Below are 144,179 nucleotides of genomic sequence, written 5' to 3'. Positions count from 1 at the left end.
GGGGAGAGTGGTGACTTTAAAACTGGGCCATCCCGGAGATGTCCTGGGTCCAGTTTCAGGCGGTGTAGTGAGAGTTTCACAGAGGTGCACGGCAGTTTGCTTACTTCTCAGGTCCCTCTAGAGTTAGGTAGCTAGATAGAAAACATAACAAAGAGTCAGCTACACGACAACACGCAGGCGTCAGATTGAGTTATTGTATGGTTTTACCTGGTGTGGTGTCAGAGGTTGGAACGGTAACCCCACCTTTCTGCTTTCACTAGCACATTATACACCGACTCCTCTCCGTCAACAGCCTGCCGACACGCCACACTGTTGACAGGCAGGCATTAAAAAGCCACCTCCATTTTGGCTCCATGACACCACTCGCTTGTCCAGAATTGTAACAGCAGATCCAAAATGGCCGACACACAACACTGCCCTTTTGTGAAAGCATGTTGTGTGTGAGCATTTCCAAAAACAAACACCGTTCTCTTTGACGATAAAAGATCAGTGAGCATTTGATCTTTATTAGTTTTTGTGGGTGTTTCTCTTTGTTTTGCACAGGATTGGGGAGGGAGGGGAGGGTCTGCAAGGTTTTTTGCTCAGTCATCACTTCTCTCCACATCTCCTTCGCATCTTCACCTCTGGCTTCTGTCACCTTTCTAAATGTGTGACTAATCATTTCTGGATTTTCTTCTTCCTTGTGGGATAAAGGAAAACCGAACAGATGCACCAACCCATCCGCTCAGTTGGCTGTGAAATTGTGTCAGCGGGTCAGTCGTGAGGCAACGTTTCGAAAACACAGAAATAAGGGCTCTCTTTAAAAAAAAAAAGAAGAAGAAGAAGAAACAGTACACCGTGGGGTTTAATGTACAGTAGTGCTGCCAAAAGTTGTGCTTATGTAGCTGAAGCCACTCTGTGGTCTCCCCTTTGTACAGCACTAAATGTGTGCATGCGTGTGTGTGTGTAAGGGGGGTCAAGAGCAAGGCAGGGGAGGGACGGGTGGGAGGGGCCGAAGGCAATTTCTTAGAGGTTTTGGTGACTCCAGGGGATGGAGGGGGGAGTTTGGGGGAGGGGAGGACAGGGAGCAGCAGCAGCAGAGGTCATAGAGATGTTTTACACAATTTCACAATGGCACTGGACCACTTTTCAGACTCATCCTCAGAAGCCATGTTTTCCACCGTCAACCCATCCACGCTTTGTCCCGCTGTGAGGAAGGCGGGGCTACTGCTGCCATAAGGAGACATTTCCTCTGTTTGTGATGTCTGTGACAGTGTGTGAGTGTATATGACTGAGCAGGTGTTTCGAGTGGCGTCCAAGTGTGTTTAGTGCTGAAATCGATTTGTGTGATTAATCGCTAAGCCTTGTCATTATTATACATATACGTATCAGGTTTGTCACGATACTAGAATTTAAAAGTCAATACTGACGCCATGGAAAATCCTCAGAACCAATGTCAATACCACAGGGAAAAGTGAGAGAATATTTTAAAAAAGAAACATCAACAGCAAAAGTACTTTTAAGTTGTGCGAACGTGTGCAAAAAATACGACATTGTTGTTCAGAGTTATGAGCGTTATCTCCTTCAGCTGTTGAGTTGTCTGCTAGTGTGTGAAGTTCAGTGTCAGCTGGGGGAGGCCAACACGGCACCGCTGGTATCAATACTGTTGCCAGTGAATATCTGATTGACTAATAGCTTTTTTCTAATAAAAATCACTTCAAGCTTCTAAGATTTTTGGCAATGGCTTAAGAGTTCCTGTTAAAGTGCAGGTTTGTTGTTATGTGGATTACAAGCATTGAAAACACATTTTCCCATTAGTGTTCATTAATGAGCCCGGTCTTTATTTGAAAGGAATAAAATAACAGTCAAGTTTGGTTCAAGTTAAATAAGTAAGTCTAAAGTAGTAAATGGTTTTGGAAGGTTGCGTTGGCTGTCTCTATAATCGACTAATCGTTTCAGCACTAACTGTGTGTGTGTGTACATGTGAGAAGATACGGGACTGGGTTTGCATGCATTCGTCCGTTTATTAGTGTGTGTGTGTGAGTGTGTGTGTGTCCTGGCACCATCGGCTACAGAAGGTAATCCTCAGTGCCTTACACTGTACAGGACACTAAGATGATTTCTTCATCTGAGATATTCACAGCGCACACACATTACGTTTTAACGTCCTCATTGCCCATTTGTAAGGATGGTGTGGAGGGTGTGTGTGTGCGTGTTTGTATTTGTAAGGGGTGGGTGGGGATGGGGTGGGGCTCGGTAGATCATCATGTCACATGTGTCACCCATCGTCTCTCTCTCCGATGCCATCTAATGTGTATATTGCCTCTGTAATTCTTGTGTATACAATCCATAAAGTTTGTGGAAAAACTCTCTGTGTTCATCAGATCTCCATTCATTCTACACTCGTGTCGCTTCTCTTCTCCCTCCGTCCCCTCGCCCTCCCTCATCGTGTCATACCACCCGTGAACGCAAGGTGGTGGGATTGAGCTTTCACAGTCATCGCTCATTGTGAAACGCCCGTGTGGATCGGTTGAGTGAGTTGATGCTTGTGTGCGCATTTTTGGTTTGGAGGCGTCTGTCTGCCGCGTGTGCGCCTTGCTCAGTTCCTCGTGGAGCCTGGCAGGTGTTGGGGCTGAATTTATTCACTTAGATGAATAATTTGTAACTCAGATGAGCTCATCTGATCAGCAGTGAGAAAAGAAACCATTCTCAGTGATCAGTTTCTCACCTCAAGGAAACAGAAGAACAGCAAATACAGCCCGGCAAACCCTTACATTGTATGTTAGCAGATTAAACTGCATTTAACGTATCGATAATCTCTTTAGCAGATAAGGTCTTTACATTTACACTGAAGGAGAGAGTTATTAATGCAAAAGCATGACACCTGCCTGGTTCCCTAATCCAATCAGTAAATCGATTCTTCAGAAACACGGGTGAAATGCCTCTTGCTGTAGCCGCTGCAACCCTCAAGCAAGCTCCCCACTGTTTCCATCCATGTCCTTCATTCTTCCCTCACCATCTCTGTGCTCTCTGTTTGTTTGCATCGCCATCAGCTCACCAGAGAAGAGTTGCCTCCAGAAGATTCGATTTCTTTTTTGCTTTTTGCTCTCAACGTCAGACACTGCAGGCTGATAGATCCCAAAACTGGACTGTTTTGTAGGTTTGAAAATACTGTTAAATATGTTCTTGTGAAGAAGACTCTGAATCCCTTTAACCAGTTTAGGGAATATTAGTGATGCAGCAAACGAGCTATTACGTCATGTTCAAGCCACTAGAGATGTTTAATCTGCTGCTTTGTGACAGTTAGGCAACAGCTGGTGGAACAGTCACACCGAGCAAAACAGAAGGAGTTAAAGGTGTCAGAGTGACCTTCTCCAGTTACACAGCCCTCCATCAACTGTTAAAAAACAAAGGGTTCAATCTGACTTCAAGGGATCCGAATACCAGCCGATTAAAACGCTTTGTCAGCGCTGAGATGCAAAGCTGGGAATCTCTCTGGAGCAGCCACCAGCCATCCATCGCCACGCACGCCATCCGACCCTCGACCCAGTAGAACCAAAACCAGTGCCACAGTAGAAAACCATACAGCAAGTCGGGGTGGAAAAAAAAGATAAAAATATAATCATACATGGCAATTTAAGATAAAAGAGAAGTATTTAATTACAGATTTGCATGTGCAATGTGCATGCCACTATGTTGGGTAACAAGTCAACTTCAGGAATTAAAAAAAATATATTAAATATAAAGAAAAAGTATATATATGTAAAATATATATATATAGATAGATAGATAGATGTTTTTAAGAGCAATGTGTTTCTTTTTTCTTCTATTTTTAAAAACAAAAATAAAAAAAAACACAAATAAAAAAACGGAAAAACAAAATCATGCTAACAAAAAAAATGGAAATGACTTTGATGATAAAATCAAAGAATGTTTGTTTCTTATATTTGCCAGTTATTTCACGGGGAGGGAGGGGGGGTATCCATGGGGTAAGAAGGATAGATAACACTTAAAATAACATTACAAGAAAAAAGAGAGAGAAAAAAGATTTTAAAAAGGGGGGAGAAGGAATACTAAACTTTTCCTGGATGATAAACAATCCCTTTGAGAGTAAAGAGCTGCCTGAACCTGAATCTGGTGATGTTATTCCCGTTTATGAATTCCCTTCTTTCTCTCTTCCTCTCTCTTTCTCACTTTCTCTGACCATCTCTTTCTCTCCCTGTTTCTTTCTCTATCTCTGCTGTTTCTACCAGTGCATTTTGTAATTTCAAACAGAACTCTTCCTAAAGAACCTGAATAAACCAGAGAGAATGCATTCTAACCATCCTCCTGTCTGCTTCATTGATGCCACACACCGTGACACCGCTGACGAATCAGAGTACACATAATCTAATCACAGTTGGTGTGATAACAGATGTGAAATAGCTTGTTTTAGCTCCACAAAGAACTGTAGGTGGACTCACTGAAATCAATACAAGACTGAACAAACTCTCATTGCAATTGATCACATGGAAAATGCATGTAAATAGATTTCGGTTGTTCGTGAGAGGAGAAGCTTATTGTGATGTTCTGCAAACTTGAACGCAAATCCAAATGCTACAGTCACAAACTGGAAATAAAGGATGACCATTACTTACATTTTACTCTGCAGTATTTCTAATGGCCTGCAGGGTGCCTCTTCTTGTGTTAAAATAAAAGTCAACTTGCAAAGAAGTCTGTAAAAAACAACTTTCTGCCTTCCCTGATTCATGAGTGCAATAAATACTTTCTGGATGAGTTCATAGTGTCTGCTAGTTAAAAGTCTTGATAAATATTTGTGCCACTTTTATTTATTTATTTATTCTTGTTGCTAGCTGCTGTAGACTCCACCTAACCTTGCCCAGACATCCTCCCAAAACACTTGCCTGCCTTCTTTTACTTTGTCATCTCAAAGTGAATTGTTAAGATCTCATTAAGATAAGAAAAAATCACCCATCTGTTTACGAGGAGGTGCTGGTACCATATGACCAATGAGAAACATGAGCAGGCGTGCTGGGAGCAGAGTCATTTACACTGCTCAAAAACAAAAAAAAAGCTGTTGTCACTTTGATTTTCAGGTTGTCTTTCCATTCAGCCCCCTGTAGCTCAATACTTTTCATTTCCATCAAATGATGTGGGATCCAAAGACATTACCCAGTTCATATAGGAATAGCTATCTGTCATGATTCTTTTTCTTACTGAGAGATTGCTCTCCGTTAACTTTTTCTTTAAATTTACCTGAGGACTTAGACGTCATTGATTCTCATTATGAAAAAACACCAAATAAATGAGGCACGTGACAACTCAGGGTTAAACCTTTAGCTTCCAGATCCCGAGAAGAACAACAGATGAATTACTCTGTCCGTGCGAGAGTTTTCTGAACTTTCAGGACGTATGTTGTACGATCACATGTAACAGGAGTAAATAAATTGTGTGGTGATTTAAATACGGGGACAGTGAGCACTGTAACCAGTGGCTCTTCTTCTTGTACTGTTTCATTACTAAACCAAATTATGGATGACAGAACAATGTTTTAGAAAAGTCAGTACAACAATTTTAAACTATTATATGCATTTTTAAACCATTTATGTTAGTTTGTACCAGCTGTCTACTTTATTCACAGTGTCACAGCAAGAAGACAGAAACAGACGTCACAAGATCAGAGCAACTTGGTATGACAGAGTAATATGTGAATAATACAGTGTTACACACTAACAGGATGACAGCAGACACACGTGCTCACAGTGAAACAGCAGGAATGATGTGGTGAAACTTTTACTTAATCTGCATTTAGTTTAAAAGCAACAAACAGTATCAGGGAAACTAAGTTTGTGGGATTTATTTACGCTCACACAACTTATATTTTCACACAAGACCACATAGCTTTGGATAGCTTTTCTCCCTTGAGAAATGAAATCCTCACTTAAAAACTGTATTTTGTATTAAGTGTAATGATAGAAATGATTTGATGAACTGAAACACTTAAGTGGGAGAAAGATACAAAAGAGGAAAAATCTTTCTCACAGCAAAAATTACTTTGAGCATTCATGTCTACATTGTGGTCATTTATAATCTAAGCAGCTATAAATGTAAGTGTTAATATAATGATTATAATCTTTTCATGCTGTTAGCTATGAAATGACCCAAATACAGACACTTGGAATCAAACTATAATCTAACAAAAGGCGAGCTGTTTATTTGTGGCTGGGAGAAAGTACAAAACAAAAGGCCGATCCACACTGAGGCAAAACTAACTAGAACTAAACTGGGAAAAACTAAATGCTAAACACAAGAGACAAAGAACAAAACATGAAGTTGAAAAAAAACATGAAAGTGAATAAAGGCAGACAGAGGACATGTATACTTAGAAGAGTAACAAGGGAAGTAGAAACACATGGGAAACACAGCTGACACAAATGAATGATGATACAGGGGAAGCAAAACTAAACACACTGAACATGGAAACACAAGACCGTAAAAATAAAACAGGAAACATAATGAGATGAAAACTGTGACAACACGAGCTTGACAATATGACTTGGAAAACACAGGCAGGAAACACATAACAGTCTGGGGAGAAGGACTGATACACTAGAGGAACGTGAAACAGATAAAGGGAAAGGAGGCACATACGTAACTAAAAATCACACATAAAGGACAAACTTACACAGGAAACCGAAAATTATACATAAACAAGTGAGCGTGGATGAAACCAAACCTAACTAAGACACACTAATAATAACACTAGAAATTACCATTACATCATAAGAAATCAGACATACATAATAAACTCAAAATGCTGGGTCACAGCCCCATTGCCCTGGCAAAAAACAGGTAATTTTGCCCATTGTTAGGTGGTTCCTAGGCAACTTCATGGCATATTATTATTCATTGAAATCATTACAATATATCGTGTAAAATTCAACTTTTCCAGATATAAATTAGTCGTTACTCTCTTGAATATGTTATAGGTGCATAAATGCTACAAATAAGTCAGTTTGGCCTGTTGGTAGGTGATTGCTAGGCAACATGATCTGATATCGATAAGAACCTTCAGAGATCTGTGAAGCACCCTGTGCCAGCTTTGGTTGCGCAGATCCTGATCATACGTGAGGAGTTTCCAGACAAACAAACAAACAAACAAACAAACAGGCAGATTTATTGCACAATATTAGAAATTTAGAGTTTTGCAATTGCTAAGCAATTAAACTGCAATGATTCAACAGCATCTGTCATCCAAATTCTATCTCTTAATGAGTCATTCTTTTCAGATTCTCTTTTTTCTCTATATTAGCTTCATTTCACTGTAGAACCTGGAGAGGGCTTGATTTACTACCATCTCATCACTGCTGTCACTTTAATCACTATCAGTGTGATAATATATACGTCACTGAGATGTTCCTGAGTATCTCCTGCAAACTAGATCCCTGAATGGATGAGCGAGTTAGTGAATGAAAAAGTGGTCCATGTATGCAGCCAGCTCATCACAGGTGTGATTACCCTGAAAAAAAAAGCTGCCTCTCTATTTAGGAATTTGAAGCATGTTGAAATCAAACGCCCCCTCACCGAGCGTCCCCAGAGTGCCTCCCTCCTGTTCCTCCTCCCACTCTCTGTCTACGTCTGGCACTACGTCACTGATGGCAGCCGTGGAAGACACACAAACATACACACCTACATGTTCGCACACATGCAGCCTTTGCTGTGTCCTACGCTCCCCTCCTCCCCACGGAGTCACGTTTTATTGACATCCCTCCTCCCTTCGTCTCTCTGAATGCCTCTTCCTGGAGCCATCCTTCTTCTCACATCTATCCTTCCTCCTCCTCTCTGTCTGCCTGCATCTCCACTCACATGGATGTCTTCCACCTCCTCCCACACACACACACACACACACACACTAATATTCACTGGGTGGCACGTGACAGATACCCAAATAGACTAAAAACATGAGAAGAGTTGCGTCTTAATTAGATTTTTATGAAAAGATACAATGATCTGTGTGCTTTAAGGACACTTAAAGCATACCCACAGGCCATTAGCCTGCCTACTGCATCAAACACACACACACACACACACAGTCACACAAGGCCAGATACATTAGAGCGCTTTGTCCTTCTCCTGCAGTCTTAAAATAGACTCCTCCTACACAATGTGTTGCCCGTCGGCATCATTTCCCATCTCTGCCAGCTCTGCTGCTGCCAGACGTACGCATGCACACACACACGCACACACACGCACGCACACGCACACACACACGCACACACACAAACACACACAGGCTATCTTACTCATTCATGCTCATAGTTCCTCTGCTTTAATGAAACATATCAGTCAGCACTAATAGAGCGGGATATCATGTGTTCACAGCCTTTTAACATGGACTCATCGAGCAATCACACGCACAGAGCCGCAACTCCTAACTACTTCCTCCTCCTTCTCCTCTCTGGAGAAGCCCAAGGCCACTCACTAACCACATTTTGACAGAGCGGGACTCCCTGTTCAAAGAACTTTCTTCAGTTTGTTCAGCAGGGGGGTTTTGGAGGACAATGAAGTGTTTAAAAAGTCATGACAAGTTTTGGGAAGGTAATTTCCCCCAAAAATCCTGTCTTTGAATTACTCATATGGCTCATATGATCTCTTAATTGCTTGATGCTTCACCCTTTCATCGCAGAAACATTAAAAAAAAAAAAATCAAGAAAAAAAAAGCTGAGGCCAGATAAACTTTTATTTCCTGCCAATCACGTGGGCTTCTGTTAAAAATGACCTGTGGACAGTTGTTTCTTCACCAGTAATGGAAATGCAGCATAAGGCGTAGGTGGTGCTAATTCTACCATCAGGTGTAATGAAACATTGCACAAGTAGAGCGTGCAATTAAAGTGGTAGCTATGAGAGGAAATAGCCATTTATGTTTGTTTCATTTGTTTATTTGAGAAAAAGACAGCTGATGTTTTTGCATGTTGCTGCGTTTGTCACGTTTCTACCATCATTTTCATTTGCACTTTCTTACTTCCATGATCTGCCAGTCCAGCAAATCCCAGTTGTGCTCTGTTTGACTGACATCTGGTGACTTTGTGTAATTTTCAAGAAATCGCTTTGGATTTATTTGAGTTGTGTGACATCATGGTGGAGGATCTTTACAGTGTGGTCATAAAGGGATGGACATGGTGAGCAGTAACACTCAGATACTTTGATGTTTAAATGAAGACAAAGAGTCCAAGGTGTGCCAGAAAAAGTCCCCCAGACCATTATAGCAGCCTGAGCTTTAGTGTGGAGGACCCAAGCGCAGACATATGGAGGCAAGGTTTCACAAAAAGCAAACCATTTATTAGATAAGGGAAGTAAAAGCAAAAGCAAAACACAAGTCACCAGAATAAAGTAGGAAATGTGAAAGCAGATTATCTTGACCATGTGTCAATGCCTACATTCACTGAGTTGCTACCATGAGACTGGCTAATTAGATATTTGTGTTAACCAACAGTTTAACAGGTGTACCTTGTATATCTTATGCTGATTTTGTGACTATAACTGTAACCGGAAACTGTAGCAGCTAGTTATACTACTATACCTCAGTCATTATGTAACAAATAACATGCCCTCCTGTGCACTTAATTGTACTAACAGACCTTCTGAGGTGTCTGTAGCCTGTGACTGTATGATGTGCTAAGTGGGCTGAGTGACTGTCATGAAATCATTAATGTGTTAATGTGGTGAATGCCAATGTTTTATTTTAAGATATCAGAGACTGTCAGTTGCAGTTCTATCCCGCTCTGTGTCCTGCTAATGTTTGCACATGCATTGTTTTAACATGTCGATAGCTAATGTGCTTATATAAATGTCAGATACATTAATTGAAACCATCTAAGCAGTGTAATGCAGCGCTATAATGTGTAGAATATCTGTATTTACGCCCATGTACACGATCACACAGGTTATCTCCCACCATCACAGGCAGCGCGGCGTCATTGGACGCATGCATACATCCTGTGACATTTCCTGCCTGTTCTTTTTTTTAGCTCCGAGCTGCTACAGCTCTACGTCATGCCTCTGCCTGGCCTCTGCACTCTGCATTTTAATCAGGCAGCTTCTTACATGGCTTTCACAAGGCAGCACTGATCCAGGGAATCCATCATATCTCTTTGCTTTGCTGCTGTAGCAACAGCGTGATATGTAAGAGCTGTGTTTACCTCATTCATTTTGAGAACTAGGCCTGGACATATTCTCTTATTATTCTTACCATCAAAATATAATCAATTAACAGTCCACAGAATGAACTGATCCTTTAAATGATCAGTGGAAATAAAGCCAAAAAATAGCTCTTTGCATAAAGGTCCAGTTGATGCACTATAAACACACAGTCTATTGTTTAATTTGTCCAGGTCTCGGTTACACAACTGCTCTGCCGGAAATGCTCACTAGAACAGCAAGCAGGATTAATCTGCAGCTGAAAATAGTCCCCAACAAATGTACTGTTGTTTACTCCCGCATGAGTCATGGTTGCTAAAAATAGGTCCCAACTCTCATAGACAGTGTTTAGAAACGTTTAACTTTATATTCATGTATTTGAGGCATTTTAGAAATATAATATTAACGCTGGATCATTGTTATATCTTCAGTTGAAAATCAGCGAGAGCTTAGAGTTGAAAACTCATGAACGATACATAATATGACTAAACTGAACTGGCATTAAATTTCTCCTGATATTACCTATAAAATGTTTAATAAATAAAATAGTTACCTATAACATTCCATTAGTGTCAGCTTTAATTTGTGTTTATTGCAACACACTACGTGATGCCATAAAGTCTTATCCTTTAATATATATTAGCATGCTAATATATAGATATGCTGTATAGGTCTCCATTTACAAGACTGAAGCTTATTCAAACAAACAAATAAAAATTTAATTGAGTTTAGTTAAATTTTCATGTAATTAAATGAAAGTCTGAAAAAAAATTAAATGTTGCTGGGACCTAGCAGTGCTAATATACCCACATAGCAAGCTGGTCTGGCCCAGATCTGGTGTCAAGCCGGCACTGCTGACTGACCGGTAAGTGGTATGTCATCCAGATATGGGTCAGGCCTGACGTAGGTGGCATTTTTTATGTGATGGCATGCCACATCTGGCCCGATTGTGGTTTGGTGTATGTGGCCCAGGCTCATAGAAAACAGGTCTGGCCCGGATCCGGCATCAAGCTGGCACTTCTGACTGACTGGTGTCATGGCAGGGTGTATGTCAACCAGATGTGGGCCAGGTCTGGCAATGATGGCACTATCTATGTTCCTATTTTCCTATTTTAGTTTGAAGACCCAAATTCCATGTTGCAATCAATGTTCCCTCTGCGCAATTGCGCACTGCTGGCACGGTCTCTGCGCACAGAAAATCTGCGTTGCACACACAAAAAAAAAATCTAACCTGAATTGAAATTAAAATTAATACTTTAAGAATTCTGTTTTGCAGTGTTAGTCAGTAAGTGACTGGCTGCTCCCGTATGGGATTAGAACGACGCCACTTTATCCTATAGTCCAGCCAATGATGCGATTCACACTCATATATACGCAGCTAATCAACGTCGTTGACAGGCTATGACAGCTTCCTTATGTGCTGACACTGGTGTTTTAGCTAGCAAAGCGGCGTGGCTGATGTGGAGTGAAGCCACGTTAATGACAACGTGTACAACCATTGGAGATGTGAGCAGAACAATTGACGGGAAAAGTGTGGACTTTATACCAGGCCAAGTAAAACCAGAGTTATGATAAAAAATATATGCAATGTTTGGTTTTCTTCCTGAATACTATCATTCTTTATATTTACTGCAGGAAGAAACGGTAAAAACGGTGTTTTATAAGGAAAACCTCAAAAGCACTCTCCCCTGTGAGCAAAAACAGCCCTCCCAACTCCCCCAGCCTTTCCTATTGGTCGAAAAATGTACCATGTCGACCAATCACAAAAATGATATGGCAGTACGGCATTTAGTTGTTTATGCAGGGGGGAAGTTTTAGGAGTGACGGCGGTGTTTGAGATGTGAGAGATTTTCGATGTTTAGTGCAAATCTTGTGTAGTTAGTGTGTAGTGTAGTCAATAGTTTTGTTGTGTGTGTCAGGACAATGAGGCGACTGCTGAATGTTACAGGAGTGATACATCTCCTGTTGCCAGGCCTGCAGGTATCAGGCTGTTGTTCTCCTTTATCTCATAGTGGACAGAAATTATTTTTTGGAGTGACACAAATGATTTGTGTGGCATCAAATTTGATGCAGAACAGCTGATTGTTCTGTAAATATTTTGAAATGTTTATTTAAAAAAACGCCTTGGCTGCATTTTTAGGTAAACAGCTGCAAAAAACTTTGTTGTTTGCATAACTCAGTTACTTTATTGAAGAAGTAACTATATAATTAATTGCCCAGCATTGGTCATCATGTAGTGTATTTTGCAGACAGAGAGTTACAGGACCTTCTCCCTGACCACAGACTCATACTCATAATACAAGTCAGAGCTATATATATATATATATATATATATATATATATATATATATATATATATATATATATATATATATATATAAAAAACACCCAGCACGCCCCTGCGGGCGGTTTATCCTTCAAGCTCGGGTCCTCTACCAGAGGCCTGGGAGCTTGAGGGTCCTGCGCAGTATCTTAGCTGTTCCCAGGACTGCGCTCTTCTGGACAGAGATCTCCGATGTTATTCCCGGGATCTGCTGGAGCCACTCGCCTAGCTTGGGAGTCACCGCACCTAGTGCTCCGATTACCACGGGGACCACCGTTACCTTCACCCTCCACATCCTCTCGAGCTCTTCTCTGAGCCCTTGGTATTTCTCCAGCTTCTCGTGTTCCTTCTTCCTGATATTGCTGTCATTCGGAACCGCTACATCGATCACTACGGCCGTCTTCTTCTGTTTGTCTACCACCACTATGTCCGGTTGGTTAGCCACCACCATTTTGTCCGTCTGTATCTGGAAGTCCCACAGGATCTTAGCTCGGTCATTCTCCACCACCCTTGGGGGCATCTCCCATTTTGACCTCGGGACTTCCAGGTTATACTCGGCACAGATGTTCCTGTACACTATGCCGGCCACTTGGTTATGGCGTTCCATGTATGCCTTGCCTGCTAGCATCTTGCACCCTGCTGTTATGTGCTGGATATATATATATATATATATATATATATATATATATATATATATATATATATATATATATATATATATATATATAAGCTCAGGTCCTCTACCAGCCTGGGAGCTTGAGGGTCCTGCGCAGTATCTTAGCTGTTCCCAGGACTGCGCTCTTCTGGACAGACTAGACCTTTATGACTAGAGAGAAGATTTTCTGGATAAACTAGACTTACCTAAGCAGACAGCTAATGCTAATCATTGGCTAACTCACCCTGATCAATCACCTCCATGTTTGACAGTTAGTTTAATCTTCCGACCAGGCTCTGCATCAGTTTCCTAACTCAAAGTTGAGAAAGCGTTTTAGAGTCATTTTATATAATCAAAGAACTCAATTGTTTTGTATCTCTATGTATCCCTCATGTTGGATAATTCATCTCTAACAGACAAACCTTTTAAAAGCCTAACTGGTAAAGTGAACTTTCACTCATTGGACAGTTCATTAGTTACACCCAGCTTGTACCAGGTTGGAACCTGCTTTGCTTTAGTTCATGGATTCAACAAGAAGCCAGTGTTGAGCCTGTATGAACTGCAGCTTCAGTGTCCTTACAGGAGTGCCATCGGGTGTCTTCTGCAGCTGTAGCCCAGCCACTTCAAGGTTTGATGTGTTGTCCATTCAGAGATGCTCTTCCGTATATCTTGGTCATAACAAGTGATTATTTGAGTTATTTTTGGTGTCCTATCAGCTCGAAGCAGTCAGGCAATTCTCCTCTGACGTCTGACATGAACAAGGCATTTTTGCCCAGAGAAACCAAAACCGTGCTACCTTCAAAGTCACTTAATTCATCAGAGTACAAATACACTAGCTTTAAAAACTAAAGGTTTAAACTGAATCTCTCTCAATATCAGGTTTTGATTTTATATGTTAAACCGTGATTTAACTGTGCTTGATTCTTTTCGCTATAGGTTAGAAGACTTCCTCTATTACTGTTAAGTGTATCAACATAATACAGTAATTCATTGAATTCAATTCAAGCTAAAACCTCTAAACATCCTGACTTAGGTCTTGAACACTAATAGGATTATAAAGCATTATCAGCTGTAATCCAGGACTTCCACTCACGGTCAAGTCAGACACTAAGAAACGAGCAGGACGTAATTACAAGGAACAGAAAATTGATGTTGATGGTCCTTAGATTGAGCCCAGTTTATTACCTTTTGAAGTGCTGGGTTTTTTAGAAACAAGCGGTACATTTGTGTACCAGCTTTTCTTGCAGAGGCACACTGAAAGGAAAGAGACAAAGAACTAAAAACGTGCAGGTTCACTTAAAAGGAAGATTTGCACCTCTGACTCCATTAAGGCACCTCTCAGAACAGCGTGAACACACAAGCCTGCAAATTTATAAGATAAACAGCGTGTGAGGTGAAAATTCGATTTAGTTTGATGGAAGTACTTATTTCAGGCTTCTATTTTTTTGTTGTTGTTATTAAATGTGTGTAATGCTGTTTGATTGGAGCACACGAACTGTCCAAGGACATGTTATATTCTTCTTTAAGTGGCTAAAGTAGAACACTGTGTACCACAGCTGTTGTACGCAGCTGTGGAAAACGTGGTGTGTTCAGGTACGCATCCTCTGAGTAGAAGGTTTTTCTCTTGTCTAAAAAGTGAAGTTGCAGGTATTAAAGGACCAATCTGGACTGTGGTGGTGGCAGGGTGGTGTGTGAAGAGTTAATATGAGCCTCCATCAAAACTAAAGTGTGGGCAAGCTTTTTCCTGCCTCATACGGTATGATGAAACTATGACAAGGATTGAGAAATATGATGACTGATCAGTGCCTCGGTTAGTCAGCAGTGAAAAATGTGGCTGACTGGCATGACATGTAAAATTTTGGCGGGTATTTATGACAGTCAGAGAGCTAAGACCACACCTCTGTGGGGGGGTTTCATTCTCATGGAACTTCACTTACCCAATAAGTGGCATTGTTTTAGCCCATGTTTTAAATTACACAGAGCGAGTTAAGTCGTTGTTTCACATGGCGATAAACACACACACTGGAATTCACTCTGGCAGCATAATTATTGCAGCTTAAAGACGGATTTATACATGAAAGCGCAGAAAGCGTACACATGTAGGGTTTACTACGTATGGTTTGACCCAGATGTGGAAGCTGTTGTTGGCAGATCAGGGTCACTGTGATAAAACCCTTATCCGAGAGCTTATACAAGCATGCATATCTGGTGGCAAAAACACTTATAGTGTGATACTGAAGCTGCTGAGCCCTTTTGAAGGAAAACAACTGTGATAGCTGTAAATATGAATTATTAGAAACCAGAGGGTCTGAAACTGAAGGTCCAAATTCTACCACAGAGGAGTGGTCACCACTTAATTAAGGACGAACACAGTTTTTTATATATTTTAAAGACTTTTCTTATTTTGTCCTTTTGTTTCGTGAAATCTTTTCAGCTATTAAAAAACAAACACCTTCAAATCACTCTGGATGATCTCAAGACATCAATCACAAATAGACGCTCCTTCTTTTTAGGGGTGGAAGATAAAAGAGATAAAAATGATCCCTCCATGTTTTTGATTTTGGATCTACTTGTGCTGAGCAGTTTAATGTAATTCACAGTTTGCAATATTAGATGTGTTTTTTACTGCACTCTTTCAGTTCATCCTCTGATTGAAACAAGCCATTTCAGCTCCATTACCCTTGCCTTTGTGCTAACTCTTTCTTCAGATTGGATGGACTATGCAAACAACAGGCCAGAGATGTGTGCTCGGGTGGCCAAATGAAGGATACTGCCTCTCTTTAACATCATAAGCGTAAACTCTTGGCTCACTTTTATATATGCTCAGAAAAATGATTTGAAACTATACCCATGTTTAATATGAGCACACACCATTATAGCACTATATTTATTGCAGAAAAATAAGAACAGTTCCTGTTAGTCCAAATCCGCTCACAAGAAAATAGCTGAAAGCAAATCGATCATTTCATTCATTTTTGAGGTGAAATGGTCCTTTCTGTTTAGACTAATTCATAACCGGGACGGCTGAAAGTAGCATGCTGCAGTCCTAAAATAATAACGATAATAAGAGCACTGAAATTATAAGTATACATTATAACACCCTTACATTAATAACAGTATTTTCTATATATTGATTTAATTTTCTTTGTTCTTTTTACACATTCTTTAAGAGGTTTGTAGTACAAAAATTGCATATCATTTGAGGAACATAGCCAGAATCAGACAAGTTTTGTCAAGCAACACTGCAGAGGTTCTTGTCCATGCATTTGTGTCTCAGGCCCTCGCTCTCCCGGGAAGAGTGATAGATGTCCCGGGCAGACCTCATGACCAGGGAGAGTAGGAGGCGCCGGTGAAGTGTCAGTCCTCCTCTCTGGGTCCTGGAGGCGTACAGCTCTTCTTTCTGGGTTACCAAAGAAACGTTTTAGAGGTCTACAGATGGTGCAAAATGCAGCTGCTCGCATTTTAACAAGAACTGGGAAATTTGAGCACATTACCCCTGTACTGAGATGTCTTCATTGGATACCTTGTCAGGTTCGAGCAGATTTTAAGGTACCTTCATACCTCCCCGACCTTTTACACCTTTATGTTCCATCTTGTGCTCTACAGTCTCAGGACTCTGGCCTTCTGAAGGTTCCTGGAGCCAGAAAAAAGACAACTGGAGAGCGTGCTTTTTTCTTTTCGTGCCCCGTTTCTGTGGAACAACCTCCCTCAAGATATTAGGCAGGCATGCTCTGTGGAGGTTTTTAAAACTAAGTTGAAGATGCATTTGTTCACCCTATCTTACATGTCTTAATTCTATGGCTTTTAGTTTTTACATTTTTACTGTTTTTAACTTGTATTGTGTTTTTTACTTGTATTGCTATGTGTCGCTTTTATTTTATTTATCTCTTTAGTTTCAAATAGTTGTACAGCACTTTGTTTGAAAGCGCTTTATAAATAAAGTTATTATGATTATTATTATTATTATTATTAAAAAACACATTTTGGGGTCAACTTGAAAGAGAAGTAGATGTGAAATGCAAAAGTGAGTGAAAAGTGGTGATATGTAGAACCCCCTTATATCATTCCCTATATGTTGTCAGTACAAACAATGGCATTATGAAACATAGCATTATTATCACTTTGACCTTGAGACCAAACTATTGATCTTGGAGGAGAGGTCAGAGGTCAAATGTGGCATGATATTGTAAACCTTCATGTGGTACTTTGAATATCTTGATAAAACACGCCACACTTCATACACCACACACGAATCATAGTTTCTAAGTGATAAGGTTATAAAGGTTTTTGTCAGTTTACAACCAATAAATCATAGAGTTTACCTTCAACACCTCGGTGGATGTAAGGTAAACTTACTCAAAAACTTTTGAGTAATTGTGTTTACAGACAAAAAGAATGACACACGGGTCTAATGTTTTAAGCTTAAGGTGTTCACAAACCTCATGTGGCTCCAGACTTAGCGGCTCTCTGGAACGTTGACAGCAGTGGAAAACGTTAGACAACTCTACCTTCGAATTACTTTCGTTTTTTCCAACGAATGAACTCTTCACACTTCAGGATGACATCAGACTGAAGGTCAAAATCTCTTTCTACTTCACCTTTTCCTCAACACCTTATAACAAATGTTCACAGTCATGTTAGTGCTCTCCATTGTTCTGCACTGTAGCTCATGTGTAATAAAGGAATGCCATGATCAGACTTCCAGGAACCTTGTTTTTCTTCACTGCTGACTTTACTGTGTACTAAATGTGGCTGCAACTATAATCAAACCCATGAACTCATCGCAATTGGTTTTTCAGCAAACATTCCACATACTGTGTCCGAGTCTTGTCAACAGGATATTTGTCACACTGAAGAATTACTCCAGTCTTTTACAAACAGCCTGGCTTATTTATAGCTCTGCCTCTCACACTTTGTTGCAGCAGTGTTGCCATCCTCTCCTACATTAGAACAGCATGTGACCCATAAGTGGCAAAAATAATGGTAATGATTTGCCAGAACTACTAAATAACAGCTAAGCTGAGGAGTAAAAATTATAATTTTTCAGTATTTGGGGTCAGGGGGAGTTGTAATTGTGTGAGCTGTGTAAGTTCTTCTTTCATTTTTAATTCCTCTTCACCTCAGGTTCTGCTTCAATATGCGGTAAATGAGGAGGAAGTAGACGTGGGTGAAGGGTAATGTTAAAGGTGACAGGGATCTTACATGATAATGAGGATGATGACTGCACAACCGGAACAACCTGATCAGAGTCGCCTCCGTCGTTGAGTTTCGGGGTGTAGTTACACTCGAGGCAGCTGGCAGGAAGTTAATGATGAAGAAACCCTCAGGTTCTAAACACCACCTGCTGCTGTGTGCATTATTCAGCAGCGGCGTTTGGCCCCAGCTGCGGTGTTGCGTAACTCTTCTAATACCCCCTCACCGAATCGGTGTCAGGTCATGTTGGTAGGATGTGATTCAGAATTCTGTCATAATCCACAGGAAGTGGTACAACCAGCGAAGCTGTTCATTTGTGTGTGCGTGTGTTTGTATGTGTCTTAGTGTAAGCACAAGATTAGTGACAGCAAGCCAGACTGGCGCTGGGCTGTACCATCCTCCTCCTGTTTTAAAGGATTGACCCTCTAAACTGTGGCCTAATGTTGACTAGCAGACCTTTTGATCTGAAAAGGAGGTGTGTGTGTGTGTGTGTGTGTGTGTGTGTGTGTGTGTGTGTGTGTGTGTGTGTGTGTGTGTGTGTGTGTGTGTGTGTGTTTGAAACTTTAAACGTCAGTCTATTAGAACAAAGATTTCAGGACAACTCATTAACCTTTCTACATGTTTATTAGAAACATTTACAACATTAATTCAGTCACATGAATTAAAGAGCAGCTTTGAATGTGAGGTAACATCATTTCACAGACGAGACATGAACAAGGTGGTTTCAATGACATTAAAACACACACAGTTTAAATTAATGGGCTTCCAACCCCACGTGGACAGCCATGTGAACACAGTATGTAGGACAGTCCCCCAAGCAGTAGTATCGATTTATCAAAGTCCACAGCAGCAGCAGCTGAACGTGCATGTAAATGTATGCGCAGCAGTGTGTCTGCCTCAACTGTCCTTCCTTTTAACAGTGTTTCAGTGTGATATCCGGGTGTAAAGGCCGGGAAATCCCTGAATGCCCGGTTTTGTGTGTATGTGTGTGTGTACTGGTTTATGGTCAACTGTTAACCACTTCACTTCTTCTCTGTCTGACTCAAGTCTCTTTCTGCTGATTCACACATACACACACTTTGAGTCAGCGGCAGTCACTTGTTTGGACTCATTAAACTGAAGGTGAATCACCAGGAAACAAAAAGCAACACAACCAGTTCCCCTTCGGGTTCTTCCTCAAACTTTCCGCCGTCTCTCTTGCCGGCCCGCTTCTTCTCCTTGTGTGCTTTGTTGTTATCTGTGGGGGCTTTACAAGCCCGGCAGGCACACTGTGATTGACCGGAGAGCTCGGACCAGTGCCCCGGTAATCCCACTGTCCCGGGACTGCTGATGTAGGTCAGCTCCGCGGTGCGCAAAGGGATCACAGCGCCCTTATAGGTTAACGAGGAGTAGAGAATCACTCCGCTCTAAAGTCCCCATAGGAGGCTAATTTCTCCCTCCATCTGTTCAGAAGGCAGGTATAACCCGATTTAGAGACAAAGTGGTCAGGGACTCCCCGGCGCGACAGCTGCCGAGTGGGACCTCATACCTCTCTTCCCCGGGCTCCAGCCTCGCCCTCTTACTCGGGAGGAAGTCAGGCGCCGCCGACGCCTTCCCTCGGCGTTTCCTGGACTGCTTGGCAGGGCTTAAGTTCTCTTTGTCCTCTATGATTTCGCTATCACACCCGTCCTCCGTGTTGTCCGGCTCCCCTGGAGCCGTTTCGGTTGAGTTAAGTACCGGCTGGGGTTCTGGCTGAGGCTCTGGTAGCCGGGTTTGTTCCCCTGGGCTGGAGCTGGTGTCCATCGGCTCCTCCGGAGCTGACTGCGCCCCGCTCAGGACCTCGCTCTCCCGGGAAGAGTGATAGATGTCCCGGGCAGACCTCATGACCAGGGAGAGTAGGAGGCTCCGGTGAAGTCTCAGTCCTCCTCTCTGGGTCCTGGAGGCGTACAGCTTGCTTATAGACACGGCCAGGATCCGCCTGGCTTCGATGTTCACTTCCATTGCTGTTGTGGCACTCATTGTTTTTCTGTGCGTAATTGCGCACCGTTGTTTTGGCACTTTAACCAAAGGCGAAAGGCTGAGTTTAACTTTAGTTTCTAGCTTGTATTCTATCTTAGCTCAGACTCCGGCTCTTCTCCGTTTGTTGTCATCTGAGAAATGAGAGAGTGTGAGTAGCAGGGTGGTGTTTTATTTCCTCTCTGACGTAATGTGGACTTCATTCCTCTGTAAGTGACAAACAGGCGCCGCCCACACCTGATGTAGCTGTAGCAGCAGCACACACACACACACACACACACACACACACACACACACACACACACACACACACACACACACACACACACACACACACACACCATCTGTTCTGTCTAGCATTCCTTCCTCACAGTTTTGTCTTGTATTACTTGGATATCTTTCCCTTAGCTGTAATCAACTTGAATGGTGCTTTGGTTTCTAGTAACATATTTTCTTTTTATCATTTTCAAACTTTTCCATAAAACATTTTAAATATGTCAAACATGGTCTCAATGTTTGATGCATATTTTATTCAAAAATATTTTTATTTTATTTTATTATCATTGTAGGCTTAAATCGCCCTTTACTATCTATCTATCTATCTATCTATCTATCTATCTATCTATCTATCTATCTATCTATCTATCTATCTATCTATCTATCTATCTATCTATCTATCTATCTATCTATCTATCTAAAAAACTTGCTCGTGGCAACTTTACGAGCAGAGGTTTGAAACATGAGAGGCTATTGAGCACATCAGATGTCAGATGTGCTGCCTGGTGTTTAAGGATGTTTTTGAATGTAAAGTACCTTTAAAAAGCAATAAATGAAGAATGGTAATTGAGCAGCGTGAGATTAACCGCTGTTTACATTCGGGTAAAAACCCAGGCAGCAATTCGAAGAACTGACGTGGGAAAAGGAAGTGTGTTCAGTTTCTCGTGAGTTTTGGCTCCTCCTCTATATCACACAAGCACACAGAGCAGCATACTCGTGACTTCAGAGGACATTCCGTTGACTTACATGACTAGCTGTACTGTAACCATAACTAGCCCAGAGTGCTTGTTGTCTAAACTTAGCCCCAGTCCCAAACTTAAACCTTCAGATCTGACCAACTTGTTGTGTGTTTGTCACTTTAGCATGAAGACGCTCTATAACTAGCTTTAGGTCCCCACAACAGGAGTAACGCCTGGACCACACACTCATGCGCTCGCCGCGTCATTCACTCACACGTTCTGCCTCCATATATGGCTCATCCGGTAGCCTGGGAACGCGCACAGTGGAAAAGCCGTGACGCGAACGCGCAACCGCAGCCCTTCCTCCCCACGGTCCCCTCTGTCTCTGTGTGCCCGGTGGCGGTGGTGGCGTCATCTGTACTCCATATATGGAGTTATCACCGGTGTAAATAAGGTTACTTAGCAGCTGTACGACCGAAGTCAAACGGCAGGAGCCTTTCTGTCCGTGCTGCTTTCAAGTCCCATTGGAAATATGTTATCTTAGCCTAACAGCGCAGAAAAGCCTCAGATTCTGCAGGGAGAAATGCGTAATAGAAGTCTTTCCAGAGAGCAAACGGATGTGCACGCACTTTTATCAATCATTTTGTTATTTATCTCTCCCTTTATTTGGTAGGGACAATGAAATATGACAATAGGTGAAGGAAAAAGGCATAAAAGCTACAACGAGCTATTTCTTCCATTCAGATTGCAGCATCAGAGAAGTCAGCATGACAAAAGTAAATATTTTCACTTAGCCTACTTGTGTCATAAACCTGTCTGAGTTTGCTTTGTTTTTTTTTTCTACAAAAACGCTTAAATGCAAATTCTGGGTATTTAGTAAAGGTCAGTTTAAGGTTAATACGTGGGGATGATGGACTGTATATAAAAGATGGACACAGCTTTGTGACATTATCAATATATTTGTAAATTTGTGTTTTAAACTAAACTTGAACTAAAAAGCAGAAAAATGAATTTCTTATACTTTGAAGCATCTCACTGTGTGTGTGTGTGTGTGTGTGTGTGTGTGTGTGTGTGTGTGTGTGTGTGTGTGTGTGTGTGTGTGTGGAGGGGTGTGTGGGGGAGGACAGAAATAGTAAAGCAATCAAACAAAATGAACTCATACACCTGAAATCAGGCAAATTCCATAACTTAGTACAACTACAGTTATGCCCTCTCGTCAGGCACTCATTTTCATTTTTTTTTACGCCCACACGTAACTCTGCCTGTCACACAACTGCAAGTCAGTGCAGTATAATCATTGGCGCGGCATCCCAATTACACTCGTTATCACTAACACTGGTAATCATCGCCCTCAAGTGCTGTAAAACATGCAAGCGGTAACCATGGAAACGTTTCCCATCACTGCTTTTCCTTCCCTGATGACGTGGACATGGCACCAGAAACACAAACAATATATTGGATACAGCTTGCACTGCATGCACTGTCTTCTTTGTTATTCCAACTATACAATTTACTGGACGTGTAAAAGAATAGGGGCAATAAAGTGGGCTGCAATAGCTGCAATATATTTTTATGACTTTGCCAACAAAACATTGTCGTTTTAGCTGGTTGCTTTACATTTGATAGATTTTACTTTACACTTGGGTAAAAGAATAGAATTAGAAGATCACAAAGATGTTATCAGAGATCGCTTTAAATGTTCAGAAAAGCAAATGATCAAAGTTTATTGCTACTTGCAAGAATGCAAGTAGCAATAAACTACTTGCATTCTTTCTTTCAACAATCACGTAAGTTTTTGGTCTGAATCAGTAAAAATTGTAAAAAAATAAACTGATTTGTTGTTAGCAGTTTGTTTTTGTTTTTTTTATAATCACATTTTACTCCTAGTATGCACGTTTAATGAGCTATATAAGCTGAGCAGATCTTAAGCAAAGAAAACAACTAAACATGACTTCACTTGAGGTCTGTGGATCCGTCGCTATGGTGACAATGTTATGTGAGATTATACTTACACTGCCTCTGCCTAAGGCCAAATGTGAAGCGGGGAGTGTGAGTTGGTGTGTGTGTGTGTGTGCGCAGCAGACTAGAGGGCAGGGCCTGCTTTTTCACTGCGCAGTAATTCTTTGTATAGGATACAGTAAACAGTGGTTGGTAGTGCTGGGAGATGACCTAGTTGGCAAAGCAGACTACAGGTGGAAAGCATAGAAACAGTTGCTACAATGAACATTATATAATGGCTGAGATTTTATTAACATATGCCTACATTTTAAAGCGCCATAGCTGCTATCGTCTATTTTTTAAGGACGGTTGTTAATGCTCTTCAGTAGGATATCCACAGTCAAGGGAAAGAGAAAGTACACCCTATTTTAATCCCAAAGTTTTACCTATCAGGACAATAAAAAATAATTTAGTCCTTCCCAAATTAAAAAAATATATATATAGATAAATACAACCTTAGATAAACAACAGTGCATGACACATATTACACCACGTCGTCATCTGACAAAAGCTGAACCAAAATGTGGAAGCAGTGTGTGAAAATCTAAGAAAAATACAAGTACACCCCATGACTCAATAACTGTTAGAAGCATTTTTAGCAGCAATAATTTGAAGCATTTGTTTTCTGCACGACTTCATCACACTCACACATTGTTGTGGAGGGCTTTTGGCCCGCTCTTCTTGACAGTGTAGCTTCAGTTCATTGACAGTTGCAGGCATTCATATTTACACAACTCTTTTAAGGTCCCACCGTAGCATTTCAGTCAGGCTGTTTCCTGTTGTAGATTTGCTGGTGTTCTCGAGATCATTGCCATGTTATATGACCCAGTTTTTTCCAACGTTTGCTGTCAGACAGATGTGACACTGCAATACTTTGGTAAACAGAGGAGTTCGCCGTTGACTCAGTGACTGCAAGGCGTCCAAGTCCTGTGGTTGCAGAATAGGTCTAAATCACCCCTCCTCCACTTTGCTTGACAGTGGAGGTGTTTATACTGATCTGCTGTGTTTAGTTTCCAGCAAACATTGCCCTGTGTATTATGGCTAAACATCTCCACTTTGGTCTTGTCTGTCCACAGGACATTGATCCAGAAGTCTTGTGATTTGTTCAGCTTTGCAAACCAAGCTGCCGTGGGGGGTTTTTTTGGGGTTTTTTTAGATAGAAGAGTCTTTCTCCTGGCAACCCTTCCAAACAAGCCATACTGGTTCAGTCTTTGTCTAAATGTGCTGTCGTGAACTTCAATGTTTCGCATACCGGCTGAGGCCGGTCTGAGAGTCTGAGATGTAGCTCTTGGGACTTTTGCAGTTTCTCTTAGCATTGCTTGGTCGGACTTTGGAGTATATTTGCTTAGACCACCACTCCTGCGGAGATTGACAACTGTCTTCAATCTTTGAATAATCTTTCTCATTGTAGAATGACAGACTTCATTTTGTCTGAAAATGCCCCATAACCCATCCCAAGCTGATGGGCAGCAACTTCTTCTTTAATTCCATTGTAGAGGTTTTTCCTCCTCACCGTTGTGTTATCACACACCCAAATGCTCCAGATCAGCGAACTTTCAAAACCTCTGCTTTTTCTTAGTTGCTCACTCTTGCTGATGATCAGTTTGTCTTTACCTGGTTTTAAGACCTGCTGAGAAACCTGCTGTAAATCCAAAAGCACACACACACTCTCTACTTATTAGGTTGCAGCTTTACAAACTCTATTTTTATTTGAGTGCAACTTTGATTGAACATTTCCTCCGGGTAAACAAAGTAATTACTTTAGGAAAAGATATAAATAAATCTTATAAAGTTTGTATCTGTCTTGTGTGAAACTTGTATGAAAAGCATACAAGAGTGAAAACAGATATAAGATCCCTTGAAAAATTATATAAATGAAACTTGTATGTTTTGGATACTTACTAAAACAATATATGAAAGTAATGAGAAAGTGGCCACTTTCATGAGTAAACCATATAAGCCTTATATGATTCAGTATAGGCCACATCTTATGCAAGTCTTTTATAAATTTTTACTATTTCTTTTCCATATGGGAAGCGGAAAATAAATCTGAATTGATTCTTATATGCAACAGTCGCACACTCAGGTGTTTCCTTTTTCCAGTCCCAGCATCTCTGTTGTGAACTGCTTTTGTCTGTTTCATAGGAAAGCTTCTATAGATTAGCACATCTCCTTCTGAGCTACACATTTCTTGTGAGGCCCACATGTACTGTCACTTCCCATCATGCGCTTCCCATGAGACACTGAAAACAACACACACAAAATAAAAAAATAAAGCAAAACACACAGTTATAAGTACTCTTGCAGTCTTCTGTGTAACTGCACTTCCTTTTCTTTGTGCTAGTGTTCGTAACAATGCAACAAAATCTGCAATAATACCTGCTTTCTCACGAGCCAGTGGATAAATGGCAGATGTTTAGACAGCTTTGAAAAGCAGATGCAGTTTCTCAATAGAGCTGATTTACACTTGGCTCTGATTCTTGACAAAGGATTAACTGTGTGATAACCAAGAAATCATTTTTTACTTTTTATTTTTGTTAATTTTGTAACCAAAAGCTGCAAACACCCTGTGGTTCCAGCATCCTTGACTTTAAATCAGTGCCTCGACAAAAACAAGTGGTTTAAATAAATCACCTCGGTCTGCGAGGAAGTGCGAACGCACTTAGCAGCAGCAAGTTGCATTAGGTCATTCTTACTGGGAGCACTTAAAGGCACCACAAAGGAATGGGTCAGACTTCTATATTTAGACTCGCTTCTCTGACTGTTTTTTCCTGCTTGTTGACTCTGAGCCAGTTTCCCTTTTTATACCGGCATGATTTGGTTGAGTTCAGATCTTGTTTTGTTCCGCTAAAGAAGATTTTCCTGCTACATCACGGTGTTAGGGTAAAAATGAGTCAAGGTTTCCATCAAAGGCAGATCTGCCTTCAGCTGAGCTGGACAGTACTGAAGCAACGGCGACAGATCGAGTGACAGAACGAATGGAATTTGTAAGAATCAGAAACGTGTCCTCGTATCAGTTTTTTATCAAAGGGGTTTTTGAAGGTATTTTCCTCTTATTCAAACAGAACGTCGAAGGATGGTGGACATGAAACTGTACAGACTACAACTAGTTTTAAAGCATATTTGTGAAAAGTTTGTGACTGTGTTGTGCTGTATAATCACTAACTGTGTGGCAGGGGCTCAAACATTTGTCTGCCTAATGATGGTCCAGAAATGTGTTTACATATGACGCACACATAAACAAAGAGCAGGGCTTCTAAATGCAACAGAGGGAGACAGTTTTCCAAACGACGAAAATGAAAGCTTTTTGGATAATAAAGGCATTCAAACTTTGATTCTTCTTTCTTGTGTGCGTGTGTTTACATGTGCAATGGTTACCTCTCTATTTGTTTGTGGAATTTGTAAATCTAGATAAGCTTTTATGACATCACATTTATGACACGCTAACTGAAAGCCTGGGATAGTACCGGCTATGCGAACACAACAGCACTTTAAATCAACTTGTGACTTGTGTGTAAATGTTGACTTGGTGCTATTACCCCTCAAAAACTTGGGGTCACTTACAAAAAACCCTGGTTTTAAAAGAGAAGATCTTTACCTAATATGATGTGAAACTGGTCAGAAATATTGTAGATGATGAGTAGTTATTACTGGAATCAGAATCAGTGATCGTATTCCATTGAAATTCTGTTTCAATGTGTTTATGATCCTCGGTGGAATATCTATGTGTACATAGGCCCGCTGTCTACAACCACTCCTGTGTTCCAGTGACACATAGCTAATGACCTCCCACAGCTAGTGGGAGGTCATCAAGTTAAAAGGCATACTGATAATCAGAAAACCCCCTTTTCCAACTATGTAAGCATGACTAAAACATGTTGTGATTAAAGATACAATTACTTGTATCTTTAAGCTTCGACGTTTGTGCAATTGATTGCAGTCGGAAAATGGACGATAAGAAGAGACTATTTTCTGACCTTTCACAATCAAATCAAATCTTCAAAACAAAGAAATGAAGTCTATTCCACAAGGGGGGAAAATACGATTTCATACTACAGTTTCATCTAGACGAGAACAGGATGCCTCACTGGTCCTTATTAAATGACACCTAGAAGAGCCAGATTTCAGTGTTTTTTAAAAAGGAGTAGTACACCATGTTTCCCAAACACAGGGGGGGAAAAACACACTTTTTTATTTTAAAAAATCTGGTGAGTTTTGAAAGCTCCTCACACCCTCCACTGATGATGCTTCAGATGCTTGACTGGGCAAATTTACTCCTCGTTTGATCAGCTTGGTAGTTTTCAGCTGTACTAAAATAAGAGTTTAGTCTTTTAAATAAGAACAGTCACCACGAGTTCAACAAAGTGTTGCAAACATTCCTCACAGATTTTGTTGCGTATCAACACGATAGCATCACACAGTTTGTCAGATTTGCAGATTTGTCATTGGCAAGCCGACAATGATGAGAATCAGCCGTGCCGCCACATTCCAAACGTGCTCCATTGGACTGAGAGAACCTGGAACAGAAGACGGGACATTTATAGCTATAGCTGTGAATTTTCTCAGGACAGGATGGGAGGAATTGGGGGAGTGCAGGATGACGACAGGAAGGAAGGAAGGAGCTGGGCAGGACAGGGTGGGCTTGAGAAAAGCCCACAGAAATAGAGACAAATGGGTGGGACAGGACGGAGGCATGCAAACACGGCTGTGGAGGATTTGCCGAGCATGCTTTTTTTCTCTCCCCTAGCAACACCCTGCTATTATCCCTTTTTTTTCTTTCACCATTTTCATGGATTGTCTCAAATTAATTTCTAATAGGACCTCCATAGTGTCCAATGACACATCAGCCTAGGTCAGATTTCCACACTGAGGTTGGCGAAAGCACTTTCCATGAAACTGTTGTCATCATCAGATGGACTTTGCCCCTCTTGCTCACAGAATTTTCCATTACCTTTTCCAAATCTGCAGTACATGGTCTGCACTTTGTACTTGAATCAATCAAATAATATATACTATGTCCAGCTCCCATACCTGTTTTATCTACCTGTTTGTTTATAACAGTTTTATTCTTGTCCTTTGTGTTTATGCTTGTGACGAAGTCCCAGCAAATAGAGGCTCGGACAGCGCCTGCATAGCTGTTACTGAGCTGAGTTATATAACTACCATACCACCCCCAACTCTCCACCTCCCCTCCCCGTCTTTTTTACGTCTGTGCGCTACCAGTGACGTGCGCATGCGCTAGGTGTGAAGAGGAAGGAAACAACATGTCGATAGAAGACCCATTTTTCGTTGTGAAGGGGTGAGAAATGAAAACTAAATGAGACGTGAAAGCTCGCGTTGTTATAAACTAACTACAGCTTTTAGCGTGTTGAGTGTTAGTTACGCGGGGTTGTTGCTATTTTTCCCCTCAAAGCAAAGTTATATCAGAGAAGTTAGCCCAGCGGCTAGCTCTAGCTAGTTAGCATTAGTGCTACTGTAGCAGCTGCGCAGAGGGGCGCAGTGAGTTTGGTTTTTTTTTTTATATAAGAGCGATGAACTCAGCACTCACTGAAATCCGTTTCTACCCACACCCCACTTGGCTGTCAGTGAAAACACGGGCCAGCTGTGGGACTGGCTGTGGTCAGGCACTTTAAAGTCGTTGCGAAGTTAGGAAGCATGGGAACTGGGGTTTGTTTTGGTTAACCGAGGGGCGTAGCTGCAGTGCTCAGTTCGGAAAACACCCCTGTACTTTAAATGATTAAAGGGCGAAGTCAACTGGCTATGATTTTCCGCGCTGATAATGTTCCTGTTGTGTGTTTTTGTTCAGGGAGGTGCAGAAGGCCCTGTCTCGAGCTCGGGGCCTGTTTGATAGATGGGAGGAGCTGTTGCAGGAGGGGACACAGGTGAGCCTCATGGGCTGACTCACGTGGTACAAACATGCTGCCAGGATGGCACACAACTTTTCAGGGTCATCAGGTGTTCATTATAGTTTTAAATATTGTAACTGGAAATAATCCCGCGTTTATCGAGCTATCATGGCATCTAATTCACTGCTGTTTGTGTGAGGTTTATTTTCTCGTGTTTTTAATAGGATGTGTATACTGCCCAAAGTTTTGCAGGGCCTTAAGGTATCTTGGACACTTAAATATTTCATAGGAATTAAGGGGAACTGGTATGCACATGTCCAATTTTTTTTTTCCATAAATGTTTGGACAAGTATTGCATTAAAATAACCTTTAAACCCCTGCCCCCCCCCCCCCACTTTATTTCTGCGGAATAAAATTATTACTCATTCTTATTGATTCGACTATGAAAATGTTTTCTCTGTTTTTGTTTTTTAAAGTTTTTTCGAAGTATTAGTTTTATTTGTTTGTTTTTTAGCATTTTAACCCCCCTGTTATGTTGTGGATCAGATTGACCCAGAACAGAAGAGATGTCACATGTCATCTGAATCACTTCAGAAAACAAAAAAAAATCAAAATTATAAAAGAATAATAATAATGGATTGCATTTATATAGCACTTTTCGGGGCGTCAAAGTGCTTTACAATTCCACTATTCATTCACTCTCACATTCACACACTGGTGGAGGCAGCTACAGTTGTAGCCACAGCTGCCCTGGAGCAGACTGACAGAAGCGAGGCTGCCATATCGCGCCATCGGCCCCTCTGGCCAAAAAGAAAATTGTAAAAAGAAAATTGTAAAATAATCAATGCCAGTGTTTCTGACACCTTTGGATGAGTAAATTTGCCCCGGGTCTGTTTGTTTCAGGTGAGTCGAGATGAACTAGACTGGAGCGCCAACGAACTGAGAAACTGTCTGAGGGCCATAGACTGGGACCTAGAGGACCTCAGTGAAACCATCAGTATCCTTGAAGCATGAACAAATGGCTTCCTAATGCCCCACAATGGCACTGTCATCATATGATGAGCAGTATTTTTAAAACAAACAGGTTCTTTGTGCACACTGTCTTCCTGTTTTCGTCCTGTTTAATCAGATTGGTCTCCTAAACTGGAACTATTTTAGTTACATAATAATTTACCATAGAAGTATTTGAAAAGTCGCTGTCAGCACTCAGGAACATATCAGGAAACACTGCTGATGGAAAAGAAGAGAAGGCAAGCTTTTATTAAATGCCTGAACTTCTTGTGGGGTTTTTGTCATCACTGATGGAGACGGATTAATAAGTGTGAAATGAATCCAGGGAGTCAAGAGGTTGTCAGAATACCTGAAATTTAATGCAATACCTGGTCAGCACCATAACACAAGTCCTTCTAGAAGCAGGTGTAATTGCACAGCAGTCATACCAAAACTGTCTCTAGACAGTGGTCACCTGAACATTCATGTATGAATCAGCCGCCACATCTGATTTTGGTGCTATCTTTGCATTTGTGAAATTCTCCACAAGGTTTGCGTTAAGTACCATGTATCACTCTTGTAAGAGATGTAGCACTGATTGAGCCGTTTTGTTGGTGGGTCCTTGACTGGTTCAGGCATCGTGGAGTCAAATCCAGGGAAGTTCAGACTGGGTGATAATGAACTTCAGGAGAGGAAAGATTTTGTGGAGCGAACCAGGAAGTCTGTCCAGGTAACTTCAACCTGAATTCATTTTTTTTCCTGTTTCCACACTCTTGTATATTCAGACATCAAGTCCTGTGGTCTTTTTGTTGTTGTTGTGTGCTCAATAAACATTTGTGAATGACATGAATAAAACATTGCAGATGACAAATTGTAGATGAAACAACATAGTTGTCCTCTTCTTAATTTATAGCAGAGCTATTTGATACGGTTGCTTTAAGTCTCAAAGGTGTACCTGATAAAGTGATATCTGCTTAAACATGATGATCTGGAGTTTTGTCAAAAGTCTCTCTGTATTTACCCTTGAATACAAAACATTTATTATCCAGCATGTTACACTGCTCACAAAAATGAAAGGAACACTTTAATCAGAGCACAGCATCAAGTCATTTAAACTTGTGGGATATTGATCTGGTCAGTTAAGTAGCAGCGGGGTTGTTAATCAGTTTCAGCTGCTTTGATGTTCATGAAGTTAACAACAGCTGCACTAGAGGGGCAACAATGAGACAACCCCCCAAAACAGGACTGGAGGTGGAGGACGCTGAGATTTTTTAACGGTCAGTGTCATTACTGGAAGTATGAGGTGAGCCTGGACACTGCAGAGGTTGCACAGATAGTCCAGCTCCTCCAGGGTGGTACATTAATATGAGCCATTGCCAGATGTTCTGCTGTCTCCCAGCACAGTTTGACGAACATGGTGGAGACGTGGTGTCCAGGAAACAGGCAGTTACTCTAGGAGAGTTGGACAGGACACATTAGCAGAACCAATATCTGCTCCTTTGTGAAAGGGGGGACAGGACTATCACTGCCAGAGCTTCCAATGACCTCCAACAGGCTACTGGTGTGAATATCTCTGACCAAACAATCATGAGGGTGGCCTGGTGCAGGATGTGGTCTAGTGGGTCCTGTGCTCTCTGCCCAGCACTGTGGAGCCTGATTGGCATTTGCCTTAAAAGACCAGAACTGGCAACTCCACCACTGGCACCCTGTGCGTTTCACCCTGAGTACACGTGACAGACGTGAAAGAGTCTGGAGAAGCCAAGGCGAACATTACGCTGCCTGTAACGTCGTTCCGCATGATCTGTTTGCTGGTGGGTTAGTGATGGTTTGTCAGAACGTCTTTGAATTCAGCCCTTTGAAGGTTGATAATTTTTATTTCCATCAAACGATGGGGCGTCCTTTCATTCCTAACATGACACCCAGTATCAGTATAAACCCACATCCAGCAAGTTTTTTCTTGTTGAGATCTGATGTGTTTTAATTTTTTTGAGCAATGTACTTCACTGTCCAAATTTTTGTAATTTCAGAGTTATTGTTCACTCTTGCCTAAACATAAAGCCCTTATCTAAATGAAAATGAGAAACTAGATTTACCAGTATTTTCTTTGCTTTGATGACTCATAAGTTGTGCTCTAATCTTCTGCAACATATTTACACACAAACACAGTATGACTAACAAACACTTATTATTTTGAACACACTGAGTAATCATTCAGTGGGGTTTTCCAAAAACTCCTTGGCGTCAGGTGATCTAGGCCTTATCTCATAAATGGTTCAGAAGTCGTAGTACTCCCAGATCCATCAGAAGCCTTTTTCAAAAGAATATTTTTCATCTAGTATTATAATAATAATTAAAAACAAGCTATTCTTATTTGATTTTAATTAACAAGCTTTAGCTTATACCTACGCTGAGGGTATAATGTTTTATTTTGAAATCGGTTTCCAGTAGCTACAAGTGTTCTTGATGGAGCGCAGACAGCTGCTTCCCTGGAAGGCCTCCGCTGTGTCTTTGCAGCTCCAGTGTTACCAATAAAGTAGAGGCAAAGTCAAACATTAGTCAAAGCAGCAGCTCCCAAAGCCGAGCAACACTTATTTATTCATTTTCCCTGTTTCTATTGTAACCACATACACAGTTTATTTCTACCTGTCGACATATTTAACCGCGCTGCAGCTGTTGAGCTCCTGACTTTTAATGAATTTAAATCAGTGTCCAAGCTGTAGGCACAATGGAAAACATGAGTCAGTTTTTATTACGACTTAACGGCAAAGGTGGCATTCTTAAAATAGGCCTGGAGAACTGAGTCACCGGAGCCAAACAGAAGAGCTCCGCTGTGAAGGAACAAAAGACTTTCTGACATTTTGATTTGCCTGACAGCGATTCTGGAGCAGCACAGAAAATCTCATTAATGAACATGTCTGCACTGAGGCAGCTTTTAAAAGGATTTTTCTGCTGCTATTGGGACAAATTGTGAAATGAGAGGTGTAATTATTTGTGTTTTGCTTTTTGTGTGTGTGTCTGTATAGGACATGAAGGATCAGTTGTCCAGCCCTTCTGCTGTGGCTCAGGCAGAGAAGAAGAACAGACAGGTTGGTGAAGATGTAAACATAAAACAAAACACACACACTGTGTACACATAACATATATATATTAGGGGTGCAACGATACACAAAATTCACAGTTCGGTTCGGTTCGATACTTTGGTGTCACGGTTCGATATTTTTTCGATACAAAAAAAATGTTCATGCCTTTTTAATTTGTCATTTATTAAAATTATAAATATATATTTTAACTCAAAAGTACAGTTTTTAAATTTAACCCTAACCCTTGTGCGTGTTTTTTATTTTGACAGCGAATTCGCACCTGCGGACCACTTATGTGCAGCCCTGGTTATTTAGCTCGTCATATTGCAGCCACAGAAATTCTTTTGTCCATGAAACCATAAAGCTGTACTTTCTTTTTGCCTTATAGTCTGATTTGTCATAACTTCTCCGTTTTGTGGTAAGCTTTTCTTTGGCTGTCACTTCTTCACCCTGACCTGTCTTATTTGGCTCAGCAGAACTAAAATATATATCCTGCTGCTTTTACACACGCACTCACATAAGCTCAGCGATTCTCTGCTAAGCTAACGATTAATAAGACGATGTCAGAGGAATTGGTGCACAAATTATCATCACTCACAGATCAGTGCTGTCGCTCTCTATACACAGTTCGCGCGATTGCAAAGTGAAAGCAAAAAACAAGCGCAAATTCAAACGCGATTTCAATATGTCACATATTGACAGTGGCTCACCGATGCCAATGACATAATTACCCAGCTACATTTCTGAAAGAATGCAAAAGCATTGACATATATTTTTCCTCCCTACAATAGCCCGACGGGCAGGGCAGAGATAGATTTTGGTAGCCCGACTGAAAAAATCGCTAGCTCCGGGACGTCGGGCTAGCGATATTGCGAGCCCTGTATCTGATTGAGGAATGACTCATCTTTGGAAAAGAGAGTTTATTACAGAGAAATGTCTCTTTCCAAAATAAAAGCTATACTATCCGCTTCTTCTGGGCTATATTCTCAGCAGCATAAGGAGACTCGTGTGCTAACATCTGTCTAAATGACTCGGCTAAAGTTAGTAGCATGCTTGTTGTTTTGGTCTTTGCACTAGGATGATGTCGGCGTAAATGTGCAGTCATATTCGTTGTGTTCCCACTAGTGCTTTCAGGTTAATCTCGTTGAAATGACCTTAACGCCACAACACGGCAAATCTCCGTTAACGAGCTACCGCCGATCGCCCCGTGCGTGGGGCTAGACGGCCAACACGTTAACGAGCTAACTGCGCTAACACACTAGTTCCCACCCATGTAATTGAGCATTGCATGGCACATCCAACATACTGTTTTACTTTAGTCCATGACTCGCTTACCTTCAGGGTCATACATCACATGAAAACCAAAATAATTCCAAACGCCAGATCTGAATGAGGGTGGGGGAGGTCCATGTTGCAAGGGGAGCTTAACTTCTGTCTCGCTAGCTTGCCCTGCGCTCTTCCTTCTGACGATGCTGTCTGTGTTGAGCGCTCAGTGGATCTGCGCTCGACAGTGCAGCCTAGGCGGAGTAGTCGAACGCAGATTCACTGAGCGCTCAACACAGACAGCATCGTCAGAAGGAAAGTTGATAAAATAAATTACAAATGTTGTATTGTTCGATACATATGCGTACCGAACCGAAAGCACTGTATCGAACGGTTCAATATCGATACGAATATCGTTGCACCCCTAATATATATATATCCACACTACTGGGTAAAATGCAATTTGAGGTACAGGGTCTGAATTGTGGAACTCCAAATTAGCGTACTTCTACATCTACACCATCTGTTTTCACCTGTCGTGCACAGGACCAGGTAAAAATCTGCTCCTGTAATCTGAGCTACACTTCCCTAGAAATATGACTAAGCTATTGTGATTGTCTGAATCCTACATTGCATTTCCGTTTACTTTCTCACCTCAGTTTTTACCCCTCAGCCGTAAAAGGCTGATGGGGTATTGTCACCCGCTGGGTGAGCAGGTGCTTGGCCCGAACTCCCAGGTTTGAGAATACAATAACTCGAGAATGAGGTGATGTAGGATTTTGAACTTCATGTCATAGGTGCAGCTACTAAAGATCTCAGATGAGTTTAAATCTCAGTGACCTGGACCTCAAGGTCTAAGGTCAACTTCTCCAAAAAATCTTTTGAACACACAAAATAAATTGTGAAAAATCTCACCTAGGATTTTTAAATTGATTTCATAGCTGTATTTACTAAAAGTTTGCACAATTTGTCTTTTTGGTAACATAAGACTGAAGTTTGTTACACTGATGTAAGGCGTCTGCTCTCTTAGTGTGTAAAAATGTTTTTTTCATTTTTCTGCTTCCTTCTTCTGGTCCTGCTGTTTTTTTTCTTACTGTTTTTCTTTCTACTCTATTAGTTTCTTAAACTTTGAAAACAGGATGAACAGGCACACACAGGAAACAAAATTTGCCAGTGTCCAAATATCACAAATGTGCTGGTTTTACATGTGTGCTAATTCTTTGAAGAAAGTAAGAAGGTTTCTATGAACCTGGTAGTAAATGAAGTCCACTGCTAACTTTGGCTGCTGGAGCTTCATATTTACTTTCAATAACCTTGTTTTATGAGAGAGAGGACCTGACCCTTCACTTCAGTTTATTATGTTCTTAATGCCCATTCATTCATCACGAGCCGCACCTTACATAACTCACAAACGAGCCTCGCTGTAGTTCACGTGGACACCATTATCATGGAGGATTTCTTGTTTTTGTTCTATTGATGATAAGGCACGAGCTATATTAATGGAGCACAATGCTACTGCAAAAGTTGCTCTACATTAGCTGAGAAATCCTGACAGACAGATCAGTTTCCATCTGCCACAGAAAATGAATAACTGCACCATCTTGTGTTTTGAAAAGCTGTCAAACTCCTATTATTCCAACAATAATTCTCCTCTGGAAACTCCTACAGCACACAGACACACAAACATACACGTACACTCCCAATTTTCTGCAAAGGCTGAGTCTCGTGTCTGTGTTTGTCCAGGCTCTGCTGACTTCATCGGGCCAGGACAGGTCAACAGGATTGGAGGCTCATCTGGTGTCTGCAAACTCCAGATACATCCAGGAGCAGCAGGAGCAACAGCAGGTAAGAGACCAGCTGAAACTGAACAGATGTAGAGCCAAAAAAGAGGAAAGCAAAAGCCTCAGATGGGGGAAGCATGAGAAGAAATGAGAAGAAAAAAGGGAAGGGACTAAAGGAGATATTGTTGTGTGACAAATGATTACATGTAAAACGAGGATTCATGAAAAGTCCCATCGGAATATTTTGTTTGTTTGTCATGTGATAGATGACAGAAAAGCTTTAATCAAAGGATCACACAGAAGGAGTGAAAGATAAGCTCGTCAGTGAAGGATTGCTGCTGCAGCGTAGCAGTGAGGTGAAGGAGACGTGCTGCAAAGTATCACACTGTGAGTGAAGTGAAAGACAGTATGAGCTGTGGGTTTCTACTTCCTGCGGTGTGCGCTGATATTGGTGATGAAAGTGTGTGATCACACATCCTGTGTCAAGTTGTGGTATTTAGTAAGAAATAGTGTTTCTTCATGTCTTTTTTTTTTAATGAAAGAAAAGTTTGACCTTTTGTTTCATTACCTAAGCAAGGATGTGGTCTCCTCTGCGTTGACATCACTGCGGGGGGTTTGTAGCAGTGTATGATTTGATTCAATGAAATGATTTAGTGGAACTTTTTTTTTCTTTAAACGGTTAGTGTAGAGATTCTGAAAAGAAGCACCCTCGATACAAACTGTTCACTGAGACACAAAAAACATATTTGTTTTTTAAAGGTTCAGATTTACCAAGCAGGGAAATAGAATTTCAATAATTCCCAATACTGTAATTCTGTACCAAGAGTGGGTCAGAAGCAGTGAGTGACTGAGGCTGAACCAGTGTGTGTGTGTTGGTTTTAAACTGGTATTTCTGTATGGAAACAGCAATGACATCCAGACCAAAGAGAGGCAGCGGAAAAGAATCAGTCAGTTCTGACACAAGAGTGAATCTTTGGGGGGGGGAGGGGGGGGCTGCATCTTGGAGGTTGGGGCAGTTGTTCTCTCAATGAGAGCTCATATGTCCAAAGACATTCATTTAAATGTGGTATAGAACGGAAAATACAATACACGAAAGAAAAAAATAGTAATGATTTGTGATGTTTCAGAGCTCTGTGTTCTCGCTGCGGGTAGAAAACGTGCAAATGGAGGTTCTTCTTTCTCTCTGCAATTTTCATTCCTCAGAAATGTGATTTAAAAGAGAGCAAACTATAAAAAGTAACTAAACTTTACCGGGAACACATTCACGGCCTGTATGTCTTTCTTGTGTCCCCACAAGTGTTGGCGTCTACATCTAAGGGTGAAGATCTTTAGGCTAGGATTAGGTTCAGGTTAGTTGAAGGATTATGGAAAACCTTCAGTAAAGAGATGTAAGTCTGTCCTTTGAAGTGATGGGTGCGTGTATGTGTGTGTGTGTAGTTGATCATGCAGGAGCAGGATGAGCAGCTGGAGTTGGTGTCGGGCAGTATCAGAGTCCTCAAAGACATGTCTGGACGGATCGGAGACGAGCTCGATGAGCAGGCCGTGTGAGTACACATGCACACCTTTGAGAGCTTTTCCTCAGTTGGCTGAGAAAACACAATAACACATAAAGGTGTGTCCCAGTCATCATATGCTCTTTTTTTTAGATGCCTATAAAAAATGTCACATGTGTGACCGCTGAGTTAGGACTGAATACTGAATGCATTCGTAGCCCCACAGTGTTTACATCCATGTTAAGCAGCACTTCAGGATTGTGGGTTTTGAACACACACACACACAAACACCTGACAGTCTAAACCAGGTTCAGGTTTTTGTTTGATGTACTTGATCTAAATCCTGACTGGATTACAGGCTCGGGTGTGTCCAACATCACCGAAAAGCACCTCTTCCACTAAACTTTTTACAGCTTTGTCCATTTATATAATAATGTCCTATCAAAAGCCTGCTGTAACTCGCTGTAATGAATCCAAATGTTTAAAACAAATCGCCAAAATTTGTTGAAACTACAAATGTCTTGAGCCGCAGTCCAGTTTGATCAAGACCAAGGTCAAATCTTTTGGTCTTGATCTTTCTCAAAAGCCTGTCGTTTTGCCTCAAATTAAGATGATATGCCTTTTAATCGCAAAGGCAACTTTTCATTGATCCTCTTATAATCTCGTCCACATCCCTGCAACAGCCAGGCCTTTGTGAGGTCACAATGTGCAGATGCTGATGTTAAAGTTCTCGCGGTATCGCTCGTTTTGTTTTTAGGATGTTGGGGGATTTTGGAGATGAGATGGACCAGACATCGTCCCGCATGGACTCTGTGCTGAAGAAGCTGGAGAAAGTGTCTCACATGACCAGCAGTGAGTTTACACACAAGCAGTTATATTTTCTACATTCACAGAAAATTTACCTTCAATTAATTTAGTTAAAGTGACACTGCCTGATTTATGAATTAAATCAGTCAGTGCGGGCTGTGAGAAGTGCATTTTAACTGTGACTCTGTAGACCCTGAAACATTGCTCTCAAAGTTTAGCCTATCTGCTAGTTCCAGTTTCTGCAATGCTGTTTAGCGTTGAGTGTTTCTCATTCATTTCATCTCCCCTGTTCTGTCTGTTATAGCAGACAAAACTGTGAGGAACACAGCTTGTGTCAAAAAGAGTGACAGCAACCACAGCAGTGTGTAAAAACAGAAATGAAATGAAGAAACAGGAAAGGGAAGCGCTAAAAGGCCAAAACATTTCCTGTGTGACCCTCAGTATTATGCTGGGTACTTGAATCAGCTCTCAATCATCAGTCGTAGCCCAATCAGACACAAAGCTAGTTGGAAAAAGAAAATAAGCTTGACAAGAACTTGAGTTCCTTCCAAAAAAGAGCGGTGTGTTTACTGTAATATTTTATGCTGCCTAAGGTCGTTTTAAGCTCTGCGACACTGTAGCGCAATGATGTCCTGTGCTGTGTCCATCAGGTCGGAGACAGTGGTGTGCCATCGGTGTCCTGGTCGCCATCCTAATCGTGGTCCTCATCCTCTTCTTTGCACTCTGACATAAGCAGTCTATGACCTCTCGACCCCGTTCACAGACTCCTCCCTGTCTGGATGGCTGGACGGTTACAGAGCCCCTCCCATCACTCCCTTTCTTTGTGCTGAGGGGAAGCTGGTGATCTGCAGGCTATAGTGAGGATGGATCCTCCACTCCACTTCAGCCATTCTAGTGGAGAGGGTGCTGCTGGTCTCTCAGCAGCACAGTTTAGCACGGGGAGGGGGGGGGACCCTGGTGGTATTATGTCTTTTATTTTGATGCATTTTGGTTATCATTGGAGTTAGAGGGACTCGGGGAGGACCGCTCCTGTTGGGTTAAAATCACAAACCTGCTAAAGTTCGCTTCGTTTTAAGCCAACAGCAGTAGCATGGGGGAGGATTTTCAGTGTTGCCTTAAATCTATTTTTATACCATGTTGAAATGTGCAGTTTGTTTGTGTGCCTAGATGTAAATCATGCTGGGAGCTTACTCCTTGCTAGCAGTAATCAGCATCGGGCAGGTGTGCAGGTTTTCCCTCCACTGATGAAGAGTTTAGTAAAAAGTGCTGCTGAGCTGTGTGTGTGTGTGTGGGGGGGGGGGGGATCTTATGGATCCTGGTTTTGCCTGTCAGATTCATTCCGAGTCTCTTTTACTCAGCAGACATAAATGATTCATTTCCTGCTCTGATAGTGATCTGCCACAGAGAGGCAAAGGCCACCTTCCTTCGCACCCCCGCAGACATTTGAGCACACGATTGGCTAAGGCTTTGTTACCCTCACTGGTTGAAGAGAGAAAACCTTGGCTTCAAGCGAATGGCTCTGCCTCTCTTTTTTTTATTGAAAAGCTTCAGCTAATGAGCAGAGGAATAGTTGCTGGGCAGGATGTCCCCACACAGCCTAGATTTAGGCTTAGAGCTCCCTCTGCTGGAGCCTGAGGCTCATTTCTATTCTTTTGTGTCACGTCAGGCAGTACTACCCACACTGAGGTGTGTTGCAGCACTGTGTAAATGCTTTGACTTGCTTTTTGTGTGTAAATGGAAATTATTCTTGTACAAAGCATCTGATTTTTAATCCTGTGTGATCCAGATATCTTCACTCAAGCTTTAATCACCCAGTTAGAGAAAATGAACTCTTTGTTTTGTAGGTCAGAGGTCAGGTGCCTTTGCCTGTTGCAGGAGTGGGTAAGGCTGAAAGCACCTTTACTGCCAGAGCTTTGTGTAAGTTAATGTGAGCTCTTGTCCCAGCTTCAGAAGGGCAAGTAGCTCAAAAACCGGGAAACGTGTCAGTCTGAAACAACACGGAGGCGCATGAATGTAAAGGCACATGAAGGGTTTTGAACAGAGAGCTTCCTTTTACTGTTTCACTTAAACCTGGGAATTGTTTTTACATGATTATAATGTAACGGCACATCAGACAGGTGCTTGACAGGTTTCATGTAGTGATGGTGCTGAATTGATTGCAAAGCTGATTGTGCAATTACAGCACTGGTCATTGTTAACTAATCTGATCTGTGCAAATTGAAGTATTAGATGATCACTCCCACCGATCCTGGTTTTTAAAGCTGGGTTAGATGATATGGTTTTGGTTCATTACTCCAAAATAACTGTACAGCGTATTATAACTTGCAGGTAGTCAGAGAAGAGACTGGACCCATGCACGTCCTATAGTTGTGTTTTGTGCCATCAGGACACACGGGGGTAAGGAAGTGGGGAAAGGGACAGGAGGAATGAAATCTGTGTGGAAGTGGAATGTGGTGGACTTCTGTGAGATTACTGGATTTAAGCAGGGGACTTGGAAGAAAAGGGTGTGAGTCCTGTGGGAAGCCTCAACTCAATGTTGTCTTGTTTTTAACCCAAATGAAGCGCACACACCCGTGTGCCTCTCGTGGGAGGGGCTTTTGCCCAATGCATCTTTAATGGTACTAGCAGTAGATTATTTCAGATTATAATAACTGCAGTTAACATCAGTGCTGAACTCCATCTAGCACACATTTACACTAATCAGCCACAATATGAGGACCCCCTCCCTAATATCACGTAGACCCCCTTGTGCTGTCAAATCAGCTCTGATTCATCGTGGCATGGACAACGGGAGTCTGGGGGATTAGGATCTGGGGAGATTGAGCTTTTTGTTGCCCTCTCAGAGTATCAAAAGGTGGATGGCACGAGTTAAAATATCAGCCACACGAGCAGCATGGCTAAAGGTTTAAACACGATTACGTCAGTGGTTTTTACTAACCTTTGGTTCAAAACTGCTAATGAAAGTAAATATTCAAAGTGCCAAAGGTCACATTTGTATTTATTCTGTGTGAATGACCAGCTATTACAACGAGTATGTTTTGGATTTTTGGATGTAAATGTGTAAAATACAGTACTGGTAGCCATCGTGTCCTCTTTTTCACACATGATGTTTGAGTATGTCATTGTGTTTTTACTGCCTCTGCTAAAAAGAAAAAAAGGGCAACATTGGTGACAAAGTGTAAACTTTTCCTGTCATATACACTATATACCGTATGAAGAACAAGTGAAGGGAAAAAGCAAACTGCATAAAGTGAATCACACAATTGTTCTGTTACTGGCATCCAGAGATTTTTTTTAAAATTGCTGATTGTGGTTATAAGTTTCATTAAACTTGAAATGACCGAATAACGTCCTGAGTGTTTATCTTCTTTGAGGTGCTCGCTCGGCGTCTCGGCTGTGTGTTTCGAGGATGGCAGTTTGGCTTCCCTCTTGTGATTTGTTCCTCTGATAAAAGCTTTCACTGGATTGCAGATGTTTGAGTTTTAATTGAGAAGCACTTTGCAAAATGGAAACATCCCTGCGTGTTATTCTGAGAGCCACACGGCAATCATTATGTAAAATTACATTTACTTTAACTGCGAGGAGCGCGCTGCTACTCCCCGGAGGCTCTGTGAACTGCACACATCTCTTAAAATAACCAGACGGCAGTCGGGAGACCGACACGTTCGTGCGTGTTTCAGACATCCTGTGAAACTGGGAGAGGAGCTGATGGGTTTTATTAGTCAAGCCGAAGCTGCTCAAACTGAGCACATTTTTCTGTGACAAATGCTAAGCCACCTTTCAAGATGGTGTTATTTATCAATTGGGAGAACTTACATTTAAAAAAAAAAACACACACAGGAAATGGGACACTTCAATGTTAGGGAGAAAAATATTGTGCCTGTTCTTTCCACTGTAAGAAGTGCATGTCCATCTCATGTGTATAAGTGCAGCTCCAGATGCTTTTCCACCAGCCTGCAATATTAAACATACAATAGCACTTGCTATTTATCATTGTATTTCCATGACAACGAGTAATAAAAAGCATTGCCCCTCATGTTTGTGTATTTCGGGGGGTGCAGCTGCTTACCTGTGCACACAAAGACCTCCTCCCACTTCAGATGCATCCTGGGGCAGTTGCTGCTCAGATTGTTTATTTGAATTCATGTTTATTTTCAAAAGGCTGCCTAAACTTGGCTAAGAAATAAGGAGGAAAAGCCCTATGTTCATAAAATGTGTGCAAACAACTGAATTTTGTTGGAGAATAAGGTGTGGAGCATTTCTGTGGCGTAATGAGTTTAGTTTAGGGTTTATTTAAGACGTGTGGTAATAAAGTTGACCCCTTGGACTGCGTTCAAACCTCCACCCCGCAACTTGAATTTCATTTTCAGACGAGTACAGCGAAGGCCAGAAAACTTATGTCTGTCCAGTGTGCTCCATGCCTGCTCAACTAAATGCAGCTAAAGCGAATTGCATCGACTCTTCCCCTTCAGAGGCCTCACAGTGTTACACAACACCTCTGTGACAGTTTTAATTTAGCCACTGGACAAGTGTGTGGATCTGCTGAGGGATAGAACAGCTGTGAAGGCTGTGTTCTCTGAAGAAAGAAGTGGTTTGCACATCTGTGGGCACACATCACACATCAAAGAGTGCAGATAAACTCAGTTATTTTTCCTCCTCCCTCAGTTGACCACAGGGGGGCGCCATAGGCAGTCACATGATTGTGTGTTTTATTTGCCCGCTGCTTAAAAGTTCAGTGTAAAACTGACTTCATTAGCAGCTTTGGGAAAATAAATTATTGAATGTTTCACTACCCAATGGCAGCACATCTTCTGCTGTGTCTGGGAAACTATTTATTCATTTCAGTTTCATTTAAAGACCACACTAAGAAGTAAAACACAGCAGAAAAACAGTAAATAATCATGGATGTTGACCTCTGGTAGAGCAAGTTGTGATGTCATAAACTGTAGGTTTTACATCTGCATCTTGTTACTGTCGCTGTTACCATGCCCAGACTAGCATTTAGTTCAAAACGACCACTTTTACAGATGCACTCTCTCACATTATCTAGCACAATTGTTTGCTGAGTCTCTCACAAAACCCAGTACTCACATCATATTACTAATAAGTATTTACTTGATGGAGCATATTTCTGTTAGTTCACTACCTAAGACTCCAAGCTTCTGCTTTTATTTCTTATTTCTAGCCAAATGTAACCTCTTGAGCTGAGTGCAGATTTCTGTCTGCAGTTCCTCTCATGACCACTTGAGGCTCCCCAGTGACACCCATTATTAACTTAAAGTTTACATCCTGGTACAAAAAAAAAGGTTTTAGTCTGTAAAGCTAATTTCAAATCTCATTTTATGAGTAAAAGATGAGGTTTTTATTTGTATGATGTGAATATGATAAACATGGGACCTGGATATACAGTAGTGGTCACACTGAATGAGGTCACATGTTTTTAAAGTAACCACCTTTTCAGATGGTGATGCATTTTGGACAAAAGTAAATCGCAGCAAATAAAGACACAACGCCGCTGTAAGGTCAGTCCTGTTTGTTACAAACCTTTTATTAAGATATTCAGATTTCTTCCTCATTTTTAATCAGTCTGGTTTCTTTTTCTCTTTACAGTAGTTAATGTGCAATTATCTTTATTACTGGGTCACAGTTAGGAATTCACAAAGTTATTGGCACTTGGAACACATGAGGGAAACACTGGCATGTACAAGGAGAGCAGGGTGGGGGGTGGGGGCTGATTCGAGGGAGCATCTGGGCAATCATCTGTATGGAGTTCAGGGGGAAGAGGGGGCAGGGCTTGGGTAAAGGTCTGTGGGGAGAGGTGTGTGTGTGGTGGGGTGAGGTTGGGTATTTTTCTTTGACATCAGTAGATGCTACTGCATTGTTTTTGTTATTTTTATATATTTATATATATTTTTTAAACTTCCAAAAGCTGTCATTTCACTTTTCCTTTTTTTTCTGGGCTATGAAGAATAATAAAGAATAATACCTCATGCTGCGAGTGCACATCTAACAATCAAACTTTGATAGTGCTTCTATGTCATAATGTACAGTTTATATATTTATATATTTATAGTGGAAGAAAAAAAAGGAGAAAAGAAAGATCTGCAGACTGTTTTCACCCAACAACACCAGAGACAAGAAATAAAACTTAAAAACAAAAAAAAGTCATTCACGGTTGCTATGATCATATGTAAGCCCCGCCCCCGTTTCTGAAGCATGATTCTGAGGTAAGACTGTGTTGACATGGACTCCCAGCTTGTGTCCCGTTTCTGTAAAAACCCTGCACTGTATGCATTCAAATGGCCCGAGAGCGCTCTGCTGAGGCTCCTGGGTTTGTTCCTGAAAAACAAAAAAAGTATGTACCTGCTTTGTAACGGCAGCCACAGCAGTTCAGAAGCTGCTCGCAGCACTGAGATATCTGTGGGGATTAAGGTCTGCTATGGCTGAGAGCTCCCGAGGTAAACTGGTACTTTTTCTTTTTTTTTCTTTTTTTTTTGAAAAACTGCATCAGCGACACGAAGACGCACACACGCACACGTGTCCTGCAGCACCTCCAGAGAGTGTGCGGGTGCGAGCTTCGGCATCTCAGAGGTTTGCCTGTTTTGTATTCATGTATACATATACAGTATATATATAGATATTTATGCATCTGTGAGCATGTGTGTTGTCTCTGGTGTGTGGGGATTTGGGGAAAGAGAAGAGTAAATGTTTCTGATAGACGACTACAGACCAGCAGACAGCAGGAAAAAGACTCGCGCAGCTCAAGGACCGTATCGGAGGTCGGGAGAAGGGGTGAGAGAGGTCAGGTCCGCTACGCCGAGGAAGAAGTGGAGGAAAGCTGGCTGAGCAGAGGGATGGAAGGCGAGACACAAACCAAGAGGCTTCACTTCAGGATTACAATCTTGTATAGTCTTGCGTCCACTTCCTGTTCACTATTCTGAAGTTTAGCCCGTTTTTAACCACACAACAAAAGTGTCGACAGTCTCAGCAGGGCCCCTACACAGGAAAAATCCACCCTCGATTTCTACAACTTCGACTTGTCAAGTGTTCAGACATCCTCTGTCTTTTGGGGGTGTTTTGGCCTTTTGTCCATCAGTTTTTGTTTTCCTTTCTGGAATATGTTATGGCTTTGTACTTTGGTTTTGTGAGTCTATAATCCATACAGTTTAAAAAGAAAACTTTGCTCTTCAGCATTAAACCTGCACTAGTGCAAATTTGTTCAAATAGTGACAAACCATCAGAGAATTATCTCCCTGCTGGGAAGTAACTTATTTAATACTCTACTTTTAAACTATTTAGCTTCTATTTTGTATTCTTGCACCACAAAACACTTCTTCACATTTACACTAACAGGTGCACTCAAAACTGAAAATGAGTAGAGACACCAAACATTTGGTAGCCAAGCGGAGGATATGTTGTTAGCACAGATAATGATGCTACAGCTAGCTAGCTAGCTAGCTTTTTCCCCATGAGCATTAACATTTAACGTTAACATCGCATGTGCAATGTTAATGCCCTGTTTGGTATTTATGTGTTAAATAGTCCTGACTGTAAAAGAATTTGGTTGTTAGCATCATTAGTGCAGATACTGACAATTGTGCTAGCTAGCTAAACAGTACTTTTTTTACTTTAATGCATTAATGACTGTTAAATTGTTACAGTGACTGTAAAATAATATCATTTTTCAGCATTTCAACTATTTTTAAATAACTTTTTAAAAATATTCGACATATCATGGCAGGTGCAGTGAAACACTGGAATCATCATTTTTGCTCACAGCCCAGACACAGGCTTCGTTTAGCAGTTATAAAGCCAAAATTTTCAAACAGTAGACCAAAACCAAAGCTAAGAAAGTTGGCACAAGGGAGGATTTTTCCTTTCGTATTTTGACCGCACATTAAAAATTTGTTGAACAAAAAGTGAATACAAGTGTCAAAAAGATAATACAGTGTCCATGCATCAGATAAACTGGATGGAATTTTTAGCCCAAAAAGACACTCGAGTACATCTGAAAAAAATCACTTTCTTAAAAAGTTCTTAATAATTTGAATACATATAATTGGTTTTACTTTCAAGCTCAAAACTCTCGATTGACCCTGAACCAGTAAACCATCAAATTCTTATTGTACGATCGTTCCTCTATTGGTGATTTCTTTTGTTCCTTTCCACTTCCATATACGTGTAGGAACCCTGTTTGAATCAGCAAGACCAGACTTCACCCTTTGTTGGTAACCCTCACCCAACTCCCACCCACCCACCTACCTACCCGCCTGCGTTCAATTGCAATCCATTCCCACATGGGTGAAGGATGATCATCATTTTTACACTTTACAAGAGAAAATAAACATACAAAATAAAAAGGGAAGTACAAAAATGTAAAAACAATTCAAATAAGCCCCCCCAACCCACCCCAAAAAACAAAAAACAAAACAAAACTCACATTACATCTACAATTGTCAACCTTACATCAACAAACGTCCCTCTTCTGATGCCGACATCCAAACCACAGACAGGAAGTGACACGGTGAGTGTGCTCGGAAAGGTGCAGAGGGCTTTGGCTCTACTTAACAATTGAGCTCTTGCCCAAAGGTGCTTTTCTTTTCTATTTTTAAGGGGAAAAAAGATGACTCCACTTTCTCCATGTCACTTTTGTTCCTCGCTGTGGATCGGACGCCGAGACAGAGATCAGGAATGAAAAACATGTGGAGTGACTCGTGGATGGAGGATGGAAGCAGGAAAACGGCTGCAGTGCTCTTTTCTTTTGGAAGTCATGTCGGCAACATTTCAATCTGCTGACAGCTTTTATTTGGCATCGCAGACATTTTGGCAGGTTTGAATTGGATTTGTAAAATGAGCAGCAGTAGCCTCCAGCAGGCCTGCTGTTAAGGTGCTCGGATAAAAACATTGATCGAGACTCTTTGATTACAATCATAGCTTTTGTGGGATCACTGTTTCTTGGGATCCTGCCACCTGGTGGTTTTGGCACTTACTGCAGCTTCTGAGCCCCCCCCTCACCAATTCTCTGAAGCTGCAGTAGCTGTAATTAGCCCCCAGGTGACGTTTTAAAGAGGAAAAAAAAACATTCAAGCAACAATAGCTTATTCTTTGTGGAAAAGCTGGTCAAGTAAACTTACTTTGGGTCGATTTGTGGTGTAAGTTTATGCAGGCTTGGCAAAGACTCTGATCTGAATTATGCAAAGACAACAGCGAATAAGCTTTCATCCATGAAAGGACAGTTTTTTTAAACAGACATTCAGACGCATTGCCTTAAAATGATGTGAGCCCGCCACAGTTTTGTTTGCCTCAGCTCTCCATCCATTTTTCAGTCCGTCCTGATCATGTCCCGACAACGGCTGCAGTACAGTAAAAAACAAACATCTGGTCCAGCATTACACCGCCTCTCCAACCCTCCCCGCCCACAGCACCTCAATCATACAACAATCGCAATGCAAAAATATGTGGTTCTCTTTCTCTATTTTACAGCTAACCAGCTTTGACTCTTTTTTAACACAACTTGGCAACTCTACATACAGGTGTTAATGTCTTATTAGTAGCATCTCCTTTAAAAATAACTTTCAAAAACTACAGTACGCTTGCTCGAATGTAAAAAACAACAACAACAAAAAAACAAACAAACACGATGAAAAAAAAACCTGTAAAACTCAAACAACCAAGCTTTTAGCACTTTGCTCTGGCCCCGCTCAACCTCGAGTTAGAAAACTGTGCTCAGGCATAGCTGCCCTACAAAGGGGCAAAAACTACAACCGACTTTAAAAGGTCAAAGGTGACAGATGATCTTTAAATCTTATATGCTAAAGAAAAACGACAATAATAAAAAAAAAGATATTCTGTGATATACAGCCTATCATACTAGGACGTCCGAGGCTTACTGTTCAGGTTCATACAGTTTTTTTCTCTTTGCACGTCTAAGAGTGTTTAAAACTTCTGTCTCGTCTCTCCGTAGCACTCGGCTACTTGGTTGTAACATTCCCTCCAAAACGAAGAGTAAATAAAACAGATATGAATAAAAATATCCCTTAGCTCTGCTCGCTGGAAGTACGCCAACTTTACAGGAACTGTGAAGTTCTGGACCGATACCCAATAACCCATTCAGATATTTTTTTTCCAACTGTTAATGTTTTTTTTTTATTATTTCAATCTTTGTGCCAAAAATCATTATAAAACATAACTGCCCTCTTTTAGAGCCTTTCAGCTCTTCAGTGTCTTTTTGAACATCTTATCAATGGAAATTAATCGGACAACAAATAAACATTGATCACTGATATCTGCACCTGCTGTTACCAGTCAACAGGGTTGATATCAACCATTATTTGTATATTTTAGAGCATCCATATGAATCTATCTTGAGAATCCTGGTTCTGAAAGCCAACTCGAGCCTCTGTGCACCCAGCTGACTTCCCAAACCTCCAGATGACCAGGTCAAGCACCATCAGACAGCAGAAACTCCATCAAAAAGCTTCCCTCTAATCACGACTCCTGCACTTTGTTCTCCTGCCTGCCTCTGTGGAAAATTTAAGACATGCAGACTGTTGTGTTAAAACAACGCTGTAGGCTAACGGCTGCCTCAGTAGCTGCTTTTGGACCAAACCAGACCTACCAGTCTTTGATCTGGTTGCATTTGCACCAGTAATACAAACTCTGAAGTGATGTATTTCCCAGGCCAGTGCTTGGTAATTTCCAATCACCTCCTGTTGTGGTCTTTTCATTTCCTGTAATCCCACTCTATCTAGTTTATCACTAGGCAGCAAGTTGAAGGGAAATGCTAGCAGGGACTATGTATTCACATCATGTTCTTTGTTTCAGAGAGGTTCGAGACAGCCTGGACTTCACTGTCAGTTCACTTCTCTGCGTTTTGGTCCATTTTTAAGGCTAATATAAGGAGCTGTTCTTTACATGCCTAACCTTTTACCACCATTTACTTTTGCTGGCCCTGCATTTGCATGTTCAGCTGCTCAAAATACACTTACATCCTGACTAATCACATTACATTTCCCTCACTGAAAGTTCCTCGAATGTTGCGGAAGAACTTAATTCCCAGGAGGACATAAAGAAAAAAGACCTTAAAAATGGAGCTCTATGAGCGACGAAGGACCCGCAATTTGTGTAAAAAGTGGGGTACATCATCCGTTGTTCCCAAAACTAAGGTACAAAAGCAACTAGTATCTCCCAACCTATGACCCTGTGTAGGATGTTCTTATATGAAAAGGATACAAAACCTCTCTCTGCTACATAATTACACATATTATTGCTTTTTTTCCAAATTCTGAATAATTCAAGGACTACGTCTAGAGTTCTCCTTTTTGATGCCACTTCTGGGACAGTCTTGATGTTTCTACAAACAATTTGGAATATATATATATTTTTTTATCCAATTTGTGTCAGGAAAACAAAGAACTCTTCATTACAAGCTTTCAGCTTGCTATCTCATCTTTTAACATTTAGCCAGTGCAAGATTGATGGAACGACAGATAAAGATTGGCCGGTGCCATCGGGAAATGTCATCTTATTTGTGGATGGGCCAATGGCGGTCAGCAAGGCAAATATTGATACAGTGGTGCATCCAGAGCCCTTTAAACTGTCTTGTTCAAACAGTCCAAATATCCAATGATATTCAATTGAGCATCACCGAGGAAAGGACGAAAACAAGCAAATATTTACATTTGGAAGCAGAACAGAAGTGGGAACCAGTGATTCTGATGATTCAGCTGATAAACTAATTCATGCTATGGTGATCGATTGATCATGTCAGCTCTGGTTCTTGCACACAGTTTGCCATATAATGAAGATGGAGGTGATATTTTGCTTAAAGAGGTCACATGTAGAAAATAAAGTTGTGTTTCAGTGTACTGTGAAACACTGTAAACTCACACTGCCCCTTATTACGAAGCTCAAATGGTCTCACACTGTCACACCATCACACTGCAGTGCTTTAAAAGAATTCAGCCAAATCCGTTTCTGGACATTAAAGGTATTACTTAAATATTTAAAAAATTAGTGCAATTTTAACTTTGTGGGGTTAAAAAAAAAGGCGCTGAAAGGTCACGTCTTTATCTGGATCCCAGTCGGCGTCCACTAACTGGGTGCTCTTCTTATCAAGCCTTTTTAAGAGATTTAAGCAAATCTACCGTTTATTCATTCAAGCCCCAACCCCACCCTTCTGCAAAATGTCACGCTACATAAACAAACAAGCACCTAAGTATTTATCGTGGTGGCACAGGGCCACGGAGAGACAATCACCACATCCTCCTCTCTGTCATTAGTCTCCTCTCTCTTCCTCTCTCCTCTCACTCCTGTGTCTTTGTCTGGATTGAGGCTTTGCTCGTGTGACGGCAGAATGCCGCAATGCCTCGTCTGTCCTGGGAGATTCTTAACAAACATCTCCTCCTCAAGAAGAACAGCAGCACCGCCGCCGCCTCCCCCTCCTCCTCTTCCCCTTACTGCTCAAGTCTTAGATAATTATAATTATTTCTCACTTGGTCACTTGGTTCAACAGTCTGGTTGATATTCACCTCATGATTGGCTGCGTCTCTCATGTGGACACTCTGATTGGCTGGCCACAGCAGCCAAGGGAATATGGGGACAGATAGACCTTCCTCATCAATAGTGTGATTATTAAAAGGTGCGGTTAAAACAAAAGAAGACAGTCGGACCACGGCGTCCACGCGCGCACACATACACACACACACACAGCACTGACGTGCTCGGTCAAATGTACCTACGCCCAATTAGTTTCAGATTTGCATTCGAATAGCTCATATGTATGCACACACGCACGCATGCAGCAACATATTTGGCAGCCTGTTCTCTTGTTGTTATAGACAGCTCACCCACACACACACACACAAACACAGATTTACACACACAGACCCACACACAGAAGTGGATACAGATATACAGGAGGGGAGAGTTTGGCAGGGATTTGCATTCTGTGAAGAAAATGGAGTCGAGACAGAAATGAAGCAGTGGTCGATGGAAAATGATGGTTCACGTAATGAAGCAACAAGGGACCCACACTATTTAGCTGCTTCCTTTGTGTGTGTATGTGTGAGAGCGACCTAGGGCGGCAGCAAAGAAGAGAGAGAGAGAAATGTATACATAAAGAGGCGGCGAGACAGAAAGATGTAAACAAAGAGAATGGAAAACAGAGAGACAGGCGAGGACACGGAGAAAAGAGGGAGGGAAGAAGACGAGAGAAAAAACAATTGGGGAGATGAAGAGAGGGGTGGGGAGAGGAAGAGAGGGGGGTGGGAAGTGTCAGAGTCCTGGCTGCAGTTTTGCTGCTGTCCCATGCAGGAGTACAGGATGTTTAAAAGGCAGCAGCAACTGGACATCTGGGAGGAAATTTGTAGATTAAAAATCCCCTACTGCAAAAAAATCTGAGTGTTGGAGATTTGCGTTACTTATAAGGGATTTTTATGTTTTTAAAAAAATATCCAGGAAGAGTCGAGCTGTAGTCATGACATGCAGCGTGCCCGCAACACATCTGCACGTTTGATATCATACACATATACAGACTCTGTGCTGTGTATATGTCACTCTGCAGGTGTGTGTGTGTGTGTGTGTGTGTGTGTGAGAGACAGGGGGAAAAAGAAAGGTATGCCGCTCTCGGAGGCAGACAAAAACAAACAGCCACTCATCTCAACCTCTGTGCACATACCACCCACACACCCACACACACACACACACACACACACACACACACACACACACATACAGACCTTGCAGAGCTGAGCACCCAAACCACCCACACACAGTGACAGACATGCGCAGTCGCCCCATGAAGCCAGACACACACGTATGCAGCACATAGATCGAGACGCAGACCCAGCCTGGCATAGGCATGCGCATTACACACACACACACACACACACACACACACACACACACACACACACACACACACACACACACACACACACACAGTACCACTGTCAAAAGCTCTTTCTAGTGAGGAGGCAGACATTAACATGCCATAAATGGAGATAGAGGGAAGCGAGAGGAGAGGAAAAAAACTGCATACATACATTAATATGCGCACACACACACACATTAAAAGCACACCCACACATTCTGTTCGCCCACAGATACACACACACACACACGCACACACAAAGCCTTTACAAACAGCTCCCCAACCCACCCTGCAAGAAACCACACACACACACACACGTACATACACAGCCGTATGCATGCATGCATTCACACCAAATCATCCGAGCGTCCCAGCCACCACCCTCCCCCCCTCTTCATCCGTCCCTCTTCTCTATGGAGGCTTACACTGTCCTCTCCTTCCCTCTCCATCTCTCCCAGATTCTTTTTGATTCCCTCATTTAAGACAGTGCTCTTACACAAAACACTGCGAATGAGCCAACGCACAGAAAAAGAAAGCAAAACAAAAATAGTGCAAACTGTCCATCCCCCCCCCTCCCTCTCCATCCTATATCTTTCTCTTTTTCTTTCCTTGTTCATGTCTCACACTTGTTCTGTCCCCAGGTATCGAACTTGGTAGAGTCTCTGTGGATCGTACCATGTGGTCCATCACAGAGGGTGGGGCAAGGCGCCTCCCCACTTCCTCCTCTTGGCCTTTAGGTGCTTGTCTCAAGACTAAGGGTTCTTTGACTAATAGCATTTGATTTACATCTAAATATGTATATTAAAAAAAACAAACAAACACATAAACATCTTTCCTCATAAAACAGGTTTTAAAAAGCAGACAATTTTTTTTCATAACACTGATCTATAAAAACTGGTTTCGTTCAACGCGCCCCAGAGGTTGCTTTTTTTGGTTCCACACTAAGATCTTGTACAGGGTTGTTTCTGCGTTTCGCTTAAGAGACAGTCTGACTACAGACTCTTTGCTTTGCGTGTGCGAGCGTGTGTCTGTATGTGTGTGGGCGGTGGGTAGAGTCACAACAGCAATATGAAACTGTGACAATGATATTAAACAGTTCAAATAGCTCCACTTGCCCACTTCACTAGCATTAAGGTGCTTCCGGTTTCTTCTATCGCAAAAACACGGGCCACGTATGATTAGGAAAAAGAAATAAAACCTGTGTCCCGTTTGGGTTTTGCCGTGCTCAAAAAACAAAAAATCCACATTTTTGATGTGTTTGTCACAGTGGAAAATTGAAAGTAACGCACGCAGGAAGACAGGAATTAAGAAAGGGGGAATATTTAAAGTGACAAAAGATTTTAGCAAAGCCTGACTGACACTGGGATTTAGAGGAACAATGAAAACTGAGATCAAAGATGCATTAATCTGCTATTTAGGTTTGATTGTGGGCTGATCCATTTGGTTCCATTCTTAATTGCTCTGTGTGGAGGCATTTCGAGCCTGCTACTCTTAACTTTGACTAAATCTAATAAAAAGTTCTTCCGTCACTCTCATTAGGTTTGCTTTAACAATTCTTAGAAAGCTTTTATTAAACTTGGAGTAATGTAACAGGGTTATCTCCATTAACTCCATTAATATTATTTGACCTCACCTGTCTCTTGTCAGCACCAGTCGCAGCACTATTTCAGTCTTGATTCAGTCTCAAGACTGAAAGAGTAGCATCAGTGCACACCTGTGCTGTCTATTCAATTACAAGTTATAGCAGGATAAAGATTTTCACATATTTTTCTGGATGTGCAGGTATATACAGTCTCAGTCCTCTCCATTGCAGCACCAACTGTCATACTGCAGTTCACCTCACTGCCAACTTAGTGACTTTGCTGGAACATTTAGCGCCATTTACTGACCTTTTCCTCAAAAAAAAAAAAAAAAAAAAAAAAAAAAAATCCTAGCAAAAAGCGCTACTTCACAGATCTTCACCACCTACAAGAACTCCCCTCAGAGTCAGATGCATCTCTCTCCTCCTGCTGCTTAGCGAAGCACCAACCAAAATCTGAGCTCTGCGTGATACAACAATGCATTTCACAAACTAGCACTGCGCTCTGAGACCGCTAAGAATATTGTAAACAATAAAGTGGAAGTCGCTCTTTCCATTTCTACATCGCTTCAAGGATGATTTTCTTTTTCAATAAAGAATAACATATATGGAAATACAGATTCATCTGTGATGCCAATATTGCCCAATCAATATGTATCAGTCAGGCTCTAGTTATTAGTTCATTGTTATTGATTGCCACTGCTTTGATTTGAACAGGCAAGATTAAAGGACTGAAATTAAAAGCTGGTTATAAAACACACTGAACATCCATTTCAGGCAGCACAGTGGCATTGATGATCAGAGTACCAGTGGGACTAAATCAAACGTTCCTCTGGACCTGCATTCAACTTCAAACTGAACAAGAGCAGAAAGCCCTTTCCAGGGTTTTCTTGATGACTGTATTCAGCTGCGTTGCCAAAGCTGAAGGCCAGTTTTTTTTAAAAGAAAAGATCTACTTCTGCACTCTTGTTCTTTTTTTTCTTGAAAGCTACCACTCACACACGCAAGTACCAAAAGCAACCATGACTGCAACGACTTTCAGGGTTGTTTCTATGCCAACATTTCTCTGACTTCTATCATTTAGCAGCTTTCCTTTTTTTGTCATTATAAGCACTTATAAAGCCAGGAATTTCACTTTCAAACAGACGCGCACAACTTTGAGCCACTTTTCTATCTGCTGCATTCTCCTCAAACACAAAATGTATCTGAAACGTATCGCTTCGATGCGATTCCCCTTTAATTCCCACGTCGCTCTGGTGTACTGTAGCCGATGCAGCTGACAGCCCCCAAATGCGTATTAGCGCATGTATGTGTGCTCACTGCAGTGATGGGTGAATGAATCGCCCAAGCGTGTGTGAAACGCTCTGTCTGGCCTCCCTCTCTCTCTCACACTCTCTGCGGCAGCACAAACTGTGCGGCCATTCAGACGCACACCTACATGCGCGCACGGAGCCGTGCTGCTCGCCATGTACCGCCGTCTGAATTAGCACCTTTGTCCGTGCCAGGCGAGCACATATCCAGGCGGGCAGAGCCTGAGGAAGCCCGTTCCGTTAATATTCTCGGAGAAATCAATTTAAACATGAGCTGACATGAAAAGAGCACCGCCGCTGTATCCTCTCACACACACACACACACACACACACACACACACACACACACACACACACACACACACACTCAATTTGTCACTAAGCTCACAGGCAGAAACTCGCTTTAAGACAATTCTCGACTTTCGTTCAGATTTTTTTTTAAAAAGGGGAGAGGGGGAGTTAAACAAACTTAGAGATTGGATTCTAGCTTTTTCTTATTTTTCTCTTTTTTGCCTTTTTTAAAATAAAGCCACACCGTTTTCTCAGTCCGATACATACAAAAACTTAGTTCGATTGTACTCATACCGCAGGAAATAACACAGTGCATTTATCACACGCAAACTCTTTTACAATCATCGGTAACAAATTTCCTCTCCTTCAGGAGTCTCGGCAAACATCACACACAAAGGTGACAAAAAAAACAGAAAAAGTAAACAAACTGATATTTTATTTTTTGTTTTTTTAGAGTTTAACGGCCAAAATGTGGGGAAGGTTTGGGAGGGGGGAAGGTTATTGATTAGGCTTTAAACTCGCTAACAAATCTGAACATATCACCAGCCAATCGAAAAGCTGCTGTCCAAGTCAGAGCATTTCTCTGAAGACCAGTAGGTCAGCTTCCCGGCATGGCCAGCTGGGGTTAAAGAGCAGGCTGAGGTCGAGGAGATCATAAACCATGCCAATATACATATTAATATTCATTTCAACCCCTGACCTCACCGAGCCCAAACACTCAGAGAAGCTTTCATCTGGCAGATGAAACAAAGCAAACCAAAACAACAAAACAAAAAGGGCTCGGCGCAACCTCACTCAGCTGCATCTCGAATGCTTCGCCACGCATACATTCAATATCAAAAACAACAGTGTTACCGAAGTTTGGAGAAGGAGCCTTCTCCAAACTGGATTACCCCTCCCCGCCCCCCTTCCCCTAGGGAATGTCTGTGATTATGGTAAGAAAAGGTTTTTAGTGACAGTACACACTCTTAAAAACATAAAAAAATAAAGGCTGAAATCAGGTTTCTAAAGGTTGCAGAAGGATGAGGAACTGGGGGGGAGCGAACCTCCTTCTGCTACCTTTCACAATCTCTCTCCACAAGAGCATTCAAGAACAAACTGCAGAGATTCATTCTGAGCTGTGGAGACAGACAGAAACGTGGACAAACAAAGGAAGGCAAGCAGAACAAACTGAAGAAACATATCCCCAAACATAAAGCGGGCTAGGGGAGGAGTGATTACTGTCAAGACCAGAGTGGCCATCGTTCTGTTCTCATCACCCCAGAGATATTCCACCCCTCCTTCCATCAATCTGTCCATTCTATCTATCTGTCCGTTCACTCACTCAAAACAAAGTGCTGCTATCTCCCCCCGCCCCCTGCAGGCCGTCTGCCGGCGTGGCTCCGCTTCCCGCTTCGCTGTTGTTGGCTGCTGCCGCTGCAGCCACGGCTTCCAGTGAGGCGGGGTCAAAGCCTTGCTCCGTCCCCAACGCGTCGGCCTCCATCTTCACGCTGTCGGCCAGGAACGCGGAGTAGGCGTCGCTGTCGGCCATCAGCAGTTTCAGTTTGGGGATCCAGCTCTTGCGGACGACGCGGCGGGCGTTGGTGCACATGTCGGCAGCGATGGCGTTCATTTCGCTCTCCTTGAAGCTCGGTGCGAAATTCTGGCAGTAGACTGGAGCGAGGCAAAGAGTATGTAAAGGGACAATAAGAGGAAATGATGGGAGAGAAAAACATATGGCAGAGAAACGCAGAAACGCATTAGAGCCTAAATTCTAAAGCTGCAGCTTTGCATACTGACATGCAATCACAGACTGTATATAAACATAGGCCAGTGTGATGTCATTGATTTGTAGACTTTAATTTTGAACAAAGGGGAACCTTTGGGTACATCATACTATTTATTCATCTCTGGCTCTCTTCCACAGCATGTTTTTTGTTCTCTCTTCCTTCTCTCACCCAAACTGGTCCCTGAGCCTGGTCCTGCTGGAGGTTTCTTTCTGTTAAAAGGGAGTTTTTCCTTCCCACTTTCACCAAAGTGCTTGTTCATAGGGGGTCATATGATTGTTGGGTTTTTCTCTGTATGTATTATTGTAGAGTCTACCTTACAATATAAAGCACCTTGAGGCGATTGTTGTTGTGATTTGGCGCTGCATAAATAAAATTGAATTGAATTGAACTGAACTTGAGGCTGGCTCCAAAAGCAAGTATCATAGACTCCCAAGCCCAATTTGTCTTCTGTAGCTAATGTACATTTTCATAACAACTGTTATAGTTTGCCCTCATATTTATTAGCGTTTAAAACTCTGGGTGTGCTTGCTTTATGTGACTAGTTGATGCTGGTAAAGGCGACTGTAGCTTCCAGCTCTCTGCTCGGCCTCAGAGCCACTAATTTGAGTCACTTAACTGGATGTCTAGACATGGAGTTTTGGTGTTGGTGTACTGTGAGGAAATTCTACTATAAATATCTGACAAGTCTCCTTGCTTTCTGTGCAGTCAATTCAGTGAATTGAGTGAAATTTTAGTGCGTTATTTGTAGGCTATTTAGCATTAATTAGCAGGTATCTGTACCTGGGCCATGTCAATGACAATCCTTTGTGCTAGCGTTAGCGTTTAACTGAGCACATTACCCTCTTCTTTAAATGTGGTCACTTCTTGCTTCAAACTGAAACAGACAGCGGTGACCAAAAAAGCTAACATACCATTTCAAAATGGCACTTCACAGCACAAAAGGTTACAATGGGTTGTGTACATCTTTTATATACAGTCTATGATGCAGAAGCCTGAACTTTGACATTTTAGTCACCAGAAAGCAACATGGTCTGAGGTTTAAGGCAATTTCATTTTGGCTTCACTTTTCCAACCCGACGGGTACGTCCATCTTCCTTATACAGTCTATGCATGTAACTCTCAGTATACATACACTGTACGTCTTCTGTATGACTCACATTTGACAGCGTGCAGCACTCTGTTGTCCAGAGGTTTACGACTGGGATCATTGGTTGAGGAGCGGATGCCGGTTCCACAGCTGTTAGCCAGAGTGCTCCTGAGCAAGTTAAAACAAAACAAAAATACACATCAACACATAAAATACTTGAATGGACAATGCACATCTTTGTCTGCTGTCAACAAGCGCAAAAATGATCAACCATAAAATCTTTATTATATCAGTCTTACAAAAATAACCCCCCAAAATCAGACACTGACCTGTCGAAGAACGCCGCCAGAAGGCGTCTGAGCAGCACTTTGTGGCGGGTGCCGGCGCTGACGTGGCAGTTCATGAGCTGGGCGCGGGAGATGAACACAGAGGTGCCGCTCACCAGTTCCAGCTTCTCAGCCGGGTCTCCTTCCTCATACAGCTTTGGGTGGCAGCGGTTTCCGATCTGGCTGATGAGCTCGGCGGGCAGCGATGCTAGTTCCTGCCGGGACCGCCCCCCTCTGCCCCCCCGCCCGCCCCCTGAGTCTGGGGCTAAGTCTGGCAGAGCCTCCACCCGCTCCCCGACAACTGAGGAAGGGAAAGATCGAGTGTTACCTTTCTTTTTTTTTTGCAATGAGGGTTAGGGATCATTTAAAAATTTTATATAGTAGCAACAGCTTTTCAGCAGTGATACAAAACTTCTAAAGGGAATTACAAAGGGGGCCAGCTCTCAGATGTTAAAAAAACTGGATGCAGGCCGTTCAATCATACACGTTAGCCATAAACTTTTAACATCCAGTTCTAAATGTACTTCTGTTAATGGTCCTTCTTGTTTGAAACCACTGCATATTTACTGTAAGCTAGAGCTGGGCGATAGAACGATAACGATATGTATCGCGATATAACTTTTACTCGATAGAGAAATTAAGCTATCGCGATAGACCTCGCCGCTCTTGTCCTCTTAAAAAAAAAAAAAAAAAAAAAAAAAAAAGGTCAGCCAATCCAAATAAAGTAGCGCAGAGCCGAACCAATCACAGCCGCAGTGTCACGTCGCGTCACTTGTTACTTACAGCACAAGTGCCAAGCCGCACGTGTGTTTGTTTGGGAAGCAGCCAGCGGGTAATGGAGCCAGCGCATAATGGAGGAAATGAGTGTGCCGATTAGAAAAATCAACCGAGCGTGACCGAAGAGAAAACAGATGATGGTTCCAATGCCGGAGAGATTGTCGAACGGAAGAGCCATAGAAGTTCCGTAGTTTGAAGGTATTTCGGCTATTTCAAGTCTGACAAAAAACAGAGTAGCGTGCACTGTAAATTGTGCCGAAAGCAAGTCTGGAAATACAATAAACTGGTGCATGCGTCACACTGCGCCACGTTATTGTTTCGGTGAAATGAATTTCTACAATACTGTTACTGTTAATTCTACTCTCTGCTTACACATACACACAGTTACTGTCTGTCCACACATACGACTCGGTTCTGCTTCTATGCCGCAGCTTTGTTTACTTTTTCCCACCGAGGCTTCTAGACTTCTGATTGGCCAACATTTCTGCACGGTTAGGAATCTAGCGCCACCTGCTGCTTTGGCATGTTCATAGCAGCGTTTTCCTTCATTTCTCCCTTTATGTGCGGACAGGATTATTTTTTAAAACGAAAACGGAAAATCTCCGTTTTCAAAAATACCCGTGTACGTGTGGACGTAGCCTCAGTCTCTGACTGGAAGCGCTAATTCGTCATTCGGCTTTTGTCAGACTAAAGTAACTGTTAAAACTGTTTGAAAAGCTAAGCTATACAACAAGGAGAGATTGAGAATTTCCTTTTAGTTCTCAGTTTATTTGATATTGACAAAAGTTAGTCAGTTTTGTCTGTTCTTCTGTAAAACAAACTAAGATTTATTTTTAGAATTAATACTTTGTTTCTAAGTGGAATTGACAATTTAGTCTGTTTCATTTGTTCTATTTTGAAACTTAAACGCTTTAGCGGCTGCCTTTTGTGTAGTTTGCAATATTTGCCTTTATTTATCTGAAAAAGTCTCATGTTCCTTAAGTACATCTACCCTGTTGAACTTATTATGGGAAATAAATATTTAAAAACAAGCTGCTGATTATTTCACATTTTACTTGTGAGCAACGGCACATTTAAATCTTACAAATATAGTTATTTGGCTTATATCGTGATAGATATCGTTATCGCCTGAAATGAAAAAAACATATCGTGATATGAAAAAATCTCATATCGCCCAGCTCTACTGTAAGCACATGATGCTGCTCCTTCGAACTTTTCAGTCTCAAGTCTGATCCTAAAACATTCAATAAACAACAAACCTCGCTGTGCCCCAGTTTCCAATTCCTGCATGTAACAAAATACCGTTCGACCAACTTTATTCACCATCGTTCCATTCAAACCTCCATGTGATTGTCCTCAAACTAGTGATCAAGCAGACCATAAACAGCTCACAAACTTAAAGCAGGACCACAGCTTTCAGCGGTTTCAGTGTTTTGAACATTTCGCTCTCGCTAACATCCTCCACTATTGAGAAAGTTGGATAAACAAACTTTCCACCATTCGTACTCGTAAACACACTACAAGCACTGCAGAGATCAGAGGAGGAAACTTTTAGACGGAGCTGCACAGTAACCCTGGAATGAACTCACCCGCTGATGCATTTATCCTGCTGTCAGCGCTTACCTGCTGCTCCGGCGTTCAGCATGCTGTACATGGTGTACATGTTGCAGATCTGTCTGTACTGCTCTTCAGTCTCATCTGCTATATCATCCTCCTCCTCATCGTCGTGGTAACTGATGGGCGAGTCGCTGGTGTACATGCTCAGGGTGCCCGGGCTCGTACCCTCTGGGGTCCCGCCGTTGTTGTTGTTATTGTTGTGGTTACTGTTGAGCACAGCTCCTCCCACTAAAGCGCTGCCTCCGCTGCCCACCAGAGAGGCGTTAGCGGCAGGTCCGCGGCCAGAAGCGTCCTGGGTTATTGTATTGGAAGAGGACGAGGAAGAGGAGGAGGAAGAATAGCGTGCGGCCTTCCTCAACCCGCCGCCCCCGCCCCCTCCTGACCCCCCTCCCCCATCACGGTTACCCCCCTCCCATAGCCGCTTGGCCACAGGGGTGCAGACCACAGAGTAGGGAGAGCCCTCCGGCTGAGGAAGAGAGAGAGGGAGAGAAACATGCTGGTTATAAACCAGCGCCTGACTGGAACACTCAATAAAACACAGTAATAAACAAATGTCATTTCATGGTTTCGTGGCTTAGAGTACAAATGGTACGTTTCCCATCTCAAGCAGCATCAAACAAATATCACTGGAGGTTCTGGCAGCACGTTTTTAATGCACATATATTGAACAGAGGTGCCGGCCTCAGCTGAAACAGAGCACACATGCTCGTTATTAGAAATGATTTGACTGTAATGAAGCGAGATGGGTTTGAGATAAAACATTCATTCAGCCACTCATTGTCAGTTCGTCAAATGCCTCCCACTGACCATCTCAGACAGGGGAAGATGTACTTCTTACAAGTACAAAATTCCAGGTCGCTATGGTCATAAGTTTATCAAAAAAGGATTTCAATAGATGATGGTGGGTTTTCTTTTTAGTACAATAGAATTCAGCTATGTAGAAATGATCTTCGGCGTCAAACTCAGGACCTTCTTTCTGTGAGGCAACATTGCTAACCACTGCGCCACCATGCTACCCTGCATCCCCGTTTGTAATTCAAAAAATCACACTGAGAAAATGACAATAAACACAAATCACAAATTCTGCATATATTATGAACTGAGTTGTTCTGGTACATGGTGTCATACCTGGGCAATGTCACACTGATGGTGGATGCTTTTTTCTCTATTCTAGCTTTAACATCTCAAGCCTTTATCAGTTTTCAAGAATATTATATGTCTCGTGTGTGAGAAACTGTGAATTCAATATCAGTCATCTAAAGGCCCCCAGATCTGCTGATAATGATTGGACATCCTAATATTTTAGGGATTCTCCATACTCATGAAGACATAATACCAGCACCGCACCCATCTCTTAAAGTATTTTTTAATGACAGCATAGATCAGAAATTTTGCATAAGAAGAAGAATCTTTTCCCAAGAATTTTTCAGGTCAAGTTAAGATTTTTTTGTTTTGTTTGTTGCTTTTTTAATTGAGATGAATTGAGATGGAAGGGCAAAAAGGCACAATTTCACACAGCCAATAATATGTAACTGAGCTATCGGGAGTATCAAATATATGACCCAAAGGCCAGAATCAGCCTTCCAGAGAATGAGAGCATGAAAATGAAAGATGCGGTTACATTTTCTGCGTGTAGTTTTGGCAGCAGAATGACAAAATGCAAATCTCAGGATGTTCATTTGCTTTATATAAAGTTTATTATTTAAAATTCCATCCATCCATCCATCTTCATCCGCTTTATCCGAGGCCGGGTCGCGGGGGCAGCAGCCTAAGCAGAGAAGCCCAGACCTCCCTCTCCCTAGCCACCTCATCCAGCTTATCCGGGGGAATACCAAGGAGTTCCCAGGCCAGACGAGAGATATAATCTCTCCAGCGTGTCCTGGGTCTGCCCCGGGGCCTCCTCCCAGTGGGACATGCCCGGAACACCTCACCCAGGAGGCGCCCAGGGGGCATCCTTGTCAGATGCCCGAACCACCTCAACTGGCTCCTTTCGATGTGGAGCAGCAGCAGCTCTACTCTGAGCCCCTCCTGGATGGTTGAATTTCTCACCCTATCTCTAAGGAAGAGGCCAGCCACCCTTCGGAGGAAGCTCATTTCTGCCGCTTGTATCCGCGATCTCGTTCTTTCGGTCACTACACACAGCTCGTGGCCATAGGTGAGGGTAAGGGCGTAGATCGACCGGTAAATTGAGAGCTTCGCTTTTACACTCAGCTCTCTCTTCACCACGACATACCGGTGCAGCGTCCGCAGCACCAATCCGTCTTTCGATCTCCGGCTCCCTTCTCGCGAACAAGACCCCGAGATACTTGAACTCCTCCACTTGGGGCAGGAACTCATCCCCAACCCGGAGTGGGCACTCCACCCTTTTCCGGCTGAGAACCATGGCCTCAGATTTGGAGGTGCTGATCCTAATTCCTGCTGCTTCACACTCGGCTGTGAACCGTTCCAGTGCGAGCTGGAGGCCATCATCCGATGAAGCCAACAGAACCACATCATCCGCAGATGATGTGGTTCTGACGAGTTTCTGAGGCCACCGAAGTGAAAGCCCTCCACCACTTGGCTGCGCCTAGAAATCCTGTCCATAAAAATTATGAACAGAAATGGTGGCGGAGCCCATCATCCACCGGTAACGAATCCGACTTATTGCCGGCAATGCAAACCAAGCTCTTGCAAAGGTTGTATAGGGATCGAATGGCCCGTAGCAATGGGCCAGACACCCCATACTCCTGCAGCACCTCGCACAGGACACCCCGAGGGACACTTATTATTTAAAATTAAAATTAATTACATTAAATGTGTCAATAAATAATCAAAATGTACTTCTTTACACTAAAAGAAAAATAGGAATATTTGTCTCAAATATGAACTCCAATGATGTTAACACTCCTGATTTAACAATCACATAAATAAATCATAACACAAGCTGTAACAGAAACTGATTAATTGGGCCCAACTTTTATTAAAATAATTATATTTAATAACCAGCCCTCTTGCTATTTTTCTAAATCGTCTGAAAATATCTGATGATCTGTTTTCTTGGCACTATTTCAATATTCAATATTTCAGTCTCTGTTTGTTTGTTTTTTGTTGTCTTTTTAACTGTGAAAACAAATCAGTGGTGGAAAAAGTCTGACGTCTACAGGTTAACATTTCACTTACAGAAATGTTAAGTGAAAATAAGAAGTAACATGCAATATATCAGCTTTAACAAGATCGCACGTCTCACACACAACTAACGTTAAATCTGCCACTGATGGGGAAACACTACACCTGACAAATATGATGATGTTTGCTTATCTATACCAAAAGTATGTGATGATGATCACACTGCCCCTAAAGAGATTATGCAGATTAGCAGCACTTGACATCACATGAAAACTATTTTTGGAACTCACAACAGATGCTTTCCTCCATTTTCAATGAAAAGAAATGAACATATCCAGTATATATACTTCGTTATTAGGGTAATCTGACTCTACCTGAAGCTGAAGTAACCGAATAAGGAGTCTGACCTTTAAAAAAATTCATGTTCCTTCCTCGGAAAGTTTTTGGACTCTTACTTCATTTCAAGATTATGATTCATCCGCCAAAAAAGAAAGAAAAGACAAAAGCATGTGGGGTTGTGTAGCAAGGCCCAGACCAAACCTACCTGCTGTGGCTGTGGAGCTGGCTGAGGTGTTGTGGCTGTATGTTCAGTCTTCACCTTGGACACGAGGGGAAGGGGTGTCAGGCAGGAGGCAGGCCTCCCTACAGTGGCAGCACCGATGCCAACTCCGCCCACTCCCACTGTTTGAGTGACGGGGCTCTGAGGCTCAGAGGATGGGGTCTCCTCGGTGTGGAGACCCTGGGAGTCACAGCTTGGAGAGGAGACCTGGTGTGGGGAAAGTTTCATGAATATGATCAAAACATATTATGCCATTAGAAGGGTAAATCTACTGTAAACATACTGTATGTCTGATATCTACTCAAATCTGACGGTAGCACTGAAGACAGGTAAAAAGAGACAGCACTATTAAATATATACATATATTAAATATTTACTGAGGGAAACTTGGTTGTTTGATGGAGCTGGGCTTAACATTTCTCAAATAAGGTATCAAAAATGTGTCCAGCACTCTGTTTTAAATCTCAGGCAACACATGGCAGCAGTGGTGTAATAATTTAGTAATAAAGAACGTAAATGATGACATTAGGAAGCATCCTGAGCTTGAACAAATGAAGCCAACACTTGTATTACAAAACCTGCAGTTCCTCTAGTGGACAACAGAGGCTCACTCCAAAATTGAGTTGATCCTCTGTCCGAACATACCCAAATATTAAATTTCCGAAAACAATCCTTAAAAGGGTGATTCAACAAACAGAGCTGGAGTCTTTGCATCATTGTTTTTATGAGGCGGGGGGGGGGGGGATCACTGATCTATTCTTTTTCTTTAAGGCTTAAAATTAGGGGTGTAGCTTATGTTATCAGAATATTTTGTCATTTTATTAGAAGTAACTAATAAAAAGTCTGTCCAAGAAGTTTGCACTTGGCCTCAGTTAAGAAGAAACTTCTGTTTTATTTGTATGTTACTTAGCACTAGCTAGCTAATCTTCTATACACAATCTATGGAAATGACCAAAGTAATTCACACCTGAAGTTCATGTATAATGGTACAAAGAAGCCAGAAACAAATGACCATACAAGCCATCAATGAGCCAGTGGAATGCTCCAGTAGTACTTTAACAATAAAATAGTAATATCTGAAAAATATGTGCTGATTAAAAGGTTAATATGTTCATGTTATTGTGGTTACAATCTAAAGCAGTATAATCAAATTAAGCGAAAAGTCCTGGAGTTCAAAATTGACAGTCTCCATATTATAATGCTGAAAAGAATTCTCCTTAATGAAACATTCACACACACAAAACATATAAGGCAACTTTAAATCTAGTAATCATGAATCAAACATGGACATCCTGGCTATTTAACATCACAACACTACTGGGAACTAAAAGATCGTTCATTTTTAGCACTATTTGGTCATTGTATTAACAATTCTATCAAAAATTTCTGCCAAAATAGCTGATGGAGTAAGAAAACTACAAATAATGAACATTTTAGGAACAGTAAACTGTGATTGCACGATATGACTTTTCTAGTATCAAATCTTGTTGTATTGATCGTTTTTCTACTGGTCTACTAGCACATAGCTGGCATTTTATCAACCCTGTGTCTAGAGGTGTTAAGTGGAACTTTCAAGGAAATCAGTCCCCCTCATTAATATGCTAATTTATGCAGCCAGGCACTCCAGATCTAATCAGATCATCTGCTACTATAGAGGGAACCTGTAGTGTCAGTACGACGTTTCAATTATTCTCGATTCACGAGAATGTGTCTACAAACAGAGACGCCCCCATCACAACATAATGCCACGCATAATGTCACGCACAACAGGTAACACGGCGGCAGCACGCAGAAACGGCTATTTTTACATCTGCTTCATTTTGATTACATTTAAATAATCCTCATATTCACAGAAGTGTTCCTATGGATGCTCTTCTACATTTGCATTCAACTTTAACAGACGTTTAAATGACTCGATTTGTGATTGCTTCATTATCAGCTTACCTTAAGGAAAAACTCGGTGCCTTTCTCCATGATCTGTTGGATCTGGAGGAAGCCGGCGGTGTACATGAGCAGAAACTGGTCTCCCACATTCATGCTGAGGCGCCCCGTGTAGCAGAAGGCCAGGATCTGCTGGAAGCTCTGCGGCTGCACGGCCGGGGGTAGCTCCACCACCGAGCTCTTCCCCCCAGCATTGAACAGGTCCCGGAAGTAGGAGCTGCTGGCTGCCAGCACTGCACGGTGGGCCTGAGGGGTAAACAGCAGGGGTAGTGAAGTCGTAAGGGTTTAAAAATACATAGACTCCGATGCAGTAAACAGTATATATCAACATCCATATCCGGAGATTTGCACTTGCTCATGTTTGTTGTCAGTAAGGCAGAAGACATAAACAAACAGGAAAGCAGTAACAGAAGAAGACTAATACATTTTTATTGTTAATCTCTGGTTGAATTTATTTTAATGCAAAGCATGAAAATTGCATCCTGTTGTAAAGGAAACTTCACGTATTGCTCAACAGTAACTTTTGAAGCACTGCCAAAATTAGTGTCTTCAGGTTACGATGTCAAATTGCACTAAACAGTCCAAAACTAAGTTTATTGACTGATCAGGAGAGGCAGACAAAGGAAGCTCAAAAAATGTTGAGACTATTAGTTTTTGACCCGAGGCATCGTTTTTTTATCCTACCAAGAGATTCTCACCAAAATCCTGACACTACATGCACAAACAGTACTCCAGGCAATTCATCTGCACATTCTGGCAACAAGGAAACACGAGGACCTAGAATTACCAGCTTGTCACTGTGTCTCTCAGTGAACTGAGTCAAGCTGCATTTTACATCCGTGCTTGTCTAGACTCATACGTAGAAGACTAAGGTTGCAGTGGCTGAGATTTTTCCAGTTCAAATACGACACCTTGGCTTGGGTTATCTTCCATTTAGTGAGTAGCTGTCAGACACCAATGTCAAAATAATAAGCTGTATTCACTCTGAGGAAGAGACTGGGAGTCAGTCTTTATGTGTAAGCCAACATGAGGCTCTACTTAAACACTAACTTTGTAAAACAAACTGTGGCAAATAAATACACCCAAGAATAGAAATGTATTGAATTGGTATGTCATAGTAATTATTAGCATGTGGAGTGGAACTGACAAGAGACAGATAATGTGAAAATATATTCATGGAGTGCAAAAAAAGCTCCCCAACAAGTGTTACACTGAACATAGTGAGAGAGAAGGGACGGCAACAGCAATGTCGCTGTCAAAGCTTCTCAGTCCCGTCAAGTTATATGTCCATGCTGTGCAGTTTGCATTAAGTCAAAAGTTACTGCAAACTTAAAAGAACACTTACTGGTGAAACGTGTGAAATACCTCCAAACATACTGCCAAAAGTATTCGCTCATCTGCCTTCACGTGCATATAAAAAAGAGTTCTTAATCCATAGGGTTTGATATGATATCAGCTTCAATTTATCTGGGAGGGCTTTCCACAATATTTAGGAGTGTTAATGGGAATTTTTGACCATTCTTCCAGAAGTGCATTTGTGTGTTCAGACACAGATTTTTGGATAATAAGGCTCACAGTCTCTGCTCTAACTAATTCTAAAGGTGTATGAGGCTGAGGTCAGGACTCTGTGCAGGCCAGTCGAGTTCTTCCACACCAACAGGAGCAAACAGAACAACACAGAATTGACTGCAAAGAATAGATGACTCCCACAGATCAGTTCGCTCACCTTGATAACAACTCACTAACAACTACATCCCTAAAAACAACTATAAAGGAATTTGATAGGCTGACACCAAAGATCAGTGTCACCAGGTCATTATCTGTCCACTGATGAAATATGGCCACAATCTCTTCTTCTCTTTTTCACTTATGACGTTGAAAAATTAATAACACTAGTGCTTTTGCATTTGGGTCATCCGACATAAATGTTGTCATAATCAGTAAAAGTTTTCTTGAGTTACAAGCAAAAACATCTTTTGAAATGTCACAGTGACATTGAGATCCTTTCATACTTTAGTGAGAGTGCACATTTCTGCCAAATTTGGAGAAATTCAAAGTAAATAGATTACAGTAAAGAGTTGTATTCAGCATGGATGGGTGCACAGACAACAAGAATGTGTTTGGCAATGAGAGTAAGCTATGTGGAGACATAAAAAGATAAATTACTTTTAACTTTAAATATGCGCTTTTGATTCTGCCTGTATTCAGGTCAAACAAAAACGGCGTTAGCTATATTAGTTTGAATGAAGTCGTCAAAAAACTTAATTCTGACCTTGAAGGCATGTCCCTTGACGACCACGGAGACGTCACAGTAGAGGCCCTGCAGCCGCTGCTCGTTCAGACACTCCAGGACATTGTTGCCAAAGTTAGGGATCGCCATCTGCAGCGTCTGAGCCATAACGCTCTGCCCAGCACCACAGGGTCTGCAGGAAGTAGAAACAAGTTAGTGTGTGGATAACAGGAGCACTGGAAGGTTAAAAAGGAAGGAGTGGGTGATGGAGGAAAGGAATTATCTGGAAGGACGGTAGATGACGGGATGATGGGGACATACAGGTAATTGGCAGGAAGGTCAGGAGAGTTGGGAATTGGTACAGGAAAAAAATGAGAGACGTGATGGAAAGGAGACGATAAAATGAGGCAGCGTGACAGGGGCTAAGGAAACCAAATAAATGAGTTATGAGATAAGAGCGCAAAGAAGAACTGGAAAATATGCAAAAAACACAAGCAAGGCAGAGTTAAGGAGGGACGAAAGAGACTTAAAATAAAGAAATGGGGTAAGTAAAGTGTGTGATGATTAATGAATTAAGTATCTGGTAAACAACTTTAATTCAAAACTCTATCTTTCAAATGAAACAGAATTTGGGGCCACCAGCCACAGTTACATAAGCCTTTATCTTTTTTCTTTAAAAAAAAAAACCCCTTGTTTCATGACATCTAATTCTCAGTTAATAAACTGTTTTGGTGGTTTTTGGCCTACTTTGTTATTTTCTTGTCGTTGCTTCCCAGTCAAAACACAGCCTCTTACATAACTCATCTATTTCACTCGTCTTCGTCACCATCCAACAAAGAAGCTTGTGATCAAAAGTGGAAGAACTGTCAAAGTACAGAAAAGGAATAAAATAAAGCAGGACTTTATCTCTAAAATCGGTGTTTCTCATGACTGAAGTCATCACTTTTTTGGTTTTGTTTAAAAATGCACAATACAAACACAGAACGACTCGAACGCCAAGTATGACAAAGCAGAAGTAAACAGACGAGAGCACAAAGGTGAGTCACGACTCCACTGAACAAATACGTTATATAGAGGATCGTGGCCTCCGAGTGATGGATGGTGGCCGAGCTTAGCTGACACCGACAAGTATTTGGAGCGCAGCTTGTGGTGAGGAGCTGATGATGATGAGCTCCTACCCTGGCTACAAACCCAAACAAACCACTAATAGGAAACTGATTAGCCTCGTTCCTCCACTAGGAACGAGGCTCACAGACCAAGCCTAGAACCTACACACCAGCTTTCTAACTCCGGTTCTCCTCATACATTTGCGGGAGTGTGTACAGTGATGCAGCAGCAGACACTTAAAGGTTAAAAATATCATATATACAGCTTTTCTTGAGGTTGCTCCCTTCTGGGGCTGCGCCAGCAGATGATCTGCTTCCCTCTCACCCTATTCCTAAAATCTAATTCTGTCACACAAATACACAAACTTCATGTCCTCTTTCACTACATCCATGAACCTCCTTTGTGGGATTCCTCTTTTCCCCCTGCCAGGCACCTCTATATTCAACATCCGTTGTCCAGTAGATCCACTGTAGGTGTTTTTCGAACAAAGACTTTTTGGGATTCCCAAAGGGTAACTACTTGGGGTCCACCGATTTTTCGGCGGGCTGATATTGTCGGTCAATATTAGCCATTTGGACATCTATTGGCAGACAAAGGAAAATACACAAAAACTAACTGATCTGCGAAGCATGGGACAGAGCATTATAGAATAAATAAATTTAACAGGTTTTGTTAAGATGTGTCTGAAATAATAAAAAACATACTTGCAGATACATCAGATTTTTAAATCACCAAATCCATATCAGTCTTAAAAATCCTTTATTGGTGAGGATCTAGGAGCTGTTCCAAGACCTACTTACCTCGGACAGCGTTTTTTCTGTTTTCATTTTAACCACTAATAAAAATGCGAACATGACAAAATGGCATTTGACACTGCAGCAGCAACAACAACTGCAAGGAGATAAAGCGTGAAACACCCAGTATAACGTCATTACGCTACATGTGGCGTGGACAGAATAGTGTAGCATGAAATGCAAGCTAAATCTTTAGTCAGTGTTGTGTGGTTTGTTTTTTTTACTTTGGTCAGCTACATGATGATTCGCTGGTATTACACAGCTAAACTTTACATGGATTATTTTTGTCAGTCATCAGCAGTGTTGGTCAAGTTACTTGAAAAAAGTAATCAGTAACTAATTACTGATTACTTCCCCAAAAAGTAATCCCGTTACTTTACTGATTACTTATTTTCAAAAGTAATTAATTACTTAGTTACTTTTTAAAAGCACGATTTGCAACATGAATAGGTAATAAAGCGATAGATCTTTCAGCCCAATTCTACTTTTTCTACATAATCCATCATACAAAATGTAATCAAATGGAAAAGTCTCTTTTTTTAACTTGTTTTATCAGTTTTAATCTTTTAACTTTATGCATCAAGAAAAAATTTAATTATATGCAACATTCTCTGACTTGAATAAATTAGTTTAACATTTAAACCTATTTTCTACACATTCCAGCACATAAGGAACAACTTGTGTTTCTAAGGCGAATATTTTTTTTCATAGATTGTCTCCTGCTTTGTGAGTAGCTTGAGTAGCAAGTCAACATCTTCCACACAAACTATTGCCAACTGCAACAACCTGCTAGCAACCAAAACAACAGCACCAAGTGCCTCTTTGAAGCAAGGTTCCCATTAACAACTGCGAGAAAAACCTCCCCAGCTTGTCATAGAATACACATTTTTTCCTTGCGAGTAGAAGTTACCAGATGGTTGCCTAGTTGGTCTCTAGGCCTGTATGACTGAGGCCTTACTCAAAGGTCTCGCTTGTGATGTAAAATACTTTCCCTAAAGTTGAAACTAAAAAAGAAAATGCAAGAGGTTCTCAAGGGAACTAAGAACCAGTGCCACTTGAGAAATAGCTTCAAATGTTTTAAAGTATCAGATTTCTATGCCTCTGAGCTTATCAATTCCTTTATCAATGCCTGCAGGTGCTGGCAGTGTGCACTTTGATTGCAAAACAACCTCATACACATGTCTAGTGCTACCACATAAAGGAGTTATGGCAGAGAGGAAGAAGAGGCTCAGAGCATGACTTGATTTCACTAAGAAAGAAGAGAACAGTTGTGTTTACAAAGTCACAAAGTGATTATTTCAGGTAGGGATGGAAACACCAGCAACATGCTGAAACATCTTACACACAACGTGAGCTTCACTTCCATGTATGTGACGCTCTAAATACATGCAGAACAAGTGCTGTTGCTACTGTCGCCCAACAGTGCTGCTCAGTGGTAACTGGCACTAAATAAGCTGAAATATAATAACATTAGCACCATGCTTAAAGCTTAAATTGAGGGTTGGGAAGAGGGTTCAGAGGGTTGGGAAGCTCATCTGTAACCGGAAGGTTGCCGGTTCGATCCCCCTGCTCTCTCTCTCTTGAGCAAGACCGCCTGCTGGTGTTGGCCAGAGGGGCCGATGTTGCGATATGGCAGCCTCACTTCTGTCAGCCTGCCCCAGGGCAACTGTGGCTACAACTGTGGTTTACCTGCACCAGTGAGTGAATGAATAGTAGAATTGTAAAGTGCTTTGGATGCCCAGAAAAGCGCTATATAAATGCAATCCATTATTATAAATTAAAACAAATGCCACACAAACATGCTCTCATTTCCTCCACCTCAGATGCCAGCTAGCATTAAGCAGTACTCTGTTTGGGACTTTAGATAATGAAGCTGTTCTGACAAAAAAACCTCGCTGTACTCATTTTCTCACATAATTGAGCCAAGAATTGATAAAGAACCAGATCAATAAGCACATCACATTAAAGAAATCTACAAAATCTTATCAATTCCCATCTCTAGCCTTGACACAAAAAACTACCTGCCATTCAGAATGGGAAAAGCGTGACTGATCCATGTTGCTTATTTGAACTGTCACAGGAATGTTAATGGAAACCTGGATGTAATAGCATAAATCATCAAAGTGCGCCGATGCAAAGAGCTTCTAGGGTAGGTACTTCAATTTCTGGTAAAAGTTTTCAATATCTGGATTCAGATTTTTTCATAACAACTTACTGCCAAACACGCCTGTCCCTAGCATGTTTCAAAGCCTTTCAGTGACCTTTTTAAAAAGTCAAAATCATTGACTCTGGGACAATGAATCATGTACTATTCTAGTCTTCTTAACTCTGATCTAATATTCATCACACATCTGACAGAACTGCTGGATCACTTCATCAGCTGGAATCAATAGAAAAAACATCTTGATAATAAGAAATTGCTCACCTGACGTATATTGTAATCTTGAAAAGGTCTAGAACTCTGTAGGTCATTACTTCTTAAAGTCTGATTAACCTCCCTCACTTGAGGTCATAAACAGATTGAGTACAGTTTTATTATGTAGACACATCATCAAATCACAAAGAGCTCATGTTATAGAAGAATATTTATTCATCTCTGGTTTACAATAAAAGAAGACAATTTGACTGTCATTAGCTACTTTATAATACAGGTTCCTTCACCCCCACGCCACATGACCTGCTAATTGTGGCTTTCTTTATTAATTTACATCACCTGACTTACTGTTTACTTTACCGAGGAATGGCAGAACTGGCTTCATGCCTGAGTACACACCGTACTCAGGTCTTAGGTAAATGTTAAAGGATTCAAAATGCCACCATCACACAATACAAAAATGATTATTTGGAACGTAGGGTATTTTGCCTTAATAACCAAGAACAAACTTCTGGCAGACTAAATTAAGTTTACCTTTTATATGACAAAATTGATCACATGTGAAATGTTAAAACTGCAATCCAATTGTTAAGTGATGACGTGACGAATCCTACTTCCGGGTCTAAAGTAGTCTGCGTTTAATATGGCTTTTGTGTTGTTAACATGTTTAATGTTATGTATTTTCTTCTATTTAATCTCAAAAAGCTCCTAAAACAGTCAGTGATCACTGTTGACCTCCCTCGGCTTTTATTACCGCTAATCATTTATTTAAGCTCAGTTTTTAAAACCTTAGGATGTAACTACAGCCCAGCCCATGCAGCAGTATATGAATGACTAACCTCGTATTGTGGATGGATTATCTCAGTTGTTCTCCTGGCTGAAGTTTGGTCCTTTTACAGCATCCTGCCATGCGATTACATTTGTTCCTGACCACCAACAACACTCACGTTAACTTTTATCCAGTGGGAAAAAAGTTAGCTTGTTTATATTATGCTAACATAGCTGTGTAGCTAGTGGTCACGTAGCACATCATTATATACCAGCTAGCCCAACTTCAGTAACCCTACAAACGTCACTGCTGTTTAGTTTCCTGTCTTGATTTATGCTGGAAGTGATAGCAGAGCTGTACGTTTTAATTTGTTTCCAAAACCCCGCAGTCAGGACATGCTATATTGTATTTAGATAGAAGCTAGCGAGCTAACTCCCTGCTAACTTCTAACTCCATTAAATGTCATAAATTCCGTTTTCATGGATGCCTGGATGTTAAACTCAATTGTTACACCTGGTAGAGCAGAACGCTGATCATTTTATTAAAGATGAAAGACTTTAGACAGTTTTCCAACTCTCAGTAATGCCATAGTGATCGTTTGATATATGGACCTGCAGCGGAGTTTAGGTCCAGACACGGCTAGTGACGTCAGACTGAACAACCGGATAAGTAGAAATCAAAAACAGGCAACCCCCCCCCACATGAGAAAAAACAATAAGAAAGACAACAAACATAAGAACCACAGCTTTTCTTCACCTTTGTCTAGTAAAAAGCCATGGTTATGCACATGCTCTTATGCCATGTCATTTGCCTTCGAACAGTCGAACAGGACTCAAAGCCATTCTGCATTAAGTGAATTTAAAAATGTCTTTGCACAGTGGATTTTATTAAAATTCAATTATAATTTTCTAGTTAATGTGAAATATTCTACAGCCTGGCCAGAAGTGAATGTGGGCTTTTAGGAAGTGAAAAAAAGCAATGGACAAGGGGTGCACTGGATTATCATACTGTTTTCATAATTGATGAAGGCCAAAGTAAAGTTTGATTGATTCCCCGGCCTTACTTTTTGCTATTTACTCTCAATCTGGGTTTGGCCAAAGTATTCCATCTAGATTTTCTAAAGCCAGAGGCCAGGCTTAAAACAGTAAGTCAAACTCCAAGTATCTCCAGTGATTACAGTCATGATCTGATTTAACAAGTGATTTGTTGTGCAGCTGTAATGAACAATATTAAGTCAGCAAAGACAAATGCCGAATAAGAAATGCTGATGCATAACTTCCCCAGCACTACACTTTGGTAGTTATCCATTCAGTCACGAGTGAACAAAGAAGGGCAGAGGGCTTATAGCCTTATAGTACAGTTTTTTTATTTCATATTTCTGTATAGTTTTTTTATTTCATATTCTGTATAGTTTTTCATATTTATATCCTGTTCATATCCTGTACATAGCTTGTACTCACTACAGCCTGTACATACATATAGTTATAGCATATTCATAACATACTTCATACCATGTACATTATAACATACCATAATAGATCCATTTCTGTAATATACTCACATATCTATATTATTGCTAATATATATTTGTAATATATCTATATCATGGCTAAAGCACTTCTGGATGGATGCAAACTGCATTTTGTTGCCTTGTACCTGTGACATGTGCAATGACAATAAAGTTGAATTCTATTCTATACTATCATAAACAAAATGTATCCCCTTACAGGAAATTCCATCGCCACTTAACTCAAGCACAATAGCCCTTTTTAATGCTCATAAATGGCAAATACATGTTTAGTGGGTGGAGCTCAGTTGGTGACAGAAAGTGAATGTTTTCCAGTTTCATATCTTGTGGGAAAACCCAGCAAATGTACTGAAGACAATTCACTGACGTACCAAATACAGCAGGAGGCAAGGCCATAGCATGTAACTGTAAAAGACGTAGGCTATGGACTTTCCACACACTACCTCTGTTCTGAAGAAGTAACAGTGAGGGAACAAATTGTGGACTTTTAGATCCCCTGAGAGAAATCCTCTATAACCACATAGTCACATATCACATTGTTCAGTCTACTGAAAGTGGCAGCTTTGCAGTTGCTTTACTAACTACATCTCTAACTGTTCCTTTATGTGTGTTTAAGATCTTCTATCTTAAAAATGCACTCAAATTCTGAATGGTTTTGTTCACTTTAATCTGCTTATTTAAGCGTTGGAACTAACATTATTCCTCATCGCTAACATTAAGATATCACAATGCTCTTTGTCTAAAAAGTGTTACCTTTCTCATGAAGTCCCAGACTGAGGCTGAGAAAAGGCAACAATGGCTTACACTCCAAATTGGTCTACAAACACAGATGGAAATCTTACAAGCAAGCACGACATGGTCCCAAGTCTGTAACTGACAGACTGTTGTGACTATGCTGGACAGCTTTTTCCTTTGGGTCATGCTGCTAAAGCAAGCCACCATCAGTTCGTTCTTTCTACAGGAAACCAACAACCAACTTGATTTGGTTCAAATGCAGTGATCCGAGTGTAAAACAGAATCTGCCTACTTCACAATGCACTTTATTCCTGAAAAAAACTATCATGCAACAAATAAACCTACAAAGGGATTGGAAGCACCACTTTGCAAGGAAACTGGACATAAACTGATGATGAATGGGCAGAAAACCCCCCAAATACTCATACAATACTGATACCATATGTATGTCCATGTTTTTCTCTTGTAGATAAAAAAAGCTGACCAACTGTCAAAGTGACAACAACAAAGTTTACATAAATTGAAAGTGAGTGTGTAAAAATTTGTCTTACACCTCCCAATTCAACTCCATGATTCAAGCTGCTGTAGGACAAACATGTTTTAATCAGCCAACATATCAAGAACATTAAATTTAGACTGCACCCCATGAATGCTGCGGCCAGCTGGCATGTTTCTGTAACAGTTTGGACCGGCTCTGCCCCGCAGTTTCTCCCTATCTATGGAAATCTATCAATCCATTGTTTACCTCAGCTGTCAATGCTGGTTGAAAAGCATCTACCCTTATTTAATCTAAACGAGGCTGTAAAACTTTGTGAAAAAATAAGGATACAGGTCAGTGTTTCAAAGAAGCTCACTTCTATCTGATGACAGCCATACCGCCGTATTGTGGTTTTTGCCACAATAGCCGCTGGTAGTCAAACTATCCCTGAAGTAACTTTGTTGGAGTCTCTGGAGAGAATAAACTTCCATGAGATAGGAAAGTGTGATTTTTAGGGTATCGTGAGGGAACATGGTGACTTCCACAAACCACAAACCTACTCCTGTGTATTTTAAATTTATATTAATGATTTTTTTAATTGACTGATGTAAGTTTTTAAGTTTAGGAGAACGCATCAATTAGTTGGAAGACATAATTGTTCACTAAAGTATGTATATTGATGAGTACAATTTTTTTTTCTATTAAATAACCTCAAAAAATGACTAACTCCACTGTTAAGAGGTGGGTTGTTTTTTGTTGACTTGCTCTCTCACAATAACACAAAGTGGGTAAAAGGCAGACATACAGATTTCTATGCAACCAGATTCAGCCCAAAAATCGGATCTGCAGCAATACCTCTAACTTTGCTGAAGTGGTGACAACAGCTATAACTTTGTCATAAGAACAACCCAAGACACATGACAATGCCTCTAGTTCCAAACCCACTTAATAACTGCACATTCAGCATACAGCCCAAAAGTGACCAACGCTTTAATCACCGGGAGTCCTTCTGGGAAACGTTGACAAAGAAGGTTTTGCAAAGGTTAACAAAACAAGAAAATTACAACTTTTCGCAAACTAACCTCACTCCTGGAATGGCTTCCATCGAAATTACAAAACAAATGTCTGGAGGTGGATTTTTCCCTCTAAACCATAACTCCTTCAGTTGAGCTTCTCCTTGGCCGGTAATAAAAGGCAGTGGCTGTATGGTGTGAAGCTTCCAGGTGTGAATGGTGGGTGCTGCTCTGGCATGCACGCTCAGCAAACCTTCACTGGCTGAAAAATAAAGGGTGAACAAATTGGACTAAAGCAGTCCTGAGCTCCTGCCTTACGCCTACATAAGGGCAGCGCTGAGAATAGGGGGCCATCATAATTAATTATGTTTATAGTGACTAATTAAATCTGATTGATGCAGGCATGAAAACTATGACAGTGGACTGAAAGGGAAGAGTAAAATGTGATTACTTACAACTCCACTGCCACACATTACATCAAAAGCATTTTAATTTTTGTTTTAATGAGGCTTGATCTAACCTGCACAGATCAGCCTTGGCTATCAGCATTTTTATATACAGATAGACAGAGAGATAGATTTCAACACTAGCCACCACATAAAGTGGAATATAATGCCTTAAAATTGCAAAATATTACTATGTTTATTAATTGTGTAAACTGCTCGACAATATAATTACACTTAATTAATTGTGCAGTCCTGTTCTGTACGAGGACAATTATGATCACAAACGGATTATTGGATTGGGAGCACTCTGTACAATTTGTTCTGTAAAAAACAGTCTCATTATATCGGGTCTCTGTTACCGAGTGCATTGTATATAGGTTAGTTTTCTCCTACCTTTTCTTTTTTAATCGATAAAGCTTTGGCAATAAGAAAGTTCGTTTGTGCCTTGCTATTGTACCTGGATACGTTATTGTGGCTTGACAGCTTGTGTCGATGTAAAGAAATCAATATGCATTGAATAAGTGCAATTAAAATTCAACTGTAGAGGCTCCGAGTGATATTTACTCAGCGCAGTTTGGGTCCTATACAGGATTTGTTTACACGCATTACTTCTACTTTAATCAGAACACAACGATCTTACTGGGAAATGTGGGTCGTTGTCTTTACAAAACAGTGTTCTGATAGCGAAGAAAGTCTAAAAATGACTGTTTCTGATTCTATGGCACTAAAAATGCACGATCTGCTCCGCTAACATCTGCACTTCCCATGGCCTTGAGCAAGCAATTGAACTGACAAATGTCCCAGTGGAGCATCTCAGCGACCAATGGTGAGATGTCTGTGGCTGTTTCCAGGTGTAAATATGTGCAGTCGTATGAATAATAAGCAGCTGCCAAGACAAAGCATGTCTGCTGAAAAAATAAATAAATAAAATCTCCCCACAGTATTCGAAGACAAAAAGAATAAAAATAAAGCAGCGAACGCATCGAGTGACAGTGTGCACAGTTGCTGATAATGACAATAATATGCTGGCGATGCTGATAAAAGTTTCAACATTTTAAAAGCAGAACATTTTTTTTCATGCAAGCTGGTTTCCATTCACACTGCTTCATTGACATGTCATGTCACACAGGGATATGGTACCAGGCACCTTTTGCTCCTCACAGGTCAGAGGTCACAATAACTTCCAAGAAACAGAAAAGGAGAGTTAACTCACACTACTTGACCCTTGCCCTGTATTCCCCATGTGCCCCACTATGTGCTTTGACTCCACAAGAAAAAAAGAGTGTGTGACTGCGTGTGTGTTTCAATCATCTGCAACTTTGAAAATTGTTTTCCAGCACCAAAAATAAAGCAAATATATATATATATACTCAGGTTTATGCAAACTAACCACATGCTGCTGCTAATACCAAAACACCAACATCAGATTACCGCAGTCATTTTGCTGCCAGATAATAAACCCGAGCAACCACGTGAACACGGGCTTTTGATATCAATATCAATCACTGCCTAATCATATTCAGTTTCCTGGTTTGGGGAGGTTAAAGGTGGCCTGTTAGCAAGTAGCAGGCTAAAGCTAAGGCTAACACTGGCAGAAGTAAAAACAGTTCACACATGCACACAACTCACAAACAAGGCTCCAAATCACGTGTAATAAACGCCAGCCTTGGGTGGCCTTTAGTTTGCAGCCGTTTGGGCTAGAAATCCTGTATTTACCGAAACTCGTGAGCAGACAGGCATCACAATGTGGCTATAGTCGTAGCCTCCCTTGAGCACGACTAGAGCAGAAACTTCAAAACCGAGATATCATTTATACACATTAATTATACATCAATTAATCTCACATGAAAGTCTCGCAGAGTCTCGCTGGCGGACGCCTCGGAGAGAAACAGCCCGCCGCCACCAGCGGTGCAGCAGGGCAGTCAGAGCGGGCAGAGAGCTCTCGGTGCCCCGCCGTGTGCCAGCCTCGATGCCCGGTAGAATTTGGGAGTCCTCAACTGGCCCGGGCCGGTGTGTGCGTGCATTCAGCGGAGGGAGGGGGCGAGGGAGGGGGCGGCAGCGGAAAATGGACAAAAAAAGGAGAATGAGAGAGCTCCTCTTTTTTATTTTTGAATGTCAATGATGGTTTTTAACTGCCCTCAACACACACGTTTATCGTCTGGGGGACCAGGGGTACGAAATATGGCACAAAAATAGTCGGGGGCGGGGGGTAAAATATTCAGCAGTTCCCGTCTCCCCTCCACTCCGTGCCAGCGCGGTGTGATGTCCGTTAAGACCGAGTTCCCTCCTCCTCCTCCTCCTCCGGCCGAATGGCAGCTACCAACATGGGACAGACACGCGTTGTTCCCCCTCCAAAATGTCGCTTATACTATATCACAGCGAATAAATGCTTTATTGCATCTCCACCAAAAAGCGGACTCGGGAACCACGCGGGGCTATCTTCACTCTGAGGAACTAAGATTCTTAAGGTATTTTTCTAAAGGAGAAGCGGGGGGTCTACAGCGGAGGGCGATCCTGGCACTCCATCTTTAGCCGACATCAACAGGTCATCCCGGGACACAAATGCGCTGCAACTGTGGGCGAGACAGACGGATGGATCCGGCATGGCGAGAGAGGAGAGGAGAGGAGGGGAAAGGAAAGTAGGGGGCTGGCTGTAAAATCTTAACCCATTTACCGACAGCAGCCTATGCCATGAGATTACACAAATAAGCAACTACCAGCGTCGTTCAAATGCAGCAATGTCTAAAAGGAAGAGGGGAATAAATGCACCCCTCGCTCAAACCTCAGGTAGTTTCTGAGAAAGTTCAGGAATGCTAGAGAAAGAGGAGCATAGGTCTCACGAGAAGACAGTCGCCCAGGGGTAGCCCGAGGCGACGAGTGAGTGGTGCCGGTGTGAAGTGGTTAAAGTTTTGGTCTGTCCCCAAGCACCCATCCCCCATAGGAGCCAGCACAACTTTACCACCCCACTCCCCTAAAAAACAATAGCCTAACCTCCACTTCAACAAAACGCCGAAGTCCCATACACCACCCCTCCATCTAAATTCACCCACAGAAATGTAAGCATATACAAACACGCAGTGGTGGGCACGGGCAACTAGCAAACCCGGTCCCCCAACCACCCTCCCCAACGGGCCGAGTCCGAACCGTTACACACGGTGACCCGCCGAGCTTCCACTCACCCCTCGGCTGTGTTCGCTGGAAAGTGTTTCAATGGAGGAGCAAAGCAGAAGTGGTCTAGTGTCTCCCTCCGCCTCACTACAGACACTCATTCACTGTGACTGTACGCCGTGAACCAGCAGCGGAGCACGCATACACATACATTACTTTGCGAGCGCGCAGGATGTCGGGCGTGCACGCACGCACACACACGTGCCAGCGAGAAGAGCGCGGAGCTATCGAGGAGGACGCAGAGGAGCAGAGCGGGGATTTTTTTTGAAACTCTCCCAGGGGTTGCAGACAGATCGCAGAGCTACCGATGGACAGACAGACACACACACAGAGGCTGTATGCACTATTTTATTGGGCACTTTGTTTACTATGTGCTATATTGTCAGCAGGTCACAGGTGCGTAATCTAAAATGACTAGCCCACCTATTGATGTATTATTAGTGTCTTTACATCAAAAAAAGTCAGAGTTGCATGATGTCATAACTTCAAACCAAAGTAAAATAAAAAAGTTTACCTCAGTGGTAATCAAAATAAACCTCACCAAATCTTTAATTTGTCTCCAAAGCCTTTAAAAACAAGTTAAGGGGTAAATTATAGGCTCGCCCACACACTCACTCTGTTTTCATTCAGTGCAGACAATGCGGAGCAAAGTTTACATTTTTCTGCATTTAAAGATATAGCGATTTTTTTTTCATGTCAAAATGCATAGATGTTTTTTCATCGCTTTTATTCGTTTTATACGAGGCTAAACTGTTTTGTTTTTTCGTTTTGAAAGATGGTTAAATAAGACAGAAATAATTTAGAAAGCCGGTAGAAATGCATAGAAATACAGAAATAGTCACACGGGTAATGTAAATACAGATGTAGCCCAACAGCAATAAAACTGGCGGTAATCAGATTACATCCGAAGGAATAACGGATCACGGGTTCGAGCCCACGCGCCGCTGCGGGCAGGTAGACTGCCAGCGTCCCCAGCCGACCCGACCGTCTGAGCCCCACCCACCAGTCCACCCACTCAACCCCACTCACTCACCGGCGTGTCTTTGGTGCTGGAACCAATTCCCCTCCGATGCCCGACACCGCACGGACGTGAAGCCTACCGGGCCGGCGGTTCGATCCCCGCTGTCTGATCTGTACTGAGAGTGCGTCTAGACTCCGGGCAGGTGAGCCCTCCGGGGCCTCCAGGCGCTGCGCACAGTGAATACTAAACAGGATGAGACTGCATTCAGGCACGGCACTGCGCTCCCCGCTCTCTCTCCCTGTCATGCCAAATACTATTAACTCTATAATTCTCCTGTGTCAGATGTATAGCGCCACGCTCTCTGGGCATTCATTGTCACAGCGCCCCCATCCAGATGTTCAGGCTCGTGTGCGTACAGTAGAAGCAGAACCCTCTATTTTTTATTTTTCCTCTCATTTACAGTCAACCATGTCCCATTTTGTGGAAGCTGGCTGCAAACCGCTCAATAAGCAGATGGTAGATATTTGATAGTGAATACGAGAAAGCCTGCTGTATATGCAATATATTGCTTTTCAGTGTAACTCATTCGCTCTGCTGTTCAAGTTGTAACCTATAAAATATTTGTAGCCAGGTGAAATTCCAAACAGCACAGAAAACAAAAACCATCTTTAGGTAATCAGGTATAACTTACACTTCACCAGGAGAGCTGGAGCTCTGTTTCAGGAATAAAATGGTAACCATTGCTGTACTTATTTTATTTTAATTTCAGGTTGTTGGGTCCCCCGCCCCCCCAAATTGCTTACATTAAAACACAGCGTGAGATCTGTGCCAAAAGCGCACATGCCCTCTCTGCATGTCAGCTAAAGGACAATCTCAGGATTGAGTTTGACAGTGTGTTCATTTAGACTGATGTAACAGGGAAATAAAGGAAATGTTCTTCTACCACACAATATTAAAATAATACAGGTTAACCCAAAATACAAGCTGAATCTAATCTGAGAAACAAGAACCAATTTTACTGTATATAAATAAATAAGATTGTGGGAATTGTATCAGATATTTATATATGGCATAGATGTTGCCCGAGGCAGTGTTTATGCAAAGTTTCATCAAGATTGGGCACTTGTCTAGGATGCAATAGTGAACACACAAACATACATATACTACAATCATCATTATCATAATTATTTATATTATTTATATTATCTTCATTATCATCATTATTAGTAGTAGTATTAGTAGGATTGTTGTACAATGTATTACAATGCAAAATGTGCAATACTGTAATAATTCAGTTCAGCTATTTTATTGTTAGCACACGCAGAAGACTTGTTAATGTAAAAAAAATATAGTGAGAGAAACTGTACTTAAACCAGTAATGGCTTTAGCAGTTGTTACAGTACTCATATAGCTACAAGCTACAACTGTGGTTTCCCTTCACCAGTGTATGAATGTGAGAGTGAATGAATAGTGGTATTGTAAAGCACTTCGAGGGGTCCCGAAAAGCGCTATATAAATGCAATCCATTATTATTATTATTATCATATAGAATGCTGTAGTGTACATTTCCATACATCTTATGCTTCAGTAGAGCTGTAGGTGTAGCAGAGCACCTTGTTGAAACCTGAAAAAAACATGCAAGTATTTTATCAAAATAATCTTGGCCTCAATGCAGGCTCGTAGTAAGACTCATAAAAGTTGCAATCAGCTGATTTTGAAGGCATTTTCTGTGGCACACATTCAACAACGTGTGGAAGCATTCCTCTGAGATTTTGGTCCATATTTGACATGACAGCATCACACAGTTGCTGCAGATTTGATAGCTGCACATTCATCATGTCAGCCTCCCATTCCAATCCTGAAAGTTGTCTACTGGATTGGGATCTGGTGACTGTGGACACTACTTGAGTACAGTGACGGATCTGAAGGATGGATCCATGCAAAGATGCCTCACACCAGACAGCATTTTTCCAACCTTCGCTTATCTCATTTTTTTTGAGCCCCTGTCAACTGTAACCTCAGTTTCCTGTTCTTAGCTGACAGCAGTACAGTCTGCTGCTGCTGTAGTGCACCTTCTTCAAGGTTTGACATGTTGTGCATTCAGAGATGCTCTTCTGCATACCTTGGTTTTAACAAGTGGTTATTTCATTGCTGTTGCCTTCAGCTTGAAGCAGTCTGGCAATTCTCCTTTGACCTCTGACATCAACAAGGCATTTTCACCCAGAGAACTGGGGCTCACTAGATATTTTGGACATCAAACGTGAGCAGGCTATCTTGACCATATCTACCGGTGTGAATGCACTGAGCTGATGTCATGGGATTGACTGATTCAAAAACTGAATTTACAAGTAGATGAAGAGGTGTAGCTGATAAAGTGTCCAGTGAGTTTATGAATCACAATGTTTTCAGCATGTTTTATGCTTTTAAATAATGAGTACAAAGTGATAGGATTTCTGCAGTGGCAATAAAAGATAATCGAATAAAGGACAAGCATCTGAAATAGGACATAACTGTCTAGGAAGTCGGGCTTATTGTAGGGGAGATCATGCTTGCTAGGAACTGCTGGGTTCTAATGTTCGCCACATTATCTGAATAAAAATGTCGTTTTTATCTACTGGGATATTAACAGACCCGCGTTTGCTGTGTGGTAATTAGATTGCCACAGAAGGACAAAACAGAGACAGTGACACAGTGACCCTCTTCTGGACTGCACTGCTGATATTGTGCAAAAAGCCCTTGTAGTTGGTGCGGCTACAGCTTTCCAGCATTGTTCTCTACAATAAAAATAAGACAGGAAATACATACTCACAGTACCCTGGGTGTGACAGCATTGTCATCTGCAAGAAAATGGCAAGAGCAGCACAAATGCAAGCTTTTAATTGTCTCATCATTGTCACGCAATAACGACCTACATTTCATTAACCGCTCCTGTACAACGCGTACAGCCGCACGGCACTGACCCGAGCTGACCTTATTCTCTCTAAGGCAGTTTTTATCTCCTCACATCATAGGTCTGAGTTAATCCATAGGCTATGTTTAGCCTTTTCATCAGAATGCATCACTAACTTCGGGCACGGTGAGATTAAATTAGATTATTCATGATGTGTTTTCCAGTTTCCTCGCATGTTCACTGCGGGGGAAAGTAGGCCAGTTTGCGCAGCGGCAGAGCGATAGACCCTCTCTCTCATGTGTCCTCACGTTACACAGTTTCCCTTACATTACATGGCTGTAGGCGGAGGTTAGGGGAGGGGGCGGGGAGCAAGCCTTTTTAGCGCTCTATTTTCTGCCCGCGCGGGCCTCCGTAGAGTCGCTCGCTTCAAACATGGCAGCTTCCATGTGTTAATGTGAGAGCGAACCGCAAGCGGTGTGTAACAGAGAGTAAACAGCTAGCACAGGGGTGCCCGTTGCTTTGGAAACAAAATAATAAAACTTCTGAGAAAACAGGAGAGCCAGTGTCCACGCAGAGGAGGTGACACGGGTAAAAGCACTTAACCTTTGCTTATTTAGCCTAGCTAGTCAACATGCTAATTAGTTTGCGGCGATAATGTATGTTGTATGCAGAAACGTTACCGTAGTAACATCCGTTTCTGCTCCGTTTCAACAGAGCAGAGATTTACTCACTGTTATTTTATTGAACGACTGAACTGTAGAAGCTACAAAGGTGAGTTAAAAGTACATTTTAGAGGATATTCCATCAGTGACTGGGCGAACCTGTACTCTGCAGCAGCTGTGTAAGCCATTTAAAAAGTTAAAACTTCTTTGGGGACTCAAAGGATACCATTAACGTTTTGATGAGCACGATAAACTAGTGTGCTAAAATGCATATGAATGTGTTCATTCACACTCCAGTGAAAGGAAAGGCTCGGGTATGTGGCTTTTTGTCACATCACAAATGAAATATGAGTTTCCAAGTTCGGTCAGAAAACCTATTTACCGTTTAAAGCTTTTCTAAGAACACTAAGAAAATTGCACCTCTCACTTTCATTTATTTTTATTAATCAAAAAAGTGATTAACAGCTGCTTAGCTGCTCATTCAAAGAAATCAGCTAGAGATCATCTGGTTAATGGTTAATGGCAGAACACCCATTGATTCTTCAAAAGCATGAACTCCAGACGAGTCAAGCTCTACTGATGTGGTATTGTCATGGTTGTAGTGTGTGCTGTCTCACACAAAATAACCCATATTTTTTGAGATCTGATGACTGCCAAGGCTGTAGTGTACCATTAAGAATTGCATGTAACGGCTCTTTATTGAAGGTGTGCGTGATTCAAGTCTGTGTTGAGGAAACTGTGAGGTTGTTCTTTTTTTAAGCCAACATATTACTTAAGACATTTTAAATGTGTGTTTCCTTGCAGCCATTGTGGCTTTATGCTGGTGCGGACAGCCCGGCTGTTCCCCTTCATCATCTCCCATCACCTGCATCCCTCTCGCACGCATTCAGCCGGACACGGATTTCGGTGGAGTGCAGCTGCTGCTAGCAGGGGAGTGAGATTCATGGAAACTGAAGTTCCTGCCTCTAACCCTCCAGCTGCATCTGCTGAATCTTCAGCAAATGGCACGGGCCAGTCCGCCACTATCTCTACAGGTGACCAGGAGAAGATGCCTTCTGTGGGACTGTTACCAGGAGAGACAGTGGTTAAAGAGGGAAAGGCAGCCATCTTGTTCCCCAGTGCCAATGAGGTGTTTTATAACCCAGTGCAGGAGTTCAACAGAGATTTAACGTGAGTATGAACTTCGCCTTTATTGCCACTTGCAAAGTATCCACAACTGTCTCCATGTTAAAAGAAAAACTGATGGAACAGTAACAGTCAAAGTGTGATTTAGATAAAATAAGGTGTCTAAATCCAGGTTTTTCCAGGCTCATTGAGATGTGATATAAGCATGTTTTGACTATGTCATTGACACTTTATGAAACATATTAAAGAGAGACAAGGCCCTACTTGTTGGGTCTATATGTCAGAGAGTTGGACAAGCTAAACTCTGTAGGTATGTAATTAAGACTGATTTTTGTAGCTCTGATTAAATCTAATAATAATAATAATAATTGATTGGATTTATATAGAGCTTTTCAAGGCACCCAAAGCGCTTTACAATGCCACTATTCATTCACTCTCGCATTCACACACTGGTGGAAGCAAGCTACAGTTGTAGTCACAGCTGCCCTGGGGCAGCCTGACAGAAGGGAGCCTGCCATATCGCGCCATCGGCCCCTCTCACCAACACCAGTAGGCGGTAGGGTAAAGTGTCTTGACACAACGACCAGGACACAGAGCCCGGGGATCAAACCGGCAACCTTCTGGTTACAGATGCGCTTCCCAACCCCCTGAGCTGCGGTCGCCCCTAGAATACAGCTCTGTACCCACTCCTGTAACCTGTGCGGTAGCCTTAAGTATACCCTCCTAATAGAGCTGGGCGATATATCGAGTTTTTAAAAAATATCGATATATTTTTATACGAGATATAAGATCTGACAATATCCTTTATATCGATATAGTCTATGTTACGTTATAATTATACTTGTGGAGCCGCAAGTTTGCCTCTCTTTCGTCCACTTCCGTCTCTACGCAACGTTACTCGGCCTCGCCTCTCTTTCACTGAACACAACTCCCCCTCCTCCCCCATCGCTTCACCTGCAGGAAGCGACAAGATGGACACGGCAAATCTCCGTTAACGAGTTACTGCGCATCGCCCCGTGCGTGGGGCTGGACGGCGTCAATGTGTTAGCTAGCTAACCACGCTAACGAGCTAACCACGCTAACGCCATGCAGCCCAGAGGTGCTGCACGGACTAAAATCCTTTCATTTTCTCAAAAGTTGACAGCGCGCCTTATGTATGAATTCTGGTTGTGCTTGATGGCCGCGAACCGATTTTATGTGGAACACGGCGCTCAGCAATCTGTCAAAAAATGTTTTAGTACGACTTTGATAAGCTACGGAGCTGCACCGCTTGATGGATTGTCGGAGCATTACGGCTGAGCCTCGCGGAGTGATACGTACTGTGCTTCAACGTAATATTACCCTACTGTGTATAAGGACCATAAATGGCACCTGTTAAGAGACGTGGTTGCGAAGCGGATTTCAAACTCCAGGCTGTCAGTCACGCAGTACAAGTAGGGAACAGAGCAGCTGTGAAATCTGTCTTTGTTACTATGCTCAGCGTCTTTTAGTTTACATTTTGACTGCACAATTGTGAGCTTTTTGTTATGCACAAAAACAACATTGTTTTCTTTTATTTATGGAGCATTATTATTTAATAAATGCTCATAATTTATTTTTGAGTAAATTTTATGTACATCTGCTCTATGTTAATAAAAGTGCCTGTGTGACATCTGGGACACAGCTTTGACTAAGAACTCTCTTCTTGTTCTTACTTTATGGCTTTAAAAAAATATATCGAGATATATCTTATATCGCCATCCAGCTAAAAAATATCGAGATATGAATTTTGGGTCATATCGCCCAGCCCTACCTCCTAACATTAACACTAAAGTGACTCAGTGAACTGTGACATGTGCGTTTAGTAGGAATATGTGGTGTAAATAGAGCGTTTTGTTTAGCACAAGGATATTACTTCTGTAAAACAAATTACAGCAGGTGGTAATTGTGTCTAGCATGCCCATTATACTAATAAAATAGTATGTATTCCCCAAACATATGCACTGTGAACATATGCAGTTTCTTTATTTTCATGGCTCAGATGATCCATGCATTGACTCTGTCCTGAAGTCTCACTTCTTCCTGTGTTTCTGTTATAGTAACTCGTGTTTAATTAATTATCCAGAGCAACACAGACACAAACCAGTATATAATCCCAAGTGCAAAAAGTTGGGACCCTGTGTAAAATGTAAATAAAAACACATTGCAGTGCATAAACTTAGACATTTTATTAAATTATTTGCTCATTTTGAATTTTATGGCAATTGCACGTCTTAAACGTTGGGCTGTGGGGAATAAAGGCTGGAAAAGTAAGTGATACTATAAAGGATCACTCGGACAAACATTTTTCAACTAATTAGGTTATTTGGCAACAGGTCAGTAACATGAAGGAGAATCAAAAAAGCATCTTAGAGAGACAGTTTGTCAGAAATAAAGTTGGCCACAGGTTCACCAATCTGAGAAAAATCAAAATCCAAAAATTCTGTAAAATTACAGAAATCTCTGTGCGGACTGGACAAGGCCATAAATCATTACTGGATGACCTCAGGCAGCACTGCATTAGAAACAGGCATGTTTTGTTTTAGGGGCCAAAGCCCATTTAAAATGGACTGAGCCAAAGTGGAAAACTGTTCATAATGTGCAATTCTGTTTGGGAAAACGTGAACACTGCATCATTTAACATGGTAGTAGAAGAGTCCCGGTGGTGAAGTGGCCTGCCTCGGGGCAGGATTTCACTTTCATCAGACGGTGACGTCCCTGTGGCTTCATCCATCCTTTATGTACAGTAATAATCTGCTTTTCCTGTCATTTCATTAACAAAAGTGTGTTAATTAATAGAAAAAAGTCACAAAAACCCCTGAAATGCTGGTGACTTTCCCTGGTCAGGGAGAAGATTGTTAGAAATCGCTTCTACAGTGGCCTCAAAAGTATTTGCATTGTTAAACAATCAACAAACTTCCTGAGCTTTGTTGACCTTTCTTTTTTACAGGATGAATTTTTAAGAACTTGCCATTCAAACAAAAAACAAACAAAAAACGAACCATAACATATATTTTTTACTACTGGCCACATAGTGGCACAATCGAGACCTGCTCTTTGTTCTCAAGAAACCATCTAGATTCATTAAATGTGTCTTTTTGCAAGGTAGTTTTGAGAGACGAACACTTCAGAGCAACACTCAAGACTGAAAACCTAAAACCTTCAGCAGGACACGGCTGCTCTCTTTACAAAGAAAACTCATCACTCAGTTGCTGTTTGACAACCTTGTTTGAGCATCTTTGGAAAGATCGAGCCACAACTACAAGAAACTACAGAGCAGGATTTGTGATTTTTTTTTTTCTCTCTCTAATTTTCTTATTGGTCTTTCATCTGTGTGGACACATCTCCCGTGTCACAGGAGATGTGTCTGAAGGAGAGAGAAAGTCCTGAGAGTTACTGCTCTGCCTGGACCCCGTTCTCATTTTTCTCTCACGTGTGTGTTTATAAGTAAACATTCCCTTTCTTCTTTCCAGATGTGCTGTGATCACAGAGTTTGCGAGAGAGCTGCTGGCTCAGCGAGGGGTGAAGGTGGTGGTGCCAGGCGAACAGGAGAGGGTGGTGGTCTCTCTGTCAGAGGAGACAAACGAGGCCGAGGCACAGACGGAGGAGAAAAACGGATCAGAGGAGCCAGCTGTAACGGCAGCTGCGGGGGAGAGATGTGAGGTATGTAAGAGTGATTTATTTATGTATTTTTTAGTGCAGTGGCACACCAACAGGCTTTTATTGCTATGTATGAATACAAATGCAGGATTTTAATGGTACATGTATCCAGCTTCTAGTTTAGAAGGTTTTGTTCATGCGTACGATCCAGAACCTGATTTATTCACGTGTGGAAGTTAAATTAAATACCATCTGAAGACTTTAGGATGATAATGAACATGAACAAGGCAGAACAAGTGGTGTACTTGTATTTCTATGTGAATGGTTCTGTATCTAAAAGCCAGGTATTATTACTGCCCAGAGGGAGCTCCCATGCTAAAATCATATGCACTGGTTCCAGTGGAAAATCCTTCGATAGAGGCCAATTTCACACTTTGGGGGCCACAAGTGGTCGAGAGGCAATTGGATCATTTTCAAGAAACTTCAAAACATGTTATGAAGTTGATATAATCTCATTAGTGTCATTAGACTGAAGGTTTTTGTCTTTGTTTTGTTAATTAGAACAGTTGCTGGTGATCCCAGCTTTCCCTGAATACAGCTCTCACATTTTTTTAATTAGTTTCAGTTTCACTTTGAGTTGATTAATTCTCAATAAGGAAGGAAAAACATGAGAGCAGCGACCAGCTTCAAAATGAAAATGTTGTTTTGGCTACGTTCACACTGCAGGCGAAAGCGCATCAAATCCGATTTTTTTTTTGACCCTATGCGACCCATATCCGATCATGGTATGACAGTGTGAACGGCACAAATCCGATATTTTCAAATCCGATCTGGGTCACTTTCGTATGTGGTACTGAATCCGATACATATCCGATGTTTTAGAAAGCGACTGCTGTTTGAACGGTCAGGTCGCATTAAATCCGTCTTTTACGTCACTGACACAAGACAGACGCCAATTATCAGCGCCAGAGAAGCGCCAGAGAAGACATCGCGAACGCTTCTCTGGCCATCCAGTGTAGATGTCAGTGAAACTGTTGGGAAGACGATGTTGGAGAAACGTGAACATTTTATTTGTACTGTATAATCTGCAGATTCTGACAGAAATCTGCAACTATCCTTTGAAGCACCGCTCCTCTCTAAAACAGCAATAAGGATCATTATTAGGTTATTTACATTATTATGTAAATAACAAAATAACTTAAAGCAAAAATTGGGAAATGTAAAGTCCGAACTCTTTATATTAAGGGCCATCAGTCAAACAATACTGTTTGCTCTGGGTCTAAACAGAGCGCGTTGTGTGTGAAGTCTTCTTTTGCGCATGCGGGCCGCTTTGAGCGTTCACACTAGAGCGCGTTTGCTGTCGCATTTTATTTGTAGTGTGAACACGCAGACAAAAAAATCGGATTTGATCAAAAAATCGGAATTGAGCATTAAGACCTGCAGTGTGAACGTAGCCTTTGAGGGAATATGTACACAGAGGGAGCAACGTTTTCACATTTTCTGTTCCAGCAGTTGTGAATTGACCTGAGAAAAATAAAGAGTTGTTCCATATAAGTAAACATAAAATCCTCCTCAGCACTGTTTCTGTGTCTTCCAGTCAGTCTTTGCATTCTTTTGCAGAGTCGATGATCAATCATGAGCTCAGTGAAGAATGTTGTTGTTAAAGAGTTGGATTCTTTTTTTATTGTTATTATCGAGTTATTGGAGACCAAAATGAAGCGAAATGAGAGTAAATCTAGTTGTAACTGTAAACTTGCTCTCTTGTGGGAAAATCTTACTCAAGGTTTAGGAGTGCTTATGGGAATTTTTGAGCATTCTTGTAGAAGTGTATTGTGAGGTGAGACACAGATATTGGATGAGAAGCCCTGGCTAACAGTCTCCACTCTAATTCATCCCGAAGGTGTTCTGTCGAGTTGAGGTCAGGATTCTGTGAAAGCCAGTCAAGTTGTTCCAAACCAAACTCGCTCATCCGTGTCTTTATGGACTTTGCTTTGTGCACTGATGTGCAGTCATGCTGGAACAGGAAGGGGCCATCCCCAAACTGTTCCCACAAATTTGCTTGTTTTTATACACCTGTGGCCTTGGAAGTGATAGGAACACCTGAATTATATCAGAGACTACTACACCATATATTTGGAAGATGTGGTGTATATTCAAAAACGTAAAGCAACTCTTTGATTAAAGAGCTCGTAATTTTTGGCCGGCAATGTGTAATTTTCGTTTTCAGGACTTGTTTCTGTTGCTGCCAAGAGGCCAAAGAGTGCGTGTGTGTGTCTTTGTGGAACGTTAAGTGTGTTTCCCCAAACCTTTTGTGTCAGCGTGGTCTGCGTGTCCTGGAGGGCCTAGCAGCATCTGGTTTGCGCTCGGTGCGTTTTGCTCTGGAGGTCCCAGGCCTGCAGAGCGTCACTGCCAACGACTTCTCTGCTAAGGCGGCGGCTCTGATCGCCAGGAATGCCCAGTACAACGGAGTGAGCCACCTGCTCCAGGCCAGCTGCAGAGATGCCAGGTATGACTAGTCAGCATGTTCTGCTGCTTTACTTCCCACTTTTATCAGCTCCACTGTTCAGTACCATCTTCTTTCCCCCCCATTACTTCTTGTTTCATTGTTCTTCACTTTTGACCTTTGACCTCCTGTTCACATTTCTCATGAGCATCTTTTTTTGTTGCTTTTATCCAAATTTACCATTTAAGATAAATAAATAAAAATTTCTCTCTCGGGTTTTAAACACAGCATGCTGATGTATGACATGCGAGCGAAGAAGGATCGCTATGACGTCATTGATCTGGATCCCTACGGTAGCCCGGCCTCTTTCCTGGATGCTGCCGTTCAGTCTGTCAGTGAAGGAGGTGGGTAGTTCACCGTAGCAGCTCCTCTAGGTTTCATCACTTTCAGGGATGTGGAAAGTTTCAGATCACTGTTGTAACTGCAAATATTCAACTAGTGCAGAGGCTGCTGACACATGCATGTATGCAGTCTTTTAAAAAGCCAACAGCATGGTGCATGTGTGTGATAGACTAAATGTTAACTGGCTGAAAGTTTCAATTAAATGTGATTTTTATAGCAACAAATCACAACAACAGCCACCTCTAGGTGCTTCATATTCTAAAGTAAAGATCGTACACTAAGGAGCTCGGTAAAGTGCTCCTTGCCAGCTTAATGGCCTGTTGTATGTAGCCCAATAATGGAGGTAGAAGCTGACACCACACGGAGCTGTTTTCAACACTGCTTTGCATCTGAAGTGAATTCAGATTACTTTTCAAAATTCACCATAAAATCAGTTTGGCAGTGGGCGAGAGATTGTTAGTGAAATAATTCTTGTTTGGTTTGATCCACTTTAAGTGTCAAAATCACTTTGTTTGTCACAAAGCAGAGAATAGTGTGTGTGTGTGTGTGTGTGTGTGTGTGTGTGTGTGTGTGTGTGTGTGTGTGTGTGTGTGTGTGTGTGTGTGTGTGTGTGTGTGTGTGTGTGTGTGTGTGTATATGTATGATGTCTAATCTACACGGTTAAGCTGCCACTGCAGGTTTATAAATTTCAGTCTTTTAGATTTCTCGTCTTCTCTCCCCCCCCTCTCAGGTCTTTTATGTATAACCTGTACAGACATGGCGGTGATGGCAGGAAACAGTGGAGAGACTTGCTACAGCAAATACGGTTCAGTCTCCATCAAAGCCAAATATTGTCATGAAATGGTGAGGGCACAGAGTATACACACAAACAAACACTCTCCACACTCTGGCTCACTCTCAGAAATGTGAAAATGACACATTGCAGTACATGCACAGTCATGTTTGCATTAGTGTGTAAGCATGCAGAATGTATCTGAGTGAGACGGTGACGCTGTAAGTAATCGTACGTTCAATTTAGCCAAGTGAGTTTTCGTGACGTCAAAAACAAATGATATTTTATTCTTGTTGCGATTGTCTGAGGTTATAATCCTTCAGTGTGCACACTTTGGGAAAAGAAATAGCAGAGCAATGATTGGCTACCTCTCCAGAAGTTCCTCTTCTTGTGGATCATCTCCAGCTCCTCCATTTTGGACCGCAGATGGTGACTCTACTTTCTGTTCAACCTGAAGGCATCAAGCCTGCACTTGCTTCAGGTACAGTGTAAGTTGGACCTCCGGCTAGTAACGGATCACCGGGACAGCCGTCACCAGCTGCAGTCCAAGATGTTGGAGTCAGTTTCGGGATGAGAGACTCAGAATTGACTGTTTTATTACATGTAATTAGAAAACTCCCTGAAAAGCCTTCAGTTGATCCAAAATGATGCAGCGAGAGTACTGACAGGGACTAGAAAGGAAGAACATATTTCTCCTGTTTTGGCTTCTCTTCACTGGCTCCCTGTTAAATCCAGGACATAAAAGATCTTTAATAATCATCCCCCATCTTATCTTAAAAACCTCAGAGTACTGTATCACCCCAGTAGATAACTTCACTCTCAGACTGCAGGCTTACTTGTGGCTCCCTTTCCTGTTAAGATTTGGGAGACAAACACTCTCTACCTTTAAGATTAGGCTTAAAACTTTCCTTTTTGATAAGGGATAAAGTTAGGGTTGGATCAGGTGACCCCGAATCCTCCCTTATATATGCAGCAATAGGCCTTGGCTGCTCGGTGCTTCCCCTGATCCACTGGGTGTTTCTTCTAAACTCATTATGTGTTTAATTATTAGTAATTGATTAATCTTTGGATCACGTTCACAGTATGCCTTTGTCTCGTCTCCCTCCCCTCATCCCAACGGGTCACAGCAGATGGCCCCGCCCCTCCCTGAGCCTGGTTCTGCTGGAGGTTTCTTCCTGTTAAAAGGGAGTTTTTCTTTCCCACCATCACTAAGTGCTTTCTCATGTTTTGTCAGATTTGTGAGTTTTCTCTGTATTATTGCAGGGTCTTTACCTTTATAATATAAGGAGACTGTTGTTGTGATTTGGCACTATATAAATAAAAATGAATTGGATTGAAATGAAATATTAGTAAAATAACAAAATATATGCAAAAAATACAGAAAAAAGTAAAAGACATAAAATATATACCACACAATTCTACATGTTTGAAAAGCAGAAGGATAAATTTTACACTTATTTGATGAGTGAAAGTCACGACTGTTACCTGCCTGTAGGGAAACATGAGACAGGAAGACTGTAGGTGGCTTTTTAAAATAAGGGTGAAGGGCTTATCGAGTCATCTAAGTCAAACATGCAGCTGTCTCAGTGGGATCCAGATGGATAACAATAAATTACACAGTATGCTTGGGCAACCATCCAAAGAGTCATCGTGTAGACAACGCCGTTCTCGTTGAATATTTTCTTTGGCAGAAATACAAGAAAAGAGCAACTGGTGAATGTGTTTGCACCACAGCCAGAACATGTGTGGTGTTCTCATAAAGGTCTTTTCTTCTTTTTCCCACCTTCTCATGTGCTATCATGATCTGATTTCATGCTGCATATAGCACAAGTAGTTTTCCACACAGTAGTGGAATTCACACAATCTCTAGCTGTGAGTGGCAGTAATGGAACATAAATGCAAGGATCATTAAAAAAAACTCATAAATTCTATTTGATTTGATGAAAAAGAAACCCCTCTGCAGCTGAATAAAACTTCTTATCCAACATAATTTCCTCACATCCCTGTAAACAGATCCGAGATGTTTTCCAGATTTTCACAGCAAGAGAAAAAAAAAGTGCTGAATACGTGCCTCTCTCCATCTTTGAACTCCAGGCTCTGCGTATCATCCTGCACAGTTTGGACCAGAGGGCAGGAGTGTACCAGCGATACATCCAGCCCCTGCTGTCCGTCAGCGTCGACTTTTACATTCGAGTCTTCGTCCGCGTCTTCACAGGACAGGCTACAGTCAAAAACTCAGCCAGGTGCTCGCTCACACACACGCACACACTGTCTGCTAACAAAGGCTGATCTATCCTGTGTGATGAAAGATGAATGATCCTGAAACTGGGTCACTGCAGGAACAAATGCACAAAGTAACAGCAGCAGGGGGATTTGTGAGGGTAAAAGTAAAGTGCTAATAGAATAATAGAAATCTGGGTACGTGACACTAAAAGATGATATTATGACTGATGTGCTCAGTATTGAAACACAAAATGACACTGCAGTTGCGTCCCGTCTCTCTTTGTTGCAGTAAGCAGGCGCTGGTGTACAACTGTGTCGGCTGCGGGGCTTTCCACTTGCAGAGAATGGGCAGGAGAACAAGCAACGGAAAACAGTGAGACACTAAACACTCTGCTGCTGCTTCTAATGAGGTTCTGTGTGTGATGGTTCAGTCGAGGTGTGCTCATCAGTGAACTGGCGGCTTGAAATAAAGTCCTCAGTTTATGGTGTTTCTGTTTCTTTTTGGATGTAAAAATCTTAGGTTGAACTCAATCAAAAGGTTGACTTCAAGGAGCCATGGATGGATACGTTTGGCTAAATGCTTTACTATTAAATGTGAGGTTTGCTGTTCAGAGAACCCCTCTGTGTTACTTGATGATCACTGCGTGCGGTAAAGTCGATGTCTGTTTGATTTCAGCATGAAGTATTCTGCTGCCACCGGGCCACCGGTTGGACCAGAATGTGAGCACTGCGGACAGAGACATCAGGTGATGCACAAACACGTCACGTCAGTGTGCTAGCATTCGCTCTGGGTTACAGTTTTTGTTTTGGTGGTTATGGCAGAAATGTCCCACTTCTCAAGCATATGATCACTGATACATTCACAGTACTTGGCTGGGCCTCCTCCTTACCACATATTACTGTATGGAGGCGATCAGCTTTTGGCCCTGCTGAGGTGTTACTGAAGCCCAGGTTGCTTTGACAGCTGCCTTCAGCTTGTCGGGTGGATCTTCCTCTTGAAAATACTTCACAGATTCTGTGTGGGGTTTACGCTAATCGAGCACAGTAATAACATGGTTGGCAAACCATTTGGTACTAGTTTTGGCACTGTGGGGAGGTGCTAAGTGCTGCTGGGAAGTGAAATTAGCATTTCTATAAAATGTCTTAGCAGATGGAATAATGAAGTACTCTAAAATCGCCTTCATTGACTTTGCAGCACAAGTTATCAGACTGTGGAAACTGTGGATTCAATTGAAAAACATCAGAATGTCGAGTGTAGTGCTGGTTCATGCAGGACTAACACCAATCACATCAGCTGATCTTATGTTTGTAATACAGAGCACAGTTTTGAAGCTGTTTTGTCCTACCTAGAGTTTGTGGGCATCTGTAGGTTGCCTAGCAACCCAACTCCACCTGTTGTGCTGTGTCCAGTCAAATCAGTGTGGTTGTGTTGTCATTTACAGGGAGTGCAGAATTATTAGGCAAGTTGTATTTTTGAGGAATAATTTTATTATTGAACAACAACCATGTTCTCAATGAACCCAAAAAACTCATTAATATCAAAGCTGAATGTTTTTGGAAGTAGTTTTTAGTTTTAGCTATTTTAGGGGGATATCTGTGTGTGCAGGTGACTATTGCTGTGCATAATTATTAGGCAACTTAACAAAAAACAAATATATACCCATTTCAATTATTTATTTTTACCAGTGAAACCAATATAACATCTCCACATTCACAAATATACATTTCTGACATTCAAAAACAAAACAAAAACAAATCAGCGACCAATATAGCCACCTTTCTTTGCAAGGACACTCAAAAGCCTGCCATCCATGGATTCTGTCAGTGTTTTGATCTGTTCACCATCAACATTGCGTGCAGCAGCAACCACAGCCTCCCAGACACTGTTCAGAGAGGTGCACTGTTTTCCCTCCTTGTAAATCTCACATTTGATGATGGACCACAGGTTCTCAATGGGGTTCAGATCAGGCGAACAAGGTGGCCATGTCATTAGTTTTTCTTCTTTTATACCCTTTCTTGCCAGCCACGCTGTGGAGTACTTGGACGCGTGTGATGGAGCATTGTCCTGCATGAAAATCATGTTTTTCTTGAAGGATGCAGACTTCTTCCTGTACCACTGCTTGAAGAAGGTGTCTTCCAGAAACTGGCAGTAGGACTGGGAGTTGAGCTTGACTCCATCCTCAACCCGAAAAGGCCCCACAAGCTCATCTTTGATGATACCAGCCCAAACCAGTACTCCACCTCCACCTTGCTGGCGTCTGAGTCGGACTGGAGCTCTCTGCCCTTTACCAATCCAGCCACGGGCCCATCCATCTGGCCCATCAAGACTCACTCTCATTTCATCAGTCCATAAAACCTTAGAAAAACCAGTCTTGAGATATTTCTTGGCCCAGTCTTGACGTTTCAGCTTGTGTGTCTTGTTCAGTGGTGGTCATCTTTCAGCCTTTCTTACCTTGGCCATATCTCTGAGTATTGCACACCTTGTGCTTTTGGGCACTCCAGTGATGTTGCAGCTCTGAAATATGGCCAAACTGGTGGCAAGTGGCATCTTGGCAGCTGCACGCTTGACTTTTCTCAGTTCATGAGCAGTTATTTTGTGCCTTGGTTTTTCCACACCCTTCTTGCGACCCTGTTGACTATTTTGAATGAAACGCTTGATTGTTCGATGATCACGCTTCAGAAGCTTTGCAATTTTCAGACTGCTGCATCCCTCTGCAAGATATCTCACTATTTTTGACTTTTCTGAGCCTGTCAAGTCCTTCTTTTGACCCATTTTGCCAAAGGAAAGGACGTTGCCTAATAATTATGCACACCTGATATAGGGTGTTGATGTCATTAGACCACACCCCTTCTCATTACAGAGATGCACATCACCTAATATGCTTAATTGGTAGTAGGCTTTCGAGCCTATACAGCTTGGAGTAAGACAACATGCATGAAGAGGATGATGTGGACAAAATACTCATTTGCCTAATAATTCTCTACTCCCTGTATGGCTGCTCTGTTCTCTCACCTGGCTTTCCATATGACCGGTCCCAGAGCAGCGCCAAGTGGCCACATAAATGACTGCTGATGGAACAAAACAGTCTGACTGTAGAGGTTCTGACTGAAATGTGATTCTATTGTATTTGGGAACAAATGTAAAGGTAGCTGACTTTTTTTTTCTCCATTAAAGTTTTTTTAAAATGACTTTAAAGTCAAGGGTGCAGTGGCCCACTTAAAACCAGAAAAATCCCACAGGGACCTCCCAAAGTTTTCACTCTAATCAAAATACAAGAGAGAAAGATGGATTCATTGAAATTTTCATTCAAGAAACATAAACGACTCTGGCTGTTGGCTATTAATTGCTAATGCTACCCAGTCACATGCACCGTGTTAAAGCAACACACCTGCCAAACAGGGCATCAACTTCAATATAATAGCAGTGAATTTAGGTTGGAGTAATGAGTAATATCACAAACTAACCACCTGCTATTACCAGCTTTAATTCACTTTTTTATTGAAATAAATAAATTTATATAAATGTATTACTGTACATAGATGTAAGTTCAAGCTGACTGCCTGCATTACCCTTGCAACTCACCAGGGGTCCCCAGCACATACTTTGGGAATCACTGACTTAAATGGTTTATATGTCCATAAACTGGCCTGCTTGTTTCTGGTTGTTACTGTGTGGGCATGCATAAAACTCCATTTGAAGCCTCTACCTCTCCTCTTTGCAGCTGGGCGGTCCGATCTGGGCAGAGTCCATCCACGACCTGGAGTTCGTCCAGAAGGTTTTGTCTGCCGTGTTGGGGAACCCTTGCAGGTTTGGGACATCTAAACGCATTGAGGGCGTGCTGAGCATGGTGACTGAGGTACTCATTCCCTTTCTTATATATGCTCTCACTGCTGGAACAGGTGCTATTTAATGGGATTGTCCTGTGGGTGTGGTTGGTGGCGTTAGCCGGCTTTTTGTTGTGTGAGATAGACTGTGATCACGTTTCAGTCGTAGTTTCCTGTCAGACTGAAGCTTCATTGCCTGTGACGTGCTCTGTGTTTCAGGAGTTGGAGGATGTGCCGCTTTATTACACCGTGGACAATCTGAGCAGCACGATGCACTGCAATACTCCATCCCTGCTCCAGTTTAGGTACACACACACACACACACACACACACACACACACACACACACAGTTTGCATCAACTGATGGTCTGTATGCATTTCTTAAAGACTTACAACTCATGCTTTCTTAAATTTAGTTGTAGGTCGTAAGCTGCGACCGCACAGGAAGTGATTCACTCGATGCATGTCACTTTGAAGCAGTTGGCAGCGGTTATTTCACCCGCAGTCATTTTTGATCGTGGAGTGTTGTTCACGCGCTCTCTGATTGCCACTTCGCTTCGCTGGTTGATACAGCTTTACTGTGAAAGAACTCTTTGCAAATGTGTAATTGTGTAACTACACACAGACACTGTTAGACACTACTGTCTTTAAAAAAAAGTTTTTATTTGATTAGAGAATTGTCAGTGACAGCAAAATGTATTCTTTAGAAAGGTGTCACACACCCAGAAAGGTTACAAAGCACTGTGTAACACACACACACACACACACACACACACACACACACACACACACACACACACACACACTTTGCTGATAGAAGGAAGTCAGCAGTAACTTGAAAGAGCATCTCTTTCCACACGACATGTCAAACCTTGATATTGAAATCTGACACACGGCTTTGACTGAGGCATACCACCTGTTGTTGCAATCTTTTGTTTGCAAGGGTCAGCCAATCAGAAGAAACAATCCTGAAAGGGGAGAGGGGAAGGCAAGGGAGCTGAAATGGCTTCTTTCAGACAGACGATGAACTCGGCTGCTGCACCAAAGCCCTGGATCAAATTAATAAGAATATTTTGATTATTTTAAACTGTCAAGTATACAAAGCTCCAGTATAATCCTTAAATAAAAAATATGGAGTTGGAAATGAGCATAGCTGCCCCCGCTTTAAAGCTCTCATCCATTTATATCTAACACGGAGTCTGTGGCATCTTCTACCTTGTTGTTTAGGTTATTCTCCTGCTGTGCATGTGTGAATGTCCACATTTGTTTGTTTTCAGTGATTCCAGGAGGAAAAAAAATATCTTACCCGTGGCTTTCCGTTTGTCTGTTTGTAGGGAAAACCTTCCTCCTCTCACATTTCTCACAAACTGAATCATCCTTCCTCTATCTCACTCTTTTCAGGTCTGCTCTCCTCCATGCTGGCCACAGGGTCTCCCTCTCTCACGCCTGTAAAAACGCCATCAAAACAGACGCCCCTCCTGCAGCCATCTGGGACATCATGCGATGCTGGGTAAACTTTACAGGAGAAAAAGAAAAGCTATTTTTTGTAATCCTGAACACAGCCACACGCTGTTGTTGCTTAAACATTTCCATGTCCTGCTGGAAATGTCGACACTAAATAAAAAGTGAACATGCTTATTCAGAATCGTGTAACACATTTAAAGTCACACATGCATGTTTGATGATCTGCTGCAGGAGAAAATCAACCCTGTAAAGAGGGAGAAATTATCTCCGACCAGCCCCGCATTCAAGATCCTCTCCACTGAGCCCAGGTGAGCCACTTTGAGCCATCAGGAGCACATTTACCGCTTTAAAAGATTCCACTGTCTCTGAAAAATGCACAGCCCTAACCTGCAGATCTGTAATGTTTGTGTGTATGTAGCTTTGAGGCCTGTTTCACTGTAAGGGAGGACGCCAACCCTCAGTCCCGTAAGCGCCACCTGACCCGGTTCCAGGAGAATCCTCAGGCCTTCTGGGGACCCAAAGCTCGCGCCAAAGCTGGGTAACCATAACAACAAGTTTGTTCGTTTTTTTAATAGTCCAGAGGTCACAAGTGTCACATGCTGATGTTTCCAAAGCAGCTAAAATGTGTGTCAGTTGAATCAAGAAGTACGGTGGCCTTGAATGGTCAAACACACTGCAACTTCAGAAAAAACTGCAAAGACGCACAAAACACAACAGAAATACGAGGGCAAACCCAGAACTAAGGTCTCCAAAGCAGTGGTGACGTAGAGAAACTGTTCATACGGCTGTTTGCCACACTGTTGTGATCGGTGCTTCCTCCACTCCCGAACAAGCATGCGCAGCTTCGCTGGGACGCTCCATCTTGGCTTGGCAGCCCTATGAAAATGGAGCTCTCGCTGAACGCTACCGCCAAGTGCGTGCAGGGGGTATTGTTGGTTGACTTTCTGCCACAATAAATGCTGACAGGTACTGTGAAACACTGAAAAAAAACTCAGAAGGGCAATTCAGAACCAGAGAAGAGGAATGCTGAGCAAGGGCGTAAGCATTCTCCACGACAACGCGCGACCGCACATCGCTCGTCAAATTGTCACTCTCCTGCAAAACTTTGGTTGGAACTTCATCACCCACCCATCCTACAATCCGGACTAGGCACCCAGTGACTCCCACCTGTTCCTAAAGTTGAAAGAATATTTGTCCAGAAGGTGATTGTGTGGCGCCAGCAAGCGGGTATGACATGGGCATTGTAAAACTGCCACAGCATCTGCAAAAATGCAGCGAGTGAAATGGTGATTATGTAGAAAAATAAATAATTCTTCAACCTTTAAAATGATGTAAATATTTCTAAAACGATAGGTGACCTTACTTTTGAGATTGCCCTCGTAGGAAAAAACCCCAAACCTTAAATACCCTGAATTAGTTTAGTTACTTAAAGTAGTCCTGAGTTTTTCTTTGGAGAGAAAAAAAAGCTGTGTCCATGTACTTCCAGTGTTCTTTGTTTCTTGCACATGTTGCTCCTTCTATCATCTCCACTTATTTATTTTTTTTATTCTCTTTTCTCTGGTTTCCTGTTAATCTTTCTCCTCATTTGTTCTCTCCTTCAGTGGTGGAATCTCTGCTGACCTGCAAGACAAGAGGAAAAAGTTCCAGAACAAGAGAAAGAACCAGATCACAGACTCTTCTCAGCTCAAGACCTTCCCCTGCAAGAAGTTCAAACAGGTCAGATTTACTAAACACAACCTAAATACACTTTTTTTTTTTTTTTACATTAAAAACTCTTAAATAGTGCTTTTACCTGCATCCCACTCAACTGAAGGTGAAAATGGTGACTAGCTGGTGAACATAGCATAACATTTTGGTAATGACTTGGTGGAGACCAAAATGATGCTGTTCTTGTGGCTGCTGGGCATTTAAAGCTAAGAGGCCATCTGTGCAAAAGGCTGCCCACCCCAGGCATGGTTCTGCTCAGAGGGGTTTTCTCACAAACTAGGAGTACGTGAAAAGGGTTTCTGCCTGTTTAACATTTAGAACTATGTTTGTGCACAGCACAGTAAAATGAGAAGAAGAGCAGAAAGCATCGTTACTGTTGCAGCAGCTGACGGAGTCGCTGCAGGTGAGGATCGCTTCAGCACGTCGGGTTCTTTATCATACTGTTGGCACACTCAAGTCCCTCTGAATTAAAGGCAGGCAATTACCTAAATACTAATTAGTCCCGTAAAGTCTCGATGTCCTGGGCGGAAAATGAAACGGCAGACTCGTGCTGACGAATTAGTCTTCTCCATAGGTTGCTTTGGCAGGTCGCCACACACTGCTGGTTTCCTGCCAGAGAAGCTGCGCGCTGCCTCGGCAGCCACAGCCAAAACATACTGCTGGCTGTTCAGACGTTACTACATCAGAATCCAACAGCTTTCATGAGTATTTCTTTATTTTTGTCTTTCAGGGAACATGTACCCACGGAGACGAGTGCTGCTACTTCCATGACTCGGAGCAGACAAATGAACAGAAAACAGAGTGATGACTCTATATTTTTCCTTTATTTTAAAATAATCTTATTTCTGGAATTTGAATGGATGTTTGAATGTTGCGCAGCAGACTGTTTTGGCTTTTAAAAGTTACTGTACATAACATTTCCATGATTTAGTTCTATACCAGAGGGTTTTTTCTTTTTGACTGTCAGCCTGTGTTCACACCAATAAAGTCATTGCTGTGAGACTGTTTTTGATATTCATAAATAACATCAGGTGGACGATTATAATCTGACACACCTTTGTCACTCAAAAGGTCAAATCGTTATGAAAAGCACCTCTTTGTATAGTTTTCTTTACGTTTCCACTATAAAAACAGTTGCTTGTATAGCACCTCAGCAGCCATTTAGCTTCTCACACTAAAAAAACACCAAAAAACCCTTTTTGATCATCCGAGGCTTCACATCGCTGCGTGGTTGAAGACACGCTGGAGACAGCAGGCACAGATGACTGTCACTGGAAAAGGTCTGCAGCAGCAACAGCACAACATCTGTTCTGATGTCAGATTATCAGCAGTTAAATGCTGCTTCACTGATTATACACAAGATTTGTGGCACAAACACGAGGGCAGGACAGTAAGGAGGATTGATTTTTATTATTAGCTGCTTCTTGATAAGTAGAAAAATCTAAGTATACACAACATGGCAGAAATGCAAAGATTATACTTTATTGCACATATCACTTTGTGGGAGACGATATTCTGTTACTGCAACAGCACAAAAAATCCCCACAAATATAAATGTTCTCAAAAATGTTAAAGGCAGCTTTAACAAATTCAATCTTATTCAGACATTCTGTATCAAAGGCTGAAGGCATCCTGAAATGACTTTTGCCCAGGTCAGTCCGGGCTACAGCTGTGATCCGATTTTAAGTCGTAGGCAGCGTGAATACAACTTCTCATTCATTTTTCCCCTAAAAATCCACACTTTATTAAATCAGCAACGTAAACAAGCCACAGGAATGTCAATATACGATAATTCATCCTATAAAATCTCATGTGTGATTGGCTATCTAAGGTTGACTTTGAGAAGAAACGTTCGGATCTCCATTGGCCTTAAGGTCACCTCCCACGTGGACGGGTCTTGAAATGTCTTCAGCAGTGGCTTTTCTCCTGGAAAACAGACACATTATGTGAGCACAATCACAAACGACACAAAGTGTTTTTGGTTGGTTAATCTTTAAACACACCAGCAGTGTGAATGTGTGTGTGAATGGGTGGATGACTGGATATGTAAAGCGCTTTGGGGTCCTTAGGGACTAGTAAAGCGCTATATAAATACAGGCCATTTACCAGTGACACGGGTCAGTGATCAGCAACCAAGTCTCCTCACAAGGAACAAAATAACATGTTGAGCTCCAGAAACACCTTGTAGTATACATTACATTATGAAGCATATCAATCTGTTTATGATGCTTTATGGCTCCCTGCTGGCTTAATTAGCACCTGCAGGGAAACTGTTAAGTCGATGACTACAATCAGAGATTTCTATCAGCCCAGCGCTCCTTCAGTGCATGGTCACCTGCCAGATGTTGAAAAATCCAGATGTTGCCAGTCTTTATATTACTATATAAAATATTATAAATAATGTAATGAAATTGTGACAACACTAAACGAAGGCCAAAATCTGCAAATATCAGGGAATCCTCACTATGGAAGTGTGATTGAAGAGCAGTGTACTACAAGGCCAGAATAACGGATTACTGAATTATGTTAAGTGCAGTATATGTTTGCAAATAAGTTTCGTATTGAAGCCATACATTAAAAAAAAACACTGACTGAAGCGCAGACTGTGCACTTCATTGTCACTGGATTATAAATGTATTCAGTTGATGATGCAGAAAATGTGTAAATGTTTATATACTTTATTTTGCTGCTGCTACATTTCTTTCACACAGCTGGAACTGCAGCTACGAGCGCACAGAACATGCATCATTTAATCTATTAAATTATTTTCACTTTGATCTGACAACGAACCAAAGTGATTTCCACAGAAGTTCATACCTGGTCTCTGAGATTTTACCACCGACCTCCAAAATGCACAAAGCTCAAAGCAGCTGAGTTGGAATCCATATTAAAATAAGCCCGAGGAGACGACATTCATTGAAATTTAGCCAAATTTAAATCGAGTCAGACTGGAGAACACATCCAGCTTTGAATCTAGGGTGACGTTCAAAACTGCAGTGGTGAACTAACTGACACAACACTGGTGTCCTGTACCTTTCTCAGGAGTCCAGTCAAAACGTTTCATTTCATCTTTCCACTGATTGGCCGACAGGTTCAACTCAGCCACACCCAGAACCTCCAGAGTTGAAAACAGCTTCTGCACAGACAGGAAAGACGATGGGATTAGTTACAGCAAAACGACATTCCACTGCATTGCAAACGAGAAACGACTGAATGACAGATGACCGTACGGTCGCTTTGAGTGTAACAAGGTTTAAACTGTTTCTGAATGTCTGACCTGCAGGTTGACTGTGACTGGCTGAGAGCTCACTTTGCTCTCTGAGCTCTGGTACTGATGCTCCAGTCTCAGCAGCACTGAGTCTTCATCCCACTGACTGAGTGTCAGCAGGTGGACAGCAGGGGGCAGTGCAGCCAGGAGCCCTGAGAACTAAAAGACAAAGACCCCTCACTCACAGAAACCATGCCTTTAAAAAAATAAAATAAAATTATTTAATGTATTCCAACCACATTTTCTATAAAATTACTACATAAAGTTGATATGAATTTCGACCAATCGCTGGCTCTGAAAACATGTCAGCAGCAGTTGCCGCTAAAGGCAACACAGCTTAGCTCAGTTCCCCTGAGAGCGAGTGAAACCATGTCTAAAAAATGCAAATATGTACACAGCAGGACAGAAATGGGTTATAACCAGCAGCATAGACAGTTGGAGACAATGACTCAAAACAAGCAGCAGACTCTCACAGGAACAGCCTGCAGTTTGTACAGTGCAGGTCACAGCACTGTACAAAGCTTTTCTTAAGCTTACACACAGGAGTTTAAGGTGTTTGAACAGGAACCTGCAAGATGGAGGCCAGCTGGTTCTTGCACTGCTAATATTTCAAACACAGATCACATCACCGTGACTTCTGAAACCCGATTAGTGAAGTGTGTTAATAACATGTCTTTAAAATACATGCAGTATTTGTACAAGTACTGTACGAATGTGCATGTGATTGGGTGAATGAGTAGAAAGGCACTATACAAGTACCAGTCCGTTTACCATTTACATACCTCCAGCTGAGTGTTTGGCTTCAGATCTCCATCAGTAAACGTAAGCAGCGGCTGCAACACCATCCCCTCTGCGAGGGGGCGGTGCGTGTCGGCAGCAGTCTGCGGGGGATCGAGGGTGAGGAGGAGGCGGCCGCGGACCACCAGCCCGTCTGGGAAGATGCCAGAGATCTCGTTGAGAGGTTCACCAACACCACGGAAATCATCGTGGAGCAGCCGGCGGTGGAGCTGAGGGTGAGGAGGTTGGATAGAGAGACTTTAATAAGAACTCCTTGTGTGCGCTTAGATGGGGTCAACATGCTAATGGTGATGAGCTACGACTTTATGCCTCACCATGATCTCCAGTGAACCATTCTGGATGCTGCCTCCACCCTGAGAGCGATCCGTTACCACAGTGAGTTGGTCCACATCATCCTGAAGACACACAAGTGAAAGGAAAACATCACTTGTGATAATTCATAATAATGGATTGGATTTATATAGCGCTTTTCAAGTCACCCAAAGCGCTTTACAATGCCACTATTCATCCACTCTCACACACTGGTGGAGGCAAGCTACGGTTGTAGCCACAGCTGCCCTGGGGCAGAGTGACAGAGGCGAGGCTGCCATATCGCGCCATCGGCCCCTCTGGCCAACACCAGTAGGCGGTAGGATAAAGTGTCTTGCCCAAGGACACAAAGACCAGGACAGAGAGCCCGGGGATCGAACCGGCGACCTTCCGGTTACAGATACGCTTCCCAATCCCCTGAGCCACGATCGCCCCGTACTGTCATAGAACTGACAGTCAATGCTTTTTGTTGCCTGTCTCTCCAAATGGAAGCTAACAAACACACAAACCTTGATATAAGCGCGAGAGTTAATTGGGTAGTAGTTTCCAGCAATGGGCTCTGACTGTTTCAGGTTCCAGGTGGGCCGGAAGTCTTTCCTGTTTGGGGGGGATGGGACACACACACACTAAGTGTACAGAATTGGATTCTTTTAATGTAAAACTATCACATAACTGTACAGCTGTCTTACTTTGTATATAATCTGTAAAATATCAAAATCCAAAACAACTGCAACAACTTTAAAAGGTTAAAGTGCATTTTCCATCATCAAAAAACAAAAAGCAAACTCTTACTTCCTCTGCAGAACTTCTCTGCCGTTGGAATCAGTGTAGAAATATTCAGAGGTTTTGATGCTGGTGTCCAGACGAGTGATCACCTCCTTCCCCAGGCTGTCACTAAAAGGTCAAGACAGCAAGTGTGACGTGGGTTAAAGGTGGGTGGTGTGGGGAGCATTTTGGCCAAGATTCCTCACTTTTCCTTGAATTTATTTCTCTCGCTCACAAATAAAAAAAAAAAAAAAAATGGCTAAAATAGACCTGAAATTATGAGCTAAATCTATTCCCCAGTGGGTGTGCATGGAATCTTATGGTCTAAAATTCCCTCTTTCCATGTATTTATAATCTGACATGGGGAAAAAGATAACAGCGATCTAAGCCAATCACTTGCTATGATATGAGGAAATATTTAGAAGGGCAAAGCTCTGCCACAATATTGCCCCATATGAGGTTTTTCTCCCCTGAAAGATCAGTTGACATTAAGGCACTGAGCTTTTAGAAAGGTTGAAGAGAACAGAAATTTCAACAACCACTTATCTCTAAAAACATCTCCATTACATATGTAGTGTGCACGTGTTAAACTCACTCTATCGGCACAGGTCCCACAGTCCACTCGAGCTCCAGAGCTCTGCTGTCAGCATAGAGACGAACCACCTGAGACACCCAGGGAGCAAACCACTGCCTCACCTCCTGCACCACTGACGTCTGAGGATGAGAGCATTGCAGTACAAAATTAGACGCTGCATATTAGCCTCTAAACAGGGAGGTAAAACATGTTGGCACGTTCATTCTGACACCCACACATATAAAATGACAGCAGCCTATAATTTAGAAGTAAACTGAATAACAGTGTAAAAACAAAGCTTTGATACTAGGAATCTACGTCTGGATATGAGCAAACATCTCTACCTTAATGATCTCCGTCTTGGCCGTCCGGCTGATGATGAAAGGTGTGGAAGAGTTGGGTCTGAAGATGTAGGCTCCAGAAGGCTGCCTGCTCTCTACGTTGTTACCGGCACTGGCGTTGTACCTGGGACGTTTTAACAACACATCATTTGGAAGCTCAACTTAAAAAAAAAAGCGTGTTCATTTTGTTATTTTTAGAAACACTAACCAGTAGAAATTCTGTGTCAGTTTGATGATCTGTTTGGTCTCCTGATTGTTGAGGCTGCTTATCAGGCCTGTCTCAGGGTCAAAGGTCACTTGTAGGAACTAGAGTGCACGAAAACAAACAAAAACAGTTCCTTTTTCAGAAGATTTTGTTTATTTATTTGAATATTTTGGACTTTCTTCTGTGTTCTGACCTTATTCTGGATCACTGGGGGTGCGCGCTGCTGTGCAGGTGCAGGTGGAGGTCCGTCCTGGATCAGGGCCACCGTGTACGTGGTGTAGCCCAGAGGAGGTGCCTGAACCTGGAACACCAGCTCATTGACTGCAAAGCCTCGTTGTCTTCTAACTTCGTGAGTGGCCTGTGACACGTGAACCACCTTCAACGCAAACACATTATCGAGTGTTATCTTTGTTTATATTGAACATGTTGAGTGATACAAAAAAACCAGTGCTGTGAAAAAGTATCGCAGACTTCATTCTCTGAGATGAGATCCATCTATATCTTGTGTCTGACAACTGCACAGCTTGTTTTGGATCATCTCATACTTGCTGCTGGCACACATACTGACCTGGCAGTCCACCGCTTTGCCACTAGCATCTGACACGCTGTACGCTGTTCCATTGACCGGCAGCCTGACGGGCCAAGTGACGGGCCGAGCGAGAGGGTTGTACACATTGACTGAGAACTGAATGACAGACAAAAAGACAAGCGAGAGAAAGGCAGCGTGAGCATTCAGTCTTATCTGTAATTACACAGAATGTATTTACAATAACTGTAGCCCAGGTTTTTTAGGCTGTACACCTTGAATACACTGTTTGTTCCGAGGATAAATCTCAGAGGGTCAGAGTGTTCAGAATTACATTTAAGATGACAAATTGTGGGGTTTTTTTATTATGTTACCGGTGGATGGTTGTTAAACATGGTTTAAATGACAGGATCAGTACATGTACAAGTAAGACTTATGAGCCAAACCTTCAGATTTTAAATGCTCACTTTCAGACAGGATAGTGACTCGGGCACGCAGCTGTGACTCTACCCACTTGCTGTTCAAATGTCTTGATGCATCCTCAGTCATCCAGGTAAGGAACTCTTAAAAATTAATTCTGTTCATCTGGACGTAGAGTTTTCAGTGGGAGAAACATTTCGTCACTCATCCAAGTGACTTCTTCCGTTTCAGCTGACCGCAGGTTTCACTGATCACATTAACTGGGTGGACCATCACATTAGGTTCACCTGGGAGGTTATGGCAGGTTAGCCTTCTTAGACTGTGAGATTTACACCAGTAAAGGGGGACATTTAAAGTTGATGTGTACTGTAAACAAATGCTCACGGGTGAGTATTTAAGGTTTGACTCTCATCATCCACTGGAGCACAAACTGGGTGTCATCAGGACGCTACAACAGACACAGCGGCCAGGGAAGTAGAAGAACATCACATCATGAAGGCCCTGAGTAAATATGGTTATCCCAGCTGGACTCTTGTCAAAGCTTGGAGGCGCCAATCAATTCAGGAGAGAAGCAAAACTGCTGCCTAAGCGAAAACCCTAAGCGATCCCGTATGTGTCAGGAGAAGCAGAACATTTGAGATACATTTTTTTCTAAACACCGGGTCTCTGAGGCTTTTAAACACCAAAACACACAATGCAAAAATTGATCCACCCCAAGGATCGGGTCCCCCGACACAAACAGAGTAACATAGTGTACGCTGTTAAGTGCCAGGAGGATTGCCAGGATTTATACATCGGGGAAACCAAACAACCTCTGGCGAAGCAGATGGCTCAACACAGAAGAGCCACCTTGTCAGGCCAGGACTCCACAGTCTATTTACACCTACAGGCCAGTGGACACTCTTTCAATGATGTACACATCCTGGACAGGGAGGAACGCTGGTTTGAGCAAGCAGGCCAGGAGGGGGCCTAAGGGTACATCTTTCACCATCTTACAATGCTGTGACTGCAGCCATTCCCCAACTTTCTGTGAATGGTACTCATGGTTGTTGATCAGTGATTGTTGATCAATGGTCATGACAATTTGCATATTAATGATCAAGAAACTGACCTCACAGCAGATTGCACAATGACTGAAACCAGCCCACTGAAGGAACAAATGTACTGTTTATAAGATTGGGGAAACCTGCGTCAGCTGAGTCTGAAGAATTCACTTGGATGAGTGACGAAACGTTTCTCCCACTGAAAACGTCACATTCAGATGAACAGAATCAACCTTTTTGGGATTGCTGTTCAAACCTTTTGCCAGTGGGTGGTAATCAGACAGATGACTTAAATAGGACTCTAAATTGGGCTGCACCAGTGCAAAGATTACTAAGGATTTCACTGTAAATCATGCAAATCTACTTTAGTCAATTCCAAAAAATAAAGATGAGTTGGAAATGAGTAAAGCGGGTCCCCTTCAAAGTCTATTTTCTGTGTTTTTTACCTTCTTGCTGGATTCAGTGAGAGGACACACGCTGACATTGAGGTTATCACAGTAGATTCGCTCAGCAGACAAGCCGCTGAGAGCAGCCAGACTGTTACTGACTAAAACCTGAAAGAGAGACAACAGTTAGACAAGAAACCTGTGCAAGAAAGTTTGGACTGAAGAACACTTTCTGCTAAAGACATGATAATATATTTTCCTGTACAGAAAATGACAAATTTAGCACAAGTAACTTCTGTTGGGTAAGATAATGTACTGTGAAGCCTGGAGTACCTGACAGTGTTGCCAGCCGTTAGCAAGCTTCCTGGCGTAGTCATTTGCTACGTGTTGCTTTTCTGTGCCCGACACAGCGTCATGGTGCTGAGCCACAGCCATGGCTTTCTCTACCAATGAAAGCAGCCGTCACTCAAGCTCTTGTCTGACATCCAATTGGTCTTAGTAACACAAATACAACTTTTAAAAAGTGTCCATATTCTTAACCGGTTCACCAATTCACAGTTGTGGGGAGGCTGGAGCCCATCCCAGCTCTCCTACATCCTGGACAGGTCCATCACAGGAGTAGCACTTGAAGACAGCCAACCATTTATGGTCATGCTATTACATGTTAACCTAATACGTAAGTCTTTAGACTGTGGCAGGAAGCCAGAGTACCTACAGTATGCCTATGCAGAACCCACTAAGGAGACACAAAAATGATTCAATCAAATCTTACTCATGGTCTGGCTTTCACCTTCCCCAAAGGGTCCTTTCCTGGAAGCTGGACCACCAAATACCTCCAGCTGGTTACAAGTCTATTAAGAGGGAAAAAATGAACACAATTTAAACATATTAAAATAAACACAATTTAAAAAGTCTCACAGGTATAAATTTTCCACCATTAAACCTATATTTCCACATCTTAAGGTAGTTCTATAGACGCAGGATACCAGTGATAGCTTTATTAAGTGCCAGCTAACAGTGTGCTTCATGCTATATATTAGCATTTATTTGCTTACAGTTCATGTTAGGAGTTAGATAAACTTTGTTTTCACAGAACAAAATTTAAAGCTTGTTAGTGTAATGTGACAATGTTATACTTATCTAGCATATGTCATGCTAACATTCTTAAAGTTTGAATGTTAGCATGCTAACTACCATCTACACTAAAACAATTAAATTTTTCTGAAAGCTCTAAAGTTGTGGGACAGGACTTACAGTTACAGAGGTAATTCTAGAAAAGCAGAAATTTGAATGTTGTGATGTCGTCGACACAAAGTGTAATGCTGAGCACACTGTAAAATCGCCCCGCACAAAGTAAATCTCAGAGTACCTGCAGGTTGCTGTTGCTGATCCTCTCATATCGCTTCAGCGCTGGTCTGCTTGTAAAGTAGCCAGTCCAGAAATCATGAGCGTCGTCTGCATAGGGGAAGAAATCATCTGTCTTCAATGGCCTGGATAGAAAACCAATGGATTTAGCTGACATTAAAATGCAAAAGACGACACTTTTTACAATAGAGTTTAACACCAACAGTGCTGCTAGAACAAGAAAACATTATCCTGCCCCTTTAAAGTTCACAGTACCAGGTGAGGTTTGCTCGGTGCAGCTCCTGCAGGTAACAGGACGGTGTAGAGTAGAGCACGTTGACTTTGCTGCCATTTGCCTGCCGGGCATTTACATAGTGGATCAGCTTGTCCAGGTTCTTGTACCACAGGTTGGCATTCTCATATTGAAAGTCTGAGCCCATGGTCATGATGATGTGGTTGGTCTTATAGACCGTAGACTAAAAAAGGAAGAGGAAATAATGCTTAACAGATTAAACTAAACAAAAAGGAAGAAAAGGGAAGAGTGAAATTAAACAATTCACACATCTCTTCAATCACACACACCTCACACTATTCAAAGCACATTTATATGATGGCTAAAGTGGTGAATGTGGATTATTAAAGGAGGACATTGCATTACACTATCTGTAGATGTCTTTATTATTGTGATCATGACAGGTTCATAAAATAAAACCAGACAGGTTGAGAAAAGATTTATGGGGACCTGCATGAAGATATGCTGACATTACTTGAAACAAGAGGTTCCTACTGAAATTTTACATGTCATGTTAGCTAGTCACAGCTGTATATGGGCTGGGATAAAAAGCACAGTATCCCTTCTGCTTCCTCTTTTTCTAAATCAGAAAGCGTTGTTTGATGTCTTTTGATTTAACATGAGCATTTTTTTCGTAGTGTTAGTTAAACATGCAGTGTTAAGAACACCACGTGACTGATAAATCAGTGTCTCTGTGCGCCAGTGTGGAGTTGTGTCCAACCTGACTGTTGGCGATGACAAGGAAGCGTCCCACCACATCATCAACATTATAGTCTTCAAGATCAGGATCGTCTCTGATAGGTGGGTCACTGCAGAGCTGGTCCCAGCAGAAGCCCTCAGGAGGGTTGTAGCCATTAGGAAGGATCCCTGTTGGTTAACGGGGGCAAACGGTTAAAAAAATAATGTGACACCGTCCTGTTGCTGAGTCCAGAAGTCATTAACATAAAGGGATGAAGAAAGAAACTTTGCATACCAGTAAAGAGGTCAGCCACTGGAGGAGTGAGGCTGTCGGAGGCTCTCCATAGAAGCTCCTGCTCCTTATTCCTCATCCTGCGAGCCCGGTCTTGATAGTCTAGACGACCAAAGAAGAAGCCATCGAATCCCATCTGCAGCAAAAGACAGACAGTTAATGGTTAAAGGAAAGTCAAATGGAAAGCCAGTGAACTAAATTGTGCCTTCATGTAATAATGCAGCATTCTGGAAATAAGCCCATTTGATTCATTGCAGAGCAGCAAATCTGATAATGACGATACAGCCAAAAATTTGTAATGAGAAAACGGAGAGTCTTTCTCGACGTGAGTGCTACCTTAACTCTAATTAGCCTCAACTCTCTTCTTTAACTGATAAATTCTCCCATTTTAAGTCTCACTAGAAATCAGGCCTTCCTTAAGGTGACCAATTATGCTCATCCTTCTATTCTGCCCTATACTGCTGATATTAAACATGGCCAACGTTTGAAAGTGTGACAGTGAATGAGCTGAGCAATTCTGAAGTGTGACTCGTACAAAACTCGAAGAATAAACATAAAGAGCTATGCTACCTGTGCAAACATGGAGGCGTGTTCCCGGGCGTGGCCAAAGGGGTCGATGTGCCAGGCGACGCGGGGATGGCCACAGGCTCCAAAAGTCTCATTAAGGAACCTCAGACCAATGGTCATCTGGTCAATGACGGCGCTGTAGTGTGTGGCAGCCTCGTCGCTCATACACCAACCACCATTCACAAATTCCAGACGGCCTGCGGGAGGAGCAGCTTTTGGTAAGGATGCACTGAAACACTTAACGCAGCTGTATAGTACTGAAGTACTGAATGGGTATTTACCTTCATTAACCAGCTGTTTGACTGTCTGCTGCATGCTGGAGCTCTGACTCTTCCACCAGCGGTAGAAAAAGGCCGTCTCCACATAGATGAACCTCCTGTCTGGATTCTTCAACAACTGATCCACAACTGAGTCCAGGATGTACTGAACACCAGCGTGCTGGATGTCATTACGATCTACGCACACAAATGTGCACAGATTTAGGACAAAAGAGACATTATTTTGTAACACAGAAGTCAATGCTTCAAGAAGTGGTCAGAATTTAGTTGCTGTGTGTCACAGTTTGAAAAATATTTATTTACACTAACGTATCTTAACAGCAAGAAAGTATATGTGCTCATCTGCATTCATGCATATGCCCAAACAAACCACCCTCAGTGCAGATGAGTTCTGCTTACATATTAACCCAGACTGGAAATCAATATCAGATGATGGTCACCTGCACAACACCTGGCCTTACAACTTACTATAAACAACATGTGACATTAAAATAAGCAAGCTCGACAATCAATTGCACTAAAAGCATAAAACTCTAAAGCAATGAAGAAGTAAACTGTTGCAGTAAACAGTACATTATGAGGCAGTGTGAAATACACGACAGAGTATAAAATGAAACGAAGGTGTTTTAATATCGTCTTCTGATACATTTCAACAGTGGCTCGGGCCACTTCGGGGGTGGGGTGCCCTCGGCCTCTCGGCCTGGGGCTCGGTCACTCTGGCGCAGCTGGCTGCCGGCGGAGCTCCCGGGCACGTCACTGCAACCCCCCCTGGCTTCTGCTCCACAGCTGCTGAGTGACCCCTCATCTGGGGCTCTCCTCAGCTCTTTCTGGGACAGTGGCACAGCTGCCCCTCCGTTGGTCTTCCTTGGTCTCTTGTGCTCTGAGGGCCTCTGAATGTCTGGAGTCTTGATCTCCTCCATACCTGCTTCATGCCCTGGAGGACGGGGCTGTGGCCCCCCACACCCTCTAGCAGATCATTACATGAAGGAACCTTTTAAAAACAAGCGCGTCCATGCTCACAGGTGTACACACGGGTGCTCACACACACAAACTACACCCTTTTTGGCTCCTACCTCAAAGCACACTGTGCGCTGTCGATCTTACGTGCTGCACAATAATGTTTAACATTTAGTATTTACTGTTATATTGCCATAGATCATCATGATGTTGTTTATTCTATTGCTCTAGTCTTCTTCTGCTTGTTTTCTTTTTTCTTTCTCAACAGGTGATCCAGGAAAAGAAAAAGAGAAAAAAAAAGGTGATGCAGCAGATTTTCATTGTCTTTTCTCTCTATCTCTTTTCTCCTTTTTCTTTCCCTCTCCTTCTGTTAACTTTCTTCTGAACTTTTCTTCTTGTTTTTCTTTCCCGTCCCCGAGTCCAGTCTGGCCTGATTACAATATCTTAGAATAAAAATAACTAATAAAGATCAAATAAACTATGACAATCAAGTGGGCCAGTATAGCAAAAGGCCCACTTGGGAAAGTAAATCTGTTGGGGATTTTTCTTGGCCTTCAGACAATAATTCTGATTGCTACAGTGCCAGACAGGACACAAAAAAAAGAAAAAAAAAAAGATACATTTCCACATTTCGCACAGCCCCAACAACAGAGAGTAGTTCGAACATGAGTGATGGCTGTCACTCCAGTTCACATTCAAATCAAATCCAGAGATCATGTCCATGAACCACCATTAAAACACATCATAGGGCTTTAAAGCAGGAGGATAACGCTGCTGGTCACAAGACCCACAATCACTTGTAGCAGCAATCAGGAAGATATTTAGTACCAGTCAATAGAGCAGATTTACTTGCATCAGCAGAACTACTAGAGTAAATAGAAACATATGCAAACATTTGACAGAGTAAACACAGAGCAGGAGGTTGGCTAATAGCTTCACAGTGTTTTTTCTGTATGTGTCACACTGACCTCCATAGAAGTACTGGTCCACGGTCTTGAGCCAGCCAACGTCATCATGTGTGTGCGGGACCAGGTGGACATTCAACATGCCCGGCTTGGTGGCATGACATGACTGCACACAGACACACACTCTATGAATACAGCTGTACTGCTCTGTCGGAAGAGTCATAATGTCGACAAATATTAACTCCAAAAAGTGATCGTCTGCCAAAAACTGATTTCTGGTATTTACCAAAAAAAGGATTGCTCGCATTTAAACTGCTATACATAACTTGTTAGTCTATAATATGTGAAACCTATATCAAATGTATCCCTCATGAATGATATAAGTCATCTTGAGCCACAAACAACATTCCTGTAACAAAGTAGAAGCTGCAATCAGTTTTTGGCAGTGACTTTTATATATCCTTTATTTATGCAGTTAAAAGAAGCTTGTTGACATTAAAAATGTGTTTTAAAGAAGAATCTGGCCAAGAGGACAGCAGATATTGAAAGACATCTAACAATAGTTCTGTAAACATATTTTAAGTGGACAAAAATGATGGAATTGGTTGTAATGTAAGTGCAATAAGACAGAGTTGAAAAAGATGTAACTGTAAAATGTTATATCTAGCCCCTTTGTAAAGCCTGTTGACCGAAGTCTATTTGCCAACATAGGTAAAGATATTACACATAAAAACACAGGTAGACATTGGAAATCAGTTTTTGGCAGGCGGGCACTTTTTGGCACAACACCAGCACTTCCTTGTATGTGAGCACAGTCATGTGAGTGAAACAGAAAGTAGCGCTAACAGCTCCATTGAGCTTTTTGACATGTACCTTAACCCTAACACATGTAAATAAAATACAAAAGCGCGACATAAAGTAGCTAACCTCGTATCCGCAGGTTGGAACGTCTGTTTTCTTCTCGCCGACAGGAAAACTTAAAACTACGCTGAGGATAAACAGGAGAGCTGTAGCAAGCTGCTGCGACCTGCCCGCCATGTTGGAAAACAACCCGAAAATCATGTGACATCAGTTTATGTTGAGCTGGGTCACGTGACCGTCACCCTGTCTACCGCATGGCTGTGGAAGCTGGAGAGCACTGAATTGTTTTCCCTCCAATGAGAGGACTCAGCGAAAATAAACATAAGTTAACATGACAAAGACTGACATTACATTACAGTGATATATATATATATATATATATATATATATATATATATATATATATATATATATATATATATATATATATATATATATATATAAGGCTAATTAGCGCGGCTAGCATTTTAATATCTGTTAAATGGTGTCATTGCTAACATATACCTGTTTTACAGCATGGTGAGTAGCGAGAACGCTAAGTTATTGTTAGCTTCGATAAGAAAAATGTGAAGATGTAATATTACCATGAGCTATATGCTAATGTTATTCACTCAAGCAAACATCTCAGTTACTGATTTGCTGCTTTCTAATATCTATGTTTATTTCTGGATATACCTATACCTACGTGCTTATATTACATCCCATATAAAGGGTGACAACGGCAGTAACTATAAATGACCATAAATTAACTGTAAATTACATTGCAGTGAGCTCCATTCTTATAGTTTTATTACGTGCACACGCAGTTGGCAACCGTAACCAAGGCGAGTGTTTAAATGCACTTCCACAACGTTCCATTCGTTCTTTTGTGCTGGCTCGTGAACTTGTCTTGACCTGCTCCAAACTCAGCTTGTGGAAAGATAACTTTTGGAGAATATTTCTACAGAAAGCGGAATTTACTAGAAAGCGACAGTACAAACGACTCGAAGAAGTCGTTTGTACTGTCGCTTTATGACGTGTTTCATAACAGCAAAGCTGGCTGGCTCGTCGTGGATCCGGACTCATTGAAAGTCACCTGGCTGGTACGTTTCAAAGATTCTTCAATTATTTTAAGAGTCACTAGACAACTATAATAATTTAACAAGTTCCAGTGTGAATATCAAATTTTAATGTGATCAAAATATGTGTATTCCAAGATTTTTCCCGGTAAATTGCTTGTATGCTTTAAATTTTGCGGGACAGCTGTAGAATTCATTAAGGAGTGGCGTATGAATGTGAAAAAAGGTGTTACTTTGATTGAAGGCTTCAAATTTGACACTGCCCCCCAATAAAATGGTTAAACTAGCTTAACGGACAAAGATTCGTAAAATACTCCCCAAAAAAAGAATAAAAATAAAATCAGTTTCTATGGTAACAGCATTTCGTCACAATGATAGAACATGCAGGTGAACACACCAGATCCCCTGTAGCTCCTGACATCATTTTCTTCTCTGGATCAAAAGCTTCATTAGGTAAACTATAACGTTTTTTCCCAGCTACATAACGCAGTGATAAAAAAAATAATCAAAATAAAATAATATAAAAATAATATTGAAAACATTAAGCATAGTCAAAATAATCATGAAGTCAAACCTTTATGTGTGTGTTTTATTTTGTGTTTTATTTTAAAAATATGTGCATGGAGTTCCACTGCCTTTGTTTGTATTGGGAACATTTAGGACATGAAATTGGTACATTAAACCTCTGATGCTGTTTCAAAATGTGTTACATTGTTAATGAAAGAATCGTAATAAATAAATAAGAGAATGAGCTGCCTAGTTAGTTATACATTTCCTGTAGTATAATTATGTAACAAGCTATTTATGTCCAGTTATTTAAAAATGAGTACCTATTATCCATTACCGACTCCAACGTAGTGTTTGCATAAAGGTTTAAAAAGGACAAATAAAACAAAATGAATGTATACAAAATAAAATAGTGTTACCATAAAAGTGTAGTGTGCACAGAGTGAGCTGCCTTGGGGGAGGTTTGGTGCTCTTCTATTAAAAATGGATGCTTCACTTAATGATGTGAACTCAGTTGACATCTTTTGATCTCACATGAAAAAGTCGAAGTGTCTGACATAAATGTAGCCTAAAATGCTCTTCTGTCATCATCTGCTCAAACTAACAGATGTAGGTCTGTTGCTTTAGCACTGGCTGTTTATTACATTCCTAATGTTATTTTAAACTTGTTTCCTTACAGACTGTCTTGACTATGTGGTTGAGCGTCCTGCAGAAGAAGGCCTTCCTCAAGTCATCAGGATCCTGGATGACAGTCTCCTGAACGCCATCTCTTCTGATGAAGCACAGGACACTGATGCCCAGCGTGTCGGTGACGGTGAGTATATCCCTCCCTCAGTCTTCCCCTTTTCTCATAAAGAACTGGATGCTGATGCGTGTCAGCGAAGTGCAAGATGAAAAAACCCTCCCTGAAAATGAGGAATCAATGCTGGAAAGTCATTTTATTACTATTAGGTCTGTTTGTTGCAAATCTCTTTCACTTGTCTTTATGTCTTGTAATATTTAAGTGTGTATTTATGTCTTGTATTGCTGGTAAGTAACTTTCTTGCACTGAGGTCTGTTTATTGCAAATATCTTTGACTTGTTTTTTTGTCTTATAATGTTTATGTGTGTATTTATGTCTTGTAATGTTTATGTGTGTATTTATGTCTTGTAATGTTTATGTGTGTATTTATGTCTTGTAATGTTTATGTGTGTATTTATGTTTTGTATTGCTGGTAAGTAACTTTCTTACACTGAGGTCTGTTTGTTGCAAATATCTTTGACCTGTTTTTTTGTCTTGTAATGTTTATGTGTGTATTTATGTCTTGTAATGTTTATGTGTGTATTTATGTTTTGTATTGCTGGTAAGTAACTTTCTTACACTGAGGTCTGTTTATTGCAAATATCTTTGATCTGTTTTTTTATGTCTTATAATGTTTATGTGTGTAAGTATGTCTTGTAATGTTTATGTATGTATTTATGTCTTGTATTGCTGGTAAGTAACTTTCTTACACTGAGGTCTGTTTGTTGCAACTATCTTTGATTTGTTTTTATGTCTTATAGTGTTTATGTGTGTATTTAATTCTTGTATTGCTGGTAAGTAACTTTCTTGCACTGAGGTCTGATTATTGCACATATCTTTGACTTGTTTTTATGTCTTATAATGTTTATGTGTGTATTTATGTCTTGTATTTCTGGTAAGTAACTTTCTTGCACTGAGGTCTGGTTGTTGCAAATATCTTTGACTTGTTTTTATGTCTTATAATGTTTATGTGTGTATTTATGTCTTGTATTGCTGGTAAGTAACTTTCTTGCACTGAGGTCTGATTATTGCAAATATCTTTGACTTGTTTTTATGTCTTATAATGTTTATGTGTGTATTTATGTCTTGTATTTCTGGTAAGTAACTTTCTTGCACTGAGATCTAATTATTGCAAATATCTTTGACTTGTTTTTATGTCTTATAATGTTTATGTGTGTATTTATGTCTTGTATTTCTGGTAAGTAACTTTCTTGCACTGAGATCTAATTATTGCAAATATCTTTGACTTGTTTTTATGTCTTATAATGTTTATGTGTGTATTTATGTCTTGTATTGCCGGTAAGTAACTTTCTTGCACTGAGCCTGTTTGTTGCAAACATCTTTGACTTGTTTTTATGTCTTATAATGTTTATATGTGTATTTATGTCTTGTATTGCTGTTAAGTAACTTTCTTGCACTGAGGTCTGTTTAATGCAAGTATCTTTGATCTGTTTTTTTGTCTTGTAATGTTTATGTGTGTATTTATGTCTTGTATTGCTGGTAAGTAACTTTCTTGCACTGAGGTCTGTTTATTGCAAATATCTTTGACTTGTTTTTATGTCTTATAATGTTTATGTGTGTATTTATGTCTTGTATTGCTGGTAAGTAACTTTCTTACACTGAGGTCTGTTTATTGCAAATATCTTTGACTTGTTTTTATGTCTTATAATGTTTATGTGTGTATTTATGTCTTGTATTGCTGGTAAGTAACTTTCTTGCACTGAGGTCTGATTATTGCAAATATCTTTGACTTGTTTTTATGTCTTATAATGTTTATGTGTGTATTTATGTCTTGTATTGCTGGTAAGTAACTTTCTTGCACTGAGGTCTGATTATTGCAAATATGTTTGACTTGTTTTTATGTCTTATAATGTTTATGTGTGTATTTATGTCTTGTAATGTTTATGTGTGTATTTATGTCTTGTATTGCTGTTAAGTAACTTTCTTACACTGAGGTCTGTTTATTGCAAGTATCTTTGATCTGTTTTTTTGTCTTGTAATGTTTATGTGTGTATTTATGTCTTGTATTGCTGGTAAGTAACTTTCTTACACTGAGGTCTGTTTATTGCAAATATCTTTGACTTGTTTTTATGTCTTATAATGTTTATGTGTGTATGTATGTCTTATAATGTTTATGTGTGTATTTATGTCTTGTATTGCTGGTAAGTAACTTCCTTGCACTAAAGTCTGGTTATTGCAAATATCTTTGACTTGTTTTTATGTCTTATAATGTTTGTGTATGTATTTATGTCTTTTATTGCTGGTAAGTAACTCTCTTGCACTGAGGTCTGATTATTGCAAATGTCTTTGACTTGTTTTTATGTCTTGTAATGTTTATGTGTGTATTTATGTCTTGTATTGCTGGTAAGTAACTTTCTTGCACTGAGGTCTGTTTATTGCAAATATCTTTGACCTGTTTTTATGTCTTATAATGTTTATGTGTGTATGTATGTCTTGTAATGTTTATGTGTGTATTTATGTCTTGTATTGCTGGTAAGAAACTTCCTTGCACTAAGGTCTGATTATTGCAAATATCTTTGACTTGTTTTTATGTCTTATAGTGTTTATGTGTGTATTTATGTCTTGTATTGCTGGTAAGTAACTTTCTTGCACTGAGGTCTGTTTATTGCAAATATCTTTGACTTTTTTTAATGTCTTGTAATGTTTATGTGTGTATTTTTGTCTTGTATTGCTGGTAAGAAACTTCCTTGCACTAAGGTCTGGTTATTGCAAATATCTTTGACCTGTTTTTATGTCTTATAATGTTTATGTGTGTATTTATGTCTTGTATTGCCGGTAAGTAACTTTCTTGCACTGAGCCTGTTTGTTGCAAACATCTTTGACTTGTTTTTATGTCTTATAATGTTTATGTGTGTATTTATGTCTTGTATTGCTGGTAAGTAACTTTCTTGCACTGAGGTCTGATTATTGCAAATATCTTTGACTTGTTTTTATGTCTTATAATGTTTATGTGTGTATTTATGTCTTGTATTTCTGGTAAGTAACTTTCTTGCACTGAGGTCTGATTATTGCAAATATCTTTGACTTGTTTTTATGTCTTATAATGTTTATGTGTGTATTTATGTCTTGTATTGCTGGTAAGTAACTTTCTTGAACTGAGGTCCGATTATTGCAAATATCTTTGATCTGTTTTTTTGTCTTATAATGTTTATGTGTGTATTTATGTCTTGCATTGCTGGTAAGTAACTTTCTTGCACTGAGGTCTGTTTATTGCAAATATCTTTGACTTTTTTTTATGTCTTATAATGTTTATGTGTGTATTTATGTCTTGTAATGTTTATGTGTGTATTTATGTCTTGTATTGCTGGTAAGAAACTTCCTTGCACTAAGGTCTGATTATTGCAAATATCTTTGACTTGTTTTTATGTCTTATAATGTTTATGTGTGTATTTATGTCTTGTATTGCTGGTAAGTAACTTTCTTGCACTGAGGTCTGTTTATTGCAAATATCTTTGACTTTTTTTTATGTCTTATAATGTTTATGTGTGTATTTTTGTCTTGTATTGCTGGTAAGTAACTTTCTTGCACTGAGGTCTGATTATTGCAAATATCTTTGACTTGTTTTTATGTCTTGTAATGTTTATGTGTGTATTTATGTCTTGTATTGCTGGTAAGTAACTTTCTTACACTGAGGTCTGTTTATTGCAAATATCTTTGACTTGTTTTTATGTCTTATAATGTTTATGTGTGTATTTATGTCTTGTATTGCTGGTAAGTAACTTTCTTGCACTGAGGTCTGATTATTGCAAATATCTTTGACTTGTTTTTATGTCTTATAATGTTTATGTGTGTATTTATGTCTTGTATTGCTGGTAAGTAACTTTCTTGCACTGAGGTCTGTTTGTTGCAAATATCTTTGATCTGCTTTTTTTTGTCTTATAATGTTTATGTGTGTATTTATGTCTTGTAATGTTTATGTGTGTATTTATATCTTGTATTGCTGTTAAGTAACTTTCTTACACTGAGGTCTGTTTATTGCAAGTATCTTTGATCTGTTTTTTTGTCTTGTAATGTTTATGTGTGTATTTATGTCTTGTATTGCTGGTAAGTAACCTTCTTACACTGAGGTCTGTTTATTGCAAATATCTTTGACTTGTTTTTATGTCTTATAATGTTTATGTGTGTATGTATGTCTTATAATGTTTATGTGTGTATTTATGTCTTGTATTGCTGGTAAGTAACTTTCTTGCACTGAGGTCTGTTTATTGCAAATATCTTTGACCTGTTTTCATGTCTTATAATGTTTATGTGTGTATTTATGTCTTGTATTGCTGGTAAGTAACTTCCTTGCACTAAAGTCTGGTTATTGCAAATATCTTTGACTTGTTTTTATGTCTTATAATGTTTGTGTATGTATTTATGTCTTTTATTGCTGGTAAGTAACTCTCTTGCACTGAGGTCTGATTATTGCAAATGTCTTTGACTTGTTTTTATGTCTTGTAATGTTTATGTGTGTATTTATGTCTTGTATTGCTGGTAAGTAACTTTCTTGCACTGAGGTCTGTTTATTGCAAATATCTTTGACCTGTTTTTATGTCTTATAATGTTTATGTGTGTATGTATGTCTTGTAATGTTTATGTGTGTATTTATGTCTTGTATTGCTGGTAAGAAACTTCCTTGCACTAAGGTCTGATTATTGCAAATATCTTTGACTTGTTTTTATGTCTTATAATGTTTATGTGTGTATGTATGTCTTATAATGTTTATGTGTGTATGTATGTCTTATAATGTTTATGTGTGTATTTATGTCTTGTATTGCTGGTAAGAAACTTCCTTGCACTAAGGTCTGATTATTGCAAATATCTTTGACTTGTTTTTATGTCTTATAGTGTTTATGTGTGTATTTATGTCTTGTATTGCTGGTAAGTAACTTTCTTGCACTGAGGTCTGTTTATTGCAAATATCTTTGACTTTTTTTAATGTCTTGTAATGTTTATGTGTGTATTTTTGTCTTGTATTGCTGGTAAGAAACTTCCTTGCACTAAGGTCTGGTTATTGCAAATATCTTTGACCTGTTTTTATGTCTTATAATGTTTATGTGTGTATTTATGTCTTGTATTGCCGGTAAGTAACTTTCTTGCACTGAGCCTGTTTGTTGCAAACATCTTTGACTTGTTTTTATGTCTTATAATGTTTATGTGTGTATTTATGTCTTGTATTGCTGGTAAGTAACTTTCTTGCACTGAGGTCTGATTATTGCAAATATCTTTGACTTGTTTTTATGTCTCATAATGTTTATGTGTGTATTTATGTCTTGTATTGCTTGTAAGTAACTTTCTTGAACTGAGGTCTGATTATTGCAAATATCTTTGATCTGTTTTTTTGTCTTATAATGTTTATGTGTGTATTTATGTCTTGCATTGCTGGTAAGTAACTTTCTTGCACTGAGGTCTGTTTATTGCAAATATCTTTGACTTTTTTTTATGTCTTATAATGTTTATGTGTGTATTTATGTCTTGTAATGTTTATGTGCGTATTTATGTCTTGTATTGCTGGTAAGTAACTTTCTTACACTGAGGTCTGTTTATTGCAAATATCTTTGATCTGTTTTTTTGTCTTATAATGTTTATGTGTGTATGTATGTCTTATAATGTTTATGTGTGTATTTATGTCTTGTATTGCTGGTAAGTAACTTTCTTGCACTGAGGTCTGATTATTGCAAATATCTTTGATCTGTTTTTTTGTCTTATAATGTTTATGTGTGTATTTATGTCTTGTATTGCTGGTAAGTAACTTTCTTGAACTGAGGTGTGTTTATTGCAAATATCTTTGACCTGTTTTTTTGTCTTGTAATGTTTATGTGTGTATTTATGTCTTGTAATGTTCATGTGTGTATTTATGTCTTGTATTGCTGGTAAGTAACTTTCTTGAACTGAGGTCTGTTTATTGCAAATATCTTTGATCTGTTTTTTTGTCTTATAATGTTTATGTGTGTATGTATGTCTTATAATGTTTATGTGTGTATTTATGTCTTTTATTGCTGGTAAGTAACTTTCTTGCACTGAGGTCTGTTTATTGCAAATATCTTTGATCTGTTTTTTTGTCTTGTAATGTTTATGTGTGTATTTATGTCTTGTATTGCTGGTGAGTAACTTCCTTACACTAAGGTCTGGTTATTGCAAATATCTTTGACTTGTTTTTATGTCTTATAATGTTTATTTGTGTATTTATATCTTGTATTGCTGGTAAGTAACTTTGTTGCACTGAGGTCTGTTTATTGCAAATATCTTTGATCTGTTTTTTTTGTCTTATAATGTTTATGTGTGTATTTATGTCTTGTAATGTTTATGTGTTTATTTATGTCTTGTATTGCTGGTGAGTAACTTCCTTACACTAAGTTCTGGTTATTGCAAATATCTTTGACTTGTTTTTATGTCTTATAATGTTTGTGTGTGTATTTATATCTTGTATTGCTGGTAAGTAACTTTCTTGCACTGAGGTCTGATTATTGCAAGTATCTTTGACTTGTTTTTATGTCTTATAATGTTTATGTGTGTATTTATGTCTTGTAATGTTTATGTGTTTATTTATGTCTTGTATTGCTGGTGAGTAACTTCCTTACACTAAGTTCTGGTTATTGCAAATATCTTTGACTTGTTTTTATGTCTTATAATGTTTATGTGTGTATTTATGTCTTGTATTGCTGGTAAGTAACTTTCTTGCACTGAGGTCTGTTTATTGCAAGTATCTTTGATCTGTTTTTATGTCTTGTAATGTTTATGTGTGTATTTTTGTCTTGTATTGCTGGTGAGTAACTTCCTTACACTAAGGTCTGGTTATTGCAAATATCTTTGACTTGTTTTTATGTCTTATAATGTTTGTGTGTGTATTTATATCTTGTATTGCTGGTAAGTAACTTTCTTGCACTGAGGTCTGTTTGTTGCAAATATCTTTGATCTGTTTTCGTTTCTTATAATGTTTATGTGTGTATTTATGTCTTGTGTCGCTGGTAAGTAACTTTCTTGCACTGAGGGCTGTTTATTGCAAATATCTTTGACCTGTTTTTATGTCTTATAATGTTTATGTGTGTATTTATGTCTTGTATTGCCGGTAAGTAACTTTCTTGCACTGAGCCTGTTTGTTGCAAACATCTTTGACTTGTTTTCATGTCTTATAATGTTTATGTGTGTATTTATGTCTTGTATTGCTGGTAAGTAACTTTCTTGCACTGAGGTCTGATTATTGCAAATATCTTTGACTTGTTTTTATGTCTTATAATGTTTATGTGTGTATTTATGTCTTGTATTGCTGGTAAGTAACTTTCTTGCACTGAGGTCTGATTATTGCAAATATCTTTGACTTGTTTTTATGTCTTATAATGTTTATGTGTGTATTTATGTCTTGTATTTCTGGTAAGTAACTTTCTTGCACTGAGGTCTGATTATTGCAAATATCTTTGACTTGTTTTTATGTCTTATAATGTTTATGTGTGTATTTATGTCTTGTATTGCTGGTAAGTAACTTTCTTGCACCGAGGTCTGTTTGTTGCAAATATCTTTGATCTGCTTTTTTTTGTCTTATAATGTTTATGTGTGTATTTATGTCTTGTAATGTTTATGTGTGTAATTATGTCTTGTATTGCTGGTAAGTAACTTTCTTACACTGAGGTCTGTTTATTGCAAATATCTTTGACTTGTTTTTATGTCTTATAATGTTTATGTGTGTATGTATGTCTTATAATGTTTATGTGTGTATTTATGTCTTGTATTGCTGGTTAGTAACTTTCTTTCACTGAGGTCTGATTATTGCAAATATCTTTGACTTGTTTTTATGTCTTATAATGTTTATGTGTGTATTTATGTCTTGTATTTCTGGTAAGTAACTTTCTTGCACTGAGGTCTGATTATTGCAAATATCTTTGACTTGTTTTTATGTCTTATAATGTTTATGTGTGTATTTATGTCTTGTATTGCTGGTAAGTAACTTTCTTGCACTGAGGTCTGTTTATTGCAAATATCTTTGACCTGTTTTTATGTCTTATAATGTTTATGTGTGTATTTATGTCTTGTATTGCTGGTAAGTAACTTTCTTGCACTGAGGTCTGATTATTGCAAATATCTTTGACTTGTTTTTATGTCTTATAATGTTTATGTGTGTATTTATGTCTTGTATTTCTGGTAAGTAACTTTCTTGCACTGAGTTCTGATTATTGCAAATATCTTTGACTTGTTTTTATGTCTTATAATGTTTATGTGTGTATTTATGTCTTGTATTTCTGGTAAGTAACTTTCTTGCACCGAGGTCTGTTTGTTGCAAATATCTTTGATCTGCTTTTTTTTGTCTTATAATGTTTATGTGTGTATTTATGTCTTATAATGTTTATGTGTGTATTTATGTCTTGTATTGCTGGTAAGTAACTTTCTTGCACCGAGGTCTGTTTGTTGCAAATATCTTTGATCTGCTTTTTTTTGTCTTATAATGTTTATGTGTGTATTTATGTCTTATAATGTTTATGTGTGTATTTATGTCTTGTATTGCTGGTAAGTAACTTTCTTGCACTGAGTTCTGTTTATTGCAAATATCTTTGATCTGTTTTTTTGTCTTGTAATGTTTATGTGTGTATTTATGTCTTGTATTGCTGGTAAGTAACCTTCTTACACTGAGGTCTGTTTATTGCAAATATCTTTGACTTGTTTTTATGTCTTAAAATGTTTATGTGTGTATGTATGTCTTATAATGTTTATGTGTGTATTTATGTCTTGTATTGCTGGGAAGTAACTTTCTTGCACTGAGGTCTGATTGTTGCAAATATCTTTGATCTGTTTTCGTTTCTTATAATGTTTATGTGTGTATTTATGTCTTGTATTGCTGGTAAGTAACTTTCTTGCACTGAGGTCTGATTGTTGCAAATATCTTTGATCTGTTTTCGTTTCTTATAAAGTTTATGTGTGTATTTATGTCTTGTGTCGCTGGTAAGTAACTTTCTTGCACTGAGGGCTGTTTATTGCAAATATCTTTGACCTGTTTTTATGTCTTATAATGTTTATGTGTGTATTTATGTCTTGTATTGCTGGTAAGTAACTTTCTTGCACTGAGGTCTGATTATTGCAAATATCTTTGACTTGTTTTTATGTCTTATAATGTTTATGTGTGTATTTATGTCTTGTATTTCTGGTAAGTAACTTTCTTGCGCTGAGGTCTGATTATTGCAAATATCTTTGACTTGTTTTTATGTCTTATAATGTTTATGTGTGTATTTATGTCTTGTATTTCTGGTAAGTAACTTTCTTGCACTGAGGTCTGATTATTGCAAATATCTTTGACTTGTTTTTATGTCTTATAATGTTTATGTGTGTATTTATGTCTTGTATTGCTGGTAAGTAACTTTCTTGAACTGAGGTCTGTTTATTGCAAATATCTTTGATCTGTTTTTTTGTCTTATAATGTTTATGTGTGTATGTATGTCTTATAATGTTTATGTGTGTATTTATGTCTTGTATTGCTGGTAAGTAACTTTCTTGCACTGAGGTCTGTTTATTGCAAATATCTTTGATCTGTTTTTTTGTCTTATAATGTTTATGTGTGTATGTATGCCTTATAATGTTTATGTGTGTATTTATGTCTTGTATTGCTGGTAAGTAACTTTCTTGAACTGAGGTCTGTTTATTGCAAATATCTTTGACCTGTTTTTTTGTCTTGTAATGTTTATGTGTGTATTTATGTCTTGTAATGTTCATGTGTGTATTTATGTCTTGTATTGCTGGTAAGTAACTTTCTTGAACTGAGGTCTGTTTATTGCAAATATCTTTGATCTGTTTTTTTGTCTTATAATGTTTATGTATGTATGTATGTCTTATAATGTTTATGTGTGCATTTATGTCTTGTATTGCTGGTAAGTAACTTTCTTGCACTGAGGTCTGTTTATTGCAAATATCTTTGACTTGTTTTTTTGTCTTGTAATGTTTATGTGTGTATTTATGTCTTGTATTGCTGGTGAGTAACTTCCTTACACTAAGGTCTGGTTATTGCAAATATCTTTGACTTGTTTTTATGTCTTATAATGTTTATTTGTGTATTTATATCTTGTATTGCTGGTAAGTAACTTTGTTGCACTGAGGTCTGTTTATTGCAAATATCTTTGATCTGTTTTTTTTGTCTTATAATGTTTATGTGTGTATTTATGTCTTGTAATGTTTATGTGTTTATTTATGTCTTGTATTGCTGGTGAGTAACTTCCTTACACTAAGGTCTGGTTATTGCAAATATCTTTGACTTGTTTTTATGTCTTATAATGTTTGTGTGTGTATTTATATGTTGTATTGCTGGTAAGTAACTTTCTTGCACTGAGGTCTGATTATTGCAAATATCTTTGACTTGTTTTTATGTCTTATAATGTTTATGTGTGTATTTATGTCTGGTATTGCTGGTAAGTAACTTTCTTGCACTGAGGTCTGATTATTGCAAATGTCTTTGACTTGTTTTTATGTCTTATAATGTTTATGTGTGTATTTATGTCTTGTATTGCTGGTACGTAACTTTCTTGCACTGAGGTCTGATTATTGCAAATATCTTTGACTTGTTTTTATGTCTTATAATGTTTATGTGTGTATTTATGTCTTGTATTTCTGGTAAGTAACTTTCTTGCACTGAGGTCTGATTATTGCAAATATCTTTGACTTGTTTTTATGTCTTATAATGTTTATGTGTGTATTTATGTCTTGTATTGCTGGTAAGTAACTTTCTTGCACCGAGGTCTGTTTGTTGCAAATATCTTTGATCTGCTTTTTTTTGTCTTATAATGTTTATGTGTGTATTTATGTCTTGTAATGTTTATGTGTGTAATTATGTCTTGTATTGCTGGTAAGTAACTTTCTTGCACCGAGGTCTGTTTGTTGCAAATATCTTTGATCTGCTTTTTTTTGTCTTATAATGTTTATGTGTGTATTTATGTCTTGTAATGTTTATGTGTGTAATTATGTCTTGTATTGCTGGTAAGTAACTTTCTTACACTGAGGTCTGTTTATTGCAAATATCTTTGACTTGTTTTTATGTCTTATAATGTTTATGTGTGTATGTATGTCTTATAATGTTTATGTGTGTATTTATGTCTTGTATTGCTGGTTAGTAACTTTCTTTCACTGAGGTCTGATTATTGCAAATATCTTTGACTTGTTTTTATGTCTTATAATGTTTATGTGTGTATTTATGTCTTGTATTTCTGGTAAGTAACTTTCTTGCACTGAGGTCTGATTATTGCAAATATCTTTGACTTGTTTTTATGTCTTATAATGTTTATGTGTGTATTTATGTCTTGTATTGCTGGTAAGTAACTTTCTTGCACTGAGGTCTGTTTATTGCAAATATCTTTGACCTGTTTTTATGTCTTATAATGTTTATGTGTGTATTTATGTCTTATAATGTTTATGTGTGTATTTATGTCTTGTATTGCTGGTAAGTAACTTTCTTGCACTGAGTTCTGTTTATTGCAAATATCTTTGATCTGTTTTTTTGTCTTGTAATGTTTATGTGTGTATTTATGTCTTGTATTGCTGGTAAGTAACCTTCTTACACTGAGGTCTGTTTATTGCAAATATCTTTGACTTGTTTTTATGTCTTAAAATGTTTATGTGTGTATGTATGTCTTATAATGTTTATGTGTGTATTTATGTCTTGTATTGCTGGGAAGTAACTTTCTTGCACTGAGGTCTGATTGTTGCAAATATCTTTGACTTGTTTTCGTTTCTTATAAAGTTTATGTGTGTATTTATGTCTTGTATTGCTGGTAAGTAACTTTCTTGCACTGAGGTCTGATTGTTGCAAATATCTTTGATCTGTTTTCGTTTCTTATAAAGTTTATGTGTGTATTTATGTCTTGTGTCGCTGGTAAGTAACTTTCTTGCACTGAGGGCTGTTTATTGCAAATATCTTTGACCTGTTTTTATGTCTTATAATGTTTATGTGTGTATTTATGTCTTGTATTGCTGGTAAGTAACTTTCTTGCACTGAGGTCTGATTATTGCAAATATCTTTGACTTGTTTTTATGTCTTATAATGTTTATGTGTGTATTTATGTCTTGTATTTCTGGTAAGTAACTTTCTTGCGCTGAGGTCTGATTATTGCAAATATCTTTGACTTGTTTTTATGTCTTATAATGTTTATGTGTGTATTTATGTCTTGTATTTCTGGTAAGTAACTTTCTTGCACTGAGGTCTGATTATTGCAAATATCTTTGACTTGTTTTTATGTCTTATAATGTTTATGTGTGTATTTATGTCTTGTATTGCTGGTAAGTAACTTTCTTGAACTGAGGTCTGTTTATTGCAAATATCTTTGATCTGTTTTTTTGTCTTATAATGTTTATGTGTGTATGTATGTCTTATAATGTTTATGTGTGTATTTATGTCTTGTATTGCTGGTAAGTAACTTTCTTGCACTGAGGTCTGTTTATTGCAAATATCTTTGATCTGTTTTTTTGTCTTATAATGTTTATGTGTGTATGTATGCCTTATAATGTTTATGTGTGTATTTATGTCTTGTATTGCTGGTAAGTAACTTTCTTGAACTGAGGTCTGTTTATTGCAAATATCTTTGACCTGTTTTTTTGTCTTGTAATGTTTATGTGTGTATTTATGTCTTGTAATGTTCATGTGTGTATTTATGTCTTGTATTGCTGGTAAGTAACTTTCTTGAACTGAGGTCTGTTTATTGCAAATATCTTTGATCTGTTTTTTTGTCTTATAATGTTTATGTATGTATGTATGTCTTATAATGTTTATGTGTGTATTTATGTCTTGTATTGCTGGTAAGTAACTTTCTTGCACTGAGGTCTGTTTATTGCAAATATCTTTGACTTGTTTTTTTGTCTTGTAATGTTTATGTGTGTATTTATGTCTTGTATTGCTGGTGAGTAACTTCCTTACACTAAGGTCTGGTTATTGCAAATATCTTTGACTTGTTTTTATGTCTTATAATGTTTATTTGTGTATTTATATCTTGTATTGCTGGTAAGTAACTTTGTTGCACTGAGGTCTGTTTATTGCAAATATCTTTGATCTGTTTTTTTTGTCTTATAATGTTTATGTGTGTATTTATGTCTTGTAATGTTTATGTGTTTATTTATGTCTTGTATTGCTGTGAGTAACTTCCTTACACTAAGGTCTGGTTATTGCAAATATCTTTGACTTGTTTTTATGTCTTATAATGTTTGTGTGTGTATTTATATGTTGTATTGCTGGTAAGTAACTTTCTTGCACTGAGGTCTGATTATTGCAAATATCTTTGACTTGTTTTTATGTCTTATAATGTTTATGTGTGTATTTATGTCTGGTATTGCTGGTAAGTAACTTTCTTGCACTGAGGTCTGATTATTGCAAATGTCTTTGACTTGTTTTTATGTCTTATAATGTTTATGTGTGTATTTATGTCTTGTATTGCTGGTACGTAACTTTCTTGCACTGAGGTCTGATTATTGCAAATATCTTTGACTTGTTTTTATGTCTTATAATGTTTATGTGTGTATTTATGTCTTGTATTTCTGGTAAGTAACTTTCTTGCACTGAGGTCTGATTATTGCAAATATCTTTGACTTGTTTTTATGTCTTATAATGTTTATGTGTGTATTTATGTCTTGTATTGCTGGTAAGTAACTTTCTTGCACCGAGGTCTGTTTGTTGCAAATATCTTTGATCTGCTTTTTTTTGTCTTATAATGTTTATGTGTGTATTTATGTCTTGTAATGTTTATGTGTGTAATTATGTCTTGTATTGCTGGTAAGTAACTTTCTTACACTGAGGTCTGTTTATTGCAAATATCTTTGACTTGTTTTTATGTCTTATAATGTTTATGTGTGTATGTATGTCTTATAATGTTTATGTGTGTATTTATGTCTTGTATTGCTGGTTAGTAACTTTCTTTCACTGAGGTCTGATTATTGCAAATATCTTTGACTTGTTTTTATGTCTTATAATGTTTATGTGTGTATTTATGTCTTGTATTTCTGGTAAGTAACTTTCTTGCACTGAGGTCTGATTATTGCAAATATCTTTGACTTGTTTTTATGTCTTATAATGTTTATGTGTGTATTTATGTCTTGTATTGCTGGTAAGTAACTTTCTTGAACTGAGGTCTGTTTATTGCAAATATCTTTGATCTGTTTTTTTGTCTTATAATGTTTATGTGTGTATGTATGTCTTATAATGTTTATGTGTGTATTTATGTCTTGTATTGCTGGTAAGTAACTTTCTTGCACTGAGGTCTGTTTATTGCAAATATCTTTGATCTGTTTTTTTGTCTTATAATGTTTATGTGTGTATGTATGTCTTATAATGTTTATGTGTGTATTTATGTCTTGCATTGCTGGTAAGTAACTTTCTTGCACTGAGGTCTGTTTATTGCAAATATCTTTGATCTGTTTTTTTGTCTTATAATGTTTATGTGTGTATGTATGTCTTATAATGTTTATGTGTGTATTTATGTCTTGTATTGCTGGTAAGTAACTTTCTTGAACTGAGGTCTGTTTATTGCAAATATCTTTGACCTGTTTTTTTGTCTTGTAATGTTTATGTGTGTATTTATGTCTTTTAATGTTCATGTGTGTATTTATGTCTTGTATTGCTGGTAAGTAACTTTCTTGAACTGAGGTCTGTTTATTGCAAATATCTTTGATCTGTTTTTTTGTCTTATAATGTTTATGTGTGTATGTATGTCTTATAATGTTTATGTGTGTATTTATGTCTTGTATTGCTGGTAAGTAACTTTCTTGCACTGAGGTCTGTTTATTGCAAGTATCTTTGATCTGTTTTTTTGTCTTGTAATGTTTATGTGTGTATTTATGTCTTGTATTGCTGGTGAGTAACTTTCTTGTACTGAGGTCTGGTTATTGCAAATATCTTTGACTTGTTTTTATGTCTTATAATGTTTATGTGTGTATTTATATCTTGTATTGCTGGTAAGTAACTTTGTTGCACTGAGGTCTGTTTATTGCAAATATCTTTGATCTGTTTTTTTTTGTCTTATAATGTTTATGTGTGTATTTATGTCTTGTAATGTTTATGTGTTTATTTATGTCTTGTATTGCTGGTGAGTAACTTCCTTACACTAAGGTCTGGTTATTGCAAATATCTTTGACTTGTTTTTATGTCTTATAATGTTTGTGTGTGTATTTATATGTTGTATTGCTGGTAAGTAACTTTCTTGCACTGAGGTCTGTTTGTTGCAAATATCTTTGATCTGTTTTCGTTTCTTATTATGTTTATGTGTGTATTTATGTCTTGTATTGCCGGTAAGTAACTTTCTTGCACTGAGCCTGTTTGTTGCAAACATCTTTGACTTGTTTTTATGTCTTGTAATGTTTATGTGTGTATTTATGTCTTGTATTGCTGGTAAGTAACTTTCTTGCACTGAGGTCTGATTATTGCAAATATCTTTGACTTGTTTTTATGTCTTATAATGTTTATGTGTGTATTTATGTCTTGTATTTCTGGTAAGTAACTTTCTTGCACTGAGGTCTGATTATTGCAAATATCTTTGACTTGTTTTTATGTCTTATAATGTTTATGTGTGTATTTATGTCTTGTATTGCTGGTAAGTAACTTTCTTGCACTGAGGTCTGATTATTGCAAATATCTTTGACTTGTTTTTATGTCTTATAATGTTTATGTGTGTATGTATGTCTTATAATGTTTATGTGTGTATTTATGTCTTGTATTTCTGGTAAGTAACTTTCTTGCACTGAGGTCTGATTATTGCAAATATCTTTGACTTGTTTTTATGTCTTATAATGTTTATGTGTGTATTTATGTCTTGTATTGCTGGTAAGTAACTTTCTTGAACTGAGGTCTGTTTATTGCAAATATCTTTGATCTGTTTTTTTGTCTTATAATGTTTATGTGTGTATGTATGTCTTATAATGTTTATGTGTGTATTTATGTCTTGTATTGCTGGTAAGTAACTTTCTTGCACTGAGGTCTGTTTATTGCAAATATCTTTGATCTGTTTTTTTGTCTTATAATGTTTATGTGTGTATGTATGTCTTATAATGTTTATGTGTGTATTTATGTCTTGTATTGCTGGTAAGTAACTTTCTTGAACTGAGGTCTGTTTATTGCAAATATCTTTGACCTGTTTTTTTGTCTTGTAATGTTTATGTGTGTATTTATGTCTTTTAATGTTCATGTGTGTATTTATGTCTTGTATTGCTGGTAAGTAACTTTCTTGAACTGAGGTCTGTTTATTGCAAATATCTTTGATCTGTTTTTTTGTCTTATAATGTTTATGTGTGTATGTATGTCTTATAATGTTTATGTGTGTATTTATGTCTTGTATTGCTGGTAAGTAACTTTCTTGCACTGAGGTCTGTTTATTGCAAGTATCTTTGATCTGTTTTTTTGTCTTGTAATGTTTATGTGTGTATTTATGTCTTGTATTGCTGGTGAGTAACTTTCTTGTACTGAGGTCTGGTTATTGCAAATATCTTTGACTTGTTTTTATGTCTTATAATGTTTATGTGTGTATTTATATCTTGTATTGCTGGTAAGTAACTTTGTTGCACTGAGGTCTGTTTATTGCAAATATCTTTGATCTGTTTTTTTTTGTCTTATAATGTTTATGTGTGTATTTATGTCTTGTAATGTTTATGTGTTTATTTATGTCTTGTATTGCTGGTGAGTAACTTCCTTACACTAAGGTCTGGTTATTGCAAATATCTTTGACTTGTTTTTATGTCTTATAATGTTTATGTGTGTATTTATGTCTTGTATTTCTGGTAAGTAACTTTCTTGCACTGAGGTCTGATTATTGCAAATATCTTTGACTTGTTTTTATGTCTTATAATGTTTATGTGTGTATTTATGTCTTGTATTGCTGGTAAGTAACTTTCTTGAACTGAGGTCTGTTTATTGCAAATATCTTTGATCTGTTTTTTTGTCTTATAATGTTTATGTGTGTATGTATGTCTTATAATGTTTATGTGTGTATTTATGTCTTGTATTGCTGGTAAGTAACTTTCTTGCACTGAGGTCTGTTTATTGCAAATATCTTTGATCTGTTTTTTTGTCTTATAATGTTTATGTGTGTATGTATGTCTTATAATGTTTATGTGTGTATTTATGTCTTGTATTGCTGGTAAGTAACTTTCTTGAACTGAGGTCTGTTTATTGCAAATATCTTTGATCTGTTTTTTTGTCTTATAATGTTTATGTGTGTATGTATGTCTTATAATGTTTATGTGTGTATTTATGTCTTGTATTGCTGGTAAGTAACTTTCTTGAACTGAGGTCTGATTATTGCACATATCTTTGACTTGTTTTTATGTCTTATAATGTTTATGTGTGTATTTATGTCTTGTATTGCTGGTAAGTAACTTTCTTGCACTGAGGTCTGATTATTGCACATATCTTTGACTTGTTTTTATGTCTTATAATGTTTATGTGTGTATTTATGTCTTATATTGCTGTTAAATGTGTAATTATGTCTTGTATTGCTGGTAAGTAACTTTCTTGCACTGAGGTCTGATTATTGCAAATATCTTTGACTTGTTTTTATGTCTTATAATGTTTATGTGTGTATTTATGTCTTGTATTTCTGGTAAGTAACTTTCTTGCACTGAGGTCTGATTATTGCAAATATCTTTGACTTGTTTTTATGTCTTATAATGTTTATGTGTGTATTTATGTCTTGTATTTCTGGTAAGTAACTTTCTTGCACTGAGGTCTGATTATTGCAAATATCTTTGACTTGTTTTTATGTCTTATAATGTTTATGTGTGTATTTATGTCTTGCATTGCTGGTAAGTAACTTTCTTGCACTGAGGTCTGTTTATTGCAAATATCTTTGACTTTTTTTTTATGTCTTATAATGTTTATGTGTGTATGTATTTCTTATAATGTTTATGTGTGTATTTATGTCTTGTATTGCTGGTAAGTGACTTTCTTGAACTGAGGTCTGTTTATTGCAAATATTTTTTACTTGTTTTTATGTCTTATAATGTTTATGTGTGTATTTATGTCTTGTAATGTTTATGTGTGTATTTATGTCTTGTATTGCTGGTAAGTAACTTCCTTGCACTAAAGTCTGGTTATTGCAAATATCTTTGACTTGTTTTTATGTCTTATAATGTTTGTGTATGTATTTATGTCTTTTATTGCTGGTAAGTAACTTTCTTGCACTGAGGTCTGTTTATTGCAAATATCTTTGACCTGTTTTTATGTCTTGTAATGTTTATGTGTGTATTTATGTCTTGTATTGCTGGTAATTAACTTTGTTGCACTGAGGTCTGTTTATTGCAAATATCTTTGATCTGTTTTTTTGTCTTATAATGTTTATGTGTGTATTTATGTCTTGTAATGTTTATGTGTTTATTTATGTCTTGTATTGCTGGTGAGTAACTTCCTTACACTGAGGTCTGGTTATTGCAAATATCTTTGACTTGTTTTTATGTCTTATAATGTTTGTGTGTGTATTTATATGTTGTATTGCTGGTAAGTAACTTTCTTGCACTGAGGTCTGTTTGTTGCAAATATCTTTGATCTGTTTTCGTTTCTTATAATGTTTATGTGTGTATTTATGTCTTGTGTCGCTGGTAAGTAACTTTCTTGCACTGAGGTCTGTTTATTGCAAATATCTTTGACCTGTTTTTATGTCTTATAATGTTTATGTGTGTATTTATGTCTTGTATTGCCGGTAAGTAACTTTCTTGCACTGAGCCTGTTTGTTGCAAACATCTTTGACTTGTTTTTATGTCTTATAATGTTTATGTGTGTATTTATGTCTTGTATTGCTGGTAAGTAACTTTCTTGCACTGAGGTCTGATTATTGCAAATATCTTTGACTTGTTTTTATGTCTTATAATGTTTATGTGTGTATTTATGTCTTGTATTTCTGGTAAGTAACTTTCTTGCACTGAGGTCTGATTATTGCAAATATCTTTGACTTGTTTTTATGTCTTATAATGTTTATGTGTGTATTTATGTCTTGTATTGCTGGTAAGTAACTTTCTTGCACTGAGGTCTGATTATTACAAATATCTTTGACTTGTTTTTATGTCTTATAATGTTTATGTGTGTATGTATGTCTTATAATGTTTATGTGTGTATTTATGTCTTGTATTGCTGGTAAGTAACTTTCTTGCACTGAGGTCTGATTATTGCAAATATCTTTGACTTGTTTTTATGTCTTATAATGTTTATGTGTGTATTTATGTCTTGTATTTCTGGTAACTAACTTTCTTGCACTGAGGTCTGATTATTGCAAATATCTTTGACTTGTTTTTATGTCTTATAATGTTTATGTGTGTATTTATGTCTTGTATTGCTGGTAAGTAACTTTCTTGAACTGAGGTCTGTTTATTTCAAATATCTTTGATCTGTTTTTTTGTCTTATAATGTTTATGTGTGTATGTATGTCTTATAATGTTTATGTGTGTATTTATGTCTTGTATTGCTGGTAAGTAACTTTCTTGAACTGAGGTCTGTTTATTGCAAATATCTTTGACTTGTTTTTATGTCTTATAATGTTTATGTGTGTATTTATGTCTTGTATTTCTGGTAAGTAACTTTCTTGCACTGAGGTCTGATTATTGCAAATATCTTTGACTTGTTTTTATGTCTTATAATGTTTATGTGTGTATGTTACGCCCCTAGTCTAGGCGGGTAGGGACGCACATAAGGTTGGAGGAGAGAGAGACAAATCCCCGCCCTGGTTCCCAAGCCAAACATCCAAACCAGTTGTAAGTAAAAAAAGTGATTTTATTTAAGGACAAGAAGCATAGCTCCAGGGTGAGCCCAGGCCAAAATAATAAACAAAACCAACTAAGTCCCACCAGAAAAGACTAACTAAACCCTAAGAAAGAAAAAAGAACAAACAAATGACAGAGCTATCCCTCGCTCCCTGACCAAGAAAACAGGAGAAAATGATTCCAAAAGAAAAGGCAGCTCACCCCTTCCGCTTCAGCCCACGAGTGCCTAAGCTCTCAGCTAAAGCACTAGGAGCGGCTTTTACAATTCACACTCCCACAAATACACAAGATAAACACAGGCTGGGAAAACCAGGGTCAGGACTGCGACGGCTGTCAGGCTACTCGCTCGTTCCACACTCTCTCTCTCTCTCTCTGGAGCTGTCAGAGCGGCTTTTTGAATGTGGTCACCTGTTCCATGGTCCAATCAGCTCACTACTCTTCATTAGGGGAGGTACCTGTAGAGAGTCTTAAGCACAGTAAAGAGACACAGAACAAACAGCCCACACAGTGTTCTTATGGCCACAGCCGTAACACCCCCCTTCCCAAAATCAAAGACATCTCCTTTGTAGATGTTTTGGACAGTCATGTTTAAGGGAAAACACGGGATAGGGCATCCGCTAACACATTCTCTGTGCCCTTTTTATGACGGATTTCCAAATTGAAGTCCTGCACCAGGAGGGACCACCTCATCAGCCTTTGGTTCGAGTTCCGCATCCGCATTAGGAATACCAAGGGATTGTGGTCGGTATAAACAATCACAGGCGAGGGACTGCCACCGACATACACCTCGAAATGCTGCAATGCAAACAGCAGAGAGAGGGCCTCTTTCTCAATCGTGCTGTACCCTCGCTGATGGACATTGAATTTCTTTGAGAAATAGCCGATTGGGTGATCCACACCATGATGGTCTTCCTGCAGCAATACGGCACCTGCCCCGTTTGCACTGGCGTCCACTTCCAACTTAAAAGGGCGTGCAAAATCAGGGGCGGCCAGCACTGGCGCACTGCACAGGAGAGTCTTAACAGCCCGGAACGCACTCTGACACGCAGAGGTCCACACAAAAGGTCTCAACACACTAGTGAGGCTAGTGAGAGGTGCGACCACGTCCGCGAAGTTTTGACAGAAACTCCGGTAGTAGCCCACCATGCCGAGGAAACGGCGAAGCTCACGCCTAGTCTGAGGGGCAGGAAAATCCAGTATGGCCTGGATTTTGGCCGAGATAGGGCGCACTTGCCCCTGACCCACCTGCTTTCCTAAGTACGTTACCATGGCTTTACCAAAATCACACTTGGCGAGGTTGAGGGTGAGGGATGCCCTTTCCAAGCGATGGAACACATCAGTGAGTGTCTCCATATGCTCTGACCAGGTGTCTGAATAGACGACAATGTCATCCAAATACACTTCACACTTGCAGACGCTGCCCAGCACGATATTCATGAGCCGTTGAAATGTGGCGGGAGCGTTGCGCAACCCGAAAGGCATGACAGTGTACTGGAGAAAATGGTCAGGAGTAACAAAAGCAGAGATTTCGGCCGCACGTGATGTTAGGGGAACTTGCCAATAGCCCTTTAACAAGTCCAGCTTGGTAACGAAGGTCGCTGAACCGACCCTATCAACACAATCCTCCATTCTGGGCAGAGGATAGGAGTCAGGCTTGGTCACACTGTTCACCTTCCGAAAATCTGTACAAAACCGTGGGGTCTTATCCACTTTAGGCACTAGGAGACATGGAGAACTCCACGCACTAGAGCTAGGGACAGCAAGACAATTCTCCAACAGATAAGAGACTTCTGTCTGGAAAAGAGCACGCTTAGTGGGATTCACTCGGTAGGCATGCTGTTTGATTGGAGGATGGTCCCCCACATCGATATCATGCTCCAACACGGTGGTACAGGATGGAGTGTCCGAGAAAAGATTAGGATGATTTTCAATCAACCGACACACGTCATTTCGGACATCATCGTCTACCCCAGTTAAATGTGACCTTAAATCACGTAGGATTTCAGAATTCCTAAGTCGTGCGCAGCCCACAGCACAACCGAAAACCAAATCGTCACCTACTGGGTCATACCGAGTTTCGGAAACCGGCACCCCCACAGTCGCAACTGTTGACACACCACCAGCAAAGTAGGGCTTCATCATATTAATATGACACACACGGCACTTTTTTCTTCGCTCTGGGGTGTCGATGACATAATCCGTGTCACTCAATTTCGCCTGCACTGTATACGGACCACTGAACTTGGCCTGGAGGGAAGATCCAGGGACCGGTAAAAGTGTTAAAACTTTATCACCAACCTCAAATTTTCGCTGCACAGCCTTCACATCAAATTTCCTCTTCATCCTACCTTGTGTTGCACTGAGAGCATCCCGTGCAATTGCGCACGCTTTATGCAAACGCTCTCTGAAAGAGCTCACATAGTCTAACACATTTTCCTTAGGGGCAACAGTGTCGGACAGGAAGTTCTCCTTAAGCAATCGCAAGGGGCCACGCACTGTGTGACCGAACACCAGCTCAGCAGGGCTAAATCCTAACGACTCCTGCACACTTTCTCTCACTGCTAAAAGAAGCAGCGGCAACCCCTCATCCCACTCCTTTTGAGACTCAAGGCAAAATTTCCGCATCATCGATTTCAATGTCTGGTGAAACCGCTCGAGCGCACCTTGCGACTCCGGATGATAGGCACTAGATTTCCGATGTTTAATGCCAAGTGACTGCAAAACCTGAGCAAAAATCCCAGACATGAAATTAGAGCCTTGGTCAGTTTGAACAGCTTTTGGTAAACCAAAGATAGAGAAAAAGTTCACCAATGCCTTAACAACTGGTTTAACCTTAAGGGTGCGCAACGGAATTGCCTCGGGAAAACGGGTAGCAACACACATCAGAGTCAAGAGGTACTGGTGACCCGATTTTGTTTTAGGGAGCGGACCAACGCAGTCGATGAGGATGTGTTCAAAAGGTTCCCCTAAAACTGGAATAGGGTGTAATGGAGCGGGTGGAATGACTTGGTTAGGCTTACCACTAATCTGACAGGTGTGACAAGAACGACAATACTGAGCAACGTCATTCTTCACTCCTGGCCAAAAGAAATGACGCAGAATGCGGTGATAGGTTTTCCTAATACCTAAATGTCCAGAAAAACTGTCATGGGCAAGACCAAGAACTTTGGGTCGGTACTGTTGAGGCACCAGAACCTGTTTAAACACATTCCAACCCAAATCACCAGCTGTAGGCGGATACCAAGTACACATCAACACGTCATCCTCGACACTATAAACACGAGGGTACTGGTCGCTAGAGTTGGCAGCGGAAAAACAACTCACAAGAGTTGGGTCACTCTGCTGTGCCGAAACCAACTCCTTTTTGTTGATTTCCAAAGACAGTTGAGGTGTCACTGATGGGCTAATAGGCAGCATCGCCTCAGAGTCGCCCGTCAGTGGAACACGGGTTTCAGATTCAGACTCCGGCCCACCACCAGCACAGAGAAAAGAATCAGATAAATCCACGTCACCGTACTTGCGCCTATGCGCACGAGTTACCGCGCAAGCAGGAAAAACAGAGGAGGAATGCTCCTCAGCGACAGGGTTAGGTAATGAAATATCAGGCACCGGTATCCCAACCACTCTCGGGGTAGAAAACACTTTTCCGTTAGCCAAATCATTCCCCAGAATCATCGCAACTCCGGGCACTGGCAACTGGTCGCGCACGCCAACCGGTACCGAACCCGAAACGAGCGGCGATTGAAGAAACACATTGTGCAGTGGCACACGCAGTACATCCATTTTTACACCCCAGACAAGAGC

The 144,179-nt window shown here is 40.4% G+C and overlaps 5 protein-coding genes across 9 annotated transcripts; 2 read left to right on the top strand and 3 right to left on the bottom strand.

The window, feature by feature from the left end:
- Nucleotides 1–18,952: 18,952 nt before the first annotated feature.
- ier2b (immediate early response 2b) lies at nt 18,953–20,552 on the bottom strand. Its single transcript, XM_026169372.2, has one exon. The coding sequence runs from the start codon at nt 20,343–20,345 to the stop codon at nt 19,794–19,796; it is 552 nt and encodes a 183-aa protein (XP_026025157.1). The 5' UTR covers nt 20,346–20,552; the 3' UTR covers nt 18,953–19,793.
- A 7,910-nt stretch (nt 20,553–28,462) lies between these two features.
- Nucleotides 28,463–41,901, top strand: stx10 (syntaxin 10). Its single transcript, XM_026171883.2, has 9 exons — nt 28,463–28,595; nt 29,103–29,178; nt 30,046–30,139; nt 30,768–30,862; nt 33,156–33,218; nt 36,219–36,320; nt 37,694–37,800; nt 38,507–38,601; nt 39,207–41,901. Exons 1-9 carry the CDS (start codon nt 28,561–28,563, stop codon nt 39,281–39,283), a joined length of 744 nt encoding a protein of 247 aa, XP_026027668.1. The 5' UTR covers nt 28,463–28,560; the 3' UTR covers nt 39,284–41,901.
- Nucleotides 41,902–44,074: 2,173 nt separating this feature from the next.
- Nucleotides 44,075–81,578, bottom strand: nacc1b (nucleus accumbens associated 1, BEN and BTB (POZ) domain containing b). 3 transcript variants are annotated; one of them, XM_080303229.1, is made up of 9 exons: nt 81,444–81,577; nt 80,109–80,261; nt 69,063–69,213; nt 66,794–67,036; nt 64,835–65,056; nt 61,192–61,651; nt 58,795–59,092; nt 58,536–58,633; nt 44,075–57,262 (listed from the first exon to the last, which is right to left on the bottom strand). In XM_080303229.1, the coding sequence occupies exons 3-9, from the start codon at nt 69,186–69,188 to the stop codon at nt 56,934–56,936; spliced, it is 1,776 nt and encodes a 591-aa protein (XP_080159355.1). In that variant the 5' UTR covers nt 69,189–69,213; nt 80,109–80,261; nt 81,444–81,577; the 3' UTR covers nt 44,075–56,933. The 3 variants fall into 3 exon arrangements, with proteins under 3 accessions (XP_080159355.1, XP_080159356.1, XP_080159354.1); XM_080303230.1 differs by lacking the exon at nt 80,109–80,261 and having other exon boundaries at nt 81,444–81,578; XM_080303228.1 differs by lacking the exon at nt 81,444–81,577 and having other exon boundaries at nt 80,109–81,380.
- Nucleotides 81,579–85,608: 4,030 nt separating this feature from the next.
- trmt1 (tRNA methyltransferase 1) lies at nt 85,609–104,525 on the top strand. Of its 2 annotated transcripts, XM_080303234.1 has the most exons (17): nt 85,769–85,871; nt 85,998–86,054; nt 86,750–87,115; nt 90,562–90,751; nt 93,007–93,194; nt 93,420–93,535; nt 94,264–94,376; nt 96,400–96,548; nt 96,818–96,901; nt 97,205–97,274; nt 100,251–100,385; nt 100,573–100,658; nt 101,756–101,864; nt 102,050–102,126; nt 102,237–102,356; nt 103,420–103,534; nt 104,256–104,525. In XM_080303234.1, the coding sequence occupies exons 3-17, from the start codon at nt 86,763–86,765 to the stop codon at nt 104,328–104,330; spliced, it is 1,980 nt and encodes a 659-aa protein (XP_080159360.1). In that variant the 5' UTR covers nt 85,769–85,871; nt 85,998–86,054; nt 86,750–86,762; the 3' UTR covers nt 104,331–104,525. The 2 variants fall into 2 exon arrangements, with proteins under 2 accessions (XP_026027665.2, XP_080159360.1); XM_026171880.2 differs by lacking the exon at nt 85,998–86,054 and having other exon boundaries at nt 85,609–85,871.
- Nucleotides 104,526–104,916: 391 nt separating this feature from the next.
- On the bottom strand, nt 104,917–118,557 carry man2b1 (mannosidase, alpha, class 2B, member 1). 2 transcript variants are annotated; one of them, XM_080303232.1, is made up of 23 exons: nt 118,401–118,557; nt 117,537–117,680; nt 115,615–115,788; nt 115,337–115,530; nt 114,770–114,902; nt 114,518–114,663; nt 113,781–113,980; nt 113,530–113,650; nt 112,933–113,011; nt 112,494–112,603; nt 112,221–112,328; nt 110,354–110,470; nt 109,979–110,161; nt 109,789–109,886; nt 109,584–109,704; nt 109,261–109,379; nt 108,693–108,794; nt 108,410–108,497; nt 107,906–107,986; nt 107,576–107,800; nt 106,803–106,952; nt 106,559–106,661; nt 104,917–105,451 (listed from the first exon to the last, which is right to left on the bottom strand). In XM_080303232.1, the coding sequence occupies exons 1-23, from the start codon at nt 118,540–118,542 to the stop codon at nt 105,348–105,350; spliced, it is 3,042 nt and encodes a 1,013-aa protein (XP_080159358.1). In that variant the 5' UTR covers nt 118,543–118,557; the 3' UTR covers nt 104,917–105,347. The 2 variants fall into 2 exon arrangements, with proteins under 2 accessions (XP_080159358.1, XP_026027664.2); XM_026171879.2 differs by having other exon boundaries at nt 117,537–117,639; nt 118,401–118,554.
- Between the last annotated feature and the right edge of the window lie 25,622 nt (nt 118,558–144,179).

The sequence above is a fragment of the Astatotilapia calliptera genome, chromosome 6, assembly GCF_964374335.1.
Source record: "Astatotilapia calliptera chromosome 6, fAstCal68.1, whole genome shotgun sequence".
NCBI lineage: Eukaryota > Metazoa > Chordata > Actinopteri > Cichliformes > Cichlidae > Astatotilapia > Astatotilapia calliptera.
Note: the sequence above shows the minus strand (reverse complement) of the source record. Positions and strands in the feature narration are given on the sequence as shown.

Coding starts and splice junctions, on each gene's coding strand:
- ier2b (XM_026169372.2), bottom strand. CDS start 20,345: ATGAGTGCCACAACAGCAATGGAAGTGAACATCGAAGCCAGGCGGATC.
- stx10 (XM_026171883.2), top strand. CDS start 28,561: ATGTCGATAGAAGACCCATTTTTCGTTGTGAAGGG. Junction 30,140..30,767: donor GGACCTCAGTGAAACCATCA/GTATCCTTGAAG, acceptor TGACTGGTTCAG/GCATCGTGGAGTCAAATCCA. Junction 36,321..37,693: donor AGCAGCAGGAGCAACAGCAG/GTAAGAGACCAG, acceptor GTGTGTGTGTAG/TTGATCATGCAGGAGCAGGA.
- nacc1b (XM_080303230.1), bottom strand. CDS start 69,188: ATGGCTCAGACGCTGCAGATGGCGATCCCTAACTTTGGCAACAATGTC. Junction 59,093..61,191: donor GCTGAACGCCGGAGCAGCAG/GTAAGCGCTGAC, acceptor TCCCTTCCTCAG/TTGTCGGGGAGCGGGTGGAG. Junction 58,634..58,794: donor CTGGCGGCGTTCTTCGACAG/GTCAGTGTCTGA, acceptor TAACTTGCTCAG/GAGCACTCTGGCTAACAGCT.
- trmt1 (XM_026171880.2), top strand. CDS start 86,763: ATGCTGGTGCGGACAGCCCGGCTGTTCCCCTTCATCATCTCCCATCAC. Junction 93,195..93,419: donor GCCAGCTGCAGAGATGCCAG/GTATGACTAGTC, acceptor TTTTAAACACAG/CATGCTGATGTATGACATGC. Junction 100,386..100,572: donor TGCTGAGCATGGTGACTGAG/GTACTCATTCCC, acceptor TCTGTGTTTCAG/GAGTTGGAGGATGTGCCGCT.
- man2b1 (XM_080303232.1), bottom strand. CDS start 118,542: ATGTCACATGATTTTCGGGTTGTTTTCCAACATGGCGGGCAGGTCGCA. Junction 117,681..118,400: donor TTCCAACCTGCGGATACGAG/GTTAGCTACTTT, acceptor CTCTTCCGACAG/AGCAGTACAGCTGTATTCAT. Junction 114,664..114,769: donor AGTGGCTGACCTCTTTACTG/GTATGCAAAGTT, acceptor GTTAACCAACAG/GGATCCTTCCTAATGGCTAC.